Source organism: Rhinoderma darwinii, chromosome 5 (assembly GCF_050947455.1).
Source record: "Rhinoderma darwinii isolate aRhiDar2 chromosome 5, aRhiDar2.hap1, whole genome shotgun sequence".
NCBI lineage: Eukaryota > Metazoa > Chordata > Amphibia > Anura > Rhinodermatidae > Rhinoderma > Rhinoderma darwinii.
This window is the reverse complement of record NC_134691.1, coordinates 326,955,546-327,099,724: the sequence shown is the minus strand read 5'-3', so window position 1 is coordinate 327,099,724 and position 144,179 is coordinate 326,955,546. Positions and strand designations below refer to the sequence as shown.

General features: G+C 42.6%; 2 protein-coding genes and 1 long non-coding RNA gene across 7 annotated transcripts; 1 reads left to right on the top strand and 2 right to left on the bottom strand.

Moving 5' to 3' along the window:
- Positions 1-69,522: 69,522 nt before the first annotated feature.
- Positions 69,523-104,010, bottom strand: LOC142652143 (metalloreductase STEAP4-like). 3 transcript variants are annotated; one of them, XM_075827666.1, is made up of 6 exons: positions 103,919-104,010; positions 97,328-97,447; positions 83,450-83,902; positions 79,228-79,266; positions 74,839-75,003; positions 69,523-73,456 (listed from the first exon to the last, which is right to left on the bottom strand). In XM_075827666.1, the coding sequence occupies exons 2-6, from the start codon at positions 97,349-97,351 to the stop codon at positions 73,211-73,213; spliced, it is 927 nt and encodes a 308-aa protein (XP_075683781.1). In that variant the 5' UTR covers positions 97,352-97,447; positions 103,919-104,010; the 3' UTR covers positions 69,523-73,210. The 3 variants fall into 3 exon arrangements, with proteins under 3 accessions (XP_075683781.1, XP_075683779.1, XP_075683780.1); XM_075827664.1 differs by having other exon boundaries at positions 78,742-79,266; positions 103,919-104,008; XM_075827665.1 differs by lacking the exons at positions 97,328-97,447; positions 103,919-104,010 and adding an exon at positions 89,679-89,781 and having other exon boundaries at positions 78,742-79,266.
- An 8,072-nt stretch (positions 104,011-112,082) lies between these two features.
- LOC142653040 (metalloreductase STEAP4-like) lies at positions 112,083-122,038 on the bottom strand. Its single transcript, XM_075828748.1, has 5 exons — positions 121,957-122,038; positions 119,743-120,198; positions 114,275-114,802; positions 112,564-112,728; positions 112,083-112,390 (listed from the first exon to the last, which is right to left on the bottom strand). Exons 1-5 carry the CDS (start codon positions 121,972-121,974, stop codon positions 112,145-112,147), a joined length of 1,413 nt encoding a protein of 470 aa, XP_075684863.1. The 5' UTR covers positions 121,975-122,038; the 3' UTR covers positions 112,083-112,144.
- Positions 118,484-142,810, top strand: LOC142653041 (uncharacterized). Of its 3 annotated transcripts, XR_012848026.1 has the most exons (4): positions 118,484-118,594; positions 121,741-121,810; positions 141,248-141,305; positions 141,909-142,810. It is a non-coding gene; the product is annotated as an uncharacterized LOC142653041 (long non-coding RNA). The 3 variants fall into 3 exon arrangements; XR_012848028.1 differs by lacking the exons at positions 141,248-141,305; positions 141,909-142,810 and adding an exon at positions 123,372-123,455; XR_012848027.1 differs by lacking the exons at positions 141,248-141,305; positions 141,909-142,810 and adding an exon at positions 122,463-122,673.
- Positions 142,811-144,179: the final 1,369 nt, after the last annotated feature.

Here is a 144,179-nt window from a genome sequence, read left to right as displayed (position 1 = left end):
AATAAAACACAACGCTCATAGACGGACGTACATAAGACCTAAGGAGTAACAAAACCAAGGGTGGGAGGGTGGGAGCTTACTTGCTTCTATGTTACTCCTCCCGCTGCTTCCGGCTCAATGCCGAGAAACAGCGGGAAGCGCAGTAACGGCCCCCCGTCCCCCTTAACTCCTCCCCGTCCCTCCTTCAGCTCCTTCCAACTCTCCCTCACCTCATTAACCCTTTCCCTACCAGGACGGTCATGTCGGCCTCCCTTCACCCTGCGGCTGCGTCCAGCCTCTTCTTGACCTGCCTAGGTAGAGTCGTGTGTTAACCATTAGACCATACTATCCCCCCCACCCCCACTTAGTAAAGACACGCGACACCGAGGTTGGATGTGAAATGGCCACAGCAGCCGTTTATTAATTTCACAGTTTTATAAAAACAATTTAAATCCGAAACATTCGGATAACTAGTTAGGAATCCACCAGAGAATTCCTCCTAATAATTCACATGACCCAACATGGGTCAGAATCATAAATAACAATTAAACGTTAACATTAACCCGAGCAGAGGAAGTCCTTGAAGCCCCTTCAGATGTTCCTTATTAAGAACACACCGAATTAGCCATCTGCAAACCACCAATTACCTCCAGCCGTAAACCAGCTCGGAAGCACCGTTCACCTCTGCAGATTGCTCCAACCACTAGAAGTCCACTTCAAGGGGATAACACCCGATGAAGCCCTCAAGTGATATACCGACCACTAGAAGTCCACTTCAAAGGGATAACACCCGATGAAGCCTTCAAGTGATATACCTTCTACCAGAAGACCACTTCAAAGGGATAACACCCGATGAAGTCTTCAACCATGTACCTTTTTTGGGGGACGCATACCCCCGATGCGACCCCCCCACCATTTTGTACTGACTGGCCTCAAGGACTCCCCCCGCCACCGCGAAACAGGCCTTGACCCCCTTAAGCCTGTGAGTTCCTCCACACCACCACCGCCCTTTCTATGCCTTCTGCTATCGCCAAGCTCCAAAGATCAATGCCAACCTCGGTCAAATGAACCCCGTCACTTCTCCAGAAATTCCCCACTCCTGACTCCAAATCCCTATGCCTTACGCAAATGCCCCCGTTCTTTGCCACAAAACGGGACACCGCCCGGTTAACCTTTATGCGAGCCTTATTGACTCTCTCCACCGATCTAGCTAACCGCCAATGCTTTCTCGGGACTATGTCCGACCACACTAACACCAACTTGGGATAAGATACCCACAAACACAACATATCATGTTTGATATCCCGCACCAACTCACGAAAAGGGCGGACTCATAAGTCATTCCCACCCACGTGCAGCACTAAAACCTCCGGAACCCTATCAAGCCGCGCATATGTCTGGAATTCCGCCAACACCCTGTTCCACGACATACCTCTAAAACCCAGCCAATGCACAACCGCATCCTGTCGCGGAATGCGCAACTGGCGACCATCCGGGCGGACGTCCGCCCTCAAAGCCCCCCAGTGCACGTACGAATGACCCATCAACCACACCAGACAAGGAGGCGAATCTGAAACGGAAAAAACAATTAGGCACCACCAATATAACATTTGTAAAGCGTGAACAACCCCAATCATAACATATGGGGGCGGACATAGGACTTAAACCTTTTTGACTCCCAACGGCCAATACGCCTCACCCCTTCATCATCCAACCCCCAGCGCCCCGCTTCCGTTGCTGCGCCAATCCTGAAGGAATGAGATGAATATGAGCCTGCCGCAACACCAACCGCCGTCAAACATTTTTTAAATACAGCTCCAAACTGAAACCTGGACAAAAACGACCCGTCCACATGACGTAACAAAGGCAAATCTGGAGACCCCCCGTTTTGCGTAAAACCCTGCATGCACTCTACAGGGCACATGACCGACCCCGGGAGAGCGAACAAAACTATCAGTTTTCCCTTCCCTACTTGGTCAGTTTTTGATCGACGCAACCATACCTCTAGCCGATCTGCAAATAGGCTCACCTCCCCAGATCTCAGCCCCCCTGCCCGTTTAGTACTTGGCGACACCAACTCACCTATTCTAAATGCTCCAAAAAACGCTAATGAAAAAGCCAATCGAAACAAATCCATTTCATCTGAAGAACGACATACCGATGCTAATGAACCGCCCAACGAGTTAAGCAAAGCAAACGACACCGGCCTTCTACTATCTGCCTCCACCCTACCTCGACGCAACCCCTTCAAAGCCTGTGATACCAGAAATTCCTTCGATACATCTCGAAAGCCCCGCAGCTTAAACCCAAACGCCACCGCAGATATGAACCGGTTCACCTTCGTTACTGAAAACCCCGACTCCCAGGCGTCCCCTAACCAGTACAAAAGTGCCACCAACCTGTCTCTATCCGTATTGACGTCACCCAACTCTCTTACCCACTCCTCCCACTGCCTCCAACAAGCAGCATACGCACTCCACGTCGCGCGCGCCAAAGACCTTTTTAACAGCTGCTCTACGGGACCGATACCAGATCCCAAAGATGCTCCGGACACGCCAACCCGAGACGTTCCGCTCCCGGTGCCAATTGCCGAAACCGGTCCCACTGCGAGCGAGAAAGAGCATCAGCGATACAATTCTGAACACCCGGGACATGCACCGCCACCACCCACGCGTTCAATGACAAACACACCAACACTAAATGTCGCAACAATTGAACTACCGGAGGAGAGGACGCCGTGATGTTATTAATGGCAAGCACCACCCCCATGTTGTCGCAGTAAAAACGGACCTTCTTATCCCTGAGCCTGTCCCCCCAAATGGTAGCCGCCACCACGATGGGAAACAGCTCGAGCAGGGCCAGATTCCGCGTGAGTCCACTGGACACCCAGCTAGCCGGCCATTGACCCGCGCACCACGGACCTCCCCCGTAAGCTCCAAAACCGCCCACCCCAGCCGCATCCGTAAAAATATTCAAATCACTCGTATCCTGCGCAGGAGCCATCCATAGCGAGCGACCATTGTACTGGCCCAAGAAGTCATCCCAAACCTGAAGATCGGCTCGGTGCTCCTCCTTGAGCCGCACAAAATGATGCGGCGCGCGCACTCCCGCCGTTGCCGCCGCCAACCTCCTACCAAACACCCTCCCCATCGGCATAATCCGGCAGGCGAAATTCAACTTCCCCAGCAGCGACTGAAGCTCCCTCAGCGCCATTTTCTTCATTCTACAAGCCCGTCGAACCTCCAGCCTCAAAGCACCCAACTTATCCGCCGGAAGCCGACACTCCATTGCCACCGAGTCAATTTCGATTCCCAAGAAACAAATCGTCGCTACCGGGCCCTCCGTTTTTTCCGGCGCCAAAGGGATCCCAAAATCCCTCGCCACCTTCTGTAGTGCATGAAGCAAATTACCGCAAACCGGCGAACCCCCCGGGCCAACGCACAAAAAATCATCTAAGTAATGGATCAACGAATCGACCCCGGATACTCCCCTCGTTACCCACTCCACGAAACTACTAAACGCCTCGAAGTATGCACAAGAAAGAGAACACCCCATCGGAAGGCACCGATCCACGTAAAAGGCCCCATTCCAAAAACAAGCCAACAGCCGTTGGCTTTCAGGATGGACCGGCAACAACCTGAACGCCGCCTCGATGTCGGTTTTTGCTAGCAGCGCCCCCGGACCCGCAGCCCGCACTAACCCCACCGCCTTATCGAATGAGGTATAAACTACGGAACACAACTCGTGATCAATCCCGTAATTTACCGACGAACCTTTGGGATACGATAAATGTTGAATCAAACTAAACTTTCCGGGCTCGCGTTTAGGGACAATACCCAAAGGGGACACAACTAAATCTTTTACCGGTGACTCAACAAATGGCCCCGACATGCGCCCCAACGAAACTTCTTTCAACAACTTTTCCGACACGACTTCCGTATGCAAGTAAGCCGATTTCAAATTCCTCCGCGTAACCGGAACCTCATAAGGAGGGGGAGGAATAACAAAACCCACACGAAACCCTTCATAAAGCAACTTAGCTGCCGCCCTATCCGGATACTCACTTAGATAAGGGGCCATCCTTTCCACCCTCACCGGCGACACCCCCGTGCTGGTTCCCTGACCTCTTTTTTCGCAGACATTTTGCCGCCCCGTGTGATGCACCATTACACTCGGAGCACACGTGCTTGAACTTGCACGTGGCCCCGAACTTGCACTGACCTTCATTGAATTGCCAGCAAAACCCCGCCTTTCCCCCGCCGCTTTGTCCACTCTGACTAGACTGGCCTCCCTGGCCACCGCTCCCGGGAAAGGGCTGCCTAACCGGAGCCGTAACCCGTAACCAGAGAGCAATATCCTTCTGGTCCCACCGAATCGCCGGCCGAACCGCCTTCCGCTGACGGAATTGCTCATCATATCGCAGCCACGCCTGACCCCCATACGCCCTATGAGCCTCCCCAATTGCATCAAAATAACAAAACAACGCCGAACAATTTTCCGGCGCCTTTTCCCCTATCACACTAGCCAATATGGCGAACGCCTGCGACCAATTAACGAACGTCTGCGGGATAAGCCTATACCGCCGCCGTTCCTCCTCGTCCTTTTTACTCTCATCCCGCTTGCTCTTATCCAAATTAAATTTAGCCAGCGGCAAGAGAGAAAAAATTTCAACATATTCGTCTTTCCAGATCCGATCACGCACCTCCTGCTTTAAATGCGCCCCCAACGGACCCTCAAAACAAACATACACCTCCCCCCGAGCACGATCGTCCATACGCACTCGATCGCCGTCCTTCTGTGCCTCGGTCTGTACCGACACCGCGACCGCCTCTCTAACCGCCACCACAGGACGCGCCTGTAACGATCCCACGTCCCTGGGGCCTTCCCAAACTACTGCAGGAGACACTTCCGTTACTACCGGCGCCGCGGCCCTATCCAGGTGCCCCACCAGCTCCCGTAAGCAACCCACTAAGTCTGCCAAACCCGCTCCGTTGCGTCCGCCCGCGCCACTACCGGCCCCCGATGCAATGCTAGCAGCCCCCCCGCCGACACCCGACATAAAAATCGCTGGATAAGACAATGATGGAGTTATACACTCACCGGGCTGCACAGGCGCTGTGTTCCCATCAGCCGGACCATCCTGACCTCGACGATACACGTCCAGTTCACCTTCCTCCAGTTCTTCTCTCGCCGACGACTGTCCCTCCCAACGACATCTTCGGAACGGGGATGAGGACGCGCTGACCGATGGGCCGGCAACCTGCCGCCCGACCGCCGGGACCCAGACTTCCGACCGGACCTGTTGCCTCGACGTCGCTGCAGATCTAGGCGTCCGTCTAGACGATCCTGACGAAGCCTGCCCCCTGGCCGGAACATCACCATGCAGGGCGGCCGTACCTTGTCCTCCAAATCTTCCATCTGATGGGGGAGGGGTGACAGGGAGCCCAGCCTGCGACTCCCTGCTTACCGCCGGACCCCGTCGCGGCCTGGGATTCCTGCCAGGACGCAGGGCCTGGGAAGGGGCGGTCCTCCCAGCTGCCTGGCCTGCAGCGTCCGGGATCGGGCACCCTCTGCGACGCCGTGTCCGCGGGACTACCTCCGGACTGAGGCGCTCTGGAGGTCGGGACCGCCGAGAGGGACGGGTCGACCCAGCCTGCGTCGCCGTCACCCCTGGCACCGCTCTCTGCCTGCCCAGCGCAGGAGCGGTTGTTGCCGACTCCCCCCCCGCCGCCATAGCCATGCTCGTAAGGGGGCCGGGGGAGGGGAGCCTGTCCCTTTCAACAGACCCCGAACGCCGTGCCCGACGTGGCGAAACGGCGTCCGGGATCCTCGTTATTGCAGCCACGGTCTCCTCTAGCCATCCGGGACCGTGGTGCACAGCAGCGGCACGCAGCCGCTCTAACATGAGGGCTTCTGCCATTTCTAAAAGCACGGGCAACGGGGAGCTTACTTGCTTCTATGTTACTCCTCCCGCTGCTTCCGGCTCAATGCCGAGAAACAGCGGGAAGCGCAGTAACGGCCCCCCGTCCCCCTTAACTCCTCCCCGTCCCTCCTTCAGCTCCTTCCAACTCTCCCTCACCTCATTAACCCTTTCCCTACCAGGACGGTCATGTCGGCCTCCCTTCACCCTGCGGCTGCGTCCAGCCTCTTCTTTCATGTGGATGGGACACGTACGACCTCCCTAAATATTGCTGCAGACAAGTATTCATGGCAGCGATATTTCCTAATAACAGTGCCCTTCTTCATGCCCCCGCCACACTGCAGACATTGTTCAGGAATGGTTTGAGGAACACGACAAAGAGTTCAAAGTGTTGACTTGTCTCCAAGTTCCCCAGATCTCAATCTGATCGATCATCTGTGGGATGTGCGGGAAAACAAGTCCAATCCATGGAGGCCGCACCTCACAACTTACAGGACTTAAAGGATCTGCTGCCAACGTCTTGGTGCCCGAGACCACAGGAACCTTCAGAGATCTTGTGGAGGTCAGAGCTGTTTTGGCGGCACCAGAACAACCTACACAATATTAGGCAGGTGGTTTTAATGTTCGGTGAATGAGCATGTGTAAAGAAGCCTTCTACTAATCAGTTCCCCCTTCCAGCATAGAAGTGTAGGACATATATGTGTGAACTGCGTTTGGCAGAGTTGAGTCTACTAACTCATAGGGTATGTTCACACGGCTTATTTTCGTCCGTTTTTCAGGCCGTAAACAGGCCAAAAAGCGGGCGGAAGATCGGAAGCAGAGCGCCTCCAAACTTCTGCCCATTGATTTAAATGGGAAAAACAGCGTTCTGTTCCGAAGGGGTATTTTTTTACGTGGCTATTTTGTAAAATGCCCGCGTAAAAAAACGCCCGCGAAAAAGAAGTGCATGTCACTTCTTGAGCCGTTTTTGGAGCCGTTTTTAATTGACTCTATAGAAAAACAGCTCCAAAAAAACGGCCGTGAAAAACGCGAGTTTGCTTAAAAAACGGCTGAAAATCAGGAACTGTTTTCCCTTGAAAACAGCTCCATATTTTCAGAAGTTTTTTAGTAAGCGTGTGCACATACTCATAATGTGATATCTGTGGGATTACATAGGACTGTAGGTAAACCTAGCGATAGTTCACCTAATGACAGATTATTGCTGCACCATATGGGTCTCTTTATTACGCTTTTTAAAAAAAAAGTGGTAAAACAGTGATATGATCACTATGTGTGAACAGAGCCTATAAATATAATCCAGCGCTGATCACTTTTTCCTGATTTATTAACTTCTTCTTTAATGAGTACATCCTGGGATCCATGTTCTCTTCTGCACTGACTGATTGTAGCGCTGAAGTCTATGAAGTCGGAAGCAGGCGAAATATTGACAAATTTACTGGACTAATTCTTCAGGCTCGTCGACGTGTCACCCACCTTTGTCATTATTTCTCTTGGGATATCTAAACGACCGCTGTAGATTTGTGGAAGTTGATGCTGAAAGAACCTGTGAACCATATTTGCAGATTTCTACGAATGAAATGCAATCACTTGCAATGGACGCACAATTTTGCCAGGTATTGCCGCCAAAATGTAGGCGTGGTTTCGGCTGTATGCGGCTACGGCTACGAAGGAACGTACCCTAAGATCAAACAATTAGCAGTAGATCTTAGAAAGTCTAATCAGCTAATTCTGGTAAAGCTTGGTGGTAAGCAATATGGCCGCCACCACAGCTTCTAAAGAGGTTATCACCTACCAATCCCAGAGCTTTGAACTCCCCGGCCGCCTAGTTATGTTGCAGTTACCCCCCATACCCCTGTAGTGACCCTGAAGGCAGACTTGGTGGCCTTTAAACCCAGCTGGAATGGTAACCCATCGGCATCCCATGGTCACTGACAGAGGGAGTCCCCTCTATTGAACGCGGCATCTGAGGGGTTAAACAGCCAGAATCAAATCTTTCTCTTATGCTGCCTGATACCTCAAGAACAATGCAGTGGCGCTCGCAGGAGCATTTGGATATACCTGGAAGTAGAAATGTTATACAGGTCGCACAACCAATTATGAGTGTTTTTTTATTTTAAAATGGAAATTCTCCTTACATTAAATATCCTATGAATGATTTGAGCTCAGGGGCTAATATCTATATGACCATACCTCCCAACGTCAAAGTATCACAAAGAGGGGCAATTTTTTTCCTTTTAAGCCATGCCTCTAACCCCGCCTATACATACTAGTTCAGCCCACACAGTATCATGTTCAAATAGGGCCTCTCCATAGTATAATGCCCCCATAGAAGCCCCCACACAGTATAATGCCCCTATAGCTGCCCCCACACAGTATAATACCCAATTGTGCCTCCCACACAGTAAAATGCCAAACAGCTGCCACCACATGGTATAATGCCCCATAGTTTCCCCCATACAGTATAAAGCCAACACAGATGCCCTTATTAAGAATAATGCCCACACAAATTCCCCCATACTGTATAATGCCCCATAGCTCCCCCATACAGTATAATGCCTACACAGATGCCCCAATACAGTATATGTCCACACAAATTGCCACAAACAGTATAATGCCCCCCATAGTTGCTCCATACAGTATAATGCCCCATAGCTTCCCCCATACAGTATAATACCCCCATAGCTTCCCCCATACAGTATAATACCCCCATAGCTGCCCCATACTGTATAATGCCCACACAGATGCCCCCATAGTTGCCCCATACAGTATAATGCCCCATAGCTTCCCCCATACAGTATAATGCTCCCTCCATACAGTATAATGCCCATACAGATTCCCCCATACAGTATAATACCCACACAGATTCCCCCATACAGTATAATGTTCACACAAATTCCCCTATACAGTATAATGCCCCCATAGCTGCTCCATAAAGTATAATGCCCCATAGCTGCCCCCATATAGCATAATGTCCCCATAGCTGCCCCCATACAGCATTATGTCCCATAGCTGCCCCCATACAGCGTAATGCCCCATATCTTCCCCATAAAGTATAATACCCCTATAGCTGCCTCATACAGTATAATGTGCCCATAGCTGCCCTATACAGTATAATGCCCCCTTAGCTACCACCATACATTATATTGTCCCCTTAGATGCCCCATACAGTATAATTCCTCATAGTTGCCCTCATACAGTGTGATGCCCCCTTTAGCTGCCCCCATACAGTATAATGCCCCCTTAGTTGCCCCTATTCCAGTGCCCACATATAAAGTGCCAGTGCCCACATGGATAGTGCCACAGTGTCCATGTAGATAGCACCACAGTGTCCCCTGTAGATAGTGCTCATATAGTGCCTCAGTGCACATGTAGATAGTGCCACACCCCCCTGAAGATAGCGCCACCACCCTGTAGATAGCGCTACCCCCCTTTAGATAGCACTATTGGGGTTCCCTCTAGGAGCGGAATCCCCAACCAGAGCATCAACCACGCTGTGGCCGGGGATTCTGCTCCAAGAGGCACCTCTGAGGCCATTTTCCATATATGGATACTGACACCAGGGGCACCCTTTAGGCAAGGAATCCCCGGCCAGAGCATTGCCGAAGCTCTGGCCGAGTATTCCAGTCCTGGAGAAGCCCCTGAGATCACTGTCGGCAACGCTCTGGCCGAGGATTCTACTCCTGGACAGGGGCTCCCTCTAGGAGTGGAGTCCTCGGTAATGCTCTGGCCAGGAAATCCGCTACAGGAGGAGCCCCTGACGTCACTGTCCATATATCAACATTGATGTTAGGGGGTTTGAGATGCCCGGGCATCTGTGATGTTAGGGGCTTTGAATCCCCAGCCAGACCGTGGCAACACGGGGATTCCGCTCCTGGAGGGGCCACTGATGTCACTGTCCATGACGTCAGGAGTTCCCGGGACACAGAGCTAGGGACTCCATAGTTGAAACCCCCGACATCACTGTCCATATATAGACAGTGATGTCAAGAGCTTCTGCGGGCTCAGCACTTAAAGTAGGCTGTGCCTGGGGAATCCCTCTGCTCTTCAGCTCTGTACTTTGAGTTGCTCGGTTCACACAGTGAATGCTGAAGCAGGGAGCTGACTGTTCCTTGCCTCAGCATTGGATTCAACTGTATCTGCTTCCTGATGATGCAGATACAGTTGACACCGGGACATATAACACTGCCCGAAATCTGGGACAGTCCCGTTGAATCCAGTTGGCAGTTATTCCTATAACTTCAGGTATGCCCTATATGCAGTATGGTATAATGTCTATGATGTTCATATCCTGTATATAGCAACAACAGTTTGTAAACTATGAACTCCTAGTTTCTTCATTTTCTTGCTATAGTAAAACCGAAGTGGTGAATTTCCATTTGTACATTACGGGTGCGGTTACTGGACCGAAGAGGAATGTCAAATTGTTTTCCAAATGATAGAGGAAAAGAGATGAATGTGTAATGCTTCCATGTTGTGAGCCTCCTCCCTTATAACGAATATGTGCTACGTCCTTGGGGTACACAAATATTCTTCAGAAAGCTGTCAGCCATTACTGATAGTGGCAGGCTATTATCAGGTTTGGCTAAATACCAGTGGACTAACCCAACTGATTCTCGAGAGGAAATCTGAAGATGGATCTTCTTTTATTGACATGAATTTTGACCCTATAACTTACATAAGTGATATTATATAAAACATATTTAAAGGAGATGTCCAGGGTTAGTAAAACTTGGCTTCTTTCTTCTAAAATCATTGCCACACCTGTACACGGGTTGTGTGGTATTTCAGCTCAACACCATTCACTTCAATGAAGCTGAGCTGCAATACCAGACATAACCCATGGGCAGTCACACCCTGGACCTGGTGAGTAAGGCTGGATTCACACGAGCATGTATGTTCCGTAAAGGACGGAACGTATTTCGGCCGCAAGTCCCGGACCGAACACAGTGCAGGGAGCCGGGCTCCTAGCATCATAGTTAGGTACGACGCTAGGAGTGCAGGACAACTGTCCCGTACTGTAATCATGTTTTCAGTACGGGACAGTAGTTCCACAGAGAGGCAGGGACTCCTAGTGTCGTACATAACTATGATGCTAGGAGCCCGGCTCCCTGCAGTGTGTTCGGTCCGGGACTTGCGGCCGAAATACGTTCCGTCCATTACGGACCGAACATGCTCGTGTGAACCCAGCCTGAGGCTGACCACATGCCCCTCTGCAACGTAACAAGACATCAGTATTATACAGTAAATGATACATGGTAGGTGGGGGCCCTACATTAGAGTCCAGGAGCTTCATGTACAACCTCTTTAAGTACCCCTGATTGCCATTCAAGTATTTATTTACTCTCGTGACCACAGTTATGGAATAGTAGAAGACCCTTTAAACAGATGACTAAATGATAAATCACTATTGGAAAAAGTCAGATTTGGAAACAAATCATATTGTTTTGGCAAATATTTCACGGAAAATTGCTAAACTGAGGCTCTCACTGGAAGCGCTTTGTTTAGCAAATTTTGGTGTATTTATTTAGGGCCCATGCCAGTTCCCGTTAGCTTTAAAATACATTTATACTCAATTATAAGCGGTTAACTTTATCTCGCTGCAGATGTTTCATGTTGTTTTCCTTTCAAAACATTCAAATAGAATGAAATTGAATAATAGTGCTTAGTGCCTCCCAAACCCAAACAGAAGACACGACTTCTAGGAGAAACTTTATGCTTAAAGGGGCTGTCCATTTTAGAAAACCTATTGCCATATACCCTATTTAAGAATTCTGAGTTAATAGAGGGGGTGGTCCTATGTTCAGGATCCTCATCTCTTGGCCAGAGTGGAGAGAGCGGTTACAAAGAGCATCTCTCGATCTGGAGGACCTGCCCTGTCCTGTTCTGCATTGTGCAGACAACCCATTAATCTGAATGGGAACAGTGTAATGCTTATTTTCTCCTGTGGGGGGGCTGCAGGGAAATCAAACACTTACTGCCAGGTTTCTACAAAGATATCAGCTGATTGCTGGAAATCCCAGCAGGAGGACACTTTGTGATCTTTTTATTGTCAAGGGACCCTTCTTACAAGTAGTGATTGCCCTTTTAGGACAGGGAAGGACCAGATTACAGTCTGTGTACAACTCTAAGAGCAGAGGTCTCAAACCAAAACATATATGGACAGTGACTTCAGGGGCTGTTCCAGCAGAGGAATCCCCGGGCAGAGACTCGGCAACGCTCTGGCTGGGGATTCCATTCTTAGAGGGAGCCCCAATGGAGCTCCCTATAGGGTGTGTGTGGCATATCTATAGGGGGGGTGTGTGTGGGGCATATCTACAGGGGCTGTGTGTGGGGCATATCTATAGGGGTGTTTGTGAGGCATGCTATAGGGGGTGTGTGTGGGGCATATCTATAGGGGTGTGTGGCACTATCTACAAAGGGGTGTGTGACACTATCTATAGAGGGCATTGTGGCACTATCTACAGAGAGCATTGTGGCACTATCTACAGAGGGCACTGTGGCATCATCTACAGAGGGCACTGTGGCATCATCTACAGAGGGCACTTTGGCATCATCTACAGACGGCACTGTGGCATCATCTTCAGAGGGCACTGTGGCATCATCTACAGAGGGCACTTTGGCATCATCTACAGAGGGCACTGTGGCATCATCTACAGAGGGCACTGTGGCATCATCTACAGAGGGCACTTTGGCACCATCTACAGAGGGCACTGTGGCACCATCTACAGAGGGCACTGTGGCATTAACTACAGAGTGCACTGTGGCATTAACTACAGAGTGCACTGTGGCATTATCTACAGAGAGCACTGGGGAATTATCTACGAGGGGTGTGGCACTATCTATAGAGGTCACTGTGGCATTATCTACGGGGAGTGTGGCACTATCTATAGAGAGCACTGTGGCACTATCTAAAAAGGGGCTGCCCAATCTTGACATTCTTGTGTCTGCCAAACGCTGCCAGCTGAGCCGCCGGACTGCATTTAGCGACACAAACTGAAAAACTGGATTCTTAAAAAAAGCACATGGAGGGAACTCACAAATTTCTGGTAAGTTTAAACCTAGTGGTATTATTATAGTAATGTAGTATTATTATAGTAATGTAGTATTATAGTAATGTAGTATTATAGTAATGTAGTATTGTTATAGTAATGTAGTATTATAGTAATGTAGTATTATTATAGTAATGTAGTATTGTTATAGTAATGTAGTATTATAGTAATGTAGTATTATAGTAATGTAGTATTGTTATAGTAATGTAGTATTATAGTAATGTAGAATTGTTATAGTAATGTAGTAGTATTATAGTAATGTAGTATTGTTATAGTAATGTAGTGTTATAGCAATGTAGTATTGTTATAGTAATGTAGTATTGTTATAGTAATGTAGTATTATAGTAATGTAGTATTATAGTAATGTAGTATTATAGTAATGTAGTATTATAGTAATGTAGTATTGTTATAGTAATTTAGTATTATAGTAATGTAGTATTATTATAGTAATGTAGTATTATAATAATGTAGTATTATTATAGTACTGTAGTATTGTTATAGTAATGTAGTATTATAGTAATGTAGTATTATTATAGTAATGTAGTATTGTTATAGTAATGTAGTATTATAGTAATGTAGTAGTATTATAGTATTGTAGTATTGTTATAGTAATGTAGTATTATAGTAATGTAGTATTATAGTAATGTAGTATTGTTATAGTAATGTAGTATTATTATAGTAATGTAGTATTGTTATAGTAAAGTATTATTATAGTAATGTAGTATTATAGTAATGTAGTATTATAGTAATGTAGAATTGTTATAGTAATGTAGTATTATTATAGTAATGTAGAATTGTTATAGTAATGTAGTATTATAGTAATGTAGTATTATTATAGTAATGTAGTATTATAGTAATGTAGTACTGTTATAGTAATGTAGTGTTATAGCAATGTAGTATTGTTATAGTAATGTAGTATTGTTATAGTAATGTAGTATTATAGTAATGTAGTATTATAGTAATGTAGTATTAGGGCATGACCACACATGGCGGAATTCCTCCGCAACTGTCCGCATCAATGCCGCACCTAATCCGGGTTGCGGATTACGGCTGCGGATCTGCACAAAATGTGCAGAAAATTGATGCGGACTGGCCGCTGCGGACTGCAGGAAAAGTGCTTCCCTTCTCCCTATTCAGTGCAGGATAGAGAGAAGGGACAGCACTTTCCCTAGTGAAAGTCAAAGAAATTCATACTTACCGCCCGTTGTCTTGGTGACGCGTCCCTCTTTCGGCATCCAGCCCGACCTCCCTGGATGACGCTCCAGTCCATGTGACCGCTGCAGCCTGTGCTTGGCCTGTGATTGGCTGCAGCCGTCACTTACACTGAAACGTCATCCTGGGAGGCCGGACTGGAGACAGACGCAGGGAGTTCTCGGTAAGTATGAACTTATATTTTTTTTTACAGATACATGTATATTGAGATCGGTAGTCACTGTCCCGGGTGCAGAAACAGTTACTGCCGATCGCGTAACTCTTTCAGCACCCTGGACAGTGACTATTTACAGACGTCTCCTAGCAACGCTCCCGTCATTACGGGAGCCCCATTGACTTCCTCAGTCTGGCTGTAGACCTAGAAATACATAGGTCCAGCCAGAATGAAGAAATGTCATGGTAGTAAAAACAATACGCTCCGCAGCACACATAAGATCTGCGGACTTCATTGCGGAATTTTGACTCTCCATTGAAGTCAATGGAGAAATTCCGCCATGAGTCCGCAACCAGTCCGCCACTGCTCCGCAACAGACAGAGCATGCTGCGGACACCAAATTCCGCTCCGCAGCCTATGCTCCGCAGCGGAATTGTACGCATCGTGTAAACGAACACTGCTAAATTAAAGTGAAAGTCAATGGAGAAACGGCTCCGCTGCGGATTAACGCTGCGGAGTGTCCGCAGCGGAATTTAAGTGAAATTCCGCCATGTGTGAACCCGCCCTTATAGTAATGTAGTATTGTTATAGTAATTTAGTATTATAGTAATGTAGTATTATTATAGTAATGTAGTATTATAATAATGTAGTATTATTATAGTACTGTAGTATTGTTATAGTAATGTAGTATTATAGTAATGTAGTATTATTATAGTAATGTAGTATTGTTATAGTAATGTAGTATTATAGTAATGTAGTAGTATTATAGTATTGTAGTATTGTTATAGTAATGTAGTATTATAGTAATGTAGTATTATAGTAATGTAGTATTGTTATAGTAATGTAGTATTATTATAGTAATGTAGTATTGTTATAGTAATGTAGTATTATAGTAATGTAGTATTATTATAGTAATGTAGTATTATAGTAATGTAGTATTATAGTAATGTAGAATTGTTATAGTAATGTAGTATTATTATAGTAATGTAGAATTGTTATAGTAATGTAGTATTATAGTAATGTAGTATTGTTATAGTAATGTAGTATTGTTATAGTAATGTAGTATTATAGTAGTGTAGTATTATTATAGTAATGTAGTATTATTATAGTAATGTAGTAGTATTATAGTAATGTAGTATTGTTATAGTAATGTAGTATTATTATAGTAATGTAGTATTATAGTAATGTAGTATTATTATAGTAATGTAGTATTGTTATAGTAATGTAGTATTGTTATAGTAATGTAGTATTATTATAGTAATGTAGTATTATAGTAATGTAGTATTGTTATAGTAATGTAGTATTATAGTAATGTAGTATTATTATAGTAATGTAGAATTGTTATAGTAATGTAGTAGTATTATAGTAATGTAGTATTGTTATAGTAATGTAGTGTTATAGCAATGTAGTATTGTTATAGTAATGTAGTATTGTTATAGTAATGTAGTGTTATAGTAATGTAGTGTTATTATAGTAATGTAGTATTATTATAGCAGTATAGTATTATTATAGTAATGTAGTATTATAGTAATGTAGTATTATAGTAATGTAGAATTGTTATAGTAATGTAGTAGTATTATAGTAATGTAGTATTGTTATAGTAATGTAGTGTTATAGCAATGTAGTATTGTTATAGTAATGTAGTATTGTTATAGTAATGTAGTGTTATAGTAATGTAGTATTGTTATAGTAATGTAGTATTATTTTAGTAATGTAGAATTGTTATAGTAATGTAATATTATATAATAATGTAGTATTGTTATAGTAATGTAGTATTATTATAGTAATGTGGTATTGTTGTAGTAATGTAGAATTATTATAGTAATGTAAGATTGTTATAGAAATGTAGTATTATAGTAATGTAGTATTGTTATAGTAATGTAGTATTGTTATAGTAATGTAGTATTATACTAATGTAGTATTATTATAGTAATGTAGTGTAGTGTTATAGTAATGTGTTATTATTATAGTAATGTAGTATTATAGTAATGTAGTATTATTATAGTAATGTAGTATTGATATAGTAATGTAGTATTATAGTAATGTAGTATAGTTATAGTAATGTAGTATTGTTATAGTAATGTAGTATTATAGTAATGTAGTATTATAGTAGTGTAGTATTGTTATAGTAATGTAGTATTGTTATAGTAATGTAGTATTATTATAGTAATGTAGTATTGTTATAGTAATGTAGTATTATAGTAATGTAGTATTATTATAGTAATGTAGTAGTATTATAGTAATGTAGAATTGTTATAGTAATGTAGTAGTATTATAGTAATGTAGTATTGTTATAGTAATGCAGTATTATTATAGTAATGTAGTTATTATTATAGTAATGTAGTATTATAGTAATGTATTATTATTATAGTAATGTAGAATTATTATAGTAATGTAGTATTATTATAGTAATGTAGTGTTATAGTAATGTAGTATTATGGTAATGTAGTATTATTATAGTAATGTAGTAGTATTATAGTAATGTAGTATTGTTATAGTAATATAGTATTATTATAGTAATGTAGTATTATAGTAATGTAGTATTATTATAGTAATGTAGTATTGTTATAGTAATGTAGTATTATAGTAATGTAGTAGTATTATAGTAATGTAGAATTGTTATAGTAATGTAGTATTATTATAGTAATGTAGTATTGTTATAGTAATGTAGTATTATAGTAATGTATTATTATTATAGTAATGTAGTAGTATTATAGTAATGTAGAATTGTTATAGTAATGTAGTGTTATTATAGTAATGTAGTATTATTATAGTAATGTAGTATTATAGTAATGTAGTATTATAGTAATGTAGAATTGTTATAGTAATGTAGTAGTATTATAGTAATGTAGTATTGTTATAGTAATGTAGTGTTATAGCAATGTAGTATTATTATAGTAATGTAGTATTATAGTAATGTAGTATTGTTATAGTAATGTAGTATTATTTTAGTAATGTAGAATTGTTATAGTAATGTAGTATTATCATAGTAATTTAGAATTGCTATAGTAATGTAGTATTATTATAGTAATGTAGTGTTATAGTAATATAGTATTACTATAGTAATGTAGTATTGTTATAGTAATGTAGTATTGTTATAGTAATGTAGTATTATAGTAATGTAGTATTATTATAGTAATGTGGTATTGTTGTAGTATTTGTAGTATTATTATAGTAATGTAAGATTGTTATAGTAATGTAGTATTATAGTAATGTAGTATTGTTATAGTAATGTAGTATTATACTAATGTAGTATTATTATAGTAATGTAGTGTAGTGTTATAGTAATGTATTATTATTATAGCAATGTAGTGTTATTATAGTAATGTAGTATTATAGTAATGTAATGTAGTATTATAGTAATGTATTATTATTATAGTAATGTAGTATTATTATAGTAATGTAGTATTGTTATAGTAATGCATTATTATTATAGTAATGTAGTATTATAGTAATGTAATGTAGTATTATAGTAATGTAGTATTATTATAGTAATGTAGTATTATAGTAATGTAGTATTATAGTAATGTAGTATTATAGTAATGTATTATTATTATAGTAATGTAGTATTATTATAGTAATGTAGTATTATAGTAATGTAGTATTATAGTAATGTAGTGTTATAGTAATGTAGTATTATAGTAATGTAGTATTATTATAGTAATGTAGTATTATAGTAATGTAGTATTATTATAGTAATGTAGTATTATTATAGTAATGTAGTGTTATAGTAATGTAGTATTATAGTAATGTAGAATTGTTATAGTAATGTAGTATTATTATAGTAATGTAGTAGTATTATAGTAATGTAGTATTGTTATAGTAATGTAGTATTATAGTAGTGTAGTATTATTATAGTAATGTAGTATTATTATAGTAATGTAGTAGTATTATAGTAATGTAGTATTGTTATAGTAATGTAGTATTATTATAGTAATGTAGTATTATAGTAATGTAGTATTATTATAGTAATGTAGTATTGTTATAGTAATGTAGTATTATTATAGTAATGTAGTATTATAGTAATGTAGTATTGTTATAGTAATGTAGTATTATAGTAATGTAGTATTATTATAGTAATGTAGAATTGTTATAGTAATGTAGTAGTATTATAGTAATGTAGTATTGTTATAGTAATGTAGTGTTATAGCAATGTAGTATTGTTATAGTAATGTAGTATTGTTATAGTAATGTAGTGTTATAGTAATGTAGTGTTATTATAGTAATGTAGTATTATTATAGCAGTATAGTATTATTATAGTAATGTAGAATTGTTATAGTAATGTAGTAGTATTATAGTAATGTAGTATTTTTATAGTAATGTAGTGTTATAGCAATGTAGTATTGTTATAGTAATGTAGTATTGTTATAGTAATGTAGTGTTATAGTAATGTAGTATTGTTATAGTAATGTAGTATTATTTTAGTAATGTAGAATTGTTATAGTAATGTAATATTATATAATAATGTAGTATTGTTATAGTAATGTAGTATTATTATAGTAATGTGGTATTGTTGTAGTAATGTAGAATTATTATAGTAATGTAAGATTGTTATAGAAATGTAGTATTATAGTAATGTAGTATTGTTATAGTAATGTAGTATTGTTATAGTAATGTAGTATTATACTAATGTAGTATTATTATAGTAATGTAGTGTAGTGTTATAGTAATGTGTTATTATTATAGTAATGTAGTATTATAGTAATGTAGTATTATTATAGTAATGTAGTATTGATATAGTAATGTAGTATTATAGTAATGTAGTATAGTTATAGTAATGTAGTATTGTTATAGTAATGTAGTATTATAGTAATGTAGTATTATAGTAGTGTAGTATTGTTATAGTAATGTAGTATTGTTATAGTAATGTAGTATTATCATAGTAATGTAGTATTGTTATAGTAATGTAGTATTATAGTAATGTAGTATTATTATAGTAATGTAGTAGTATTATAGTAATGTAGAATTGTTATAGTAATGTAGTAGTATTAGGGCATGACCACACGTGGCGGATTTCCTCCGCAACTGTCCGCATCAATGCCGCACAGAATCTGCGTTGCAGATTCTGCTGCGGATCTGCACAAAATGTGCAGAAAATTGATGCGGACTGGCCGCTGCGGACTGCAGGAAAAGTGCTTCCCTTCTCCCTATTCAGTGCAGGATAGAGAGAAGGGACAGCACTTTCCCTAGTGAAAGTCAAAGAAATTCATACTTACCGCCCGTTGTCTTGGTGACGCGTCCCTCTTTCGGCATCCAGCCCGACCTCCCTGGATGACGCTCCAGTCCATGTGACCGCTGCAGCCTGTGCTTGGCCTGTGATTGGCTGCAGCCGTCACTTACACTGAAACGTCATCCTGGGAGGCCGGACTGGAGACAGAAGCAGGGAGTTCTCGGTAAGTATGAACTTATATGTTTTTTTACAGATACATGTATATTGAGATCGGTAGTCACTGTCCCGGGTGCAGAAACAGTTACTGCCGATCGCGTAACTCTTTCAGCACCCTGGACAGTGACTATTTACAGACGTCTCCTAGCAACGCTCCCGTCATTACGGGAGCCCCATTGACTTCCTCAGTCTGGCTGTAGACCTAGAAATACATAGGTCCAGCCAGAATGAAGAAATGTCATGGTAGTAAAAACAATACGCTCCGCAGCACACATAAGATCTGCGGACTTCATTGCGGAATTTTGACTCTCCATTGAAGTCAATGGAGAAATTCCGCCATGAGTCCGCAACCAGTCCGCCACTGCTCCGCAACAGACAGAGCATGCTGCGGACACCAAATTCCGCTCCGCAGCCTATGCTCCGCAGCGGAATTTTCAGCCTCGTCTAAGGGCGGGTTCACACATGGCGGAATTGCACTTAAATTCCGCTGCGGACACTCCGCAGCGTTAATCCGCAGCGGAGCCGTTTCTACATTGACTTTCACTTTAATTTAGCAGTGTTCGTTTACACGATGCGTACAATTCCGCTGCGGAGCATAGGCTGCGGAGCGGAATTTGGTGTCCGCAGCATGCTCTGTCTGTTGCGGAGCAGTGGCGGACTCATGGCGGAATTTCTCCATTGACTTCAATGGAGATTCTAAGTTCCGCAATGAAGTCCGCAGCTGTCATGCACATGTCATGTGTGCTGCGGATGCGTCTTGCTTTTTTTACTTGACATTTCTTCATTCTGGCTGGACCTATGTATTTCTAGGTCTACAGCCAGACTGAGGAAGTCAATGGGGCTCCCGTAATGACGGGAGCGTTGCTAGGAGACGTCAGTAAATAGTCACTGTCCAGGGTGCTGAAAGAGTTAAGCGATCGGCAGTAACTGTTTCTGCACCCGGGACAGTGACTACCGATCCCAATATACATGTATCTGTAAAAAAAAATGAAGTTCGTACTTACCGAGAACTCCCTGTTTCTGTCTCCAGTCCGGCCTCCCAGGATGACGTTTCAGTGTAAGTGACGGCTGCAGCCAATCACAGGCCAAGCACAGGCTGCAGCGGTCACATGGACTGGCGCGTCATCCAGGGAGGTCGGGCTGGATGCCGAAGGAGGGACGCGTCATAAAGACAACGGGCGGTAAGTATGAATTTCTTTTACTTTCACTAGGGAAAGTGCTGTCCCTTCTCTCTATCCTGCACTGATAGGGAGAAGGGAAGCACTTTTCCCGCAGTCCGCAGCAGCTAGTCCGCATCAATTTTCTGCACATTTTGTGCAGATCCGCAGCCGTAATCCGCAACCCGGATTAGGTGCGGCATTGATGCGGACAGTTGCGGAGGAATTCCGCCATGTGTGGTCATGCCCTTAACGAACACTGCTAAATTAAAGTGTAAGTCAATGGACAAACGGCTCCGCTGCGGATTAACGCTGCGGAGTGTCCGCAGCGGAATTTCAGTGAAATTCCGCCACGTGTGGTCATGCCCTTATAGTAATGTAGTATTGTTATAGTAATGCAGTATTATTATAGTAATGTAGTTATTATTATAGTAATGTAGTATTATAGTAATGTATTATTATTATAGTAATGTAGAATTATTATAGTAATGTAGTATTATTATAGTAATGTAGTATTATGGTAATGTAGTATTATTATAGTAATGTAGTAGTATTATAGTAATGTAGTATTGTTATAGTAATATAGTATTATTATAGTAATGTAGTATTATAGTAATGTAGTATTATTATAGTAATGTAGTATTGTTATAGTAATGTAGTATTATAGTAATGTAGTAGTATTATAGTAATGTAGAATTGTTATAGTAATGTAGTATTATTATAGTAATGTAGTATTGTTATAGTAATGTAGTATTATAGTAATGTATTATTATTATAGTAATGTAGTAGTATTATAGTAATGTAGAATTATAGTAATGTAGAATTGTTATAGTAATGTAGTATTGTTATAGTAATGTAGTATTATAGTAATGTAGTATTATAGCAATGTAGTATTGTTATAGTAATGTAGTATTATAGTAATGTATTATTATTATAGTAATGTAGTAGTATTATAGTAATGTAGTATTATAGTAATGTAGAATTGTTATAGTAATGTAGTGTTATTATAGTAATGTAGTATTATTATAGTAATGTAGTATTATAGTAATGTAGTATTATAGTAATGTAGAATTGTTATAGTAATGTAGTAGTATTATAGTAATGTAGTATTGTTATAGTAATGTAGTGTTATAGCAATGTAGTATTATTATAGTAATGTAGTATTATAGTAATGTAGTATTGTTATAGTAATGTAGTATTATTTTAGTAATGTAGAATTGTTATAGTAATGTAGTATTATCAAAGTAATTTAGAATTGCTATAGTAATGTAGTATTATTATAGTAATGTAGTGTTATAGTAATATAGTATTACTATAGTAATGTAGTATTGTTATAGTAATGTAGTATTGTTATAGTAATGTAGTATTATAGTAATGTAGTATTATTATAGTAATGTGGTATTGTTGTAGTATTTGTAGTATTATTATAGTAATGTAAGATTGTTATAGTAATGTAGTATTATAGTAATGTAGTATTGTTATAGTAATGTAGTATTATACTAATGTAGTATTATTATAGTAATGTAGTGTAGTGTTATAGTAATGTATTATTATTATAGCAATGTAGTGTTATTATAGTAATGTAGTATTATACTAATGTAGTATTATTATAGTAATGTAATGTAGTATTATAGTAATGTATTATTATTATAGTAATGTAGTATTATTATAGTAATGTAGTATTGTTATAGTAATGCAGTATTATTATAGTAATGTAGTATTATAGTAATGTAATGTAGTATTATAGTAATGTAGTATTATTATATTAATGTAGTATTATAGTAATGTAGTATTATAGTAATGTAGTATTATAGTAATGTATTATTATTATAGTAATGTAGTATTATTGTAGTAATGTAGTATTATAGTAATGTAGTATTATAGTAATGTAGTGTTATAGTAATGTAGTATTATAGTAATGTAGTATTATTATAGTAATGTAGTATTATAGTAATGTAGTATTATTATAGTAATGTAGTGTTATAGTAATGTAGTATTATAGTAATGTAGAATTGTTATAGTAATGTAGTATTATTATAGTAATGTAGTAGTATTATAGTAATGTAGTATTGTTATAGTAATGTAGTATTATAGTAGTGTAGTATTATTATAGTAATGTAGTATTATTATAGTAATGTAGTAGTATTATAGTAATGTAGTATTGTTATAGTAATGTAGTATTATTATAGTAATGTAGTATTATAGTAATGTAGTATTATTATAGTAATGTAGTATTGTTATAGTAATGTAGTATTGTTATAGTAATGTAGTATTATTATAGTAATGTAGTATTATTATAGTAATGTAGTATTATAGTAATGTAGTATTGTTATGGTAATGTAGTATTATTAGGGCATGACCACACATGGCGGAATTCCTCCGCAACTGTCCGCATCGATGCCGCACAGAATCTGCGTTGCAGATTCTGCAGCGGATCTGCACAAAATGTGCAGTACATTGATGCGGACTAGCTGCTGCAGACTGCGGGAAAAGTGCTTCCCTTCTCCCTATCAGTGCAGGATAGAGAGAAGGGACAGCACTTTCCCTAGTGAAAGTAAACGATTTTCATACTTACCGGCCGTTGTCTTGGTGACGCGTCCCTCCTTCGGCATCCAGCCCGACCTCCCTGGATGACGCGGCAGTCCATGTGACCGCTGCAGCCTGTGCTTGGCCTGTGATTGGCTGCAGCCGTCACTTACACTGAAACGTCATCCTGGGAGGCCGGACTGGAGACAGAAACAGGGAGTTCTCGGTAAGTACGAACTTCATTTTTTTTTACAGATACATGTATATTGGGATCGGTAGTCACTGTCCCGGGTGCAGAAACAGTTACTGCCGATCGCTTAACTCTTTCAGCACCCTGGACAGTGACTATTTACTGACGTCTCCTAGCAACGCTCCCGTCATTACGGGAGCCCCATTGACTTCCTCAGTCTGGCTGTAGACCTAGAAATACATAGGTCCAGCCAGAATGAAGAAATGTCAAGTAAAAAAAGCAAGACGCATCCGCAGCACACATGACATGTGCATGACAGCTGCGGACTTCATTGCGGAATTTAGAATCTCCATTGAAGTCAATGGAGAAATTCCGCCATGAGTCCGCAACCAGTCCGCCACAACTCCGCAACATCCAGTGCATCCTGCGGACACCAAATTCCGCACTGCAGCCTATGCTCCGCAGCGGAATTTTCCGCTTCGTCTAAACGAACCCTACTAAATAGAAGTGGAAGTCAATGGAGAAATGGCTCCGCTGCGGATTAACGCTGCGGAGTGTCCGCAGCGGAATTCAAGAGCAATTCCGCCACGTGTGGCTTTCCCCTAAGAGGGCTGATTTCCCTTGTAACTGGGGCTGCTGTGCTGCCCCAGTTACAGTGCAAAAACAAGGTGTAAAAGAAGAAAGATTCGGATAAACATATTGGTACGGCTGGAGGCGATGCCTGTTGACACTTCCATGGCTCCGGTGAAGGACCTGTGGGAGGAAGTCCTGTCACAGCGTGATCTCGCGAGATCACGCTGTGCAGTGAAACAAGCTAAACATGACTGGAGAGAAGTGTATGATGCTGATTGGTCACTGATTGGTCAGGATCATACTCTTCTCTTCACAACGCCCACTTGGTAAAAAGTTAATAAACGCTCAGTTGGTCCTTAAGAAACTAATTAGCATAAATCTAAAATTGTTTATTACTTGCACAAAAATGATCGTTTTTTAAAATAAAAACCACTGTTATCTACATTACAGCGTCGAACACATTATGTAGGCAGTTATAATCTGGTGACAGAGCCTCTTTAACTAAAAATGGCTAAACGGTGTCTGGTCCTGAAGGCTCAAATAGTCCTGTCCTGAACCGGTTAATTAAAGGCTAACCTATGCAGTAAATATGCTTGATCTGGATAGATTTCTGGCCATATGTTTAACATGATCCCCAGACACTAAAACCTATTCAGTTCCTATTCTCATATTCCCCAGCTTCTTTGTTAATATTAAGGGGAAAAGACCGATGTAGAATAAAAAAAAAATACTAAATAATAAACTATAATATTATTTGCGATGATAAATTTAGTGTTGCCTGACTCCCAATGATATATCATGTATGATATTCTTAAGAACACCAGATCTGTAGCAAATAATGCTAGAAAATGATATTAAAATATTGGCAAGTATGTCTCAATGGAGTATTCTGAAGCTCTGATGCGGTAATGGAAATTCGGGATGTATAATTCAACATATAAAATCTGATGTTATGAACCATGTAATTTCCCATATATAAAGTTGCATTAATTCGCAAATAACCCAGTCTCATCTTAGAAGTGGAACAAACTGTATTTGAATTGTACACAAGGGCATACACACCGTAAAGACAGGCCCTGGAATCGCAAGTTTTTTGGGCACTATGGAAGTTATGTCTCAGCTTTATTTTGCCCCCCTCTATTGTAACGGTCTGACTTCTGTGATGCCCAGAGAAAGAACCAACCAGGCAGCCCAATTTCACCTATAGTAGTAGGTCCGGTGGTTAATTCTCTGAATAATGTTAGCTATGGGAGGCCAGACCAATCTAGAAATGATAGAAAACCAAATTCTACATAAACATACCGGGAAGGGTACCACAAAGCATGGAAGTGAAGCAAGCTCAGGCAGTACAAGCGTTGGCAATGGGAGTCAGGCAGATACAGATGCAGTAGTAGGGGTTAGGCGTATACATACTTTAATAGGTAAGGGTTGGAAAGCAGTAGACAAGCAGAGCTGGTATGCAATACGGTAACAGTAGTCAGGAGAGTAGACAGATGAGCCAAGCCTGGGCGTAACTACCATGGGAGAAGACAAAGCAACTGCTAAGGGGCCCAACAACTGAGGGCTCCCATCTCTACACAAAGGTAAGATGGACAATAGAAGGGGGCGTGAAAAATTACATATGGCCCCATTTTAAGTTTTACTGTGGAGCCCTATGGTTAACCCTGCTGTGTGCATTATTCCTCTTCTGCTGCATTACTTTTTGCATTATCCCTGTACTGTGACATGATGTGTGCATTATGTCTGTATGTGACATCATTGTAATAATAATAATAATCTTTATTTATATAGCGCCAACATATTACGCAGCACTTTACAATTTAGAGGGAACATGAAACAAACAATATCAGACATTACATAGTGACAAAGTTAATTTACAATTCAAACCTGAGGAGTGAGGACCCTGCTCGCAAGAGCTTACAATCTATGAGGAAATAAGGGAGACACAAAGTGTAACAGTGTTTGTTCTGTACAATGGTCCAGTCATTTTTATACACATGCGGTGGTAACATAAAGCTGCATGAGCCGGTCACCAGCCAGTATCCGTGTATGACGGACATGAAGAGGAGTGTGAGGGAATCTTATTCTGATGACTAATCTAAAAGGGGGCCATGGAAAGGAGTCAGATTAGGGAATGTTATAGGCCTGTCTAAATAGATGTGTTTTCAGGGCACGTTTAAAACTGAGGATATTGGGAATTAATCGGATTGTCTGGGGTAGCGCATTCCAGAGGACTGGTGCAGCACGAGAGAAATCCTGGAGACGGGAGTGGGAGGTTCGGATTATGGAGGATTTTAATCTAAGGTCGTTGGCAGAACGTAGAGCCCGAGTAGGGTGGTAGACAGAGATGAGGGAGGAGATGTAAGGAGGTGCAGCACTGTGGAAAGCTTTGTGGGTGAGAGTAATAAGTTTGAATTTTATTCTGAAGGGGATGGGCAACCAGTGCAGTGACTGAGGCGTTGGTGTAGCGGTTGGTCATAAAGATGAGCCTGGTTGCTGCATTGAGGATAGATTGGAGAGGGGAGAGTTTGATGAGGGGAAGACCGATTAGTAATGAGTTACAGGAGTCAAGACGAGAGTGAATCAGAGCAACAATGAGAGTTTTGGGTGTTTCCACATTAAGAAAAGGGCGGATTCTGGAGATGTTTTTGAGGTGAAAATGACAGGAGCGTGAAAGTGATTGAATGTGAGGAGTAAAGGAAAGATCGGAGTCAAAAATAACCCCGAGACAGCGGGCGTGCTGCTTAGGAGTGATGGTAGTGCCACACACTGAGATGGAGACATCAGGTTTAGGGAGGTTAGTAGAGCCGTGTCCTTGAGGCCAATAGAGTGGAGCATCTTAAGTAAGAGTTTGTGGTCTACAGTGTCAAAGGCTGCAGAGAGATCCAAAAGAATCAGGAGAGAGGATTTACCGTCCGATTTAGCCGCCAAGAGATCATTTGAGACTTTAGTAAGGGCAGTTTCTGTGGAGTGTAGAGTGCGGAAACCAGATTGTAAGGGGTCAAGAATAGAGTTGGCAGAGAGATAGCAGATAAGGCGAGAGTAGACCAAGCGTTCCAGGAGTTGAAGGGCAGATAAGAGACCGGTCGGTAGTTGGCAGCGCTGGATGGGTCAAGAGTTGTTTTTTTCAGTAATGGGTTTATAATGGCATGTTTAAAAGAGGACGGAAAGATACCAGATATCATTATGTTTTTCTCCTGTGCTGTTATGTCACAGTGTACATGCTGAGCTTTTTGCGCGCTTTATTCCTGTGCTATGATAATTTGTGTGCATTATAAGTACTGTGACATTACTGTGTGAATTCTCCTTGTATCGTGAAATCACTTTGTAAATTACCACTGTACTGTGACATCACTGTTTGTATATGTCCTATGCTGTAACATTACTGAGTAGATTATCTCTGTACTGTGACATCACTGTGTTCATTATTTCTGTACTGTGACATCACTGTGTGTATTATCTGTGTATTGTGGCATTACTGTGTGTATTATTTCTGTACTGTGACATCACTGTGTGTATTATCTGTGTATTGTGGCATTATTTCTGTACTCTGACATCCCATTGTGCATTATCACTGTACTGTGACATCAATATGCACATTATCCCTGTACTGTGACATTACTGTGTGCATTATTGCTGTACCACTTTGTGCATTGTACCTGTGCATTAGAGTGACCTAAATAATCATAGGGTTTTAATGTTATGAACTTGCTGCTAAAAGTTGTCATAGTGGAGTGTGGCCCTTATCCAAGATTTGCCATGGAGCCTGATGGCTACTTGTTACGCCCCTGGAGCCAAGGTTCAGGAATTAGTGATGTAGCAGAGATGGGTATGTGGTACAGCAGAGGGAGTCCGTAGGGTAGTAAGATGAGCCAGAATCTTTGAAATCAGTAAGGACAAGATGCATCTGCCTGCTCTACTGTTGTTTACACTGAAGGCGGCCATATTGGGATCTCTGAGGTGAAAATCAAAGCAGGAGATATATACATAAGTGTAATACATTTCAGTCACATTTTTGTTTTTTCCTTCCCGGATATTCTTCGTCTATATAGACATATGAGGGCTTGTTTTTTGTGGGACAAGTTGTAGTTTTTCATGGCACATTTTATTGTACCACATAATGTACTGGGAAGCTGAAAACAAATTATTTGTGGGGTGAAATGGACAAAAAACAGCAATTACGCCATTTTATGGGGGGGTTTTGTTTTTACGGCATCCATCAGGCGGTGGAAACTGCGCTGACCAAGTACAAGGGGATACAAACAGGGAACAAGCAAGGGAAGGGGCAGTAGCCCACGGAACACCGTGAGGAAACGGAGTGGTGAACGAGCCAGTCAGGATCAGGATGTAGTGGAGTATACAAACGCAGAGCACGGAGCAGGAAGCAAGCCAGGGGCAGAGCGAAGCAGGATAAGCGGGAACTGAAGCAAGGCAAAAGCACGGCGGAAGCAGGCTGGAGCGAGGCAGCAGTGGGGCCAGGAATCCAAGAAGAATCACAAGCAATGAGGAAGAGAAAACGGCAGGTATAAATGGACAGGGGGCGGAGCTAACTCCGACTGACCAGGCCGCGATAGGCTCTCACCACTCCTGAGCCTGCCACCCTGATTGGTGGGAGCCGGTGTCAGTCTAAGAGGTCTGGCCTCAGGTGTCGACTGATTAATCCTGGGAGTATCCACAGACGTAGTGCCTGGCAGATCCTTTACACACCGTTTGCGATAGCGCGTTGGAGGGGGGCGCCCCCATGATTCTAACAATTTAAATGCTGCGGTCGCGATTGACCGCGGCATTTAAGGTGTTAAACGGGAAGAATCAAAGTGATCTTTGATTCCGCCCATTGCAGTGAGTTGTCGGCTGTATAACACACAGTATGAAGCACACTCATCCCGTGAGCCCACTCCATGCTTACCCTTAACATCTTTCACGTACTAGACCGTGACATGTCGTTAAGGGGTTAAATTTATTTCAACATCTTTTTTAGTGCCAAAATTCGGTGCTAATTAATTTTTTAATATATCTTTATAGTGGTTGTAGTTCTGATTTACTGATAGAGATCCAAATCCCCTGCATAGACAAATAGGTGAATGATAAAATGTTGGGGTCCTGCAGCCACCACTAGGGGGAGCTTAGAAGCTTACTGCATACTGTTATATTATTACGTTTAGTGGTGGCGGCAGGAGACAAGATTTTTATTATTTAACCCCTTCCCGACATTTTACTAAACTGTAAATCGTGGCCTGGAAGGGGGAGTATGAATTGGGCTTACTGCTCCATACCCAGCAGGTGTCAGCTATAGGTTACAGTTGACACTTCATTGTCACAGTCGGGATAGGAGTCGGTAAAAATGACAATACACTGCAATACATAAGTATTACATTGTATTGTACCAGCCAATCGATGGCTTGTTCTTGACCACTGGGTCTAATTTTTTTTTTTAATAAGTTGTTAAATAAAGCATTTTTGTATACCAAAAACATTCAAACAGTAAAAAAAAAAACATTGTTTTCATTTCTCCCCTAAAGAATATGTAAAAAAAATTATATTTAAACATAATTGATATCGCCCATAAAAATCCAATCGAATGTAATATACTTTTATTTAACCAGCAATGTAAACACCGTAAAAAAATTAATTAAATAAAGCAAAAATGGCTGTTTTTTCCATTACCTTACCCCTCCAAAAAATTTAATAAATAGTTGTTTGTACTCCAAAACCATACCAATAAAAACTACAACCACAATGTAAAGAACAAGCCCTCACACTGCTCCATCGATGGAAAAAACAAAAACAAAACTATTGTTTTAAACACATTTTGTTTATTTTATTGAAAGCAAGCAATAAAATTATAACATTCCCATTAGCATAAGAATAATGTAATGATATGTTGCGATAATTTGAAAAAAATACTGTTACATGAAAAAATCCGGGTACAAAGCTTTACATTAATAATTTTTATTTACCAAAATTGTTTTGTCTTTGTAAAAGTAGTAAATCCTAAAAAAATATATTTAAATTTGGTATCATAATTATTGCATTAACCCGCAGACTAAGTCAACATTTACGTAAAGTTAGTTTACGGCACGATGAATGTCGTAAAAACGAAACCCAAAAAAGGCTGTTACTTCTATTGAACCGCACAAAGATTTTTTTTTTTTTACAGTTCCATAAGCTAAAAGTTACATTTTAAAAGTTACAACTTGTCCCGCAAAAAAAGCTAGATCGACTGAAAAATAAAAATGTTATGGCTCTTGGAATGCAACAATGGAAAAACAAAAATAAAGGCAAAAAATGTGCCTGTGTTTCGAAGCTCTGTATCAGAAAAACACGACTCCGACCGCTATAAATGTATATTAAGAATATTTTCCCTGGACATTTACTTTAATCCAAATTCTTATTTGTATAAGGGGAGATCATGGGCTAGATGGCTCCGCAGTACTCAGATGTCACGTTACAGCCACGTTAATCTGACTATGGTGAAGTCACATTTAGGCAGAGAACTTTTTTAAATTTTAAAATCATTTAAACCAAATATCAACTATTGAATTTAATTGTGTACTATTTCCTAACAATCCCCCCACTCATCTCACTCGGACGTCTCGTAATTTACAATAATTGGCTTTTCCATTTCTCACCTTTATAACGGAACAATGTAAAGTATCGTAATGGGCCTGTCAGGCGATAAAGCGAAATTGTAACAAAGAACCGATAAATCTGTATTGTTACATTCATTGTCGTTTTTAAGTATCATGTGAATAGTGAGACATCAGCCCATACATATCAATGACATCCTGCAGGTTCATTCACAAATGGAAGGTGGGGGAGGGGGATATCAAATTTTGTGTAATTGAAATAAATATTAATATGTCTAAAAAAATGACATTTCCAGATGGCACACTGAGAAATGTTGTTTCCCATTGTAAAAGTATCAAATCTTCATTTTTGTCGCCTCAGGTAAGAGATTTCCATATAATGTATTCAGGAACATACTTAATATTTCCACTCTTGATCCTGCTTTATTCTTCTTTATGCCCTTCATCTGCTCATATGGGTCAGGTATATTGAGTGAGATTTTTTTGTATGTAAAATACACACTTTTCAACAAACATATCCAAATTACGATAATATAGTACGAATAGAAAAAACATGAAATCCCCTCCTAGTATTGGTGCATGTCCCCCCTGTCCCATATATCCCAATACAGAAGGGTCCAGCCCCCATGTGCCACTAACACTGTTTCTATCACTTGTGAACAAAAGGGTAACATTACTCTTAGGCCCGTGCCTCTTCTTTTACCCATCAACGACCAATGACTGATATATCCGTCATTTGCGGGAGCTAGTTCAGTATCAGTTCATATATCAGTCATTAGCATCTCATGGGTACTGTCTCTGTACCAACAAGGTCAACACAAGAGCACGGCTGTCATATACAGCCTGGCTCCTGCCGCAACTGCCAGGATCAGAGATCGGAACGACCACAGCATCTAACGTGTTTGACAGAGGGAGAGGGCTTAATCATCGGGTGCCGATGGGTTACAATGGCAGCCGGGGCCTAGCAAAGTCCCCCGGGTCTGCCACTGGTAAAAAAGTATTAAGGGCCTTTTAGACTAATTGATTTTCGTTCGAATAATCGTTCGATTAAGCAAAAGTGATCAATCAGCCTAGGTGTAAACACTGCAAGCGATCGAACGATTAACCATATGTCCTTCATATTTCGATGATCGCATCGTTTTGAATGAGAGAAATATTATTGGTCGTCGTCACTAAATGTGCAAGTTTAAACAGGTATCGTTTGTCTTTCAACGACAAAGCGGGTGCAAATACACAAAAAGATGCCAGACAAGCGTCCTAAACACCGATCACAATAACGACGGTTTTACAGATAATAGATGCAATCAAATAACGATCGATCGCTAAGGAATGACTCGCTAACGAATCGCTAATCGTTCGATCGTTACAATTTTTTGACTCGTCTCTAAGGCCTTTTAGGCCCTGCCAGGGGCATGGCCTAATAGGTTGCCTGTCATTGTAACATTGACAGGCAATAATACTTTCAAATGCTATGTATGCCAAAGCATTATACAAGCAAACAAAATATTATACAAGAAAATAAAGTTTAGTGACGTTTAAAAAAAAACAAACAAAAAAATAAAAATAAATATATATATATATTTTTAAAAACGGCTCACCTTACAAAAAAAAAACATATTGGGTGCCACCTCAGTTGTAATGTAGAATAAATACAAGTTATTTTTTACCGGAAAGAGTGAACGGGTTACGTTGTTTTGACGGAATCAATAGCGTAGTCGACTGCGCTATTGATTCCATCAAAACAACGGAACCCATTCACAACGGTGACAAACGGAAACCATTAGCAAAGTTTCCGTCACCATTGAGATCAATGGTGATGCAAACGGAAGCTAAGGTTTCCGTTTGCCTTTCCGTTGAGGGGTTAACCCAACGGAAACCTCTGACTGAACCCCTCAACAGAATAGCGACGCTGATGTGAACAGGCCCTAACCCTATTTTCCACACAACTAACAGAAGGTATTGAATGGTTATATTCACATAATTCCTAATAATGGAGATAACCTTTAATAAAGGCACGTAGCTTCTATTCTAAAAACAACCCATGAGACCAGGAACGTTATCACTCATATAGATGTAATGGTCAGTCTCTGCTAGCAGCAGTAGAATTAATATACTCTCTATACTAGAGGGAAGCGTCTGCAGATCGCTATGCCAGAAGTGAAAAATACAACATCCCCGCAGAAAAGAAGCCCTCATAAAGCTACATTGACGGAAAGATTAAAAGGTTATGGCTTTTGAAATGTGAGGATGAAAAAGCGGAAAAAATGGTTTGGTCATTAAGGCCCAAACAGGCCTGGTCGCTAAGAGGTGAGAGGGAACCTGCGATATCCTATCTGCGGGCAGCATGTTATAGGGCAGGAGGAGCTAAGCAGATTGATATATAGTTTTTGTGGAAGACGATTCAGTATAACTTGTAATTTATTGATCTAAACCGCTGTTCATTCTGGGGTTAGGAGTCCAGTGGGCGGTCCTACTCTACTGATTGACACCTGTATAAGAGTGTGCACACAGAGATAGCTGTCAATCATTTAGTAGGACCGCCCACTGGACTCCTATGCTAACAAGGCGCAGAGGTTTAGACCAATAAATTACAAGTTCTACTGAATTATTTCCCACAATATATATATATCATTCTGCTCAGCTCCTCCTGCTCTATAACATGCTATCTGCAGAAGATGGACACCATGTTCAACTAGCAGGTTCCCTTTAAATGTTTTTAATTGGTAACAATGCGGTGCCAATGGAGTGGGGGAACCACTCACTTGCTTAGTCAGGTCCAGGTCAAATCTAAGTAGATGCCGGGGCCCACTGGGCTTTGAGGGGCCATAGTTCCGGGTATACATGCTCTCTGCTTTTTAAGTGGGGGGGGGGGGGGGGGGAGGTAGACAGGGTGCCGACCATGATTCTCTTCTCCTTTAACCTACATACACCTGGAACCAAGCCTAGTGAGTTCTCCCACGCATGTACAAAGCTTATTTAGCTATTATTATGTTTTTGAGTTGTGGGAGGAAACTTGTATACTGGAAAAAAAATGAAGAACATATCAACTACCTACTGATTTTGGCCTGCGTGGAACCCATGTGCCCAGTGCGGCAAGATAGTTCTAACCACTTTGGCACGATACAGCGTAGAAGTGTCAAGTTGTAGGAGGGGCAAAATGGGCAGTTAAACCAGGGCCTCCATCATCAAAGGGTCTTCACAGTCTTGTTTTTCCCATGCTTACTCCAGGAGATCATCCAGAGGAGAAGCGCATACCCCTAAATAAGTTGGCTACCTTTAGGAAAGTTGAATTAGGTACTTTACTTTAGGTACATTATTATTTGATGCCCAGTTTTAGTGTGGCGGAGTATGGACCTGTTAGATGGGTAATGTACGGCATTTTGAGACTTATTCTCAATTTCCAAAAAAAGAGGGGCCTCCACCATATTTTAACTCGGCCCTGCTCCTATCGTATGGTAGTACATATAACTTTCATTGCAAAGCTGGTCCTCCAGGCACCTAAAAAGTGGCATTTGCACTGAGCCGGTCATACAGGATTCTCCTCCAGTTAAAGTTGTGCCAACTTTTTGAATTACTCCATGACATTTTTAAAAATGTGTTGCATATTTTTGAGGACATCGCAACCGAACCAAATGTGTCGTATAAACAACACGTAATACATGACTTCATTCATTCTGTTCTTTACGTGTCCACAAGACTGGATTATAGGCACGGCACATGGGGCATTTAGCCTGGAACCTCCACCACCTTGAAAAGCTGGGGGGCCTCGACCCTCCACCCTCCCTGAGCTGTTTGGTGATCCTATCCAGCTGAGAAGAGGTGGAGAAGTGGCTAGGCATGGGCGAGGCTCTCTCTTTTGAGGTTGCTGTCTCGGCTGTCACCATAACTCCCACAGATTGCAGAGGAGAGAACCATGCACATGCAAAGTCATCTCTCCTATATGTGGCCAGGGGGTCAGATGAGGGCTACCACCAACCTTAATCTAGCCCTGAATGTCCACTTACATGAGTCTACCTCACACACTCTCTTCCATAGCTAATTACTGGCATTCATTTCCAGTAAAATTCATTAATTTCTAATGAGGTTATATTGCCAGGAGGATCTACCTGACTTGCTCGTCACGTCAGCTTCTCTGTAATCTCTGGGGGCCTCTCCTCACCTGAGGCTGAATACTGAGATGTAAATAGCCGAGTATTATCAGTCTTCTTAAGATGCAGATTGCTTGGTTTTCTTTCTTTCTTCTATGTGCAGATGCAGTTTGACAGTCCGCCTGCTGCTATATATTCCTGTTTGGTGGGGAACATAAGGGAATTAGATGTATTTAAGAAACATGTCAGGCTGAATGCTGATGTCTAATTAGAAAAAAAAGTTACATTTTCTCAGATTCTTTTTAAACTCATTAAAGAAGCATTTTAAGGATTTACTGAAACGTTGTTCATCTCTTTAAAGGAAACGAGTCACCAGGAAAGATATATATATATATATATAGGATGCCATAATAATGGCATACTAGTCAGTGCAACCTACACCCACTAAGGCCCCATGCACATAGCTGTGATTACGGCCCGCATTTTCGCACCATGCTCAAAAAAAAATGAGAACGGACATGCTCCATAATTCCCAGCACAGTTATATGACATTGACTCCCATCCGTAGCAATACGGAAAGGTGTCCACGACCAATAGAACTGAATGGGGCCGTAATTACGGCTGAATTTACAATCGTGTGCATGGGGCCTAAATGGCCACATGTAGAGCCAATCTCTGGCGGGGGGAGATGAATGGTAGGAGGTAATTTATGCCTCTTAGGCCTCATGGCGGTGTCACGGCTTCATTTCATAGCCATAATAGCCATCAGTGCACTGACATACATGTTAATTGCCTTCCAGCCCTGGCATTGCAATCGCTACGTCTGTGGGCTTATACAGACAGTACGGGGGCATAACAATGGCCTTCTCGGTTGTCCTGTTAAAATTCTAGTTCGGGCATAAATCTTTCTATATCATATTTGCCAACTCAGGTCTGAGGTCTATATTAAAGGGGGTTTCTAGCCTGTTTTAAAGGGGGGGGGGGGGGGCTGGTCTTAGGTCCTTGACATAAATAGGACTCAGAGCGGATTCTGCTCTGAAATCTGCATTCGATTTGAAACAATTCGCATCCCATCTATCTACACTCCTCAACATTGAAATTGCAGGCCCAAGAAGGACAAGCCGTCAGGTTACGCAAATCGAGGAAGTAGCAGGTGTCATTATGATCTGAAAATGATCACATTTTTATGCCCCTCGCTCCAATCTGTGGCATGTGGGAGACATAAAAGCCAGAGTGAAAGCAAAGTTATGTTAGCCACATGAAACTTAAAAAATCAGATCGCGTGGTGTGAGATGTTTGTGCGATGCCTCCTGTTCGTCGACGTGCCAGTTATCGCCACTTGTCGCAAACTGAGAGGGACAGAATCCTTGAACTGAGAGACGTTGGTTTATCACTCCGGCAGATCACTACGTGCCTAGGCTGAGATGTCAGCGCTGTTCAACATTGCGTGTCCCGGAGGTTGGGAGAACAACAACAAATGGGAATGACAGCAAGAGGTGCACGTAGGCCAACCTCTACATGGACTGATCATCTGATTGGAAGAATGGCGCATACTGATCCATTCTGTACTGCAAGTGAAATTAGTGGTCACATCCCAAGCCTACGGCGGCAACCAGTGTCGACACAAACCATCAGAAGATGTTTTCACGACATTGGGCTACGAGGCAACGCCATGAAGAGACCTACACAAGGGAATGTCACACCGGTCCTACTCCTGGTATTATGGTCCGGGGAGGCATAATGTACGGCAGCCGGACCCCTCTATTTTTCATTTCAGGTACAGTAACAGCTCAGCGTTACATTGATTTGGTCATGGAACCAGTGGTGCGGTCATTCCCAGAAGCCGTTTCTGCGCGTGGCGCTCATTCTCGATAATGTATAAATCAGGATGTTTGGAATATATGTTTTTATATTTTTTTTTATCATTTGCAAATCATTAACATGTCTATCCATCCTGTGATTTCCACAATTCCAAAACGTTTCCTTCTTGGTGTTGCAATTTCAATGTTGAGGAGTCTATCTATCATCTATCTATCTAATCTATCTATCTATCTATCTATCTATCTATCTATCTATCTATCTATCTATCTATCTATCTATCTATCTATCTATCTATCTATCTATCTATCTATCTATCTATCTATCAAGGATCTGACAGGCACTACGTCTGTGTATACTCCCAGGATTAATCAGTCGACACCTGAGGCCAGACCTCTTAGACTGACACCGGCTCCCACCAATCAGGGTGGCAGGCTCAGGAGTGGGAGAGCCTATCGCTGCCTGGTCAGTCGGAGTTAGCTCCGCCCCCTGTCCATTTATACCTGCCATTTTCTCTTCCTCATTGCTTGTTATTCTTCTTGGATTCCTGGCCCCACTGCTGCCTTGCTCCAGCCTGCTTCTGCCGTGCTTCTGCCTTGCTTCAGTTCCGCTTATCCTGCTTCGCTCTGCCCCTGGCTTGCTTCCTGCTCCGTGCTCTCGTTTGTATACTCCACTACATCCTGATCCTGACTGGCTCATTCACCGCTCCGTTTCCTCGCGGCGTTCCGTGGGCTACTGCCCCTTCCCTTGCTTGTTCCCTGTTTGTATTCCCTTGCACTTAGACAGCGTAGGGACCGCCGCCAAGTTGTACCCCGTCGCCTAGGGCGGGTCGTTGCAAGTAGGCAGGGACAGGGCGGTGGGTAGATTAGGGCTCACTTGTTCCCTTCACCTCCTTCCTGCCATAACATAATAACAAGCCCATACCTAGTCTACCATTTCTCCTACGCTGACGCTATCATGGACCCCCTTGAGACCCTGACCCAGGAGATGCAGGGCCTCTCCCTACAGGTCCAGGCCCTGGCTCAGAGGGTCAACCAGTCTGACGCTGCCTTAGTAGTACCCCTCACCTCACCTCTAGAACCCGACCTCAAGTTACCTGACCGGTTCTCAGGGGACCGTAAGACTTTTCTCTCCTTCCGGGAGAGTTGCAGACTTTATTTCCGCCTAAAACCTCACTCCTCAGGTTCCGAGAACCAGCGGGTGGGTATCATTATATCCCGACTCCAGGAAGGGCCCCAAGAGTGGGCCTTCTCCTTGGCTCCTGACGCCCCTGAACTTTCCTCCGTTGATCGTTTTTTCTCTGCCCTCGGACTCATTTACGACGAGACTGACAGGACTGCCTTAGCCGAGAGTCAGCTGGTGACCTTACGTCAGGGTAGGAGACCTGTTGAGGAATACTGTTCTGATTTTAGAAAGTGGTGCGTAGCTTCTCGGTGGAACGACCCGGCCCTAAGGTGCCAGTTTAGGTTAGGATTATCTGACGCCCTGAAGGATCTGCTGGTTAGCTACCCCTCTTCTGACTCCCTAGACCAGGTTATGGCCCTAGCAGTACGACTTGACCGACGTCTCAGGGAACGTCAGCTTGAACGTTTCAATGTTTTCCCCTCTGACTTCCCTGCGATTCCCCCCGAGGTCCCGTCTCCTCGATCTTCCACGGAGGACTCGGAGGTACCTATGCAACTCGGGGCCTCCATGTCCCCTCGACAATGTAGAGAGTTTCGCAGGAAGAATGGTCTCTGCTTCTATTGTGGGGACGACAAGCATCTACTGAACACCTGTCCCAGGCGCAAGAATAAGCAGCCGGAAAACTTCCGCGCCTAAGTGATCATCGGGGAGGTCACTTGGGCGCACAGGTATTTCCCGTTAATATGAAACGCAATAAAATTTTGCTTCCCTTTCAGGTCTCGTTTGCTGGCCGGTCTGCCACTGGCAGTGCCTTCGTGGATTCTGGCTCATCTGCTAATATCATGTCTGTGGAATTTGCTATGTCTCTAAAAATGCCTTTTATTGATTTGCCTTATCCTATCCCGGTAGTGGGTATCGACTCCACTCCTCTTGCTAATGGTTATTTTACTCAGCATACTCCTGTTTTTGAACTCCTTGTTGGCTCCATGCATTTGGAGCAGTGCTCTGTACTGGTGATGCAGGGATTATCGTCCGATCTGGTATTAGGTCTTCCCTGGTTGCAGCTGTATAATCCCATGTTTGATTGGAATACTGGGGATCTCACCAAATGGGGTAGTGAATGCCTGATGTCATGTCTTTCAGTTAACTCTATTTCTCCCCGGGAGGAGGTAAACACGCTTCCTGAGTTTGTTCAGGACTTCGCTGATGTGTTTTCTAAGGAGGCCTCCGAGGTGTTGCCCCCTCATAGAGATTACGATTGCGCCATCGATTTGGTGCCTGGTGCCAAGCTTCCTAAGGGTAGGATATTTAATCTTTCATGTCCTGAACGTGAAGCTATGAGGGAGTATATCCAAGAATGCCTGGCCAAGGGTTTCATTCGCCCCTCGACTTCTCCTGTAGGTGCTGGCTTCTTCTTCGTGGGGAAGAAGGATGGTGGTCTTAGGCCGTGCATTGATTATCGGAACTTGAATAAGGTCACAGTAAGGAACCAGTATCCCCTTCCTTTGATTCCGGATCTTTTTAATCAGGTTCAGGGGGCCCAATGGTTCTCTAAGTTCGATCTACGGGGGGCATATAACCTTATCCGCATCAAAGAGGGGGATGAGTGGAAAACTGCGTTCAACATGCCCGAAGGTCATTTCGAATACCTGGTCATGCCCTTTGGGTTGTGTAATGCCCCTGCCGTCTTCCAGAATTTTATTAATGAAATTCTGAGACATTACCTGGGTAATTTTCTTGTAGTGTACCTTGATGACATACTGGTGTTTTCCAAGGACTGGTCCTCCCACGTGGAGCATGTCAGAAAGGTCCTCCAGGTCCTCCGGGAAAATAATCTGTTTGCAAAGACCGAAAAATGTGTGTTTGGGGTACAGGAGATACCATTTTTAGGTCAAATCCTCACTCCTCATGAATTTCGCATGGACCCTGCCAAGGTTCAGGCTGTGGCGGAATGGGTCCAACCTGCCTCCCTGAAAGCGCTACAGTGTTTTTTGGGGTTCGCTAACTATTACAGGAGATTTATTGCCAACTTCTCGGTCGTCGCTAAGCCTCTTACGGACCTCACTCGCAAGGGTGCTGATGTCCTCCATTGGCCCCCTGAGGCCGTCCAGGCTTTTGAGACCCTCAAAAAGTGCTTTATCTCAGCCCCCGTGCTGGTTCAGCCCAACCAAAGGGAGCCATTTATTGTGGAGGTTGACGCGTCCGAGGTGGGAGTGGGGGCCGTCTTGTCCCAGGGTACCAGCTCCCTCACCCATCTCCGCCCCTGTGCTTACTTCTATAGGAAGTTTTCGCCCACGGAGAGTAACTATGATATTGGCAACCGCGAACTTTTAGCCATTAAATGGGCTTTTGAAGAGTGGCGTCACTTCCTGGAGGGGGCCAGACACCAGGTAACGGTCCTTACTGACCACAAGAATCTGGTTTTCCTAGAATCTGCCCGGAGGCTTAATCCTAGACAAGCTCGTTGGGCACTATTCTTTACCAGATTTAATTTCTTGGTTACCTATAGGGCTGGGTTCAAAAATATTAAGGCTGATGCACTGTCATGTAGTTTCATGGCCAATCCTCCTTCTGAGAAGGATCCTGCTTGTATTTTACCCCCTGGTATAATCGTTTCTGCCACTGATTCTGATTTAGCCTCTGACATCGCGGCTGATCAAGGTTCAGCTCCCGGGAACCTCCCTGGGGACAAACTGTTTGTCCCCCTGCAATACCGGCTAAGGGTACTCAGGGAAAACCATGACTCCGCACTATCTGGTCATCCTGGCATCTTGGGTACCAAACACCTCATTACCAGAAACTATTGGTGGCCTGGGTTGCCTAAAGACGTTAGGGCTTACGTCGCCGCTTGTGAGGTTTGTGCTAGGTCCAAGACCCCTAGGTCCCGACCTGCGGGCTTACTACGTTCCTTGCCCATTCCCCAGAGACCTTGGACCCATATCTCCATGGATTTTATCACCGATTTGCCTCCATCTCAGGGCAAGTCGGTGGTGTGGGTGGTAGTAGACCGCTTCAGCAAGATGTGCCACTTTGTGCCCCTTAAGAAACTACCTAACGCCAAGACGTTAGCTTCTTTGTTTGTTAAACACATTCTGCATCTCCATGGGGTCCCAGTCAATATCGTTTCTGACAGAGGGGTACAATTTGTTTCCTTATTTTGGAGAGCTTTTTGTAAAAAGTTGGAGATTGATCTGTCCTTCTCCTCCGCCTTCCATCCCGAAACTAATGGCCAAACGGAAAGGACTAACCAATCCCTGGAACAATATTTAAGGTGTTTCATCTCTGACTGTCAATTTGATTGGGTCTCATTCCTTCCCCTCGCCGAATTTTCCCTGAAAAACCGGGTCAGTAACTCGTCAGGGGTCTCCCCGTTTTTCTGTAATTTCGGGTTTAATCCAAGGTTCTCCTCCGTTTCTCCTGGTTGTTCCAATAATCCCGAGGTAGAGGACGTTAATCGGGAACTGTGCACAGTCTGGGCCCAGGTTCAGAAGAACCTAGAGGCGTCCCAGAGCGTACAAAAGATTCAGGCTGATAGTAGACGTTCTGCTAACCCCCGGTTTGTCGTCGGGGATCTGGTGTGGTTGTCGTCTAGGAACTTGCGCCTTAAGGTCCCGTCCAGGAAGTTTGCTCCCCGATTTTTTGGAGTCCTCAACCCTGTATCCTTCCGTCTGGAGCTGCCCCCATCCTTTCGCATACACAACGTCTTTCATTCCTCCCTCCTTAAACGCTGCTCCCCGTCCTGGTCCCCCTCGAGGAAACCTCCTGTTCCCGTTCTCACCCCTGAGGGGGTGGAATTCGAGGTGGCCAAGATTGTGGACAGTAGGATGATCCAGTGCTCCCTCCAGTACTTGGTCCATTGGAGAGGATACGGGCCGGAGGAGAGGACTTGGGTACCTGCTTGAGATGTTCACGCTGGGGTATTGATCAGGAGGTTCCACCTTCTCTTCCCCACTAAACCGGGTCCTCTTAGTAAGGGTCCGGTGGCCCCTCATAAAAGGGGGAGTACTGTAAAGGATCTGCCAGGCACTACGTCTGTGTATACTCCCAGGATTAATCAGTCGACACCTGAGGCCAGACCTCTTAGACTGACACCGGCTCCCACCAATTAGGGTGGCAGGCTCAGGAGTGGGAGAGCCTATCGCGGCCTGGTCAGTCGGAGTTAGCTCCGCCCCCTGTCCATTTATACCTGCCGTTTTCTCTTCCTCATTGCTTGTTATTCTTCTTGGATTCCTGGCCCCACTGCTGCCTTGCTCCAGCCTGCTTCTGCCGTGCTTCTGCCTTGCTTCAGTTCCGCTTATCCTGCTTCGCTCTGCCCCTGGCTTGCTTCCTGCTCCGTGCTCTCGTTTGTATACTCCACTACATCCTGATCCTGACTGGCTCATTCACCGCTCCGTTTCCTCGCGGCGTTCCGTGGGCTACTGCCCCTTCCCTTGCTTGTTCCCTGTTTGTATTCCCTTGCACTTAGACAGCGTAGGGACCGCCGCCAAGTTGTACCCCGTCGCCTAGGGCGGGTCGTTGCAAGTAGGCAGGGACAGGGCGGTGTGTAGATTAGGGCTCACTTGTTCCCTTCACCTCCTTCCTGCCATAACACTATCTATCTATCTATCTATCTATCCATCCATCCATCCATCCATCCATCCATCCATCCATCCATCCATCCATCCATCCAATATCACACCATGTTTTGTTTATATATTTTTGAAACATTTTATCTTCCTATCTCTGTGGTCTCCTGTTGTTTTCTATAGGACATATGCTTAAGTATGAATTTTGGGTTTGTTTTTTTAACAATACATGGATACTGTCTTTTAAGGTAGGCTATAATGTAAGGCACTATGCAAAATATAATAAAAGATGAAGCTAAATGCAGCATAGTATGTTCTGAAAGATATGAAAGTTTATCAGAGAGACATTTACCAGACAAGTCCTAGGCAACGGAGCTCAGAGGGTCAATGTGTGTGTTTGCTCTCGGGTGGTTCGCCAGTTCAAGGTCTCTCGTAGTTACTATAATGCTTCATATATTCCAGTATTTGACGTGTATCTGTCATGAACTTGGTGTTAATGATTTAATGACTTGTTTCCTGTGAGAAGTCTTTATTGATATTCTGTAAACTTGATAATACTCAATTCCTGCATTTGGACGTACTATAATATCCCAATTGCGGTGATCTTACTGCAATAGGATGTCATTGTAGGTCCATCGGTTGCTGGCTATAATATACAGCCAACATCCCAGTGCAACAGCCGGGATCGTAGACTATGGGGAGTCGATGAGTTGCTACTGCAACAGGGGGCCTAAAAAGACCCCCCAGGCCTGCCATGGCTGTATGCCTATTAGAGTGTCCGTTAGTTCATTACCGACCTGCTCTGAAATACTGAGTATGCCAAAGCATTATAGAAGCGATCAAACGATCGCATTGTGGGATTCAAATTTTTTAAATTAAAATTTATTAAAAAATAAATAAACAGATAAATAAATAATTTTTTACATATAAGTGGTTTTATTGTGCAAAAGTATTAAAAAAATCCTATATATATTTGGAATCACCACAATAGTAACGATCCATATAGTAGAGTTAACATGTTATCTATACAGCACGGTGAAATGCATAAAAAAAAAAAGACAGAATTGATTTTATTTTCCATTCCCCCTTAAATAATGAATGTTAATTAATAAGACCTTTGTACCGAAAAATGGTGCCATTAAAAAAGTTAAAATGTTTGGCTCTGGAATGCCGCAACATAAAAACATTTTTATTGTGCAAAAGTAGTAAAACATAGAAAAAACAACATATTTGGTATCGTCGTAATAATACCAACCCAAACACTAAAGTAAATAAGTGTAAAAAAAAAAAAAAGGTGGAATTGCGGTTTCCCTTCCCCTTTCAATAAGTGTTAATCAATAGGTTATATGCACCGCAAAAAGCTACTGAAAAAAACTATTTGTACCGCAAAAACCAATCCCTCATACAGCTATGTCAACAGAAAAATAAAAAAAGTTATGGCTCTCTGAAAGCGTTCCTTAATGCCGGAATCGGACGGTCCCTAAGAAAATACAGATGAGTTTTAATGATTACTGTGGCTGTTTACCCTTGAACATTATTATTATTATTTCTAAAAAAAGACCAAAATTCTGTGGTGATCAATTTCTTACTATATCTTTTTAGAAGTCTGAGCTCCAATTTTCTGCTACTGAACTCCAAATTCCCCCCAGAGAATTTAGAAGTTTAGGATTAAATTCTGTCTGCCTGCAACCACCACTAGGGGGAGCTTTGGAGTTTACTGTATACTATTTTATTATTGACGTATAGGAAGTATGCAGTAAGCTCCTATACTCCCTCTAGTGGCAGCAAGAATTTTATCATTTAACCCTCCCCAATTGGGGAATCGGAGCTGCAACTGTTATTAGGATATATTGATAAATTAATCAGCACAGAATGTTGGATGGAAAAATTACATGGTGTAAAACGGTTGACGTTCACTTTAAGGTATTTCACTATAGGAAATAGGAAAAAACGTCATAGAAATGCAAACCTGAAATGTATTTTTTTTGTCAATTTTTTCCATCATTTCTTAATATATCTTTATAGGGATCGGAAGAGCATTTTATACATAGCTCCACATCTCCAAATCCCCTACTTAAATAATACAATTCTGGATGAATGCAGTTACCACTAGGGGGAGCTAACAACATAGGGATTCATTCAGCGCTGAATTTAATAGGAGCAGTAAAAATTACTATGCAGCAAGCTCCCCCTTGTGGCAGCTGCAGGCAACTTCTATGTCTACTTGACAAGAAGCAGTTCCAGGGCCCCTCTTACCAGGGGCCCTATAATAGTAGCATGGTCTGTGGCAGCTGCGGTAGTTTTCCATTTTCCATTCACTGGGTTCTATTCTTGTATATTTTAGAGAGGGTTTATATATATATATATATATATATATATATATATATATATATATATATATATATATATATAAAAACACATTCTGACATGCTGCCCAATTATTGTCCCCGTCATGTGTAATGAATTCTGAATTGTGATTAAGCCGTGATTAAATAACTTATTCAGCAATTATATCATTATCATCTGTATCGGTAATCAGAAGTAAAGCTAATTACATTTTTCAATCTTGTCCAATTGGAACCATTTATAGGACATGATTTCTTTTGTAGATAGTTTATATAATCACTGTTGGAATATATCACACGTTACTGTCAGTGGTATGTATCATAATGGGGCTACATTATTAGGGACAAAATAAAGTAAATCTAGTTACTATAGTGGGGCCGGACAAAGCCGTGTCAACATAGAGACTGATAGATTTACCCCTGGTGGCAGAATTTGGATTTTTGCCCCGTATTCTGGATAGTTTTGGCCGGTGCCAGACGCATGGAGCTAGATGCTGACCTGACCTCTTCTCACCGCACCCAGTTTTTGTTTTTTCCTTTTCATTTTGTTCTTTCCCACCTTCCAAGAGCCATCATTTTCTTCATTTTTCCTTAACATAGCCATGTGAGGACTTTTTTTTTTTTTGCCGGATAACTTGTAGTTTTGAATGGCACCATTTATTGTACCATATAATGTATTGAAAAATTGTGACATTTTTGTGGGGTGAATTGAAAAAAATAAACAGCGATTCCTCCATTCTTTTTTGGGTTTCATTTTTACAACATTTGCCATGCAGTAAAAATTAGATGTAAACGTTATTCTGCGGGTCAGTACGATTACGGCGATACCAAGTTTATATTGTTCTTTTTAATGTTTTACTCAATATAACAATTCAGTATTGTTGATAGTGAAAAATCAGGAGAGGGAAATGATTATTATGTGACAGCAAGAAGCGATCGCCAGGGACGGGGAACACAGTGTGATAACGCCTTCAGCAAGACTGCAGGAGATTAACATATTCTGTGTCCCGGGAGGGTATGGGATATAGCCGCACTTCATCACTGTGCATTCCTTCCCGGCTCTTTACTTTATACTTCTCCTATAACCTTTACATTTTCATTTTGCTTAGTGAAATTATTTTAGCAGAAAATAAAAACCTACAAGTGAAATTTTGTTTATGCACCTGGAATATAAAATTGCTGCCCATAAGATGCTGATGCGGAATTTTAGATAAGATGACAAACGTCGAGCATCGAGTGATGTTGACATGTTCATTTCATATAGGTCGGAAGGAGTAAAGAAAATGTCTTATTTTAAGATTTTCTCAACAACTTTTTCTTAAATATGATACTAACTTCGAGAAAGTCTACAGCGGAGAAAAGTAGAGGAGTAACTTGAAGCTCCTGGGCCCCAATGCAAAATCTGTAAAAGGCCCCACAACGATCCTGTGCCATTTATAATACTTGTGTATTTTTATATCCTATAGGGGCCTTTGAGCCCCCTCAGACATTAGGGCCTGGGTGTGACTGCTACTTCTTCACCTCCTATAGCTACACCCCTGCTGACAGGAGACCGATGGATATGGGACACTTCATTAGGAAAATGGTTTTTAAAGGGTAGACGGCGTGCCCTATAAGAGGAAGTTGTCACTGGTAGAGCCATTTTAAAGAGTTTGTCCAATCGGCAGAGGTACCACGATTGAACAAACTTGGCACTAGGAAAGCGTAGTACTAGTTCGTCTCCTGTTGACAGGATGGGACAAACTGTCTTGGGCCCAAGGCAGGGGTTTCAGAATGCACCTCACCCTTGATCCTGAAAGTTTAGCATTAAAGCTGTTGGATAGACCCTTTAATTACATCCTGTTGTTCCCCCCTTTTCCCACCAATCCCAAGCATTATAATATACCCAACATTTCCCCCCACCACCATTCTCTTCACGTGTGGCACAGGGGCACCGTCGATGTATCAGGATGCAAAGATGAAAGAAAAAAACAGATTAGCGTTCCTGGCGCTGTCCCTCATTGGGATAATGGAATCTTCTGATCTTTTTTTTGTGAGTCACAATAAAATTCGAAAGATCAGAATGAAATGAAAGTCCATAGGTTTATTTCAGTGTTATTACAGCAATGCGTTTTGAGACCGGACTGGTCTCTTCATCTCGTCATACAAGGGCAAGTTATACTGCTGTTCCCACCAGGATGCAGACAAGCCACAATGCTACATATAGGGAGATTGCACAGGTGTAAAATAAATGTATTAACTATGCACAGCGGCAGCGACACTGGTGGTGGGCAGGCCCCTCTTTAAACATTTTTTGTCAAGAGTATCAACTGTATTGCACTAATGGCGGCCCTGCATGCTACTGAATATATTTAATATGCCCTGCTGTCTCCTGCAGCTCCTTTCACCCTGTAACCAGCTTATTTTCAGGAAACCTTCTGACAAAAAGGGATTGTGAAGTGAACAACCCCTTTCATTTTCGTACTGAACCTTGCTAGAAGATAATAGAATGGATTATATTAAGTTTAGTTTATTACAACTGCTTCTCAATCATTTTTTCTGCACACGTCTTGTAGTAGTGGATACAGAGCAATTACTAGAGGATTAAGGTCAACAAGGATTTTATGTTTTTACAGAATCAATATACCATATTCTACGGAACAATAACAGCTCAAAATTTATCATTGGAATTGAGGACACAGATTATTCTGTAGAAGAAGAACTTTATGTTTTCATTGATAACTTCACATTGGACTGCATCAACCCAATCCCAGCCACTACCATTCATAAAATGTGTAAGTAAAAATAAGTGTTCTACCACCTACAGTGGCGTAACTACCGCTATAGCAGCCGTAGCAGCTGCTACGGGGCCCGCGGCATGAGGCGAGACCATGGCCGGAGGCTACTCTAGCAGCCGCTATGGCTGCTACAGCGGGACGCCACTGAACACTACGGCAGAGCAGGGAGGTATCTCCCCGCTCTGCCATTAAACAAAAGACATGTATCCCCTATCCACAGGCATTCCCTACAGGGGGGGGCTGTATGTCGTTCCCTACAGGGGGGGGGCTGTATGGCGTTCCCTACAGGGGGGAGCTGTATGGCGTTCCCTACAGGGGGGAGCTGTATGGTGTTCTCTACAGGGGGGGCTGTATGGCGTTCCCTACAGACCCCCCCTGTAGGGAACGCCATACAGACCCCGTGTAGATAACGCCATACAGAACCCCTCTAGATAACTCCATACAGTCCCCCCTGTAGATAACGCCATACAGTCCCCCCTGTAGATAAGGCCATACAGTCCCCCCTGTAGATAACACCATACAGTCCCCCCTGTAGATAACGGCATACAGCCCCCTGTAGATAGCATCATACAGCCCCCCTGTGGATAGCGCCATACAGCCCCCCTGTAGATAGCGCCATACAGCCCCCCTGTAGATAACGCCATACAGCCCCCTCTGTAGATAACGCCATACAGCCCCCTGTAGATAGCACCATACAGCCACCCTGTATATAACGCCATACAGCCCCCCTGTAGATAACGCCATACAGCCCCCCTGTAGATAACGCCATACAGCCCCCCTGTAGATAACGCCATACAGCGCCCTGTAGATAGCGCCATACAGCCCTCCTGTAGATAGCGCCATACAGCCCCCCCTGTAGATAGCGCCATACAGCCCCCTCTGTAGATAACGCAATACAGTCCCCCTGTGAATAGCGCCATACAGCCCCCTCTGTAAATAACGCCATACAGCCCCCTCTGTAGATAACGCCATACAGCCCCTCTGTAGATAACGCCATACAGCCCCCTCTGTAGATGGCGCCATACAGCCCCCCCTGTAGATAACGCCCTACAGCCCCCTTTGTAGATATCTACAGGGGGGAATGTATGGCGATATCTACAGGGGGGAATGTATGGCGATATCTACAGAGGGGGCTGTATGGCGTTATCTAGAGGGGGGGCTATAAAAAAGGCACTATCTACAAAGGGGGGGGGGGGTTGTGTGACACCCAGGGGAGGGGGGCGCAAGTCAAAAGTTTGCTATGGGGCCCAGTCTTTCCTAGTTACGCCCCTGACCACCTACCATGTGCCAATTACACTGGTGTCTTCGTATGTGGGCCTATGTCGCTGGTACTGTAAGCCCTGTAGTTGTGTTACTGGTTTTGGCACTGTTATTGTGGCATTGCAGCTGTCACTGTTATAGGTGTTCTGTAGTATCTATAGGTACTTCTGTTTGACTGCTCTGTGGTAAATTTATTATGGCAGTATTAAGTAGGTAGTGTATGGTGCTGAAATATAGATACTATATATGTCAGCATTATTTGATACCCACACCCGCACCTATCTCTAAAGAGGGCCCCCTGACCCACAATCTACCTTGTCCCACTCCCACTGCTCTCCGGTCACTGTCTGGCGAGGTTGTCAGGAGAATGGAAACAGCCAAACTCGCTGAGCTAAGCTGTTTATGTAATTTCCATAGAAGAGAACAGCGTAATTCAGTATGCTTAGCTGTTTCCGTACTCCTGACCACCTAGTCAGACAGTGACCGGAGAGCAGTGGGAGCAGGACAAAGGCAGAATGGGAGTCAGGGGGCCCAGTTCTAGAGATAGGTGCCGGACCAAGAGGGGAAGCTCTCACTTCTAACAGCTCTCTGTGCTTCTAACAGCTCTAACTAAGGCTAGGTCGCAGCTAGAGCTATGATCTAAGTCTTGTTTAAAGCCAAGATTCTTGACTTTCAAAGGCTTTCAAGAACCTGGATTGCAGCTCTATTTGAGATCTAGGCCATGATGGAGCAAATTGAAGTGGGAGCTGCATTAATTTGCAACTCTCACTTTAGCCCATGTAAAGGTGGAGAGAGAACAGTAGGGGACGTGCAGGCAGTGTGGAGGGAGAGGAGAAGAAGCTTTCATCCTCCTCCTGTCCCTGTATGGCTGTAGATAACCCCAGAGGGAGGGGTAACATTAGCTGTTGTTCATGTTATCAACCCCCTTATCAATCAGAGAACATTCTTGCACTCTGATTGCCACATATTGGAGGGACTTTTTTTTTCAGAAAAGGACTGAGATTAGCACTAGCTTGCCTTATCACTCGCCTGTGCCTAATTAGGTAATTAATTTACTACACGACTCAGACGTTTACCAGTGTCAGGATCGCTGCGTCAAATAAATCGCATCAATCGCTTGTACCATACACAAACATCAATAAAGTTTATACATTTTAACCTGGACCCTATCCTGTCCGTTCCTAATATTTAATTAAAAAAAACACTCTTCAGTCATAGTGATAACGATTATCACTAGAGAGAAATGTCTAACACATTTCTGATGGATGGAAAAGATTTTCGTCAGTAGGAAAATAAATTTTCATCCACGGACGGTCACCATGAATGATAGTTTCCAACTAGTTCCCCAAATAAAATAGTTAATGCATTCAAGTACGTTGAGGAAATTGCAATTATTGATTAAAAGCTATGTACACCTTTGAAATATATATATATATATATATATATATATATATTTATTTATTTTTTATTTTTTATAAAAATTTGTGATTAGTGCAACTTTCATAATACTTTTTTATTAATAATCCTGTATACAGAGCAGCTGTATCTAGCGCTGAAACCTGTATCTGTCGGGTCCGTGGTTCAGTGTCAGCAGGTCCTGCGTGTTTCTGATACACAGGATCGAGCTGTTATCGATCACATAAGTTCATAACCTGATAGATTGCAGGTGGATCCTGCATGTCAGAGACATGCAGGACCCGCTTTCACCGAACCCATCAGTCCCGCAGACACGACAGATACAGGTTTCAGCGCTAGATACAGCTGCTCTGTATACAGGATACAAAGCAGCTGTATATCCAAAAGAAAAAATAATTCTTAATAAAAAGTGTTTCGAAAGTTGCACCAATGACACTGATACACATTTTAATAAAAAAATAAATAATTAAAAAACACGATTTCAAAGGTGTACATACCGTTTAAATTGTCAGGTTGTCTGCTTTCTGTAAATATATAGAGTTTGGTGGTGCACTGACTTTTTACGGTGTGTAATCTATTTACATTTTTGTGTGTATAAAGTGTTGACTGACATTTTTACATAGGTATGGGCGTTTAATATGTTTTTTATTTTTATTTTGTAATGTAGATTTTATTTGTACATGTTAAGTGTGAAATTGCCCGGCTACCAAAGAATGAGAAATGTCCAACAAACCCGGGCAGTGAAACGGTAAAGCAGCAAAATCCCTTTTGCACCCTTTTGTTATGAGTGGCATTAGTTGCCCCTCTCCAGGGTGCTCTGACCACATCTGCACTGAGCTCTTGATTTTTTAGTTGTTGCATTTTTAAGTCTAGGAGAAAATTTGCAAAAATTTTCATTCTGATTTGACGGGAAGCGAAACAGCTGATATAAGTAAAGTTGATATATCAAATGTGATGGATAAACTCCACAGTGCATTTGTGCCATCAAAGTCATAGTAAGGCCTTATTCACACGAATGTGTGCATTTTGCGCACGCAAAAAACGCTGCATTTTTTGCGCGTTGCAGTTCCGTGTGTCTTCAGTGTTTGCTGCGTGGCTGCGTGATTTTCACGCATATGCCATCCTTATGACACGCGGTTTTGATGTTTAGAAAAATAAATTAAGGAGGTGCTTTTATTTTTTCCTTCATTTCTTTATCTACCGTTGTGCGAATCACGCGCGACACACGGAAGTGCGTCCGTGTGCTGCGCGTGATTTTCACTCACCCATTGACTTCAATGGGTGCGTGATGCGCAAAAAACGCCCAAGTATAGGACATGTCGTGAGTTTTACGCAGCGGACACACGCTGCGTGAAAATCACGGAATGTCTCAACTGCCCCATTCACTAACATAGGTCTGCGCGACGCACGTGATTTTCATGCGCGTATCACGGACGTTAAACACGTTCGTGTGAATAAGGCCTAACTGTTAGGTTATGTTCACACGCTTAACCAAAAACGTCTGAAAATACGGAGCACGTTTTTCGCTGTGTTTTTTACGCCCGTTTTTGGATCGGTTCTATGAAAAACGGCTCCAAACATATCCCAAGAAGTGACCTCCACTTCTTTTTCGCGGACGTTTTTTTACGCACCCGTTTTTCAAAACGGCCACGTAAAAAAATGGCCCGTCGGAACAGAACGCCGTTTTTCCCATTGAAATCAATGGGCAGATGTTTGGAGGGATTCTGCTTCCGGATTTTTGGCAGTTTTTCGGGCGTTTATGGGCCGAAAATAGGCCGTGTGAACATACCCTAAGATGTATCTATAAAACTCACGTGTTAGTGTTAGGTATGAGTACAGGTCCAGTTGCATAAGGTGATTATGGTTAATAGTGTTTGGTTGGATGAAATACTTTATATGAAACATCACATTACACATCCTGCTGCCTCAATTCCAATCCTACCAAGTCTATACAACGTTCAGAGATCCACAGAGGAGGCAGGTAGACTAAAGGACCTGTAGTCCCTGTGTTCCTGCTCTCTGTAAATGTTGAATAACCTCACCACTCCCCCCAAAATCTGTCTACAGTCCTGGCCGAAAGTTTTGAGACAAAAACAAATTTGGGTTTTCACAAAGTTTGCTGCTTCATTGTCTTAAGTCAGATGTCTCTATGGTATACTGAAGTTCAATTAGGCCTCATCAGTGTCGTGTTCCGGTCATGGGTTCCGTAGGACCTTTCCGTTGGAGTCGACTACGCTATTGTTTCCGCAAAAAAAAAAAAACGGAAACCTTACGGAACGGAGACAAATGGAAACCATTTGCAACAGAAGTATTACCATTGAAATCAATAGTAATGCAAACGGAAGCTATGGTTTCCGTTTGGCTTTCCGTTCTTGGGTTCCTCTGACGAAAAGGTCCGAACGGTACCCGACGCAGATGTGAACGAGGCCTTATAAACATTTCATACGTTTTTATACTTTTAGTGACAAATACATCAAGTTTATGTAAAGTCTCAATATTTACAGTGTTAAACCTTCTTTTTGAAGACTTCTACAATTCGCCCTGGCATGCTGGATATCCGCTTCTGGGCCAAATCCTGACTGATGGCAACCCATTATTGCCTTATCAGTGCTTGGAGTTTATGACAATTTCTGTGTTTTTGTTTGCCCACCAACTTTTTGAGGATTGACCACAAGTTCTCAATGGGATTGAGATCTGGGGAGTTTCCTGGCCATGGACCCAAAATTTCAATGTTTTGTTCACTGAGCCACTTAGTTATTAATTTTTCCTTGTGTCATGAGTCCATCATGCTGGAAAAAGATTTGTTCATCATCAAATTGCTCCTGTATGGTTGGGAGAAGTTGCTCTTGGTGGATGTTTAGATCCTGTTCTTTATTGATGGATGTGTTCTTAGGTATAATTGTGAGTGAGCCTAACCCTTGGATGAAAAGCAACCCCACACATGAATGGGCTCAGGATGCTTTACTGTTGGCATGACACTGGACTCATGGTAGCGCTCACCTTTTCTTCTCCGGACAATCATTCCTCCAGATGTCCCAAACAGTCTGAAGGGAGCTGCATCAGAGAAAATAACTTTACCCCAGTCCTCTGCATTCCAATCCCTGTACTTCCTACAGAATGTCAGTCTGTCCTTGATGTTTTTCTTGTAGAGAAGTGGCTTCTTTGCTGCCCTTCCAGACACCAGGCCAGCCTCCAAAAGCCTTCTCCTCACTGTGAGTGCAGATGCACTGACACCTGCCTGCTGCCATTCCTGAGTAAGCTTGCTGGACTTTCTTGGGCGCCCTGAAGCCTTCTTCACAGCAATTGAACCTCTCTACTTGAAGTTCTTGATGATCCGATAAATGGTTGATTTAGGGGCAATATTACAAGCAGCAATGTCCTTGCCTGTAAAGCCTTTGTGATGCAAAGCAATGATGACTGCATGTGTTTCCTTGGAGGTGTCACGTTGGGTGCGTAGACCCACTGGGCCGTACCGCCTTGACGGTATAGCAGCTGGCCAACAGGGTACAAGTCAAAGTCAATAGTTCGGATAGGTGTACCTGTGGTAACCTCTGACAGTAGCGAAGAGGCTCGGATGGGACCTTGTCAGCGGGCGGACACTAGGTGTGGTATAACCAGGAAGGCGTAGTACACAGCACAACATGACTCCAACTCTAAACGACACTTGATTCAGGATATCACGGGACACAGGATACAGGTAGCAGGAACGGGAACACTGGTAACTAGGAAACACTTAAGGAACCATTTGCAGAGGCGAACATAGGTAAATGACAACAACGCTCAGGCAATGCAGGAAGGGGCAGGGCCCTTCTTATAGTCCAGGGTGCTCATGGGCTAATTTGGTTATCTAATTCAGGTGCGCGTGCTGGCCCTACGGGACACAGCAGAGTGAAGCGTAAGTGAGCGCTGGCCCGCATCTTCTCCTCAGGAGACGCCAGCGCTCACTTACGCTTCACTCTGCTGCAGCCATTAGGAGGTGAATAAACCTTATGGCCCAGGGCCATGGGTATTACAGGAGGTAACCATGGTTAACAGAAGAAGACAATGATTTCAAGCATCATCACCCTTTTAAAGCAACCAGTCTGCTCTTATAATTCAATCAGCATGATTGTAATGTCCGGGAGGAAACAGACAAGTGAGCCCTAATCTACCCGCCACTCAGTCCCTGCCTACTTGCAATGACCCGCCCTAGGCGACGGGGTACAACTGGGCGACGGTCCCTACACTCAATAGGTGCACGACAGACAAACAGACAAGGGTACAAAGAAGCCAGGGAAATGGGGAAGTTGCCCACGGGAACACTATGAGCAACAAGCGAGGTGAACGAGCCGAGTCAAACCAGGAGATGAGCGAGGTACAAAAACGCAGAGCAGAAGAGTGGTCAGAAAAGTCAAGGTCAATCACAAGCAGAGGATCAGTAGTTCAAGAAGCTGCAGCAGGGCCAGGAAACAAACAGAGAAGAATCACAAGCAAAGGAGGAACAGGAAAGGCAGGTATAAATAGACAGAGGGCGGGAGCTAGCTCCGTCTGGCCAGGCTGTGATAGGCTCTCCCACTCCTAAGCCTGCCACCCTGGGTGGTGGAAGATGGAGTCAGTCTCACAGACATAGAAGCAGGTGCAGACTGATTACCTATGGGCGTCGACACAGAAGTTGTGTCTGGCAGATCCTTTACAATGATAGAGTGATATCAGCTGCCTTGTCCTCATTAACACTCCTGAGCTAACGAGAAGGTCACGGAAATTATGTTTGTGGGAGGGCTGAAATGCAGTGGAAATTGGGTTTTTGTGAGTAAAGGCTTTGAAAGGCAATTTTTTTTAGGAAAAAGTTCAGTTAGTGTGATTAGTGTAACTTACTAAATATTTTTTATTAAAAATTAATTAATTTGTTTGTTTTTTTTAAAAAGCAAAGAAAAAGCAGCACCGTTCTTCCAGTATTGGATGCACAGGTTCTTGTTCAGACACACGACCAGTGTCCCTCATAGCCAGCAAAATCCAAAACACTCAAGCAAAGGCCTCATGGAGTAGGGCTGAAACGTCGCAAGTGGTGATTAAAGTGATCCGATTTTTCCCTGAATTTGGAGTGCTGTCTTGTGTTTTGGATTTTGCTGATTTAATTTTCTTAGATACAGCTGCTCTGTATTCTCTGTACATGGCAGCTGTATCTAGCGCTAAATCCTGCTCTCGTTAGTCCTGCAGGACTGACGGGTTCAGTGACAGCGGGTCCTGCGCTGTCACTAAACCCGTCAGGTCCGCAGTACTGACGGATTTAGGTCATAGTGTACGATACAGCTGCTCTGCATAGAGACTACAGAGCAGCTGTATTTTAACAAGTAATACAAATTTTTAATAAAATCTAGAAAGTTGCACTAATCACACTGACTGACCTTTTTATTTAAAAATAAAAATTGCCCTTCAAAGGTGTACATAGCGTTTAAGTTAATTTTCATGGCAAGGAATGACTTTGCAATTAATTGCAATTAATCTGATCACTCCTCATTACAATCTAGAGTTAATGCAAATTGCCACTGTAAAAACTGAAGCAGCAAACTTTGTGAAAACCAATATTTGTGTCAGTCTCAAAACTTTTGGCCTGGACTGTAGATTATTACAGTAAATACAAGACACGGAGGAGGGGGATGCAGCTGCAGTTTCTCTCTCCGTGTCTGTAAGGGTATGTGCACACGATAACTGCAAAAACAGCTCCTGAATTTCAGACGTAATTGCTTGTACTCGCGTTTTGCGGGGCGTCTTTTACGGACGTAATTTAGAGCTGTTCTTCATTGGAGTCAATGAAAAACTGCTCCAATTACTTCCCAAGAAGTGTCCTGCACTTCTTTTGACGAGGCTGTAATTTTACGAGCCGTCTTTTGACAGCGACGTGTAAAATGACAGGTCGTCGGCACAGAACAACGTAAATCCCATTGAAAGTAATGGGCAGATGTTTGCCGACGTATTGGAGCCGTTTTTTCAGACATAATTCGAGGCGTAAAACGCCTCCATTACGTCTGAAAATAGGTTGTGTGAACCCAGCCTAAGCCCTTATTCACACGACAGGGTTTCCCGGGTGACGGCCGTTCATAAATCGTCCGTTACCCGACTGCATTAGGAACAATAGATCCCTAATGGGGCTATTCACACTACCGATTTTTGACGGCACGGAAAACCTGGCCGTCAAAAAATGGGACATGCCTTATTTTCAGCTGTTTACCCGGCCGCCCGGCTCCCATAGAAGTCTATGGGGCCGGGTAATACACGGCCATCACCAGAATGTGTCCCGAGTGATGGCCATGTATTCCGTCGCTCGCGCTCTCTCTCCTCCTCCTCACAGTGCAGAGTGCATGTGAGGAGGAGGGTCTTTTCTTGCTCCCTGTAGAAGTCGGAATCTCCAATCCCCGGCCGGGGATTGGGGATTCCGCTACAGGAGAAGTGAGTGACTACACTGTCCATATATGGACACAGCGACGTCACTCACTTCTGAAGCGGAATCCCCGACACCTTGGCTGGGGATTCCGCTACAGGAGAAGTGAGTGACTACGCTGTCCATATATGGACACAGCGACGTCACTCACTTCTGAAGCGGAATCCCCGACACCTCGGGGGATGGGTGCAACCTACAGTGGGCTGTGTGGAATTACCAACAGGGGGCTGGGTGGCATTACCTACAGGGGGCTGTGTGGCATTACCTACAGGGGACTTGGTGGCATTACCTACAGGGGACTTGGTGGCATTACATACAGGGTGCTGGGTGGCATTACCTGCAGGGGCATGGGTGGCATTACCTGCAGGGGCATGGGTGGCATTACCTGCAGGGGGCTGGGTGGCATTACCTACAGGGGGCTGGGTGGCATTACCTACAGGGTGCTGTGTGGCATTATCTACAGAGGGCTGTGTGTGGCAACAAATTTAAATGAAATTCATCCGATTTTAAAACGGACAGGGAAAAAAACGGATGCAAAACGGGTCAAAATCGGCCGTTAAAAACGACAACACGGCCCGGAACGGAATCGGAACGGATGCAAAACGGATGCAAACCGGCCGGGAAAAACGGCAGAAAACGGACGATTTTATCGGCCGACACTCGGACCCTGTCGTGTGAATGAGGCGTTAGGCTGGGTTCACACACCATATTTACGGTCGTAATTCGGGCGTTTTAACCTCGAATTACGTCCGAAAATACGTCTCCAATGCGCCGGCAAACATCTGCCCATTCATTTGAATGGGCTTTACGATGTTCTGTGCCGACGGTCATTTTTTTTACGCTCCGCTGTCAAAAGACGGCGCGTAAAAAAGACGCCCGCGTCAAAGAAGTGCCTGTCACTTCTTGGGACGTAATTGGGGCCGTTTTCCATTGGCACCATAGAAAAACAGCTCCAATTACGTCCGTAATGGACGCAGCGAAAAACGCCGGCAACATGCCATTACGTCTGAAATTCAGGAGCTGTTTTCTCCTGAAAACAGCTCCGTGATTTCAGCCGTAATGGACGCTGCCGTGTGAACATACCCTTAGGCCTCGTTTACACGAGCGTGATATACGTGCGTGCGATGTGCGTGATTTTCGTACGCACCTTTATTAGTCTATGGGGGCATGCAGACAGTCCGTGAGTTTTGCTCAGCGTGAGTCTGCTGAAAAAAACTCACATGTCCTATCTTTGTGCGCTATTCGCGCATCACGCACCCATTGAAGTCAATGGGTGCGTGAAAACCACGCATGCCACACGGAAGCACTTCCGTGCAAACTGCGTGATTCGCGCAACAGCTGTCAAAAGGATGAATGAAAACAGAAAAGCACGACGTGCTTTTCTGTTTACAAACATCCAAACGGAGTGTCATAATGATGGCGGCTGCGCGAAAATCACGCAGCCACGTATCATACCCTGATGACACACGGAGCTGTTATGTGCCTTTTGCGCACGCAAAACGCAGCGTTTTTTGCGTGCGCAAAACGCATACGCTCGTGTAAATGAGGCCTTAGGCGGGATTCACACGACCGGGTCGTTCCCGAGCCCGAGTGTCGGCCGGTAAAATCGGCCATTTTGCCCGGCCGGTTTGCATTAAGTTTTGCATCCGTGCCGGGCCGGGCAGATCCGGACAGTGACATCAGCGGCAACTCCTGAAGGGGAATCCCCATGTGTTCGGGGATTCCGCTTCAGGAGTTTCCCCTGATGTCACTGCCCAGATATGGACAGAGACATCAAGCGCTCTGTCCAGGAGCGGAATCCCCGAAAACACGGGGATTCCGCTCCTTCAAGGAGCTAAAGTGCGGCTAGCACATAGCAGAGCGGGGAGATACCTCCCCGCTCTGCTATAGTGGCGTCGCTACAGTAGTAGCAGCAGCAGCAGCTGCAGCTGCTAGCGGTGCCATTGAAGGTGTCGCCGGGCCAGGGTGCTTTTAAAACAAGCAGGGGAAGGGAGCACAGCGCTCCCTTCCACCTGCTGTACACCCCGGCCCTGCCACACAGTGTACAGCGATGCCATTCGTCAGAATGGCATCAACTCCTCCTCCTCACATGCACTCTGCGCTGTGAGGAGGAGGAGATAGAGCGCAAGAACCCGGAAAACCCGGCCATCACTCGGGACACATCCCGGTGATGGCCGTGTATTACCCGGCCCCATAGACTTCTATGGGAGCCGGGCGGCCGGGTACCCTGGCGAAGATAGAGCATGTCCTATTTTTTGACGGCCGTCAAAAAATCGGTCGTGTGAATAGCCCCATTAGGGGTCTATTATTCCTAATGCAGCCGGGTGCCGGCCGATTTATGAACGGCCGGCACCCGGCCGGGAAACCCTGCCGTGTGAATGAGGCCTTAGACTGCATGCTGTGTAATAAGTGGGAGAGCAATAGTGGAAAGATATCTGATTGGCTCAGAGTGCAAGGTTGCCAACCTGATACTTCTTCTTTACAGGACAACTTATCGAAAAATCACAGACAGCAAACATTTTTTACTCACAATTTGAAAAACCACATTGAATCATAAAGATTATAAGTAATATATGTAAAAAACATCACAGACGCATGAATTTTTTTTTACGGACACTGGAAAAAATACTTATTTTCATGGAGTGTCCAGGAATTTACGGACGGTTGGCATCCCTGTCAGGGTGCTGAGCAGTAGCCTTCACCAGGAAGAGTCTGCCCACTTTGTAGGCATCGAATGAGTAAAAATTCAATTTCAAAAGTGAAGGAAAAAGACCCAACAAACGCGTGCCAGACACGAGCTACAGGAGTGATCAAGATTTATACCAATTCTTAAATGCCCATGATGCAGCAGGCGTGTGATAACATGACTTTTTGTTCATGTTATCACACTACTTAACCAATCAGAGAGCATGTGTGTTTGACAACTTTATTTTTTTTTAAAAAGTCTTATAAACCACTTTCTTCCAAAGGCTTTGTTCACACGCAAACTCAAAAACGTCTGAAAATACGGAGCTGTTTTCAAGGTAAAACAGCTCCTAATTTTCAGAAATTTTTTAAGCCACTCGCGATTTTCGCTGCATTTTTTGCTGCGTTTTTTACGGCCGTTTTTGGAGCTTTTTTCGCTAGAGTCAATTAAAAACGGCTCCAAAAAGGCTACAAGAAGTGATCTGCACTTCTTTTTCGCGGCAGTTTTTTTTGGAGTGTAAAAAACAGAACGCCGTTTTCCCATTGAAATTAATGGGCAGATGTTTGGAGGTGTACTGCTTCCAATTTTACGACCGTTTTTCGGCACTAAATGGGCTAGTTAAGTGAATACCTGCAATACCAGACACAGCCTATAGACAAGAGTGGCGCTGTTTTTTTTTCAAGAAAAAAACAAATACCTTTTTTTCTAATACTGGACCCCCTTTGTGTCTATAAAAATGGGAATGATCCCTTTAAACCATGTAAGAGAACTTTTTATCCTGTAACTTCTTGAAATGAATGTTTTTTGTATTATTGTATATGATGGAATTGTTTCCAGGAGTGTGCTCTGAAGTGCTGCTGAAATAAATACTTTAATATATTTTGTGTTTCTGCATTTCTCCATGTAATGAAAACCATTTGCTATTATAGTTCCATTTCCAGTAACACAGCTACTTCATATGTCCCGGATCACATCCACTGGGGCGATGAGACTCTCTTAAATGGTTTTCCTATTAAAAGTTTTGTTGCGCTGCAGCTTGCTACATGACATTGCTTTTAGATAACAGTCCTCAATTGCTCTACCCGACGCTCAGCACGCACTCAGTATAAATTTTGCAAGTCGTTCAATTATTAAAGAAGGTTTAGCAAAATTTTAAAGGGGTTGTCCAGGATTAGAAAAACATGGCTGATATCCACACCTGTCCACAGCTTGTGTCTGCTATTGCAGCTCAGCCACATTCACTTTAATTAAAAAAGAGTTGCAATACCACCCATAGACAGAGGTGGCGCTGTTTTTGCTGATATTATATTATATACACATTACTGTTGAGGACATTTTAGTGCACTTTTCAGTGCTAGAAATGATTAGATCGGGGGCTTCTGAATGAGACAAAATTATACTCTTCAAATGTGGGAGTTGCTTATAGAAGGCCTGGCGCCTGATGTTTGTGACCCCCACAAATATTAATATTAATTTAATAGCAGTATTACTTAGTCTATAGCATTGCTATTAGATCACTTTATATATGGAGCCGTTATTTGGTCACTGTATGTTATTATTTTAGCACTGTATGGTGGTAGTTGCTTATTGTATGGCACTGCTACTTGTACAGTATATTATTTTTATCGTATTGTGGTGGCGGCACTGTATAGCATTTTTATTTAGGCAACTGTATAAAGGTGATATTTGACCAACATATGGCACCATACTGTCTGCTACTGATAATATGACACTGTATGACCTTACCCCATGGGAGGAAGGAAGGCGCCAATAAAATATACTGCACCAGGACATCTTCCAACATATGTCATCATACAGTGGTACACGTCTGATGCCAGGATGATGGCCCATATGGTGGCGCAGTTCAGCACAGGAGGATGGGGGGCAACTGAGGTTCAGATTATCGGACACACAACACTAGGCTAGAATTCAGCTAATACAAATGGACCAAAAAAGGGGCCCAGGCAGCGGAGAGTACAGTGTAGCGGTGGGGGAGGGGGGGGGAGGGGGGGGAGGGGGGGGGATGTCCCACTGTTGGGAACCTCCAGTATAGGGGTTCCTTAGATCATGGAAGGAAAGTCATTCAAAGGGTAACTAAATGTTCAACAAACTTCTGACCTGTCATAGTGACATGTCAGAAGTTTTGATTGGTGGGTGTTGGAGCACTGAGACCCCGGCCAATTGCTAAAACGAAGCGGCAGAAGCCCTTGTGTGAGCGCTCAGCCACTTCGTTTCTGTTTGGCTTTTTCCAGAAAGCCGATGTATCGGAGTACAGGCTCATAGACTTCTATTGAGTCCGATACATTGATTTCCAGAAAAAGCAGAACAGAAACAAAGCGGATGAGCGCTCACACGAGTGCTTGTGTCGCTTTGTTTTAGTGGTTGGTGGGGGTCTCAGTGCTCGGACACCCACCTATCAAAACTTCTTACATGTCACTATGACATGTCTGAAGTTTGTTGAACATTTAGTTATCCTTTAACTCTCCATAGCGTCTGAGCCAAATAGGAGTACAATGGAAGTGGAACAATTGTGGACCTCCAGGAATGCTTTGTCTATTTGACAGTACATGGTGACAACCAATAGGGTCCCTATTAAGGAGCCAAGGAAGTTGTCATCCAGCTTTCCCAGACTCTTGAATGTTGCCTAGCTTTACGTTTCCGCAATTGTATTTTTTGCATATGTGGACAGCTTTACTGTTCAGACCTGGATGATAACCCCTGTACAGAACAGATTTAACTAAGAGAAATGCTAAATAGATTTTTTTTTTAGCTTGACAGGAACGAACGACTCAATTTTTGTAAAAAAAAATTAATTCAATATAATTTTTATTCTAGTAGAAAACAATTCTGACTTTGGCTGGTGTGCTTTATGCTATATGAACAGCAAGTCAATAGCGCATTGTGAATTTTAATACGCTCTCTGAATTTTTGACCTTCGGACATTAAATATACATTACTGAGAAATTCAAACAGATGGCAAATAAAACACAGTCCTGCAAACATCTGTGACAGATACCGGGAACTTGGATTTCACCTGTTGCCAAAATGCCACATTACTTATTCATTCTAAAAGTTTAAAGATTTCATAAATGAGGACAAAACAACCATCTTTGTGTGGAAGCAATCGTGACTTATAAACTGGAGGAGGAAAGGGCTGGTGAAAGACGGAGAGGAACATTGTCTTGCCCATGCTAGAAAAATACAACTTGGGACTTTAAATGACAGTCAAGAGTCCCATTGTCTGTCCCTATGATAACACTGAACTGCCAGATGAGAAAAACAGGAAGTTTTGTCATGGGGACACAGGAAGAGCAGGGTTTTGTGGTGATCTTAGTTTAATTTTGTAAAGCCGTGGAGGGCAGAGTTTCTCTTGGTCATCCAGACCCTACATTGACCTAAGGCCTCAAGCACATGGTCGTATTACCACTCTATAATATGGCGCCATTCTGAGCACAATATGGCGGCACATGGAATGCCTATGGCTCTCTAGTAGGTGTCACTCTGTACAACCTTCTTAGGCTGATTTTTTAGGCCTTAGACTCATTTTTTAATAGTACGAATAACCCTTTCCTCAACTCTTTCTGGGAAGTCGAAAATTTTGATTTTTTTTTTTAATTATAGCCATAACTTTTTCTGCCATGTAGAATAACTAAATGTTAACAACTTCTAGGAAACTTTTATAAACTGTTTAGAATACATGATAAGATGCAGCCAGTCCCTTGTTTTCATCTCACAGGGCTTTTAACACGTTTCCTTGGGATCCTCTGCGGACGTCCACCCTGGAGTTTTCTTAGTTGCTTTCGCTCAGTATAGGCCAAAGCAAATCACTGCTCCACCATGAATGATTTGTCAAAAATTAGCTGTATACTACTAGGGGTGTCATATGTATATATATGTATATATATGTCATATATGTATATATATTTAGTACATTAGCATGCATTTCACTTTCTCACATTTGACCACACTCACCTTTGACTGGGCCCTCTAAGGACAATATGAGTAATTTTTATAATCCAGCCCGGTGTCCGGGCCGTACTTGCGGTACACAACCTTATTTATATAACTTATTTTTATTGTCACTGTCCATGTTTGTTTGTCACAAGGACCTCTTCAGGATGCAGTAACCTATTTGGATATCCCTCCTGTGGTCTAGGGGGGTTGTGTATGGCCATCAGGTTTCTCACCCCCCCCTGCAACCCCGGCTTGCCCTTCTGGGGGAGCCAAACCTCGACTTTGGTTCCTGGTGGACACTGGGGTGGCAGCCAGGAACAAGACGGGCTCTCCTTAAGCTTTGACGAAGGAGATGCCGGACATAGCTGCTGTAGATATAAAAGGCTTAGATAATTTCCTAGAACAACAAAATATTAGCTCCTATGTGTGGAAATTTTTTCCTTCCCTTTCCCATTCCTTGGTTGAACTTGATGGACATGTGTCTATTTTCTACTGTACGAACTATGTAACTACGTAGTCTGTGCAGTAGCGGAGGAACCAGCTGACTGGAGCAGGCTTGTCTCCCTGCGGGGAGACACGGGAAGGCTGGAGGCTGCAGCTACTGGACGGGTGAGCCAGATGGGTGACCCAGACTTACACGGAGCTTATAGGAGGGATCGCTGGCTGCAGCAACTGGATTCTTAGAGTGGAACAGTGTGGCTGCTTTGCCGAGTGGAGTCGATTGTAGGTCTTGCAGAGCAGGTGGGGAGCTATTTGGAGACTTTAAGGGTCTAGGGTTGACAAAGGCAGGCTGTGGATGAGTGTGGCTTGTAAGAGTACTCCAAGTACCATTGCTGAAGTTGACTGTGGCAGAGTATTGTCAGCTGGAGTTGTAGCTCTGGGGAGTCTGCTGGGGCTGTGGAGACAGTCAGCTCAACAGTGGGGACCAGTGGGCAGGTAAGTGGTACTGAGCATAGACACGGGGGAGGCTGTAATGGGGCCTAGTAGGAGACTAGAGGGATCCCTGTATTGGCTGGCCTGTGAGCAAGCTACAGTGAGGGCTGGCTGCCATGAAGGCCTGAGACGTGGCCTAGTGAATGTAGTCCCGGAATAAGCTGGACTGCTGGAGTAGTCATTGGAAGAGGTAGCAGTTGGTAACCCTTGAGAGCCAGGACCCTAGTGAGAGAATTATGAGTTTAAAGAGGCTCTGTCACCAGATTTTGCAACCCCTATCTGCTATTGCAGCAGATAGGCGCTGCAATGTAGATTACAGTAACGTTTTAATTTTTAAAAAACGAGCATTTTTGGCCAAGTTATGACCATTTTTGTAATTATGCAAATGAGGCTTGCAAAAGTCCAAGTGGGTGTGTTTAAAAGTAAAAGTCCAAGTGGGCGTGTATTATGTGCGTACATCGGGGCGTTTTTAATACTTTTACTAGCTGGGCGCTGTGAAGAGAAGTAACATCCTCTTCTCTTCAGAACGCCCAGCTTCTGACAGTGCTGATCTGTGACGTCACTCACAGGTCCTGCATCGTGACGGCCACATCGGCACCAGAGGCTACAGTTGATTCTGCAGCAGCATCAGCGTTTGCAGGTAAGATCCTTACCTGCAAACGCTGATGCTGCTGCAGAATCAACTGTAGCCTCTGCTGCCGATGTGGCCGTCACGATGCAGGACCTGTGAGTGACGTCACAGATCAGCACTGTCAGAAGCTGGGCGTTCTGAAGAGAAGAGGATGTTACTTCTCTTCACAGCGCCCAGCTAGTAAAAGTATTAAAAACGCCCCGATGTACGCACATAATACACGCCCACTTGGACTTTTACTTTTAAACACACCCACTTGGACTTTATCAAGCCTCATTTGCATAATTACAAAAATGGTCATAACTTGGCCAAAAATGCTCGTTTTTTAAAAATAAAAACGTTACTGTAATCTACATTGCAGCGCCTATCTGCTGCAATAGCAGATAGGGGTTGCAAAATCTGGTGACAGAGCCTCTTTAAGACTATCCCTGGAAGACTGGAGCCCACCCGCAGGGATACTGCCAGACAGAGGGACAGAATCAGAAAGGAGAGAGAGGGAGAAAGCGTCCTAGGGATAGGGGCGGAAGAGGAATAGACGTCTGACAAAAAGGTAGGAAATCTTTGAAAAAGATTTGGGGCTGTGTGAGGAAACAGTCTGGATGTGGTCTTTGGGAGATAAGTAGAGACCGGTATCAGGAGATACTGTTAGTTGATGAAGTGTTTATCTTTTTGGGCATTCTGTAATGTGTTGTAACCACTAAGCTGACTGCGCCTCATAAAAAAAAAATAACCATATGCTTTGTGTGCCCCCCTAATAACATTTGTGTTCAGTAAAAACTATTTGTTCAATAATCATTTGGTCCGAAGTTCCCCATTCCCAGTATGGGTCGCAGGGGTGTAATTAAAAGGGGTGCAGAGGATTTAGTCTCACTCAAGCCCTGGTGCCTGAAGGGGCCCATAAATTTCCCCTGCCCCTATGAGTAAATAGTACTGTGAATAACATGTGATAGTATGTTACTGCATTGGGGCCCAAAAGCTACAAATTCCACCTCTGATGGGTCTCACACAAAGGCTGAAGCAGAGAGACTGCAGCATCATCCCCCTCCTACCTCTCCCTCTCCTCTGTGTCTTCGGTTACTGTTTACTTAATAAGAGGTATATTTTGGTGATTGAGCCGGTTTCTGAACATTTGTAGGTAGGTGAGAAAGATGCCACTTTTAACTAATAAGATAATGTATACTACAAAGTTTCATGCATTCACGTGTACTACTCATTGATACCTCCCAACCGTCCCATTTTTTACGTAATTGTGCTGTGAAATGGGTCACGCAAAGTGGGCGCGCCTTATGCAAATTTGCAAAGGGCGTTCTCTGGATGTTTTGTGGCCGTTCCCAGGCGGATTGGGACGGGGCTTAAAAGTGTCATGTCAATAGGGAAGCAAATGTTGGGTAGTATGTACACAAAATAAGAAATTCTGTCCAGAGCTGGTGTAAGTAAGAGAAGTGTACCTAGTGTGCTGGAAATTTGGCCAAATTAAACAACTCACTCTCCCTTTGTAAGGCTCTGCTCAAACAAAAAATAAATCCTAATGGATCTGTCAATCGGATGATAATGAATCAATCAAAGCTACAATAGATTCTTTAAAAATGGAAGCCAGTACGAACAGAGACTAAGGGTTCATTCACATCTGCGTTAGGGTCCCGTTCTGACGTTCCTTCGGAGCTTTCCGTCAGAACGACTACGGTATTGATTCCATCAAAACGAAGGAACCCTTGCACAACTGAGACAAACGGAAACCATCGGCACTGGATCCGTCACCATTGAAATCAATGTTGGTGCAAACGGAATCCTATGGTTTCCGTTTCTTTCAGTTTGGATTCCGTTCACGTGTTCCCCTAACGGAAAGGTCCAACGGAACCCATGAACGGAGCCCTAACACAGATGTGAATGAACCCTAAGATGTAGTAATTATGTCGGTTTTCTTCTACTCCACCTGTAAACGCCTTCTTCTTTATACCCCGTACACTCTCATAAACATTCAGACAATTACGCTGCAGAGCTGCTACATAGAAAATAATTTTCTGTTCCCTCTGTTCAGCTTTAATTGCTATTTTTTTGTGATTAAAATGACTTAATTTTCCCATGATTACTTTTTATAGCTCATAAATATGTATTGCACTTTGCATTTCCCTGCCCCAGGCTAAGCGCAGAACATCTGGGATTAGTCTAGGATACATAAACCCTAGCTCAGGCTTTGATCTGAGAACTATTTAAACAATATAGAAATTGCTGTGGAGTGACGTTATAGGTCATTGCCAGAGCACAATTCACGATTACCGCCCTATAAATTATGTCCAAAACATTTATCAAAAGCAACAAAAGCAACAGGAGAGCTAGGCAATAGGGATTATGGATGTAACATACTGTTCGGATTGTAATATACAATTGGCAAAAAACAGCAGCAACAGAAGTTTTATTGGCTGTTCCACGTGGATCCGAATAATTCATGACTGTCTCTCCAACGTCGGGCGAGTGTTTATGATATAAATGATCTACAAGTCTGGAATATGGCCCGCAGCTATGAATTAGAAATACAAAGTGATTTAAAAGTTGTGAACCATAAAAGTACAAAAAGATACTGCAAAGTTTTTGCATGCTTGGATGAAAGCTAGAAGCCCGCTCGTCATGAAGTATTACAGACAAAACTCTGTATGGGTCCTACGCCCCAACTAAGACCTCATGAAATGACAAAATGATAAAACTCTTGTCTACCTGCAGTCACCACTAATACACCACATGTATGTCAGAAGTCAAAAGGGGAAGTATGGAGCAGGCTCAGGAGCTGAGTCAGTTTTATACAAAGCGGGTGTCAGCTTTATATTCCAGCTGACCCCTCGCTCTAACCGCCGGGTTTAACCATACCTCCCAACTTTCTAGTATTGCAGGGAGGGACAAAGTGAGCCGCGGCAATTTTTTTTTACGTTAAGCTACATCTCCAACTTTGACCAATTTCCCTCATACACATCCAGTTCAACCCACACAGTATAACTTATAGTGCCTCCCCAGAGTATAATGCTCCCATAGTGCCCCCCACAGTATTATGCCCCTATGGTGCCTCCTCACACAGTATAATGCCCCAAGTGCCTCCCACAATATAATGCCCCCATAGATCCTCTCTACACAGTATAATACCCCCAGTGCCTCCCCACACAATATAATACTCCCATAGTGGCCCCCCACAGAGTATCATGCTTCGATTGTGCCCCCATACAGTATCATGTCCCAATAGTGCCTCCCCACACCGTATAATTCCCCTGTGCCACTCCACACAATACAATGCCTCCAGTGCATCCCCACACATTACCATGCCCCATTGTGCCCCCACACAGTATAACTCCCCCATGGTGCCCCCACACAGTATCATGCCACCATAGTGCCTCTCCACACAAGATAAAGCCCTCATAGTGCACCCACACAGTATAATGCCCCATAGTGCCTCTCCACACAGTATAATGCCCCCACAGTGGCCCGATACAATATCATGCCCCCATAGTTTCTCCCAACACAGTATCATGCCACCATAGTGCCTCACACACACCGTATAATGACCACATAGGGCCCCCACACATAGTATCTTTCGCTCAAAGCACCTCCCTACACAGTAAAATGTCCCTAGTGCATTTCCACACAGTATAATGCTCTCATATTTCCCCCACACAGTATAATGCCCCCATAGTGTCCGCCTACTATATAATGCCCCCAAAGTGCCTCCCTGCCTCAATAGTGACTGCTGCATCTAAGAGATCACGGGGTGCCGGTGGATTGTCATGGCAGCCAGATCTGCCATCTCTGTTTTCCTTTTAAGCTCTGCCAGAGGCAGGACTTAGGGCCTGTTCACATCATCGTTGAGTTTCAGTTGATAAGTACCGTCAGACCTTTCCATCGGAGGAACCCATCAACGGAGAGGCAAACGGAAACTATAGCTACCGTTTACACTACCGTGGATTTCAATGGTAATGCTTCCGTTGCAATTGGTTTTCGTTTGTCTACGTTCCGTATGGTTTCCGTTTTTTTTGGCAGAATCAATAGCGCAGTCGCTATTGTTTCCACCAAAAAAACAAACGGAAACCTTACGGAATAGAGACAAATGTAAACCATTTGCAACGGAAGCATTACCATTGAAATCCACGGTAGTGCAAATGGATACTATGGTTGCCATACGTGTAGCCTAGTAAATGGCAGAGCAGGGAGATACGTACCTACCTTCCCTGCCATAGCATTCAATGGTATACTATTGAATGTGGCGCGGCTACCGCTGTAGCAGCCATAGTGGCTGCTAGCAGCTGCTACGGCTGCTACAGCGGTAGTTATTTCACTGAGCAGAGAAGGAGCTTAAAAAACACAAGCAGGGGAAGGGAGTCAGCGCAGCGCCCCCTTCTACTTGCTGGAGTGATGCGCCCTGTGCGATAGCACAGTTCGCACGCCCCAAAGGCCTGCCCTGTTTAAACCTGAAGCCACTGCCTTTACTGATACATTGTAGCAAAATATCAGTACAGGATTAGTCTGATTGGAGAACTGATAATAACCAGTGGCTCTCACTCTGGCGGACTCGAGGCGTCCATCTTTTACATGGTTTGCTATTTATTTGAATGACCATCATGTAATACTACAGCTGGAGGGGAGAATCCGGACCTGTGACGATCCATCTAAAAAGGTATACGTGACTGGCTATATTGGTTGTCACCCAGCTTTACCAAGGACAGATTTAAAAAAAATAAAAAAATTCAAAGTAAATTTTTTAACAGATAGATAAAAGAAAACGACTCAAGAACTTTGCTGGAAATGTATTTTATTGAAATATCTTTGAATGAAAAAAAAAATCAAAGTTAATTTGTAACCTATTGACAATGAAAGAAAATCACCCTCAGATACAGATTTATTTATTGTTATGAAAGTGTCATTAAAGGGGTTGTCCAGGATTCGAAAAAAGGATCTGCTTTTTTCCCAGAAACAGCGCCACACTTGTTAATGGGTTGTGCCTGGTATTGCAGCTCACACCCATTCAAGTGAATACCTGCAATACCAGACACAGTCCATGGACAAGAGTGGAGTTGTTTCTAGAAAAAGGCAGACTGTCTTAATTTTCTAATCCTGGACAGCCCCTTTAAGCTTGAATTCAGTTGCATCATCGTGTTACATGTCACTGCATAGTTAAAGAGGACGTGTCACTTCTCCTGACATATCTTTTTTAGTAAATACTTGTATTTTCCATAAAATAACAATACTTGGACATATTTTCATAGAACTATGAATTTTACCATTCCTCTGTTATTCCTCCTAGAAAATATATGAATACATTGATAACTGGATGTTACCATCTGCTTGTCAAAGTGGCGTGACTGTGAGAACTGATTGGACAATGTCAGACTGTGTAGGGACACCCCCCAACTGGTAACACCCAGGTGTTAATTTATTAATACATTTCTAGGAGTAATAACAGAGGGACTGCTAGAGTTCTAGGAAAATATGCTGCAAAATTGTTATTTCATGGGAAATACATTTATGTATTAAAACAGATATGTTCGGAAAGGTCACAGGTATGTTGTAAAGTGCACCTTTCATTTTTTTAATCTAATTATATCCAAAATTCTCTGCTAATAAATTCCATATTCTATCTTTATAGGAGTCAGGGCTCTGTTTTTCTGACTCAGAGCTCCAAATCCCCTGCTTTCCTTTAAAAAGTCATAGACTTACACTATACTGTATGATAAATATGTGTCTGACTTAGGGCATGTTCAGACGTGGCAGAATTCTGCAGACACTGTCCGCATCAATGCCGCGCATAATCTGCGTTGCAGATTCCGTTGCGGCTTTGCCTAAAATGTGAAGTAAAATGCTGCGGATTAGCCGTTGTGTATTCAGGTGAAGAGTACATCCTGCTGTCTTTTAAAACATTCCATCTCAGTCTGGCTATAGACCTCGAAACACATAGGTCCAGCCAGAATGATGAAATATCCTGTTCGTGAAAGCAATCCGCAACGCAACACACATAACATCTGCGGATTTCATTGCGTAATTTTGCAACTCCATTGAAGTCAATGGAGAAATTCCGCCACAAGTACGCATCAAGTCCGCAACAGCCAGTGTATGCTGCGGACATCAAATTCCGCACCGCAGCCTATGGTCCGCAGCAGAGTTGTCCGCAACGTCTGCACGAAGATAACTAAAAAGGTGTGTAAACCAATGGACAGACTGTCCGCAGCAGAATTCCACAGCAATTCTGCCACGTGTGAACATGCCCTAAAGCTGCCACTAGATGGATTTATTATTGAGATCAACGGGAGCTGTATAATTGTGCAGTGAGCTCCCCCTAGTGGTGGCTGTAAGCAGCCAGAATGTTATCATTTTACTCTATCTCTGAACTCTACACCCTGTTCCAAATTATTATGCACATTGTATTTAAGTGTCATAAACATTTAATTATTAGTATTTCAATTAAACTCATGGATGGTATTGTGTCTAAGGGTATGTGCACACGTAGTGACCAAAAACGTCTGAAAATACGGAGCTGTTTTCAAGGGAAAACAGCCCCTGATTTTCAGACGTTTTTTGAGCAACTCGCGTTTTTCGCGCCGTTTTCGCGCCGTTTTTTACGTCCGTTTTTGGAGCTGTCTTCATTGGAGTCTATGAGAAAACGGCCCCAAAAACGTCCAAAGAAGTGTCCTGCACTTCTTTTGACGAGGCTGTATTTTGTATTTTGTAAATGACAGGTTGTCTGCACAGTACGTCGGCAAACCCATTCTAATGAATGGGCAGATGTTTGCCGACGTATTGTAGCCGTATTTTCAGATGTAAAACGAGGCATAATACGCCTCTTTTACGTCTGAAAATAGGTCGTGTGAACCCAGCCTTAGGGCTCTTTGGATCATTGTAATCAATCTCAGACACCTGTGATAATTAGTTTGCCAGGTGTGCCCAATCAAAGGAAAACTACTTAAGAAGGACGTTCCACATTATTAAGCAGGCCACAGGTTTCAAGCAATATGGGAAAGAAAAAGGATCTCTTTGCTGCCGAAAAGTGTGAAATAGTGCAATACCTTGGACAAGGTATGAAAACATTGGATATTTCAAGAAAACGTAAGCGTGATCATCGTACTGTGAAAAGATTTGTGGCTGATTCAGAGCACAGACGGGTTCGTTCAGATAAAGGCATAATGAGGAAGGTTTCTGCCAGACAAATTAATAGGATTAGGAGAGCAGCTGCTAAAATGCCATTGCAAAGCAGCAAACAGGTATTTGAAGCCACTGGTGCCTCTGGAGTCCCGCGAACGTCAAGGTGTAGGATCCTCCAGAGGTTTGCAAGTGTGCATAAAGCTATTATTCGGCCACCCCTAAACAATGCTCACAAGCAGAAACGGTTGCAGTGGGCTCAGAAATACATGGAGACTAATTTTCAAACCGTGTTGTTTACTGATGAGTGCCATGCAACCCTGGATGGTCCAGATGGATGGAGTAGTGGATGGTTGATGAATGGCCACCATGTCCCAGCAAGGCTGTGACGTCAGCAAGGAGGTGGCGGAGTCATGTTTTGGGCTGGAATCATGGGGAGAGAGCTGGTAGGCCCCTTTAGGGTCCCTGACGGTGTGAAAATGACCTCTGCAAAGTACGTAGAGTTTATGACTGACCACTTTCTTCCATGGTACAAAAAGAAGAACCGTGCCTTCCGTAGCAAAATTATCTTCATGCATGACAATGCACCATCTCATGCTGCAAAGAATACCTCTGTGTCATTGGCTGCTATGGGCATAAAAGGAGAGAAACTCATGGTGTGGCCCCCATGTTCCCCTGACCTCAACCCTATTGAGAACCTTTGAAGCATCCTCAAGCAAAATATCTATGAGGGTGGGAGGCAGTTCACGTCAAAACAGAAGCTCTGGGAGGCTATTCTGACATCCTGCAAAGATATTCAAGCAGAAACTGTCCAAATACTCACAAATTCAATGGATGCAAGAATTGTGAAGGTGATATCAGAGAAGGGGTCCTATGTTAACATGTAACTTGGCCTGTTAACTTTTTTTTATTGAAATAGCTTTTGATTTCTGTAAATATGACCTCCTGATGCTGCAAATTCAACAAATTACCATTTTAGTTCTCTTTACAACCGTTAAAATGTTTTGATCTCTGCTGTGCATAATGTAAAACAGTGCATTTTGAGTTTTTTACTCCAACGGTTGATGGCTTGAAGATTATACTGACTGTCCTTTGCATCGACTATTTAGGAAAATCAGCGAAAAATAACATTTGCATAATAATTTGGAACGCGGTGTATACAGATATGTTATGAAATTAATAAGCACAGAATTTTGGACCCATTTAGATAAAAAAAATAAAAGTAAAAAATAAAACAGAAGTCAAAACAGCTTTTAAGTGAGAATATCTTCATGTTCAGTCCAGCAGCCAGTCATACAATCAGTCTATGTATCTAAAAATATAACTAAAGGGCAAAATTGCATTTTTTATTTACTTTTTTTCTGATTTACTGCTTGTAGATTTCTCCCACCCTTGGCGTATTTTGGCTATCCTGTTGTCAATGCATGGGATTATTAGAATGAGCTTCAGTATGAGAACGATGCATGGGATGACAAGCGAAAACATGTACACAGGAGGCATATACCATCTGTACCTAGCAAGTATGAGGAATCTGTCCCAACCAAACACCATCGCATGTCCTGTGCACAGCACCAGGGTCAGATATCCGAGTTTTGACTGAAAAATAAAGAATTACATTATGTCATTAGATTGCTTTAAATCAATGCAATGCATTATGGGAGCTCAGTTGAACTGCTGGGTATGTCTGAATATTTTGAATGCTGCTCTGAATGTGACTAGAGTAAATATGATATTTCTCAATTAGTACAAAATATGCAATGTTAGGAAATATTATTTGTATCTATATATATATATATATATATATATATATATATCTTTCTTTAGTGACTTGACATGGATCTCTATGTATAGGAGAGATATTGGGAAAGGCGTCATACGTAGTTTGTTTAAACCCTTTCATCTTAAGTCATGCCCCTTTTCGCTTTGGCGCGCCCCCTATTCTAGACACTTTTATAAAGTGTCTATTGAGGCGCAAACATCTGTTCCTTTTGGTGCAAATAAATAATACATTTGTCTAAATTGATTTGCGCCTAAAAAATACGCAATTTAGGCCAAAATTCTGGCGCAGCAACAATAATAAATCTGCCTCGTGTGTTCCCCCGGACTCCATCTTGGCACATGGATAACATATAACTCACAGTCTTTCATGGTCTAGGAAACTGACCCCTTATCTATTTTTTTTATTTTTTTTATGATTTCTTGTGTGGAAGGAACCGAAACAAGTCTATGCAGAATATAGAGGCAGTCTATGGTATAGCAGAAAGAACGCCCTGTACAACTGCTCACATGGAGTCAAGTGGTTCTTAGACATCCTGTGATAACTCAGCATGCAGAATACATTTTAATTCCGCTAGGATGTATTATACTCATTAAAGGGGCTGTCCAGTTTAGAAAACCCATTTCCATACACCCTATAAAGGAATTCTAAGGTAATAGAGGTGAGTCCTCTGCTCAGGATCCCCATCTCTTGACCAGAGTGGAGAGAGGTTACAAAGAGTGTCTATCTCTCTGGAGGTCCTGTCCTGTCCTGTATTACATAGACAGCACATTGATATGAATGGACACTGTGTAATGCTTAATTTCCCCTGTGGTGGCACTGCAGGAAAATGTAACGCTTTCTGGCAGGTTCTCCGCAGATTACAGCTGATCGCTGGAGGTCGGAGCAGGGGGACACTTCGTGATCTGCTTATTGTTAAGGGATCCTGCTAACAAGAAGAGATTGTCCATAGCAGAGAATCCCTTTGATCTGTATACAGCTACTGAGGTGGAGCTAGGATTACAATATTGATTCTCTATGCTTCTCTAGGAACCCTATCTGCCTTCCCCAGGTGATATTAAAAGATGGGATATGCCCTCAAGAGCATTAAATATAGAAATTTGGATATTTTGGGTTGGGTAAGTTCCCCACAATGTCTCTAAAATGTTCAGTATGTCTTCACTTTGGATGGAGTATTGGATTATCATACTGCTGAACTTACCTGGACAAACCTGAATTCTCTCCAGTTGACAGTATTGCTGACAGATGGTAGAGATGTTATTCCCAGGACAATGTAGAAGAAAAATCCCAGGATTCCTAGTGCTAAATAGGTGTCACTTCTCCAGGTCAAGGGTTTGTCTAAAATCCTGGTTCTATTCTGCTTTATCTATTAAAAATAGAAGAATCATTATAAAGATGTAAAGGAAATCTATTTATCTAAAATAACATAAAAAAGCAGCATCACATAAAAATCTATGAGGGTGCAAATCCACCCGGGACTCCCGACTCAGTGTCCCCAACAGCATGAAATCCAAATACGAGCCAGCACCCCAAATAGATGATGATAAAAAATGAGGATCCTTTATTCATCCATATGCAACATTTCAACTTGGGAGAAGGCTCCATTAAAGCTGGGGGGAAACGTTCCATATGGATGTATAAAGAAACCTCACTTTTTGTCATTGTCTATTTGAAGTGCTAGAAAATATACAAGAAAAATTGTTCCGCTCTCGACTTATTTGATGCAAGGATGCCACATTCCATGATTGATCGGTGCACGGGCAAGAGAGCTATGTCGGGAGTGGGTAAAAATCCAAGGAACAAAGTTAGAGGTCCAGCACACGATATGATATGAAAAAATACAAAACGGTTTGAGTAAAAAATAAAACAAGATATTAAAAAATCCCAGGGAGAGAACGCCTACGCGTTTCGAACTTTTCAGTTCTTAATCATGGCTATGAAAAGTTCAAAACGCGTAGGCGTTCCCTCCCCGGGATTTTTTAATTTCTTGTTTTAATTTTGACTCAAATAAACAGTTTTGTATTTTTTCATGTCATATCGTATGCAGGACCTCTAACTTTGTTATTTGAAGTGCTGCCTCATATATGGATGGCATATCTATCTATCTATCTATCTATCTATCTATCTATCTATCTATCTATCTATCTATCTATCTATCTATCTATCTATCTATCTATCTATCTATTTCTTCAGGAATTTTGAGGCAGATTTTGACCTGCCTGCACTTTCTTGCGTTTTTTGCTGCGTTTTTTTGCCCGCGGCCATTGATCGCCGCAGGCAAAAAAAGCTGCAAAAAACGCTTTATATGGGATTTCAATGATTTCAATGGGAGGTCAGAGGCGGAACCACAGGCAAGAAAGAGCATGCCACTTTCATTTACCGGGAGCGGCTAAAAACAGCTGCGGAAAAAAACAAACGCCTCCGCTTCTCATCTAAATTAATGGGAGGCGGTTTCGGATGTTTTTTGGAGCTGATTCTGACGTGGTTTCTGCGTCAAAATCAGCGTTAAGAAAACTCAGTGTGAACTGGGCCTAACATTAAGAGCCATCTAAGCTCTCAAACCCAATTTGACAAACTGCTCCCTATACCAGCAAGCGCATACAACATGGTGTACACTACCGTTCAAAAGTTTAGGGTCACTTAGAAATGTCCTTATTTTTGAAAGAAAAGCACAGTTTTTTTCAATGAAGATAACATTAAATGAATCAGAAATACACTCTATACATTGTTAATGTGCTAAATGACTATTCTAGCTGCAAACGTCTGGTTTTTAATGCAATATCTACATAGGTGTATAGAGGCCCATTTCCAGCAACCATCACTCCAGTGTTCTAATGGTACATTGTGTTTGCTAACTGTGTTAGAAGGCTAATGGATGATTAGAAAACACTTGAAAACCCTTGTGCAATTATGTTAGCACCACTGTAAACAGTTTTGCTGTTTAGAGGAGCTATAAAACTGACCTTCCTTTGAGCTAGTTGAGAATCTGGAGCATTACATTTGTGGGTTAGATTACTCTCCAAATGGCTAGAAAAAGAGAGCTTTCATGTGAAACTCGACAGTCTATTCTTGTTCTTAGAAATGAAGGCTATTCCATGCGAGAAATTGCCAAGAAACTGAAGATTTCCTACGACGGTGTGTACTACTCCCTTCAGAGGACAGCACACACAGGCTCTAACCAGAGTAGAAAGAGAAGTGGGAGGCCCCGCTGCACAACTGAGCAACAAGACAAGTACATTAGAGTCTCTAGTTTTAGAAATAGACGCCTCACAGGTCCTCAACTGGCAGCTTCATTAAATAGTACCCGCAAAACGCCAGTGTCAATGTCTACAGTGAAGAGGCAACTCCGGGATGCTGGCCTTCAGGTCAGAGTGGCAAAGAAAAAGCCATATCTGAGACTGGTTAATAAAAGGAAAAGATTAATATGGGTAAAAGCACACAGACATTGGACAAAGGAAGATTGGAAAAAAGTGTTATGGACAGACGAATCGAAATTTGAGGTGTTTGGATCACACAGAAGAACATTTGTGAGACGCAGAACAACTGAAAAGATGCTGGAAGAGTGCCTGACGCCATCTGTCAAGCATGGTGGAGGTAATGTGATGGTCTGGGGTTGCTTTGGTGCTGGTAAAGTGGGAGATTTGTACAAGGTAAAAGGGATTTTGAATAAGGAAGGCTATCACTCCATTTTGCAACGCCATGCCATACCCTGAGGACAGCGCTTGATTGGAGCCAATTTCATCCTACAACAGGACAATGACCCAAAGCACACCTCCAAATTATGCAAGAACTATTTAGGAATGAAGCCGGCAGCTGGTATTCTATCTGTAATGGAGTGGCCAGCGCAGTCACCAGATCTCAACCCCATAGAGCTGTTGTGGGAGCAGCTTGACCGTATGGTACGCAAGAAGTGCCCATCAAGCCAATCCAACTTGTGGGAGGGGCTTCTGGAAGCATGGGGTGAAATTTCTCCCGATTACCTCAGCAAATTAACTGCTAGAATGCCAAAGGTCTGCAATGCTGTAATTGCTGCAAATGGAGCATTCCAAGACCAAAGCAAAGTTTGAAGGAGAAAATTATTATTTCAAATAAAAATCATTATTTCTAACCTTGTCAATGTCTTGACTATATTTTCTAGTCATTTTGAAACTCATTTGATAAATATAAGTGTGAGTTTTCATGGAAAACACAAAATTGTCTGGGTGACCCCAAACTTTTGAACGGTAGTGTATATCCTAATTAAGCAATGTGCAGCCTAGATGCAAAATGTATCACCCAAGGCAGATACAATGCACTCTAAAGCCATGTTCAGATGTAGCACAATTGCTGCAGATTTTCTGTCCGTATTTGTGTACCATTTGCAGCATGTTACAATAGGGACGCGTCACTATGTTATTACCAGATGAGGTGAAAATGGTATATTTTTTATTTTAACATGGACATTGGGTATTTTACTTTTCTTGTTGCGATTTTCATTGCCACTCTCCTGATCACGCGGGCACAGTAGCAGTGCCCGCACAGTCAGCATGACGGATAGGCTATTGTCTGCCGCTCATACTCATCATAGGTCTTCAAGAGGTTTATAGACACTATTAATGGCCATTGTGATATATTTACATAAGGCAACATGCGACGTACAGAAGCGAAGCGAGCGCAATGGACAACCGTATTTCTTCTCTGGGCTGAACACGTGCTGTCTATTGTTCTCCAGTATGTATAAGTTAAAGGGGTTTTCACATAATCGATATTTATCACCTATCCACAGAAGAGGTGATAAATATGTGATCGGAGGGGTTCCGACCTCTAGGACCCTTACCAATCCCGAGAACGGCCCTACTGGCCGTCCCTGAGTGCCCCGTATGAATGAAGTGGTACATCATTCACTTTCTATGGGGCTGCCAGAGATAGCGCTCGGCAGCCCCATAGAAAACGAATGGAACGGTGGCCGAGCATGTGCAGTACCGCTCCGTTCATCCGAATCGGTGGTATTTCCAGCACTCGGACCTCCATCGATCAGATATTTATCTCCTCTCCTGTGGATAGGTGATAAATATTGATTATGGGAAAACCCTTTTAAGTTGGCCTTTATATAGGAATACGTTACCTGACTGATTATACTCATCTCCACCCTGTGCCTGACGTTGTATCGAATTGGAATAACAAGAGTATAAATGGCATGGAGAAAAGCATAGGACAATGCCACCAGCCCCAGCTGCTTTCTACATAACATCCATCGGTCAAGCCAGTTTGGAAAACGTCTGTATTTTGTTCCTCTATATAGTTGAATAATTGCAGCAAATACACCGGGAAGATAACACAAACCCAACAACATCAGCGAGACGACGGGGAAGATCTTATTCGGGATTGTGATCATCAGATGGAACGAGACATCGTTTTTTTTTTCTGCATTGTAGATCACGTCGTTGATCACACTATACAGAAACACCAGCACGGTCAGTCCGGCACATGTATACATGGGGAGTCTCCACATTGGAAAGAGCTGGAGCGGATAGTCTTCTATTTCCTTGGACGCTACAAGAGAACCTTTGTCTTGTGGTGTCAACCCAATGGCACGGACAATATCCATTACCTGTTCTTTTGCCTTATTGTCATCTGAACATACAAAGACCTGGAAGGTAAATTATAAAAATATTAGTGTCCATCAATACTATGAAGATATCAGAGCCAAAAATGTGCTGCAAATTAAAAAATGTTAACAAAAAAATATAGAAATATTGCCCATGTCCATATCATGGCTCTGGACAATCTCTAATTTGTACAGAGCTGTGATACGGCACTTATAGACTTCCATGGTGCTTTACTATGGAGGCATACAGATTTTTTTTCTGTCGGATTACGTACGAATCTGTCAAACTAAAAATCGTGGCATGCTTCATCAGACACCATAAGGTACGCAAAGACTAAGTGCCTATGGTTCAGGAGAACAGCCTTACGGGCATCACAAAAAGTCTCATGCATACAGCCCTTATGATGCTGAATATCCATATTTTGGCGAAAAAAAATTCAGGAAACGCTATGATAATTACGTACATAAGACAGGAATTCACATTTAGTTATAGAATTAAAAAAAAAAACAACTAAAGACTGCAATCAAGTTTGGTTGCTTTTTTGCTTGCCAACAGGGCCAGATAATGGCATGGGTGAAATGGTCTATTACCATGTGGCCTAAAGGTGTAACTATAAGGGGTGCAGAGATAGGAGTCGCACCTGGATCCTTGTGCCTAAAGGAGCGCGGAGGACCTACGGTCACCTAGGGAAGTTTTCGAAAAATAAATGTATGGGACCTTGCCTTTAATAGGAAACGTGATAATCCTGGAAATGTTACTCCTCTCTGAAATTATTTTTTTTTAAGCTTTAAAAGGGTTTCTGACATTTGACTGACTTTCCATAGCAACATCATTAGCCCTAGAAACAAAATGTGGACTGCACGGATAGTTTCCATGGTTACATATGTGACTATTGAAAATGATTTGCTACATATAAATTACATTGTAGCAATAATGTGTAACATCCCAATAAAGAATTTGAGGAAGACGCCTCTTTAGTATTAGCAAGTTTCTCGTAGTAGTTGCCATATTAAAAAAATCCAAAAATCATCCTTCGTCCTCTCAAGTTCTATATAGCTGTTTCCTTATTATATCTGATTCTCAGAAAGTCGGGAGGTGACCAATCATTAAAGGGGTTGTATCATGAACTCAACCCCTTTATAAAAAGAGGCCGGCGTGGTGATCAGCTGATTGCTGAGGATCTGGATTTTTTTACCCCTTGTCGGTCATCAGTTGTCACGGGGGAAAGCCTCTGCCAGCCAATCACATGAATGGGCGACCACGTAATGCATGGACGTGACACAGCGGGCGTTACTTTTACTAAGTGGCTCTCTGTTCGGGCATATAGGGAGACCCTCCTTTATGATGTCTAAATGCCCTATGGATAACTTTAGGCTGGACACATCCAGTTTTTTATATTGTTTTTTGATCCAAACCCAGAAGTGAATCTAATAAGAGAGAAAATTCTAACAGAAAGTCTCCTCTCTTTTGAATCCACTCCTATGTTTAACTAAAACTGCATTAAAAACGACATAAAAAAAATTGCTGGTGTCAATTCAGCCTAAAAGAATTGCCACAGGGATTATCACGGATATTTACTGTATTTTTGTTTTTTAATTTTAAGGAAAAATTCACTTTTGTAAATTCATTGTTATGTTAATGTCTTTATTTGCGTCTTGTGATAACTATTACAAGTAACACGTCTGAGAAGTCCTGTGGGGTAAATGAAGAATTTGTATTTATGGTGTTAATTTGTCTACTCTCACTTTTTCCTTTTTTTTTTTTTTTAAATGTCTAGACAAATTTTTTCTCTGCTTTGATAATTGTGTATGTTCAGCTTTAAGAATATAAAACAGTATAGAGCCACTGTAAAGAATGTAATAGAGAACCGAATAAATAGCAAATTTATATTAAAGGGGCTGCATTTGGCTTTTCCCCTCACTCCCATAGAGTTTCAGTGGAGCTGCAGCGCACATTCTCCATTCAAATGACTCCTTGCATTGGTTGTGTGGCTGATGTCGGCTGGGGTCCCCATTTCCAACGATTGGTGGGGCTCCGACCATCACTGGATAGGTGATAAATATCTTTGGCCAGAATACCCCTAACATTTCACTGTCAAGAGCATATATAATACTGTACGCCATTACTTTAATGCTGCAACTAAAATATACGGACTAAAGCTTAGATGTTGGCAATACCAGTATCATAGCCCTAAGTACAATATTTGGCGTGCAGCACTCAGTTGAAGTCAGTGACCAGAATGAAAAGTTTTACTTTCTGGGTCTGTGTAGGGGAGGGAAGAGCAGGGGAAGCTGCAAGTGAGAGCAGGAAGAAAGATCACAGCCTATTACTTTTATCTCTCCCCTGTACAGCCTTTTCTTCATGTTATCACCCCTTTTACTACTATGCGCTCTCTAAATATCACACTAAGGCCGGATTCACACGAACGTGTTCGGTCCGTGATATACGGTCCGTATGTCGGCCGCATTTCCCAGACCGAATGCACTGCATTCTAGCATCATAGCATCCTAGTTATGTATGGCGCTAGGAGTCCCTGCCTCGCGGCAGAAAAACTGTCCCGTACTGTAATCATGTTTTCAGTATGGGACAGTAGTTCCGAGATAACTATGATGCTAGGATGCAGGGAGTTCGGTCCGGGAAATACGGACGACATACGGACCGTATATCACGGACCGAACATGCTCATGTGAATCCGGCCTTAGGGTCAGTTCACACGTTTCGTATATACTGCGTTTTTTCCCACAACTGAATTAGTTGCGGAAAATCCACAGCAAATACAGTAGCAGCAAAGTGGATGAGATAAATCAAATCTTATCCACACGCTTCGTAAATACTGAGTGGAAAAAACGCACAGAAATTGACTTGCGGTGCGGAATTTTATTCCACAGCATGTCAATTGTATTTACGTAAACGCTGCTTATTTGTTGCGGATTTTCCCCATTAAATTCGATGGGGAGTTAAAATTCCGCAACAAACAGCAGTTGTTGCGTTTCTGCGGCCGGCTCGCAGCGATCCCGCCGCAAAAAACGCAACTCAGAAAAATAAAAAAATCTCATATTTATACAGAAGTCTGTGTTACTCCCTCCAGCTCGGCCTCCTGGGATGACTTAACATCCCATGTAACCGCTGAAGCCAATCACAGGCTGTAGCGGTCTCCTGGGATGAAACGTCTTCCCAGGAGGCCCCCCTGCTAGCAGGCCGGCTAAGTGTTGCAGTTTCCCTTTTTATGCATTGTTTACACAACGTTACAATTTAATCCAAAATTGCATGAAGGCGCCATAAGTTTTAAGTGCTGGGTGACATATTTCCACTGTGTAAGGTGTGTTGTTTCATAAAAAATATGAGTATGGGGGTAGAATAAGATTTTTTCATTTGACAATTCAGGTGTTATTTGTGTATGTGAAAAGTGTGAAAAATGTTGCGGCTGTGAAATATTTATTGAATGATAAAATTATAACTGCCTGTAGTCACCACTAGAGGGAGCTTGCTGTATACTGTTTATACATTGAACTCAATAATAACACATTATGCAGTAAGTAAATTCTGGCTACCTGCAATCACCGCTAGCGGAGCTTACTACATTATGTGTTATGAGTTCAATGTATAAACAGTATACAGTAAGCTCCCTCTAGTGGTGACTGCAGGCAGCTAGTATATTATGATTTTTTTTAAGTCTATATCTATGCAGGGGATTTGGAGCTGTGTATGAGAAAAATAGAGCTCAAACCATTATAAAGATATAATCAGCACAGATGATAAAGGTGTAAATGATTGAACCTGATGTATTCTGAATGAACACAGTGCACTCTTGTATCCTTAAATAATAAGCACAAAAAAACACATATTACGCCTTACATAATTAGATTCATTGTCAGAAGACAACCCTACTTGCTGATGGTTTCCATGTAGAAAAAAAGGGTATTGCTACACTGTACTGAAAAAAAAGGTAATTAAGATACATTATAAGATACAGTAGAAAGATGATTAAATAGGTTGTACAGGATTAACAAAAACAGTGCCACACCTGTCCACAGGTTGTGTAAGGCATTGCAGCTAAAGCTCTTCACTTTGATGCAGCTGAGCTGCAATACCAGGCACAACCCATTGACAGGTTTGGCGCTGTTTCCTGGAAGAAAGCAGCCATGTTTTTCTAATACTGTACATCCCCTTTAAATTAGGAAATAAATCATGTGACCATTTTATTAATATTTATGTGATGGTTACCTGTCTATTGGCATCCAGATTTCCAGACTGCAGAGCCCAGGCGGAGACTGTATTAAATGCTTTGACAACTGAGGCGGTGGGTACAATGTGGGCAAGGTACTCGGCATTAGAATCAGGATATTGGTTTATTTTGAGGTTATTGCTGACATCCACCAGTATTTTACCCCGGAGAACATCTGTGAGCTCCTTTAGAAAACCATAATGTTCCCGTTGTACCGCCACAATGATAACTGAACATTTTTGTGCTGCTTCTGCATGACTTAGCACCTCTGCCGCTCTGGGCAACAAGCTGGCATCACCCGGATTACGACTTCCAAAAATGACTGAATATCCACTTTGAAGCATTTTGAATCCAATCGATCGCCCAAAATCCCCAGTTCCAAAAATGCATATGCTGTCATGCTTGTCTGTGAAATCTGAGCACAGAGGAATCATTACATTGGTTCCCATTTTCTGAAAGAGAGACATATACATATGATGATTAGACAGGTATATATGGTTGTTGGCAGCAGTATCAGTGGCGTTTCTATCACAGAGACAGGACACGCAACTACTATGGGGCCCATGGTGGGCGAGGGTCTGAAACTCAACAGCTTTCCCTACTTGGCATAAAATTGTCACTGCACCTCCCTGACACTAGGGGGAGCTCACTGTATACAGATTTATACAGCTCCCCTTGAGTTCAATAGTAGCTGTAGAAAACATTATGCAGTGAGCTCCCCCTAGTGGTGGCTGTATGCTGCCAAAATTATATCCCTTCTCCACATTGCATGATAAATTATGAAGAGCTGCAGGGAAAGTCTACATTTTCCCATTATTATCCTAAAGTCCTTCTAGAAAACACAGGTTGTTTTATGACTGCCGGCAGTATATTGACAGACTACAGGCTGCTGTAAGTGGCAGCCTGTATCCTGCTGAAAGATCTATAGGGTAAATCGGAAGGATTTGTAGACTGATTATTATCAGATAGCTGCAGTTAGCTAAAAGGAACATTTCTGATAATATTATATTAAGGAATTTTGCAATATACATTCTGTATTAATTCCCCACCGTTTTCAAGACCTCTGCTTGCTGTCATGCAATGGAATCAATATGAACAGGGCTTGTCCATTTGTAATAACCCTGCTAAAATGTCTGAGCAGTTTCTGAGTTGTATAGCATTTCTGGGAAAGACTCCTGTATGGAAAATCTGCCTAGATATACAGTACAGCAATATGGGACTGGGTGATGTCTCACTTCATAACTTCAAGAGTGGGTGACAATTTATGTAAAAGCTGCAATGGTTGAAGTATAGGTCGTTAGCTCTAAAAAAAAATATCTATGTCTTAGAAATGGCAGACTGGAATATATAAAAGGGACCTCCAGTGACGATCATAGCCCTGTCTCCTGTCTGAAAACTGTCAAATTCATGGACGCGGACACAGAAAAGGACACAACTGGGAGAGCCGGCGGTCTTCTCAGCATGTGACGCCATACTGCCACTTTGATATTAACAGTACATCCTGAGAAGGTGGCTATATGAAGTGTTATGAAGATATCCAGAAGTGGCAACTACTGTGGCAGTAGATTGTGTTGTCACTTTTTGGCATAAAAGTAGTAAAGGAGACATAATTAATAACGTTTTGCCATTACTCCAACATCTGGTTTTCTAATATGAGTCCATTTTTAAGTTTTGGGAAAAAATCCAGTTCCAAAAATTAAAGGGGCTGCAATGTCCATGGCTGCGGAGCGTCAGGATTACTCACCCCTCGACGGCCGCAGCCATCGTCTGGTGAGCGCTGGCCCGCATCTTCTCCCCAGGAGACACCGCTCCACTTTGCTGTGTCCCGTAGGGTGCGCGCGCACGCTCACACACGGCCTTAATGGGCACATGTGTAAAATATCATTAATTATCCCATGATCACCCTGGACTATAAGAAGGGCCCTGCCCCTTTGCTCATTGCCTGAGCGTTATTGTGTTTTCCTACGTTAGTCTTGCAAATGGTCCCTTAGTGATATCCTGTTCCCGTTGTTTCCCCGTGCCCTGCTACCTGTGCCCTGTATCCCGTGCTATTTGTTCCTCTGCCTTAAACCTGTTGGAGTCGTGTTGTGCCTGCTGTGTTACACCACGTCTGGTGTCTGCTGTCAAGGTCTCATCTGTGCCTAGCCATTGCTACTGTCTGAACCACTATAGGTACCCTTGTGCTTGGACTATTTATATATTGACTTGGTACTCTGTTGGCCAGCTGCTATCCCACATACCCACAGATCGTGACAGGGACTTTCTCAAGAAAATACAGATACGGATTCATTAAACCCCAGCAATCAGCCATGTCTGGCCATACATTTTCCATGCAGTGGCCACTACAGGAGAAATGTAGTATTACATGCTGGCTATTCAAAAGAATGGCCAACCATGTAATACATAAACGGACTGAGCCCACCAAAGCACTTCTCCATTCCGGCTCATGGAAAGGGGACTTGAGTGGGGACCCAACTCTTCAACATATATATGCACTATTAGGACATATATGGATAGGATTTATTATTTTAATTCACCCCTTTAAAACCCCTTTAATTCAAATAACATATTTACCTATGAGCAGAAATCACAGTAGTGAGGCTATGTTCACATGGCTTATTTTCAGCTTATTTTCGGGCCGTAAACGCCCTGAAAAACGGCTGAAAATACGGGGGCTCAATGCCTCCAAACATCTGCCCATTGATTTCAATGTGAAAAACAGTGTTCCGTTCCCACAAAGTGTTTTATACGCGGCCATTTTTAAAAACGGTGCGTAAATAAACGCCCCATAAAAAAGAGGTGCATGTCGCTTCTTGAGACGTTTTTGGAGCTGTTTTTCATTGTCTCAATATGGCCGTAGAAAAGCATAAAAAAAACGCCTGATGCATAAAAAACAGCTCCGTATTTTACGGCTGTTTTTGGTTTACCCTTAGGGTAAGTTCACACGAGGGCGTCCGTAACGGCTGGAATTACGGGGATGTTTCAGCCTGAAAACATCCCCGTAAAATCAGCCGTAACGGCATGTGCAGGCGCTTGAACGCCGCGTCAATTACGGACGTAATTGGCGCTGCTATTCATTGAAGTCAATGAATAACGGCTCCAATTACGGCCAAAGAAGTGACAGGTCACTTCTTTGACGCGGACGTCTATTTACGCGCCGTCTTTTGACAGCAGCGCGTAAATTACACCTCGTGTGAGCAGACAAACGTCTGCCCATTGCTTTCAATGGGCAGATGTTTGTCAGCGCTATTGAGGCGCTATTTTCGGACGTAATTCGGGGCAAAAACGCCCGATTTACGTCCGTAAATAGGCCGTGTGAACATACCCTTACAAAGATGTTCACACGCACTGTTTTCAGACGTAATTGGGGCGTTTTACACCTCAAATTCTGCCTGAAAAAACGGCTCCATTACGCCTACACACATCTGCCCATTGCTTTCAATGGGTTTTACGATGTTCTGTTCCCACGAGGTGTCATTTTACGCATCTCTGTCAAAAGACGGTGTGTAAAAAGAAGCCCGTGAAAAAGAAGTGCATGTTTTTGGAACCGTTTTTCCTTGACTCCATTGAAAAACAGCTCCAATAACATCTGTAAAATATGCAGCGAAAAACGCAAGTAGTTACAAAAACGTCTGAAAATCAGGAGCTGTTTATGCCTGAAAACAGCTCCGTATTTTCAGACGTATTTTGCTAAGCCGTGTGAACATACCCTAATACTAAGGGTATGTTCACACGCAGTAGCAAAATACGTCTGAAAATACGGAGCTGTTTTCAGGCATAAACAGCTCCTGATTTCCAAATGTTTTTAAACAACTCGCGTAATTCGCGGCGTATTTTACGGACGTAATTGGAGCTGTTTTTCAATGGAGTCAAGGAAAAACGGCTCCAAAAACGTCCCAAGAAGTGACATGCACTTCTTATTCGCGGGCGTCTTTTTACGCGCCGTCTTTTGACAGCGACGCGTGGGAACAGAACATCGTAAAACCCATTGAAAGCAATGGGCAGATGTTTGCAGGAGTAATGGAGCCGTTTTTTTCAGGCGTAATTCGAGGCGGAAAACGCCTGAAGTACGTCTGAAAACAGTGCGTGTGAACATACCCTAAGGGTATGTTCACACACACTATTTACGGACGTAATTCGGGCGTTTTAGCCCCGAATTACGTCAGAAAATGCGCCTCAATAGCGTCGGCAAACATCTGCCCATTCATTTGAATGGGTCTTACGATGTTCTGTGCCGATGGTCATTTTTTTTACGCCCCGCTGTCAAAAGGCGGGGCGTAAAAAAGACGCCCGCGTCAAAGAAGTGTCATGTCACTTCTTCAGACGTAAATGGAGCCGTTATTCATTGACTCCATGGAAAACCAGCTCCAGTTACGTCCGTATTGGACGCGGCGTTCAAGCGCCTGCACATGCCGTTACGGCTGAAATGACGGGGCTGTTTTTTCCTGAAAACAGCCCCGTCATTTCGGCCGTTACGGACGCTGCCGTGTGAACATACCCTTACAGTTGTTTCTTATTTTAGTTCTTGTTTCCTTGGGATCATGTCCAGTCCTGGCTGGCATGGGTGAATGTATAGTGTGGTGAATCAGCTTTTAAGAAGGACTTGCCCGCTGGGAGTTCGGCCTCATTTAGACGTGCGTGATATACGTGCGTGCGACGCGTGTGTTTTTCATGCGTGTCGTACGCACCTATATTAGTCTATGGGGCCGTGCAGACAGTCAGTGAGTTTTGCTCAGTGTGAGTCCGCTGATAAAAACTCACGACATGTCCTATCTTTGTGCGCTGTTCGCGCATCACGCACCCATTGAAGTCAATGGGTGAGTGAAAACCACGCATGCCACACGGACGCACTTCCGTGCGAACTGCGTGATTCGCGCAACAGCTGTCAAACTCTGAATGTAAACAGAAAAGCCGCACGTGCTTTTCTGTTTACAAACATCCAAACGGAGTGTCATAATGATGGCGGCTGCGCGAAAATCACTGCAGCCGCGCATTATACAGGGCTGACACACAGAGCTGGTAAGTGCCTTTTGCGCAAAACGCACACGCTCGTGTAAACCAGGCCTTCAGGGGCCGCACACCTCTTCAGGGCACGATGGTGTCTGAATTTTAGGTTTCTTATCATTTAATGGCTGATACATTTATGATAAAGCTGTGACCGACCTCCATCCAACAAAATAATAATTGTCGTCCGTGTACATATTTTATTAGTTTTGTGGGCAGGAAGGAGCCTTAATGGTCTGTCGGGTATTTCCCATCAGTCAGATGATAAAAGGTGAAGATTAACTTTAATTATTTTATTGATGTTCTGCAAATTTATAATCTACTTTGTGTTTCAGTTCCTTGGCATTTTCAAGATCTCTGCTTTTTGTCAGTGAATGAAAACATTTTTGTTTACCTTTAGAGGTTACTTGATCTAATCCTACTTTCACACAGGTGAATTTGTTACAACAGAAGTAAAGGCAAAAGTCAGGACAGGAGACTACTAATATACTATCAATGTATTCAGATCACAGAGGATTGTCTAGACTGAATACAATTGTAGCAAACTCCCAGCAGAATCAGAACAAACTTTCAGCCTGTGAAGGTTGTCTAGGATTACAAAAACATTGCTTCCAAAAACAGTGCCACACCTGTCCACAGGTTGTGTCTGGTATTGCAGCTCAACTCCATTGAAGTGAATAGGGCTGAGCTGCAATAACAAACACAACCTGTAAACAAGTAGGGCGCTGTTTTTGGATGAAAGCAGTCATATTTATCTAATCCTGTACAACCCCCTTAAAAAGAAAGTTTAATTCACTGTCAGCAAGCAGAGATCTTGAAGCCTATGAATAATCTAGACATCATGTATATTATTCAGTTGCAGAATTTTTCATTATATAGTTAAATACGACTGGAAAACCTTTGCTAATATCACTCATTCATATACATAAGTGTTTCTGAACTTGTCTCCTAAGCGTGAATTGGCTGATAACAGGAAACAATAGATTATTTTTCTCTGCACTGCAAATAGAGATAACACAGACTAGAAGTCTCGCTTATTTCCAATGACTACCCCCATATAAATAGTCCTCGTAGCCGATCAGAAAAAACTTTATACAGATGTAGCAGAGCTGAATTAGCTGACTAAATTGAAGTGAAGACAATGTAGTCCTATGTAAAATGACAGCTCTGCTACATCTTAATTCAAATGACACATTAATCATGAGAAGTGAGCTAAACACTCACCACCTTCCACAGCTGTGAAGAATACGTGGTTTCTTTTCCGTGGCAGCTTGACACTGTGTCCCCTCACAGCTGGAATCCGGCAGCTGCTGATCAGATATGAAGCCAGACCGTCAGAGCAGGAAATACGTTTTTCCTACTGAATATTTGAAACAGTGTTTTTTGGGGGAAATTTTCAAGCTGGAGCATTACCAAATCCCAGAACAGATGTAATGATCCAGATAGAAAGAGGCAGAGTGGGAATGTAAAGAGGTCGCGGAAGGGTGAAGTATAGAACTCATGGCTCTGATATGGGAATACGGATATTATCTCAAGTTCTGGGGTTCTCCATTTAATAAACTATATTGCACTTTATTCCTGTAAATTTGTGTTTGCAAAAAATCTGACCAAAAATAACGAATTCAAAAAATTAAACTAAGGGTATGTTCACACGACCAATTTTCAGACGTAATTCAGGCGTTTTACGCCTCGAATTACACCTGAAAAGACGGCTCCAATACGTCGGCAAACATCTGCCCATTGCCTGCAATAGGTCTTACGATGTTCTGTGCAGACGAGCTGTCATTTTGCGCCTCACTGTCAAAATACGGCGCGTAAAATTACGCCCGCGTCAAAGAAGTGCAAGACAGTTCTTGGGACGTAATTGGAGCCGTTTTTCATTGACTCCAATGAAAACCAGTTCCAATTACGCCCGTAAAAGATTCCGCGAAAAATGCGTGCACTTGTAAAAACGTCTGAAATTCTGGAGCTGTTTTCTCCTGGATACAGCTCCGTAATTTCAGCCGTATTTGGCGTTGTCGTGTGAACATACCCTAAGGCTTCTGCATCGGGGTTCCGTTCCAAAACGACAGAACCCCTGCACAACTGAGACAAACGGAAACCATCTCCACCGGATCCGTCACCATTGTGGCCATGGTGACCGTCACCACTAATCAATGGTGATGCAAACGGAAACCTATGGTTTGTTTCAGTCAGGGTTCCGTTCTGATGGGAAGCTCTGACGAAACGCCAGAACGGAGCCCTGACGCAGATGTGAACGAAGCCTAAATCCAACTTATAAATCAACAGATTTGGCAAAATAACCTGTTTCTGTACCTTGGATCATGTTCCTTCAGGACCCCCTTCCTCTTTTCATATTTTAAATATTAGGGTATGTTCACACGGCCTATTTTCAGCCGTAAATGTCCCGAAAAACAGCTGAAAAATCGGAAGCAGATTTCAATGGGAAATACGCCGTTCTGTTCCGAAGCAGCTATTTTTTACACCTCTTTTTAAATAACGGTGCATAAAAAGACGCCCCGTAAAAAGAAGTGCATGTCACTTCTTGAGCTGTTTTTGGAGCCGTTTTTCATTGTGTCAATAGAAAAACAGCTCCAAAAACGGGCGTAAAAAACGCTAGTTTGATTAAAAAACGGCTGAAAATCAGTAGCTGTTTTCCCTTGAAAACAGCTTCGCATTTCCAGTCGTATTTTGTTAAGAGTGTGAACATACCCTTAGGCTATGTTCAAAAGGCATATTTTCAGCCGTTTTTCTGGCTGTAAACGCCACGAAAAACGGCTGAAAAAACGGAAGCTGAACGCCTTCAAACATCTGCCCATTGATTTCAATGGGAAAAACTGTGTTTCGTTCCGACGGTGTTTTTTTGTACGCGACTGTTTTTTAAGCCGTTTTTTATTGAGACAATAGAAAAGCAGCTACAAAAACGTCTGCAAAAAACGCCTTGTGGTTTCAAATACGGCTGAAAATCAGACGCTGTTTTCCTTTGAATACAGCTCCGTATTTTACAGGCGTTTTTCATTTTGCGTGTGAACATAGCCTAAATAGCATCAGGGTATATTCACACACAGCATATTTGTTGCAGAATTTCATGCACCTGCTGCAGAAACAACCACATTCAGATTCATGGAACTGATTTTTAGGGCAAGTCCAAACGGAGCGGTCCTGACACGGTCGCCTGTTAATGGCCGCGCGTTTTTGCGGTTAAAACGGCCCTTTATCTGCGAAAATCGAGAGGTTATATATTAATATAACCTTTATGGTTGCACAATTTTGCAGGTAAAGGGCCGTTTTAACCGATAAAATATGCGGTCATTAACAGGCTGGTTGACATGGTGCTGGCACAGTTGTTGGCCGTATCGCAACCGTGTCAGAAATTTTTGCAAAAAATCTGCCGCGTGTTGAGGCCTTGATCACACAGTGCAGATTTGATACAGATTTTGCATTCAATTTTTAAGCTAAAACCAGAATTGGATCCAGGAGAGGAGACGGTTTCAGGCCTCCGTTTATTTATTTCTTCGGTTTAGATTCTGTTTCTGGTTTTGGCTTAAAAAATACATGCAAAATCTGCTTCAAATCTGCACTGTGTGAACAGGGCCTAATGCAAGACAACAATATCCTGTCAGCTGTAGATGCAGCTGACTGGCATTCCATTCTAATGCAATAGACACTTATTATTTTTGTAATTTTAACATTGTTTTGTAATATGTAAACTTTCCCAAATTAGCTAACCCCGCTCATATCCATCCAGTTGAGCCCACACAGTATAATATCCCCATAGAACCCCCCACACAGTATAATGTCCCGTATAGCTGCCCATACCCAGTATTATGGCCCATAGTTCCCCCCACATAGTTTAATGCCCCCATAACTGCCCCCACAGACTATAATTCTCCCATAGTGCCCCCCACTCAGTATAATGGCCCATAGCTGCCCCCGTACAGCATAATGCCCCCACAGCTGCCCCCATACAGTATAATGCCTCATAGCTGCTCCCACACCAAATCGTGGTAAAAATGCATGCAGTTTTCAGATGTGTTTTTTTAGACGTGGTTTTAACCGCACCTCAACTGCAACGTGTGAATAGACCCTTAGGCTAAATTACCTGCCGCCGCCGCCTCCGCTGGTCTACGCTCCTATTCCTTGCGCCTGAACATATGGCCGGAAGCCGAGTGTTTTTGGACGGAAACGGTCTGAAAAATAGGCAAAAAATCAGAAGCAGAACGCCTCCAAACATCTGCCCATTGATTTCAATGGGAAAACGGCGTTCTGTTCCGACGGGGCGTTTTTTATGCGGCTGTTTTTCAAAACAGCCGCATAAAAAAACGGCCCTGAAAAAGAAGTGCATGTCACTTCTTTAGCCGTTTTTGGAGCCGTTTTTCATAGACTCTGTAGAAAAACAGCTCCAAAAATGGCTGTTAAAAACGCAGCGAAAAATGCGACTTTGATTAAAAAACTTCTGAAAATCAGGAGCTGTTTTCCCTTTAAAACAGCTCCGTATTTTTAGACGTTTTTGAGTTGTGTGTGAACATACCCTTACTATGCAAGATGCAGCTAAAAACACAAAGTAATAAAACAAGCTTAGCATCATGGCCTCTGTTATTACGGGACCCATGAGAGCTCTGACACATCTGTTGTGAAACATATCCTAATGAATCCTATTAACTTAAAATGGGTCCGTCAGAATACGGAAGCGTGGATTGGCAGTAATGTGAACAGAGACTTACGCTTATTTACACATTTTTGGATTACTGGCTGCCCCCTCCAGTGTGTAGGATCCTTCCATCGTATTCACACCTCATTATTCCTTCATTAGATGAGGGAATCTGTGTAATATTAGTGCTTTGTGTACTAGGACTCAGGAAATACGTGCTGGTTCCATGCAGCTTCCTCAGCACGTCATAGCCTGCTGGGAATAAACCTTGTATAATAGAAGTGTGGGAATTCTGCCAGGAGTCAGGAGGGAGTCACCCCTTCTTAATAGTGATGCCTGAGAATAGAAAACAGGTCTGATTGTTTTATTTATTGCAGAAATAGCGCCACTCTTGTCCAATGGCTGTGACTGGTATACAACTCCGCCCTATTAACCCTTTAAAGAGGATCTGTTACTAGTTTTTTAATTCCCTATCTCCTAACTAATCTAATAGGCGGTATAATGCTGATAAATACAGTGTGATTTTTTTTTTCAAAAACATTTATTATTTGCAAAGTTATGGCCATTTTTTTCTAAATATACTAATGTGGCTCTAATAGCCAAATAGGAGGTGACTCTTTCTTTTCACTCTGGGTGGTGTAATGTTTTCTGTATGACCCTGTCCAATCAGCATACAGCTTCTCCTCCTTCCCTGCCCAGCAACACAACCCTGATTATATAGTATACAGCTTCCTTTCCCGACTGTGTTTTCAACTGGTGATATCTCCAGTTGTTTCACAGCTGGAACTGGTGTCATATGAAAGATTAGAATCTCCTCTTTCATATGCTACCAGAACCGCTGTTGTAGGTGGTCCACAGCCAGAGATATGGCTGTTTGAAGTGATCCCCCTTCCCTCCAGCCTCAGTCTCTCACACTGTGTGAAGCAGCTTCATGCTGATAGGACAGCGTCAGAGGCTGTGAGGAGGCTCCACCCCAGAAGAATCCCTGGTGGTGACGCCCACTTGTCTAGTATAGCCTCATTTACATATTTAGAAAAAAATCTCATAATTTTTAAAATAATAAACGTTTTAGGCCACAATTTTCATTAGTATTATGAGTGTGACAGCGCCTATCAGATTAACTAGGAATTGGGAATTGCTAAACTAGTGACAGATCCTCTTTAAAGAGTCTCTGTCACCACATTATAAGTGGCCTATCTTGTGCATAATATGATCGGCGCTGTAATGTAGATAACAGCAGTGTTTTTTATTTAGATAAACAATTATTTTTGACGGAGTTATGACCTATTTAAAATGTATGCTAATGAGTTTCTTAATGGACAACTGGGCCTGTTTTACTTTTTGACCAAGTGGGTGTTGTACAGAGGAGTGTATGACGCTGACCATTCAGTGACCAATCAGCGTCATACACTTCTCTCCATTCATTTACACTACACTAGCGATATAGCTATATCACTATGTGCAGCCACATAAACACACTATAACGTTACTCAAGTGTCCTGACAGTGAATATACATTACCTCCAGCCAGGACGTGATGTCTATTCAGAATCCTGACACTTTGCTAACGTTTCTGTGAGATTTACAGCAAGGCAAGCGTGATCTCGCGAGATTATGCTGTAAACTGTCATTTAAAACGAGATTACGCTTGCCTTGCTGTAAATCTCACACAAACGTTACCAAAGTGTCAGGATTCTGAATAGACATTACGTCCTGGCTGGAGGTAATGTATATTCACTGTCAGGACACTGCAGTAATGTTAGTGTTTGTGTATGTGGCTGCACATAGTGATATAGCTATATCGCTATGTGTTGTGTAAATGAATGGAGAGAAGTGTATGACGCTGATTGGTCACAGATTGGTCAGCGTCATACACTCCTCTGTACAACGCCCACTTGGCCAAAAAGTTAAACACGCCCAGTTGTCCATTAAGACAGTCATTAGCATAAAGCTAATATACGTCATAACTCCGTCAAAAATTATAGTTTTTCTAAATAAAAAACACTGCTGTAATCTACATTACAGCGCCGATCACATCATGTACAATATAGAGCACTTACTGTATAATGTGGTGACAGGGTCTCTTTAAGGACATGCCTAATTTTGGTCTTTAGGACATAGTGTATTCTTCCAGTTTTGCCTCATTCCTTTCTAAGAGCCATATGTTTTTTGCTTTTTAGGGCTGATTCAGACGACCGTGAATTGCGTCCGTGCAGGTCGCGTGCTTTTCACGCGGCACGCATGGACCAATAGAAGTCTATGGGCCAGTACAGACAGTTCGTACTTTTTGCGCAGCGTTTGTCCGCTGCGTGAAAAGCGCGACATGTTCAATATCTCGGCGTATTTCGCGCATCACGCACCCATTGAAGTCAATGGGTGCGTGAAAACCACGCAGGTCGCACGGAAGAACTGCCTGTTTCGCGCAACAGCTGTCAAAAGGATGAATGTAAACAGAAAAGCATCACGTGCTTTTCTGTTTACAAACATCCAAATGGCGTGTCATAATGATGGCGGCTGCGCGAAAAGCACGCAGCCGCGCATCATATGATGCTGCCTCACGGAGCAGGTAAGTGGCTTTTGCGCAGACAAAACGCTGCGTGTTTTGCTTGCGCAAAAACGCCATGGTCGTCTGAATCAGCCCTTAGGATGTATTTTTTTTTCTGACATCATTTTTCGCTACATTAAATTAGCATTTAAGTTATATGAATTTTTTAAGTGGCATAAGCAAAAAATTCAATTCTGCCAAATGCAATTCTCTGAACACCCTAAATTATGTTTTACATTTCTTGCACGGGTTGTAACGATTAATGGTGTATATAATATGTATATTTTTTCTATGTTTTCGGACTATTATTTAATTTAAAAATATTGTCCCATAAGGGGAGTTTTGTTTTTTCATTTCTTTTTTTTATATAAATTGCACAGGCAGCTGTTGGGGTTTACCTCAGATATTCCTTAACAGGGATTATGCCTTAAAGGGGTTGTCTAGTTTAGAACAAACATTTTCATCTACCCTATTATTCTGTTGATAGTTAAAACTACAATCTTTCTCAAAATAAAAAAATAATAATAATAAAAAAACATTTTATTTCTTTGTCTCTCTATAAAGACAAAAAAATTCTATCTCTAAAAAAAATTCTACATTTTTTCTAAGTCTCTCTATAATAATTATCCCTAATAGTTCACAATATTGGTGTCTGTAACACCAAACATTAAAAAGTTTGCTTGGTGTTGGTAATATAAATAAAACATAATAAAACGTAAAAATAAATAAAATTTGATAAAAATCCTAACATTACTGAAAGTTAAAAAGAAAAATAATATAAGCAAAATCAAAATCTTATATCTATAAATTAATTAAAATTAATTAAATATTTGTCATATTTTCATATTTTTGGCTATGCAGGTAGTATATAATTTTAAGTCCTTGTAAATATTAGTGGGCAGGCACTTTTGCCTAAAGTCAATCAACCCTTATTTGTCTATCAATCCACACACTACCAGGCTTAACTTTGTAGGAATATTTTTATTAATAAACATTGTTTTTATAGCTATTTGTGATTGGCCATGACAGCTGTCAGTCACAAATCGGCACATAAAAGACGGCAAAAAATGAGCGCCTTCGCCCCTAGCACTTTTTTCTAATCCCATGGAATGCACGGCTCAAATGACGCTTATCATTACAACGTGTGAAAAGCAAGCAGCTACGTGACGGGGCTTGTGTTTATATACCCATACAGCTCAGTCCATTTTTCCAATATACATATGAAATCTATGAGGATCTATAAGGCTCTCTAAGCAGCCATTTCCCTCTAGATTTCAGCTAGGGGGCAGTATTGATAAAGTTCTATAGTTTTTCATGCTTGTTTTTAGGATCACAAGATAAAATATTACAGAGCCCAAATGCAAGGAAGTTGAACTTTTGCTAACCCCCAGACCGATGAGATTTTAGGAGACGTAGGACATCTATATGTTTCCTGAAGAAAGAGGACATAGGAGATGCATCTGAAAAGCTTTGTAATCCACACCAGTCAGGAAGGCTTTGAGTGGGTGCAGGGTAACCCATAAGATTCTCTTCATTAGGGCATCTAATTAATGAGTTTGTCTGATGAGAGATGTCATTAAGAGAAGGCAAACAATGTCTGCAGTCTCCCCATCTGTCCTAGCTATTGGCTGAACGTTGCACATATAATAATGATCATAAATACCATCATTTTACTTACTTGCACTTGAGAGATGTTCTCCATAAGAGACAAGCTTCAGGGAACGACATCCACAGTGATTGTACTTTGTGCACGTCCAGGATTTATTTATTTTTCATGATTTCACAACCTCCCTGCTTCCTGGAAGTTATACAAACAGGTAAACTAAAAAAAAAGTTATAGATATTGTGCAATCCATTTCTCACAACCTTAAATGGAATTTTTCATTAATTAGCCATTCAGAACCCCTAATGTATAATTCTTGCATGCCCGGTGTGAGATTTAGGTGGTTGCCTAGCAGCAAGAAATGCTGCCAGCAGGTGACCACACTGAATCTCCGGTGAGAGAGCACACACATGTTTTAGATTGACTGATTGCTCCCAGATCACCCTGGACTATAAGAAGGGCCCTGCCCGTTCACTCATTGCCTGAGCGTTGTTGTGTTTATCCGTGTTAGTCTTTGCAAATGGTCCCTTAGGCCCCATGCACACGAACGTGCTTTTTCGGCTGCAATTCCCACGAAAATCCACGGGAGAATTGTGGCCCCATTCATTCCTATGGGACCATGCACACGACCGTGGTTTTCACGGTCCGTGCATGGCCCAGGAGTCCGGACCGCAGAAAGAACGGTCATGTCTTATTACGGCCGTGTTCTACGGTCCAGGCTCATTGAAAATAATGGCGGTGGCCATGTGCATGGCCCGTGATTTGCGAGCTGCCCGCGTGTGACACTCCGCTGCCGGCCGACCTTAAAATCACGGGCGTGCACATGGCTACGGTCGTGTGCATGAGGCCTTAGCGTTTTCTGGTTCCCAGTGTTCCCGTTCCTGTATCCTACCTTGTTCCTGTGCCGTAGAGATTTGGAGTCGTGTTGTGTCGTATACTACGCCTACTGTATTTCACCGCGCCTGGTGTCTGCCTGCTGCCAAGGTCCCATCCGAGCTTGCCATCGCTACTGTCTGTATTACCACAGGTACCCTTATTCGAACTATTGACTTTACCTTGGTATCCTGTTTGGCCAGCTGCTATCCCGCTACGGCAGTACCGCCCATTGGGTCCACACACCCATCGTGACATGGAGGGATGCGTGAAGCGTGAAAAAATAGGACATGTCCTATTTTCTCACAGACCCTTCACACCAACGTTGAAACAACGGCCATGTGAACGGCCACAAGGAATTATACAGGTCCGTGTTGTTTCAACAGCCGTCACACGGACGTTTAACACGTTCGTGTGAATAAGGCCTAAGTATGTTATTGATAGACACCATCAGTAATTCCACCCCCTTTATTTCTCACAGGATCTATATTACATGCTTGCTATGGGCCATATGTTTCCGGCGTGCGTATTCTCCATATGCGTGTGGTTCCGCTGGCCAATCCGCAGCAGAAAAACGAGTTTCATCCACGGATTTCCTAAAAAATCTATGACGGATTACTATGGCAAATCTGTGTCATGTGAGCATGGCCTTAGTGTAATACCCCACAAAGGGGATTTATACTCACATTTACAAGCCTTGACTGGAGCAGAAATAGTTATAACAATAAGGGCGGGTTCACACATAGCGGAATTTCACTTAAATTCCGCTGCGGACACTCCGCAGCGTTAATCCGCAGCGGAGCCGTTTCTCCATTGACTTTCACTTTAATTTAGCAGTGTTCGTTTACACGATGCGTACAATTCCGCTGCGGAGCATAGGCTGCGGAGCGGAATTTGTTGTCCGCAGCATGCTCTGTCTGTTGCGGAGCAGTGGCGGACTGGTTGCGGACTCATGGCGGAATTTCTCCATTTACTTCAATGGAGAGTCAAAATTCCGCAATGAAGTCCGCAGATCTTATGTGTGCTGCGGAGCGTATTGTTTTTACTACCATGACATTTCTTCATTCTGGCTGGACCTATGTATTTCTAGGTCTACAGCCAGACTGAGGAAGTCAATGGGGCTCCCGTAATGACGGGAGCGTTGCTAGGAGACGTCTGTAAATAGTCACTGTCCAGGGTGCTGAAAGAGTTACGCGATCGGCAGTAACTGTTTCTGCACCCGGGACAGTGACTACCGACAGTGGCGGACACAGACTGCAAAAGGCCCCTGTGCAGATAATGTGCCAGGGCCCCCCCGCCCCCCCCCCCCAATACCGACAAAGTTACCTAAACATATATATGCATATAAAAATAAACCTTACTAATAAAAATTATGAAGGAAGATTTATATTGTACATTTTATTACCAGTTTAGAACACAAGTAACACATTTTTTTCCGGGTTAAATTCTTATCTAAACTAAGTCCCTAAATGTGGGCAAAGAAAATGAAAAACCTATACTCACCTCCTCCGGCGCCTCCGTTCCCCCTCCGCAGCCCCTATCCCTTTCTGTGTTTACAAAGCTGCTGTGGTGACGCGCGGTCGATGGCACATGACCGCTGCAGCCAATCAATGCCCTCAACAGCGATTTGCTGTGGAACTACTGTCCTCAGCAGCACACCAATGAGGAGTTATTGGCAGCAGCGGTCACGTGCCATCGGCAGCGCGTCACCAGTGCAGCCTTGTACACTTGTAACACAGACCGAGACAGGAGGATGGGGGCTGCGGCGGGTGAACGGAGGCGAGGGAGGAGGTGAGTATAGTTTTTTTATTTTCTTTGCCCACATTTAGAGACTTAGGTTAAATTGAATCATTGAATATAACACAAAGCACTCATGCAACTGAGATGCAATAATTTAGATGATCTTATCATGCTTAGCTTACTGCACTGTTACCTATCAAGCAGGACTGAATCTCAAGATATCTACAGAGGGGGCTGTATGGCGTTATCTACAGGGGGGACTGTATGGCGCTATCAACAGAGGGGGCTGTATGGCGTTATCTACAGGGGGGACTGTATGGCGCTATCTACAGAGGGGTCTGTATGGCGCTATCTACAGGGGGGTCTGTATGGCGCTATCTACAGGGGGGACTGTATGGCGCTATCTACAGGGGGGACTGTATGGCGCTATCTACAGGGGGGACTGTATGGCGCTATCTACAGGGGGGACTGTATGGCGCTATCTACAGGGGGGACTGTATGGCGCTATCTACAGAGGGGGCTGTATGGCGTTATCTACAGGGGGGCTGTATGGCGTTATCTACAGGGGGCTGTATGGTGTTATCTACAGGGGGGACTTTATGGCGTTATCTACAGTGGGGTCTGTATGGCGTTATCTACAGGGGTTCTGTATGGCGTTCCCTACAGGGGGGGTCTGTAGGGAAAGTCATACAGCCCCCCCTGTAGGGAACGCCATACAGACCCCCCTTTAGGGAACGCCATACAGACCCCCCTGTAGGGAACGCTATACAGCCCCCCCTGTAGGGAACGCTATACAGCCCCCCCTGTAGGGAACGCCTTACAGCCCCCCCCTGTAGGGAACGCTATACAGCCCCCCCCCTGTAGGGAACGCCATACACCCCCAATCACTCAAAAAAATGCGACCTACAGTGTGAAAAGACAAAAGACATGTATCCCCTATCCACAGGATAGGGGATACATGTGTGATCGCTGGCATTGATAGGGAGAGCGGGGGACCGAAAGTCCCCCGAAGTTCTCCATCACTCACCTCTGACTTCCGGTGTCTGCGCAGCTCAAGTGTGACCGGCGCTCCATTCATTTCTACGGAGCTGCCGACACAGACCCCGGAAGTCCGAGGTTTGTGATGGAGAACTTCAGGGGACTTTCGGTCCCCCGTTCTCCCTATCAATGCCAGCGATCACACACGTATCCCCTATCCTGTGGATAGGGGATACATGTCTTATGTTTAATGGCAGAGCGGGGAGATACTCCCTGCTCTGCCGTAGTGTTCCGTGGCATCGCGCTGTAGCAGCCATAGCGGCAGCTAGCGGAGATTCCGGCCAAGGTGGGGGCCCGTGCCGGCAGGTGACGCGGGCCCCCTCATGCCGCGGCCCCGTAGCAGCCGCTACGGCTGCTATAGCAGTAGTTACGCCCCTGTGTTAGGGGGAGTTCACACTGAGGTTTTTTTCGCGAAAAACGTCAGAAAGTGCCTCCCATTGAAATCCATGAAATTTTTCCTGCGAGCAGTAAAAACCGCATGCGGGAAAAAGAAGCGCAATGCCCTTTCTTCGGGCGTTTCTGTCTCTGACTTCCCATTGACAACAATGGCAGGCAGAAAATGCGTTTTTTGCTGCGTTTCCCTGCCCACGGCCCGATGGCCGAAAAACGCCACAAAAAAACGCAATGAAAAACGCGGGAAGTGTTCTACCGGCAGGTCAAAATATGCCTCAAAATTCCGGAAGGAATTATGAGGCAGATTTTTCTACATAAAAACTTCTCCCTTCTGACATGAACTTTTTAACTTCATCTACCTGTCCTCTGCAGTCTGCACGTCCTCCACTCGTCCTGTGTCTGTCCTCCGCTCATCCTATGAGTTCTCCGGCAGTCCTGACTGTACTGTCCAGCCGCCCGAAGTCTTACGTCGCACCGCCCCCTGTCCTCTCCCCTGCCTGAGCGCTCCTCCTACCACCAGCATCGCCGTCCTGTCCTATTCATCTGTGCCAGATTGGCAGTGCAGTGTAGCGGCTATCACCGGGCCCGGGCACCCGCCCCCTCCCTCCCGATTGGTAGTGCAGTGTGGCGGCTATCACCGGGCCCCCGCCCCCTCCCTCCCCTCATGCCTAGTGTTGTGATGCTACTAGGCATGAGGGGGCCCGTGCCGCCAGGCCTGGTACATAAAATGTAATGTGCCTGTCAGGGCGACACGGGCCCCCCCATGCCGCGGGCCCCGTAGCAGCTGCTACGGCTGCTACTGTGGTAGTTACGCCACTGAACGGGCCCCCTTCCCACGCGGGGCCCTTGTGCAGCTGCACCGGCTGCACATGCGGTATGTCCGCCCCTGACTACCGATCTCAATATACATGTATCTGTAAAAAAACATATAAGTTCATACTTACCGAGAACTCCCTGCGTCTGTCTCCAGTCCGGCCTCCCAGGATGACGTTTCAGTGTAAGTGACGGCTGCAGCCAATCACAGGCCAAGCACAGGCTGCAGCGGTCACATGGACTGGAGCGTCATCCAGGGAGGTCGGGCCGGATGCCGAAAGAAGGACGCGTCACCAAGACAACGGGCGGTAAGTATGAATTTCTTTGACTTTCACTAGGGAAAGTGCTGTCCCTTCTCTCTATCCTGCACTGAATAGGGAGAAGAGAAGCACTTTTCCTGCAGTCCGCAGCGGCCAGTCCGCATCAATTTTCTGCACATTTTGTGCAGATCCGCTGCAGAATCTGCAACGCAGATTCTGTGCGGCATTGATGCGGACAGTTGCGGAGGAATTCCGCCATGTGTGGTCATGCCCTAAGAGTTAACGGTCCAACCATAAAAGATGATCCTTACACCCTATCATGATTTATTTAAGATGAGCCCCTAATTTGGGATCTCCAACAATTTATCTGAAGTGAAGAATGGCTGCAATGAGTCTCACTTTCTCTGGAGGACCCGGCATGTCCGTGCATTACCCAAACAGACCATTGATTTCAATGGGCTCCATGTAATGCCTCCTTTCCCCTGTGGTGGCGCTGCAGGAAAATTGATGCCAGGTTTTCCCACAGATTATAGCTGATCGCTAGGGGTTCCCTGAGTTTAGCCTAACATAGAAATTCTCTCTTTGGTGTTTCTTAAATCCCTGTGTCATGCTCAGCCCCCTCAGGCACCGCTCTGACCATAACAGTATCAGTTTTGCCAAGAATGTTCCTTTATCAATTATTGTTTTGCTTATGGGACTAAAATTAATGGTTCCGGGTAGAGAAGTACATAGATGAGAGGGGGATCCATAGCAAAGATCAAACTGGGCCCCTATAATAGAGCTGCATTTTTTGACTCAGGACAGAAGGGCCTGGAATTTATTTGCCCCTTCACACCTTATTCATAACATTTGGGCCAATTCACCAGCCCCTTGTTTTTGTTCCAATCAATAGAATAGGGAATAAGACCAACAATGGCTGCACCCGATCCTTCTAAGGGCCCCATAGTAGCCGCATGGTCTATCTTTGTGGTAAGTACAGTACGTCCTTGGTTCTGACCACTGGAAATTTGTTCTTTTGGTACATGTAAACCCAGCCTTACATATAATATACAGAAAATGGTGTTATCCCAAATTATCCAAGAGACACTCATGTTGCAACTTTGCGTGTAACATTACTCACTGCTGAAAATAGCGTTTCATTTAAATGAAAATGTTAATATTTTTTCTGAAATTTTATATTTTATCTTCCCATAATCCAGGTAACAGTAACATTTTTCAAGGTTAGTAGGAGCTATAGCTATGTTCATCCTGAACTTTCTGGTTCATGAATAGAATTCCGAAAATTACAGTGAAGACTGCCACCGACTTAAACTAGAAGAAGAATGAAAGAGAAGGAATGTTAGGAATGTTTGTAGATAACTGGTTAACAACTCCAGGCACTATAATAGAAGTTATTCATCGATATTTCCAACTATCTGTTACTTCTGTAGTAGACCAAGGCGACTTATAAACAGCTGAATATGGAAATGAAGGAAATTTCTGCTATGCAAAATTAATCTGTGCCTTCTGTGGATGGATTATTTGCTTTCAAACAACAATATCACCTTACCTGCTTTTCATATGACGGTTATTATACACGCTCACGCGTTTCAGGGCTTTAAGGTGTGTAGTCCCAGCATGCCTCACATATCTTCACCCACACGTGTAGAGTCCTAACAAGCAGATCAACAGATCTTTTAGGACACTTCATTCTTAGGCCTCGTTCCCACAGTGAAGATTTGATGCAGATTTGCTGCAGATTTTCCAGAATTAGATCCAGGAGAGCAGACCTATAAGGCCTTCCTTTATATATTTCTTCTGTTTGGGTTCTGCTCCTGGTTTTTGCTTAAATAATACATTCAAGATCTGCAGCAAATCTATGCTGTGTGAACAAGGCCTTAGGATACGGGCCAACGTAGTTGCGGTCACATGGGGTCGAAACTCCACTCACTTGCGTTAACCAATGGCTGCACGATTTTGCCGGTAATACCTTACGGTTATTGGCCAATGCAAGTGGGAATAATTTAGTAATACTTTTACCAAGTAATTCTGAGATTGTTTTTTCTGTGACACATTGTACTTTATGTTACAGGCAAATTTTGGATGATGCATTCAGTGTTTATTTGTAAAAAAAAACAAAACACCAAAACGTATTTAACATTTTCAAAAATTAACATTTTTAAAATTTTGACTTTTTCTGCTTTTGTGATAGTTATGCCACAAAAAATGATTTCAGCTTTACAGCCAGCAGAATTTTGAATACCGCTCTGGATATAGAAGTATAATACAGGCTGTAGCTCAGTATCAGTACACGATAAATAATGTAATGCATTTACAAAGTGACTCAACTTTTTACATAGATTAATTCTACGTAAAACTGTGGAAATTTCGGCCACCCAAACTTATCAGGGTGATAGCACAATGCTATCAGAAATACTTTCTGATTAATAACTACAATGGGAGAATCTGTTATTTCCTTGAGCTTCACTTTAAGAATTTCTGATTTCTTTTTTTTAGCACAGTGTTGACGTACCAGAAAATAACTGAGATAACTAATAGTTAAAGGCCTGCCAAGGGACATAAAAAAGTTGGAATACCTCGCTTGTTTTCCTCGGCAGAGATCATCGTGACATACAGATGTTGGCTACGACGATGCATTGCAAGATTCCGATAAAATGCTAGATCATTTTTTCTTAGAGCTCTGTGATGTGTTGTTCCCCTGTTATTCCTCCTGGAAATGTATAAATAAATGTCTAACTGGATATTACAATTCCCCTCGTTAATGGGGCGTGTCCTTACACACTCTGACACTGTCAGCACTGATTGGATAGTGTCGGATTGTGTAGGGACACGCCCCATTGATGAAGTTGTGACACAATTGCTTTGAGCATGGCCCTTGGTGAAGATTTGCTATGATCGATTTCTTAAGTATGCCCTCTAAACTAATACAGCCCGGTATCCACTATACTAGACCTGACCCACCTCTTCTTGTTTCTGCAGCTTGTAATCCTCTTCACTCATTGGCGCTGCCACAGACAGCGTCGGGTCTGACCGCTGGGGCACGTCCACTCGAATGCCCCTGGTGAGCAGAAGTTATATGGATTGGCGGTCAAGCAATCGCACTGATGCTCCATACAACTCTTCCCAACTACTAACTAGGGTCCTAAAATTTAGCTATCAGCGTGGGTTACAGAGGTCGGACCACCACCCATCGAACATTGATCACCTATCCCGTAAATACGTAATAAATTGTAATGGCTGGAATATCCCTTTAACGAAGAGGTCATCATCCTGTGTACGGGGACTGTCAATATATAAGGCTTTGTGAATAATACGATGAATGATCCTGATCTCTGCCATGATGCACCTTTCACTGGGTTTATCTGTTTGGCAGCAAAGTACAAAGAGCTGGGAATGGCTAATATTTCGATGCCACCTGTTTAATCTTTCCCTGGATTATATGAATCCTCTTCTTCATGGATTCTGTAACACTGACATTAAATCAGATTGTCTTTATCTACCCAAATTTTCGCATCTATCATTGCCCAATTATTCTGCTCTTCATTTGCAAAAACACCGGGTGCCCTACAACCATCTCTGTAATAATGGAAGACAATGTACGTAGCTGTAATCATTAGGGCCGCCCGCGTCTTACAATGGCGTTCAGGTCACTTTGATGCCGGGTCGATAAATCCCAATGCACTGCATGTAATACTCTGGGCAACTAGAAACAATCCAATTCCCATGATTTTACATTTACAAGTCATGATTAGATCATTTTTAATGATAATGCGATTATTAAATATTTTATAGGCAAGTATGGTAAAGTCCTTTAATCTGATACTCCAAAAACTCTGACTTTCTGCAGAATGCCAAACCAGAAACTAAGTGGCAGAGGAGCAGTCTATTAGTTCTAGTGATTGGTGGGTGTTCTTGTGAATCTCAGCTAAATGGCCCCCAACATTAGTGCCAGCAGACTCCCCCCATAAAAAGCAGTCAGAAGTGTCCCACATAAACAGTGTCAGCAGAGTACCCCCTCATAGACAGAATAAGTGTAATGCTTCATAGAGATAAAAAATGATAAAATTATGACTTTCTGCAGCTGCCCCAAGGGGGGAGCAAAGTGCATAGAAATTGAAGTCAATGGGAGCAAAATCAATGCGTATGCAGTGAGCGCCCCCTAGCTGCCAGTAAAACAAAAACTCTTATATACAGGTCACCCTGGTTTTATTCCAAAAATAAGTCAAATTGAAAAAATGATTGTTTATCGTTGTGGTAAAACTGCATGGATTGTGCACACAGGCAAAGAAGAAAAGAATAAGAAAAAGTTTATTTTTTTTTGTTTAACTTTTTTTGTTGCACATCTCTGTATAAATTATACCAAAGTGGTAATTTTGGGGATAAGGAATTCTTGGAGTCACTGACGCCAGGCGACCTTCTCCTTGGTGATCTAATCCAGAGATGAGCTGAACAGCTGAATCATATGAGACGGATCGGTTGTTAGAAAAACATCATCTAAGGATACATTCACATATGACTTTTTGCTTCTTTTCATCCCTTGTAGTATTTTACCACGTTATCCGGATTTTGGGTTGCCAATTATCTGTAACTTCACAGAAAGTCCATAACAATAGGGGTGTTTTTTCCAGTGGTCGTAATAAAAAAATAGAGGGGTCCGTAATATTTATGAAGCCGAAGGAGATTTTCCATATTATAATATATGTAATTATAGTCATTCCAGTTCACAGAAGGGTACGGCCGAAACTCCTCTAACTTGCGACTGGCGGCACGATTTTGCCGGTAATACCGGATAGATTGAAAGGACTGTGCTGTATGGTGGCTCAGTGGTCAGCGCTTTTACCGTGTCCTGGGTTCAAATCTGACCATGGAGTTTGTATTATTCTCCTTGTATTTGCGTGAGTTTCCGCCCACACCTTAGGCTAGGGCTACACAGCGCCATGTAGTCACTCGAAGTAAGATCACGATGTAGTGAATGTGGTCACACTGTCACCTGCAAGTTACCACGGCAGTCAGCAGTAATGCAAACCTGCTGGATTTCTGTGTGACCACGTTCACTATCATCAGGTATGGCATGTGCAATCTTAGGGCTTGTCCACACGTAACGGAATTGCTGCGTATTTTCCGTCCAGAATTGTGGACGGAAAATACGCAGCAGAACACAGTAGCAGCAAAGTGGGTGAGTTTTAACAAATCTCATCCACACGTTGCAGAAAAGTTCCGTGCAGAAATTGACCTGAGGTGCATATTTTTCGTACCGCAGCGTGTCAATTCCTGCTGCGGAAAGTGGACTAAGTTGCTGCGTTTTTCTCAGAGGAGATGTCACCATCCCCCAACATTGGGAAAAACGCAGCAAAATCTGCACCTTTTTCTGCAGTAAAAAACAAAGGAAATGGTGCGGTTTTTCCGCAGCGGAATTTCTGCTAGTTCCTGCGGAATTGCTTCAAAAATTTTCTGCAGCAATTCCATTTCAAGTGGACAACCCTTAAGGCTACATGCACACATTGTGTATTTTGCTGTAAAATACACAGCAAAACCGCATAAATTCGCAGCAAAAAAATGCACCCGAAGGTGCGTTTTTCGGTGCATATTTTACGTTTTGCTGCGTAAATCGTGGCGTTTTCATGCTTCAGGTTTTGCTGAGTATTTCTGTAGAACCAGAGGTATAGAATTCGCATGCGGAATCGCGTGATAAATTGACATGCCGCGGTTTCAAAAATATTGACCGCGGGTGGCTCAATTTCCTTCACGAAAAATATTACAGAGTGCGTCACAGTTGCTCCAAAATGCTATCAGCTTTCAGCATTCAGGTGGAGTGGCCGCGACCATGTGGTACCTCTCAGCCAATCAGCCCAATCGGCTCTGTAATTAGTATGCTATACACGCTTTTAAATGCTGCCCCTAACTCCTGTTTGCAATACTTCCCACTGAATCACTCTATTAAGAGTAGATGCTGGCTGTGGAAAGGCTGTTTATAACAGCCAATTAGATTGCTCCTTTCATTTTCATAAAGGCTTTTGAAGAATGAGAGCTGAAAGCTGATTGGTTGCTATGAGCAACTTCTCTGCTTTTTCTTTGCAATAGTTAGACTAGGGCTACATGGCAACTTTGGCCGCGACACAGGTCGCGAGGCCAAAGATCGCTGTGTGCATTGCACGTAATAAGGCTGGGTTCACACGACCTATTTTCAGACGTAATGGAGGCGTTTTACGCCTCGAATTACGCCTGAAAAAACGCCCCTAATACGCCTACAAACATCTGTCCATTGCTTTCAATGGGAATTACGATGTTCTGTTCCCACGAGCCTTTATTTTACGCTTCGCTGTCAAAAAACGGAGCGTAAAAAGACGCTCCGTAAAAAGAAGTAGCATGTCACTTCTTGAGGCGTTTTTTGGAGCTGATTTTCCATTGAACACTATGAAAAACGCCTCAAAAAACGTCTGAAAAGAAGCCTCAAAAGAAGCTCCAAATTTCATTCTCAGATTCAAAAACGCCTGAAAATCACGTTTTCTCTCAAATCAGCTCTGTATTTTTCAGACGTTTTTTGTTAAGCATGTGAAAATACCCTTAGGCTGGGTTCACACGACCTATTTTCAGACGTAATGGAGGCGTTTTACGCCTCGAATTACGTCAGAAAAAACGGCTCCAATACGTCGACAAACATCTGCCCATTACTTTCAATGGGCTTTACGGTGTTCTGTGCCGACGACCTGTCATTTTACGCGTCACTGTCAAAAGACGGCTCGTAAAATTACAGCCTCGTCAAAAGAAGTGCAGGACACTTCTTGGGACGTATTGGAGCCGTTTTTTCAGACGTAATTCGAGGCGTAAAACGCCTCCATTACGTCTGAAAATAGGTTGTGTGAACCAGCCTTATAATCTCCCCTAATATGACTAAAAACAACCACAAGCCTTAACCCTCAGGCTGGGTTCACACACCCTATTTATGGACGTAATTCAGGCGTTTTAGCCTCGAATTACGTCCGAAAATACGGCTCCAAAGCGTCGGCAAACATCTGCCCATTCATTTGAATGGGTTTTACGATGTTCTGTGCCGATGGTCATTTTTTTATGCGCCGCTGTCAAAAGACGGCGCGTAAAAAAGACGCCCGCGTCAAAGAAGTGCATGTCACTTCTTGAGACGTAATTGGAGCCGTTTTCCATTGACTCCATGGAAAAACAGCTCCAATTACGTCCGTAATGGACGCTGCGAAAAATGCCTGCACTTGCCATTACCTCTGAAATTCAGGAGCTGTTTTCTCCTGAAAACAGCTCGGTGATTTCAGGCGTATCGGACGCTGCCGTGTGAACATACCCTAAGGCTTTTTTTTCTTGTGTCCTAACTAGTTCAACGGGCATGGAAAACGGAACCCATGTAAACACTGCAGTCCTAGAATGGCTTGTTAAGAAAAATGCAGCGGTAAAATCACGTGTCTTTTTGACCCAGTTTTCACAATGCTGTAGTGGTGCGTATTCCTGCCATAAAGTGAGAAGTACAGCACTGCAGGCAACTAGTTTTAGATGATTCATAAATTGGTCTAAAATCTGAACTGACAAAGGTAAATCAGACTTTCTCTACTACTTAGGGTATGTTCACACGGCCTATTTACGGACGTAATTCGGGTGTTTTTGCCCCGAATTACGTCCGAAAATAGCGCCTCAATAGCGCTGACAAACATCTGCCCATTGAAAGCAATGGGCTGACGTTTGTCTGTTCACACGAGGCGTAATTTACGCGCCGCTGTCAAATGACGGCGCGTAAATAGACGCCCGCGTCAAAGAAGTGACCTGTCACTTCTTTGGCCGTAATTGGAGCCGTTATTCATTGACTCCAATGAATAGCAGCGCTAATTACGTCCGTAATTGACGCAGCGTTCAAGCGCCTGCACATGCCGGTACGGCTGAAATTACGGGGATGTTTTCAGGCTGAAACATCCCCGTAATTTCAGCCGTAACGGACGCCCTCGTGTGAACATACCCTTATGGCCATGGTAATTAGGTTTTGGAGAGTTGGAGGACCTCTTTAAACAGGATACCATACCAATGCTGCAGAGGGGATATGAACGGTCACTTTACAGATAGAGGGTTTTGCAACAAGTACCACCTCCAAGTTTAGAGGGATAACCACAGCTGGTAGTCAGTAAAATGAATGTGACATATATACATATATATATATATATATATATATATATATATATATATATATATATATATATATATATATATATTTATTTAATAATTGTATACTGCCCCTTTACATTTTTGTATTATCCCACCCTCGGTATAATGCCTAATAAATTCTCACCACTATAATATAATGTATATATGCAGTATAGTACCTAAGTGCTGGAGTTGATAAATATTGCAGCTCCGTATATGGTGCATGTTGATTATATTTAATAATTAGTTGAATCTTTAGGATAAAAGTAGTAAAATAAATTGTCTATATGTAATGTAACATTTCGGCCCCATGCCCACGACAGTGCCCGTAATCATGGCCGGCCGCGGATGGCTCTGGACCGTCATCCACATTTGCGCACCGTGCTCCCATTATAAAATATGGGAGGACGGTCTGTAAAATACAAAAATTGGACATGTGCTATTTTTCACTGAAGGTTTCTACGGCACGGACACCTTCCCTGTAAATATACCGGAAGGTGTCCGTCGGCCATAGAAATGAATGGGCCCGTAATTACGGATGAAATCTATGGTCGTCTGCATGGGGTTTTAAAGAAGACCTCAGCTCTCTTTTTTGTTTTAGTAAATAATTGTATTACCCATGAAATAAAAATTCCTTAGCATCTTGTATTAGAACTTTGGGTTGTGCTGTTCCTCTGTTATTCCCCCTGGAAATGTATAAATGAATTGACCAGAGCTTTACAATTCACCTTGTCAATTGGGTATGTTCCTGAACAGCCTGACACTGTCAGCATTGATTAGATAGTGCTTGACTGTGTAGGGTCACACCACTTTGACAAGAGGAATGGTAACACCCAGTTGTCAATTTATTAATACATTTCCAGGAACAGTAACAGAGGAACGACGGAACACTTTTTAGAAAAGATACTCCAGAATTTTTATTTTATGGGGGATAGAAGTATTTATTAAAACAGACATGTCATGAAAGCGGACAGCTCCTACTCTTATAATGGTTTCCTATTATAACCATTTGGAAAGGACATTGTCATGCATAGACCAGCAGGTGCCCCAAAGAAAGAGTACAAAATGGGACCCTGTGTTGATTTATGCCATCAAAAACCCCCTCCACCCTGCGACAGGAGGACACAGAGCTCGTTCCTACCAATCCTTCGTAGTAGAGAGGGCTGACATGGACCTCTGGCCGTTTACTTGTTTGCAACCGTTGCTGAGAGAGGGAGCCCTTTGTAGATTCCTATAGCCCATAGCAAAGGGTGACAGGGTCAAACTGAGCTGGGCCCCATATCTTCATGGGGCACCATATCATCAACAAAGGGCATTGGACACCCTTGACAATATTTTTTTAGGAATATTTTTGACCCAAAAATATTCTGGCCTTTGCTAAGCACAAGACTCTTCGTAGTCAGATGCCACAACCTGATCTCTATAGTGACAACTCTTATTCTTCAGAAGGACTGAAGAGTCAGATCCCAACCCAGCGGCTGAAGCAGAAGGTGCCAACCACTCTCCATCCCTAGTGATTGGATTTTAAGGTGACAATTTTTTTGTGGCCAGTCTTTTTGAATGGCCCATGGAAACATTTTTATTTTTTTTTAGCATTTGAACAGTTCAGTGGTATGTTTCAGCTGTCAGTATTGGCCGCTTTTGATTTCCTTTCCCAGCCTTGGCGGATTCTTGTGATCCTCTGGTCCAGGCATGGCACAATCAGGATGAATTTCATGGCCAGTACGGCACAAGGGATAATTAATGAAAGCACAAAAGCTGGAGGGAGATACCATCGGTAGAAGGGTCCATAGATGAATCTGTCTCCACCGTAGAGAAGTGTATGTGCTGTACACAGCACCAAGGTCAGGTAGCCTAATTTTGACTGTAAAAATAATAAAAAAATGTAAAGATTTTTAATTGAGTTGGTCATAAACATAAACAGAAAAATAAATGAATTAAAAAAATTCTTCATCTTCCACAATGCAAAACACCAATCACAAATACTAAAAATGTATGGCTATTGCTTTTGTGTAAGGCAATATACAATGTACTCACCTGTACAAAGCGAAATTCTCTCCAGTTGACAGCATTGCTTACTGATGGCAGCGATGTGATGCCCAATAAAACATAAAAGAAAAATCCCAGAATTCCCAATGCCACATAGGAGTCAGAAAGCCAGGCATAATAGTTGCTTAATGGGTATGTATTATTGCTTTTTATCTGAAAAGAAACGGTATGTTAACTCGTTATTTGCCGAAAATTTTCCTATTTTGACACTGACTTTTGTCATGTGACCCAAGTACTTGTCCATGACTCCTAAGCTCAAATTAAATAATAATTTTAAAATAAAATGACGTTTTTTATATATATTTTTTTTCTTTAATATGAGGGGTGTTCTATTAATTTTTTTTCTGTTGAGGCTTTGACATGATAATGTGGCCCTGCCACAAAAGGACCCATAAGCTTCATCAGGCATCAACCTCACCCGAAGCTTACATTGGAGTGGAAAACGTATTGATAGGGCCTATAACTTTTTTTGGGTAATCCAAAAACATTCCAATACCCGTTAGGGTATGTTCATATGGCTTATTTTCAGCCTTTTTTCGGCCCGTTAACCACCCTGAAAAAAGGCTGAAAATAGAGGGGCTGAACGCCTCCAAACATCTGCCCATTGACTTCAATGGGAAAAACGGCGTTTCGTTCTCACGGGGCATTTTTTACGCGGCTGTTTTTAAAAACAGCGCGTAAAATATCGCCCCATAAAAAAGAAGTGCATGTCACTTCTTGAGCCACTTTTTAAGCCGTTTTTCATTGTCTCAATAGAAAAACAGCTCCAAAAATTGCCGTAAAAAACGCCTTAAAAAACGTCTGAAAATCAGAGGCTGTTTTCCCTTGAAAACAGCTCTGTATTTTACAGCCGTTTTTCGTTTTGCGTGTGAACATACCCTTAAAGTTACGGCTATTCACACATTTCCTCTTCAGTGACCCCTAAAGGTGAAATGTAGTATTACATGGGAATGGGTGATGATATAATACATATAATATATATTGTGGCAGATTCCAGACTCAAAATGCGCTACAAATTCATCAACATTTTGGGCGCTAAAAACTGGCGTTAGCGAAGTCAATTAATAGGTGGTATAAGGACTAGAAAAGTGTCTAGTATGTATGTCTAACTAGTTGCGCCGAATTTATCATACAGCGTGTACAACTTTGGATAAATTGGCGCATTTTCTCACTGCCTTGTCTAATTTTACACTGTCTAAAACTTACACAGTATTAGTAAATGTGCCCCGTTATTCCAAAACTCATTAGGAATATATTAAACACCAGTCTTAAACTAATGTACGTCAGTGGAAAATGCGGCAAACATAGTAAGAGGTGCACATTTCTTAATATATTTGGCGCATCTTTGGCAGTCCGTGCGACAGAAATGCAAATCTGAGCAGTTTCTGGCATAAAGTATGATAATTCTGTCATTCTGGTGGAGGCTACGCACCCATTGGCTAAGCCCTGCCCCCTTTCTAGTCACTTTCGAAAAGTTTGGAGAAAAGTAAAAAAAATTACCGCAACTATGGTGTGCGCCAATTTGAGCGATACGCCAGAAAACTGTTGTAAATCTGTTGATATATTTCCCCCATCGTGGATTCTACTATCTTTCACTCCCTATTCACTGGAGGACTAAAGGTTCTCATTGACGGCAAGGAACATTATGATGTAAAAAATGCTTCTAATATGGGGGAAGTTATCGTATAACACGGATTACCTGTGCGATTAGATAACTGTTCACGCTCCATCGTACATAGTAGCGGATAGGCATAACCAGAGTGTAGATAGCATGTAAAAAAGCATACGCCAAGGCTACAAGTCCCAGCTGTTTTCGGCAGAGCAGCCATTGGTCCAGCCAGTCTGGGAAGCGACTATATTTTGTGCCTTTGTAGAGCTGGATGATGGCAGCAATGATTCCTGGTAGATAAACTAAGGCGAGAAGTATAAGAGACACAATAGGAAAAACTCTATTGGGAATAGAAATGACAATCAGGTAGGATGTGTCTTCTTTACTTGTAGCCAAGGGATAAAACACTTCAGTCACTAAGCAATAGAGGAAGATCAACACAGTGAATCCAGCACAGATATAACATGGAAGTCTCCACATGGGAAACAGTTGTAGTGGGTAGTTCTCTATCTCATTGGCTGCCAGGAGAGATCCGTGGTCTAGTGGAATGAGTCCGAGAGAACGGGCGATCTCCATTACCGCTTCTTTTGCCTTGGCATCATCACTGCACACGAAGACCTGTGGTGAAACAAAGTTATATAATCACATACGTGACTACTTTTAAGAATCATTTAGAGAGAGTGGTTTTCCATGTATACCAGACCCACACGATAGCGACAAAGTGCTTCCATAACCAGGGGCATCCGAGTTAGCCCATTAACAATGCCAACAGAGAGCCCCCCATAAACAACAAGGCCAGCAAAGTGCCACCTGAGACTCAGTGCCAGCAGAGTGAGTTCCCCCATTAAACAATAGTACAGAGTGCTACCCTTTCTATAGCCATATAACTAAATGATAAGATTCTGTCTGCCTGCAGGTGCCACAAGGGGGAGCTCACTGCATACAGATTTGTACAGCTCTTATTGAAGTGTTAGGCCCTGTTCGAGTTTTTTGCAGGCAGAAAATTTCTGCCTCAGGACTCCTTCAGGAATGTTGAGGCAGATTTTGAACAGACTGTGCTGTTTTTCACTACGTTTTTCGCCCGTGGCCATTAAAGCTAAAAAACGTTAGGAAAAGAGCGCCGCAGATTTTTTCTGCCATCCATTGATTTCAATGGGAAGTCAGAGGTGGAAACAAGGACATGCCGCAAAAGCCGGCCGGGAAAAAAACAAACGAATCTCTCTCCCAGTAAGACCAATGGCAGACAATTTCAGCCATTTTTTGGCGCTGATTCCGACATGGTTTCTGTGTCAAAATCAGTGCCAAAAAACTCTGTGTGAACAGGGCCTAAGGAAGTATTTAATACTTTTGGAGCAATATAAATAAATATGCAGAGAGCTCCCCCTAATGGTGGCTGGCAGCAGACTTTGTTTGGGATTTCCTCTATTTCAGGCGACTCTGGGAAAATCCGGAAGAGTAGGCAAGTGTGTATAATCATAGCATTATATAACAATAAATGGGGTAAAACCTCCCTCATGTGTAAGGTCAATAAGTGGGGAATCAAAATAGAAAAGTCCCATAAGATTTGCATCAATATAAAGAGAGAAGAAAGTGATGGGCACCAGGTTACCCTGATTATTGACTATTCATTGAATTTATAACACATTGTCCTTTTGTCGAATATAATGCTAGAGTGCCTGTGCTGTAACCAAAACAGTGGGGCAGATTTTAGTAATGTTTAAGATTTAGGAAACGCATCTCTAGACCAGGGAGTCCAAAGATGCGCCAATGTCAGCACATTTTAAGTCACTCCCCTCTCTGCTAAGCCACACCCCTTTTTGAAGACACTTTTGAAAAGTAACTAGTGAGGAGCAAACATCTGTTCTTTTGGGGCATTCATGTAAAAAAATATATGTCAAGAACGAACGAAATGGAACATCATGCTCCAAAAAAGTGCCACATTTAGGTGCAAAATACGACAAAAAACAGCCACAATAGTAAATCTGGCCCTATATCTTCTGCTCATAGTATTCAAATGCATTAGCAATTGGTAGCACTCCAAGTGTTACGTATGGGCATACGAGAAGGGGGTGCGTGCTGCTTTAACACTTTCTCCCCTCCCCCACCTATTCGGCAATTGTCAAGCAGAGTGGCAATTTGGAATGGCAACTAATGATATCACAAAGCCATGGGCTTTATCTATATATTCGCAATATGGTGCTCAGAAGTAGATGTGAGAATGATTGATTTTATATATATATATAATTTTGTAAATTCCTTTAATCTGGCATCCAATCATCCAATAGTCCAGAAATTCTGATGTTTCCAAACAAGGACAACAAGAACTTTACCTTCACAAGTAAATTTGATATACTTTTCTATGACCAACAGATAATTTGAGCACCCATCATTAATCATGTCGTGCTTATTCTGGATTTAAGTTATTCTACTATCTATAAATGATGCTTTAGAATTACATTTTCTACTAGATTACACCATATTCGATTTTTATATTTGAATACAGTTTCATCAAAGTTTATTTTAGTATAATTAGGGCATGACCAGACGTGGCGGAATTGCTCTGGAATTCCGTGCGGACAGTCCGCTGCGGAAATCCGCAGCGTATACGTTTCTTCATTGCTTTCCACAGCTTTTTAGTTAGGTTCGTGCACACGTTGCGGAAAACTCCGCTGCGGAGCATAGGCTGCGGTGCGGAATTTGGTGTCCGCAGCATACACTGGCTGTTGCGGACGTGTAGCGGACTTGTTGCGGACTCATGGAGAGTCAAAATTCCGCAATGAAGTACGCAGATGTTATGTGTGCTGCGGAGCGTATTGGTTTTAAGAACATGATATTTTTTCATTCTAGCTGGACCTACAGTATGTATTTCTAGGTCTATAGCCCGATTGAACGTCCGTAATCACGGGCCGTTATTAGGGCACGGGCAGCCCCATAGAAGTCAATGGGGCTCCCGTAATTACGGGAGCGTTGCTAGGCGACGTCAGTAAATAGTCACTGTCCAGGGTGCTGAAAGAGTTAAACGATCGGCAGTAACTGTTTCTGCACCCTGGACAGTGACTTCCGATCACAATATACATCAACGTGTAAAAAAAATAGAAGTTCCTACTTACCGAGAACTCCCTGCTTCTTCCTCCAGTCCGGCCTCCCGGGATGACGTTTCAGCCCATGTGACCACTGCAGCCAATCACAGGCCAATCACAGGCTGCAGCGGTCACATGGACGGCCGCATCATCCAGGGAGGTCGGGCTGGATGGCGAAAGAGGGACGCGTCACCAAGGCAACGGCCGGATATGTATGAATTTCTTTTACTTTTACTAGGGAAAGGGCTGACCCTTCTCTCTATCCTGCACTGATAGAGAGAAGGGAAATACTTTCACCTCAATACGCAACGGCTAGTCCGCATCAATTTAATGCCCATTTTAGGCAAAGCCGCAACAGAATCTGCAACACATTGATGCGGACAGTGGCGGCAGAAACACGCCTTGTCTGGTCATGCCCTAAAACAGGGGTCGGGAACCTATGGCTCGCGAGCCAGATATGGCTCTTTTGATGGCCGTATCTGGCTCGCAGACAGGGCTCCTACCTGTCTATGGGAAGGATGCATGCACCGCGCTCCATCAGCCCGTGCACCGCGCTCCATCAGGCCGCGGTGCACGCTGATATTGGTAGTTCTTTGATGGCCTGATAAGCATTGGCGGCAGTGGTGAGCGGCAGGGAGCATGGACTACATTTCCCATAACTCCCTGCATAGCCGCGCCGTCTGCAAGCACGCACCTGCGTCCCCTAGTGAAGCGGCATCTGCCTCCTCCCTTGTGTCTCCCTTGGACGTTAACGGTAGGAAGTATTCTATTCGTCGTTGGTTAGCAACAGCATTAAAACGTTATTATGTTATAAAAAAAAGAGTTCGGAGATTTGTTGTTCTTTAAAATTAAATACAAGTCAATGTGTGCACTTTATGTACAGTGAGACTATTTAATAAAGTTCAATTATTTATTACGCTGGGTGTGCCTGCTTGTATGTACCACTTTAAGTAGTAAATGCTTTAGTTCCCTATGGGTCTGAGCCTCTCTTTTTTGTTCATTTTCTGTAAGACCAACACTTTTAAAAGGGCCACTGACAGATACAATTGCTCCAGCGGTCACTTAGTACACAAAGGAGTGTTCCTCTCTGCTGCACTAAGCCACCGCTGGACCTAAACAATAATTCGCTGTAAAATAATAAAATAGATAATTGACATAACTGACAATGCGTTGTGTGACATGTCCAACATTCCAGCTTCTTTCTTCTGCGAATGCCTCAAAGCTGGCATTCTCTCAACATCAGGTGGGAAGAATGCCAGCTTCCAGTCATGCGCAGGAAAAAGAAGAAGCCAGACTGCTGGACTGATGTCATGCATCGCAAGCTCACAATGTAAGTTATTTATTTAATTTTTTTACTGCTAATTACCATTGTTTCAGTCCAGTTGTGGCTTTATACAGCAGGGAGGAGCATTCCTTGCTGTACTAAGTGAACATTGGAGCGATTGATCTGTCAATGGCCCTTTAAACATATTGTACGGCTCTCGCGGAATTATATTTCAAAATATGTGGCGTTTACGGCTCTCTTAGCCAAAAAGGTTCCTGACCCCTGCCCTAAAAGGTCATACATTTTTACAATATTCTTTCTGTATCAATACCTCGTGATTTTCCTGATCTGTCATACAATAGAAATGAAAAATATGTCCGTGGTCATGTAATGGACACACAGGTGGACGGCTCGTTACAAGATATAGATCTGATACAGATACTGTAACGAGCCGTACACGTGTGTGAAGATTTCTATTGGATGACAGCAAGCAGAGAGCTTTAAAACCCTGAGAAATTCATATAGAAAATGGATATATTTTTTAAAACTTTTGTCTCTTTTTATGTCAGCTGACGGTTTTGAATAGAGACAAGATACCAATACACTTAGATTACAAAAAAACAAACAAAAAAAAACATCTTAAGATGTCTTGTTCAGGATCTAGGTTGGTCCTTCAGAGCAGTGCTTCTTAAACTGTGAGCGCAGAGGCGTAATATGAAGCTCCTGGGCCCCAATGCAAAATCTGTATCTTGCCCCTCACCTACTTTGTGCCATTTTAATAACTGGTGTCTTCTTAGGGGCGCCTATGGGCCCGGATGGGTCTGCTTCCACTGCACACCCATAGCTACGCCCCTCATGAGTCAGGTCTCAATATTGAGGTGCCCCCCTGCTGTTGGTAAGGGGTAATCATATGCTGATCTCTCCAGCAATAAAAAAAAAAGAAGAGAATTCCTGGATTAGAGAACAAAAGTTACCGAGCCCATAGAGAAGGGAGACCCAACTAAGAGTTGGCACCAGCTATCTTCCCAATGGGCATGGCTCCTTCTCTACTTACACTCCGCAATGCTAGAAAGACGTTATCCTTTTTTGTCTATTCTATCCAGGAAGGGATGGGTTGAGAAAAGGCCTAAAAGCAATGGTAACAGGGGTCACTTCCTTTTTGTTGTGCCCCTGGTTGGGTGGTCAAAAGTTTTTGACGTTTTTGAAAATCTTACCTGTCTACTTGCATCTAATGTTCCTGATTGCAGGGCCCAGGCAGAGACTGTGTTGAATGCCTTGACTACTTTACATCCAGGTAACAAACTGGCCAGGTATTCCGCATTGGATTCTGGGTACTGATTGATTTTTAGATTGTTACTGACATCTACCAATACTTTACCCTTCAAAACATCAGCAAGGCCTGTGAGGAAATCATAGTGTTCTCTATGAATGGCTATAATAATGATGGCGGACTTCTTCGCTGCCTCTGAGTGGCTTAGTATCTCTGCTCCCTTAGGGATAAGATTAGAAGAATTGGGATTTCTGCTCCCAAAAACAACAGAATAGCCGCACTGGAGCAACTTGAGTCCAAGCGATCTTCCAAAATCTCCCGTTCCAAAAATACAAACGGTTTCGAGTTTTGCAGACTCCATTGTTTGAAGTGGGAAACAGTTTGATGAATCGCACATCTCCTGCAAAATATAAAGAGCAACTGCTTCATAAGTGAGAATTAGTAATAAGGAGACAACTTTTGTTCAGCTCTGGGCGCCGCTGCACTGGGTCCTGCCGCCATACTGGTGCAGCGTAACCCAGAACTGAACAAGAGCCGGGAGAAGGAGGGTAAGTACATAGTCTGGTCTGGGGTCTGAATATAATTTTTTTTGTCTGACCTGGGATCTGGATTAAGTTAGCGGTCCGGTCTAGGTTCTGATATTATTATAGGGGATCTGGGGTCTAAATATATATATATGGGTTCTGGTCTGGGGTCTAAATATAATTAGGTCTTATATTAATAAAGAGGTCTGATCGGAGTTCTGATATTAATATATGGGGTTTGACTATATCAAGGGGGTCTGATATTAATATAGGGGTCTGGTTGGGGGTCTGATAATATATGGGTCTGGTCGGGGGTCTGATATCAATATGGGGGTGTCCTGAATATATTTAGCCACACCATTTTGTATTACACTGCCCTCAAAAAAAGCCTCTCTCATTTTTGCCGTGACCCGCTGCTCAGATATCACCATGTGAAGGACTCTCCCGGGTTGACATCTCTGGTCATATGATTGTCTGAGTTGCTCTGTGATTGGCTGATAGCAGGAGGCGCAAGAGGAAAAAATATACCGGCCAAACCGACTCCAAAAGGAAACTCTTTTGGCCTCCATCTGACAATGAAGCCCTATGGACATGCTAAAGCTAAGCAAAAAAACGTCATGGGAACCCCTCCGCCCTCTTTTTCTTTCACTGCATGAGTCTATTGTTTAAATCTAGACTGATTTCTTTTTAAGACTGGTGAGGTTTCTGAACATTAACTGAGAGCCTGCAGCCAAAAATAAATGTAATTAAAATAAGTGATGAAAGGAGCGCTTGATAGGAATATCTCATGTATTCAATTTTAAGAATAAGAAATAATGTGATTGTTCTTTTTTTTAAATGCTGTAGCTATTTATTTTTTATTTTTGAAAACTTTCCCGGCGTGGCCATATTGTAGACACACACTTCCTTCCTGTTCTATCTGTACAGTCAGTGCAGCATGGTGTGTGCGCTTTATGGCAGCAGAAATTTATAAGAATGAATTGACAAGGCAGTTGTCATACACAATTACATTCTCCAGGAAGTGATAGAGTACAGCCCCCTCCCCCAGAGGACAGGGAGTGGCAGAGGAATTGCATACAGATCCCTATATATATATATATATATATATATATATATATATATGTGTGTGTATAGTGTTGCTATCCTGCCTTATCGAGGCATCCAACAGCAAAATAGAACTGTCATGAAATCCGTCGCACTCTGCTGATTCTGTCCCAGTCTATACAGCAAAGCTGACAAGTGAGCTGCAAATAACACTAAGCTACGGCTTATGTGACTGCTCTAGTGTGAAAACTTGAATATTTCACGATTTATATTATATGGATAGTCACATAAAAATAAAAAAAAGGCATTAAAAAAAATGAATATATATATTTATAAGAACAACCTGAATAATATGTCATTTTCTCATTATACAGTCTCTTTAAAACTGATATGACTTCACGTCCCAAGAATGTCAACATTTCAATCTATTTCAAATGGAATAAGGTAAAATGAATAGCTGCTATTCACATATGATTACTTTACGATTTCTGTGAATCTAATCTAGCAGCTACACAGTTAATAATGTACCTTTATCAAAATTTATTTGACATCCCGATGATCACCTTGCCACAAAGTGAGCCAGCACTTACCTCTCCGTTTCTTTCCATGCTTGGAGAATACAATGCTAATCTTCCATGAAGCAGCAGTGGTTTTCCGTCCAAGACAAGTCTGCAGCCTTTAGCCAGGAAACTGAAGTGTCCTGTTTATTATAGAGTCAGATTTGCCAGATTTAAACCCCTCCCATACCAAAAAAAGTTTGAGCCGGATTACTCAGGGAAAGTCCAAATATTTCATAAAACATGCATTTCCTCAAAAACTTTAGGATATTGACACATTTATAATGTGATGTATCCCTTATTAACTTTAAAGGGAACCCGTCACCAGTATTTCCCCTATTAAACCAGCAATACCTGGTGGTAGTGGGTGAAAAAAATCATTTTTCTGTAACCTATAATTATCTTCTTAGTAATTGCTGTACCTTTAGTATTCAGTTTTTTTGTGTTCCTGCGCCATATGCTAATGAGCATAAAAGAGTCATATCTTTATTTCTCAAGCCTTTCCGAGTTAATCCCGCCTGCTTTCTTTTGATTGACAGCTTCTCGCCTCCCCCAAGCACACACAAAATTCCACGCTTGTGCATCGATGTTCTGTTCTGGTGCGTGTGCAGAATGGGACACAATAGCTGTGCATGCGCAGCAACTAGATTTGAGGCCAGGGTGTCGGACCATACATGACATTTCGACATTCAGGGCGGGACAGTTTTCCACGGTGGGCGGGCATAAGAAGAGGAATGAACGAGACTGACGGATTATTACCATAAAAGGTGCAAAATGTTTGCAGACGTGTATTTAACGTGTTTAATATCAAGTTAAAGTTTGTACATCTGTATATTTGTTTAGGACTCCTTTAACAATGCAATAAAACATAATATTGTCACAGTCAATAGACAATATTATAGCCATAGACAAATAATTCTACTGGGTTATAAAATAAAAAAGAGAGCATTAGATAGGAAGATATGTAAGCGCTCAGAGCCAGGCAGCTGCTGTAAAGCTTATCAAACTTCACATACCACAGGAAGAGGGTATAAGAACTTAAACAAGTACTGCTTCCTATCTATAGATCACTATTAGACTTTATCTTGAATGCTGAATAAAGTGTTGGGCATCATTTTCGGTGATACAGCACACAGTAAGAGGTTTTGTTAAAAAGAGACAATATAAAACCGAAAAATACGATTTGTGTACATTGGAAGCCAAAGTTCCTTGGAGGAAAACTAATTTATGAGTGGATGGACGGATGTCAATATGAAAGTTTGCAAAACAACGTTGTCGAATTCATTATTTTTCCCTTGATAAGGCAGAATTTACTGTATCTGGAGGAAATACATTTTTCCTTATCAGCAAAAGCAGCTTTTATCTGGGAGCCTTTGGCACAAAAAGAAGAACAGTTTACTTGCTGTGTTTTATCATGGTTATTTTGCTTATTTGTCTCTTGCATGCAGGGTCGTTTTATTGATGGGCCCACTGCAAAGATTCCATGAGTGATGCCCTTGCCCCCTTTCCATCAAGAGCTTTACTAATGTGGCACACAAAATAAAAACCTAAAATATCAGTCCTTGAACTGTATGTACCAGCCATAGATGCCCCATAGCTGCCTTTTCTGCAGACGCCCCTTGATTATCTGACACAGATTTACACCAAAATGCAAACCACAGATGCCCCCACACATTGATTTAGTCACATATACCCCTTAGAGCGTCTGTCACATGTCTCCAGAGTGCCAGCTACAGATACCCTCCGAGTGCCATACAGTGCCTCAACCTTTAATACCCGCAGTGTGCCTCAGATACCCCTTAGATACCCACAGATACAGCCATAGTGTTACTCACCTCGCCCAGCGCTCAGACGCCCCTTCGCTGGTCCAGAATCTCAGCCTTGTGCTGCTCTTGTTCTTTCTCGGCTTCAACTGCAGCCCAGCGCAAGTGGCGCAATGACGTCACTGCATCGGTCAGCCTACCCTCAGCCCATACACCTCTAGCCTACTATGGAGAATGGTGGTGCAAGGAGCCGATGGCTCCCTGCTCCACCACAGTTTTCAACTGTATCTGCGTGCCGCTGCTGTGGCCTGGCAGCCAGGAGGCCCTATGGATAGAGCGGCCGTGCCTGCAAGATGTGGCTGCCCCAGAAATTTCCCTTTTTCAGATTAACACAGTTAAGAAACTCAAAAAGGATTGGATTTACTTATAGGTAGAGTAGGCCAGTGCCTATAGGTGACCTGTGGGAATGCACTGAACTGTGTATAATATATAAATGATGGATATTATTTGCTAATAAGGCACTCACAGTGCTGTGGGAATCAGAGGAGGACACCCAGGGAGGGATAAGATGAAGGCTGGAGATGGTGCTAGGCGGGAGAAGTACTGGGGCTTGACTCCCAAGTTCTGTTGTAATGCACCGCAAAAGTGTATAGGAATTGCCCCCCCCCCCCTGCCGGTAACTGTGTAGAGAGAGTATATTCTAGATCAGAGGTTTAACTTGAAGCTCCTGGGTCCCAATAAAAGATATGTAACAGGACCTACTATGTGCTATTTATAATAATGGTGATTTAGTATATGGCAAAGAGGCCATTGGGTGTGACCTCTACTTCTGCACCACCTACGCCCTTGTTCTAAATAGATATGGGGGGGGGGGCATATTAGATGGACATTTTGAAGCTTTGCTGGGCATATATGCATATTACACACAGTGTCAATTCTGACTTATCATGGAGAAGCCAGGCGTGATCAACCCATAGCTGTACACTGTATAAAAGCTAGATTCCTGTAGCATCCATACAGATGCAGCAATCTTTAACTTGACTCTTAACGCATTAAATACAGATGTAGCTAAGTTTCTCTTGACTCTTATAACTTGCTGCAGCGTGATATCACACAACACAAGCAATTGAAAAGTCTCGAAGACAAGTTAACCCATTAGTGACCGCCCCATAGTGTTTTTACAGCGACCACTAACGGGCTTTATTCCGATGCAGTAGCCTTTTTTTGGCGCTGCATCGGAATAAATAAATAGAGCTGGGAGCCGTTAAATCTCCCTGCTCTCAGCTACCAGAGGTAACTGAGGGCTGAGGGCATCCCTGCTCTAACGGGTGAGATCGATATCCGTATCGATCTCGCTCGTTTCACCCTTCAGATGCGGCGCTCAATAGCGAGCGCCACATCTGAGTGGTTTTGGAGAGAGGGAGGGAGCTCCCTCTATCATCCCACCGGCACCCTGCGTGTGATCGCAGAGTGCCGGTGTCTTCTATGGCAGCCGGGGGGCCTAATACATCTACCCTAGTTAATGTCTGATAGGACGAGTATTGCAATAATACAGAAGTATTTCAGTGTATGATAATAGTGATCGGACGATCGCATAGTGAAATCCGCTAGTGGGACTGGTAAAAAAAAGTTTCGATAAAAGTTTAATAAAGTTAATAAATAAAAAACGGAAAAAATATGAAAATCCACTTTTTCCCCTTACAAATTGCTTTATTATTATTAAAAAAAAGTTACACATATTTGGTATCGCCGTGTCCGTAATGACCCCATCTATAAAGTTATTACATTATTTAACCCGCTCGCCGAACGCCGTAAAAAATAAAGTAGAAAACAATACAAAAATTGCTGTTTTCTGTGAATCCTGCCTTAAAAAAAGTGTGATAAAAAGTTATCAAAAAGTTGCATGTACTCCAAAATGGTACCAATAAAAACGACAGGTCATCTCGAAAAAAAAAGCCCTCATACAACTGCATCGGCAGAAAAATAAAAAAGTTATGGCTCTTCAAATATGGAGACACAAAAACAAATAATTTTGAAAAAAAAAAGAGATTTTAGAGTGTAAAAGTAGTAAAACATACAAAATCGACATACATTTGGTATCGTTGCAATCGTAACAACCCGCAAAATAAAGTTATTGTGTTATAGATACCACATGGTTAACAGCGTAAATTTAGGGCGCAAAAAAGTGTGGCAAAATAGCATTTTTTTTTCTATTACCCCCCCAAAAAGTTCATAAAAGTTAATTAATAAATTATATGTACCCCAAAATGGTGCTATTAAATAACACAACTTGTCCTGCAAAAAACAAGACCTTATACAGCTATGTAGATGCAAAAATAAAAAAGTTATAGCTCTTGGAATGCAACAATGGAAAAACTTAAAAAATAGCTTGGTCATTAAGGTTTAAAATAGGTTGGTCATTAAAGGGTTAAAGTTTCTTGCCACTGTGTATTTAATGAGTTAAGAGTCAAGATAAAGATGGCTACATCTGTACACTGTGTCAAGAAATTTGAACGTAACTTTTTCAATGACTTTTGTTGTGTGATATCACGCTGGAGCAAGTTATTAGAGTCAATATAAACTTGGCTACATCTGTATATAATGCGTCAAGTTAAAGATTGCTACATCTGTATGGCATTTGCCATGGGCAAACAATGAGACAAAAGGAGAGGACCCTGCCCTAAGAGCTGGAGATAGGAGTGAGATGTAATGACAAGGGCTGCGGATTGGTAGATAGAGAAAACAGCTGAATCTAGTCCTAATCTCCAAAAAAGAACCTTCCATACTGGTAAGGGAAGATATATTCTTAAATTCTGAAAAGGATGTTCCTTTAAGGTGTCACATGAGCTAAAAAAAAGTGTATTGATTTATACTTAAACATACAATATCGCTTATTAAAAACTTAAAATCAATCTAATAGTATGGCAAAAATTCATCCTACAATTTCATGGTCCGCCAAAACCAGGAAATATTTAAAAAAATCTGTAGTGGTAAATAAAAGATCCATATGCAGTGACACCTGGTGGTCACTGGTGGTATTACAGTCTTTTATCATTTCAATTATTTGCATTCTTTAGGCTGGGTTTACACGACCTATTTTCAGACGTAAACGAGGCGTATTAGGGTATGTTCACACGGCCTATTAACGGACGTAATTCGGGCGTTTTAGCCCCGAATTACGTCTGAAAATAGCGCCTCAATAGCGCTGACAAACATCTGCCCATTGAAAGCAATGGGCAGACGTTTGTCTGTTCACACGCGGCGTAATTTACGCGCCGCTGTCAAATGACGGCGCGTAAATAGACGCCCGTGTCAAAGAAGTGACCTGTCACTTCTTTGGGCGTAATTGGAGCCGTTATTCATTGACTCCAATGAATAGCAGCGCCAATTACGTCCGTAATTGACGCGGCGTTCAAGCGCCTGCACATGCCGTTACGGCTGAAATTACGGTAATGTTTTCAGCCTTCTTAAATTGATGATGTCATCAGGAGCTTTAGTGGTCCTTTTGTTCCTGCAGGCTCGGCAGCCCAGTTTGCTTGATTGGAAAAACTGAGGTTCAATAGTTCAACATAATATGTGAATATATCAACTTCAATCAGAATGTGCTGTATTGCTTAGTAACCCTCTTAGGTTCATATTGTGCTATAAAGTATAAGTGACACCAGTGGCTGAGTCACCCGGAGCAGCGCTCTTGCATAATGTTTTGCAATTTTTATTTCATGTAAATTTGTTGAATTTTCCTGTCAACGAGGATGGATCGTGCATCCTGGACCCTGTGGGACCTCTTTTATTGATTTAACATTCCCATGTAAGTTCATGGCGGCTTCAAACCACTGCTTACAAGGCCAGTCCGGATTTTGGAGGCTCTCACACAGTAGCTGTCTTGTTTAAAGCCTCAGGAAAAACATGTGTTTCTAACATATTGCTTCATTTTGGAATTTACAGGTTTTGCTATGATTTTCCAGGACATAGAACATGAGGTCTTGATCATTGTTGACATTTTTAGGGTAATGTAGAGTGTTTGCTTGTTGAGTTGCATTTTTTGTCCTTACTTCTGAATATTCTTATATATTTCTAAAGTTTGTATGGAAAAGGTTCATATAGTTCATATAGTTTGAGACACCGGTTTCCAGGGAGTCTTCACATTTTACATATTTTCAATGTAAGGTTTAGAATCCTGTGCTTAATATATCTTTAGGCCGAGTTCACACGGGGCGGATACACTGCGTAATAGCACGGAGCGCATCCGTCCTGTGCGCCGCAGGGAATTCCGGGAGAAAAAGAGCGCCCGGAATGTCCGCTGCAAAAAACTGCAACACTTAGCAGGCCTGCTAGCAGCGTGTGATTGGCTGCAGCAGGGGTCACATGGGGTCATCCCAGGAGGCCGGCCCTCTGACGTCATCTGGGCCGGCCTCCTGGGATGACGTTTCATCCATGTGACTAGCGCTACAGCCTGTGATTGGCTGCAGTGGCAGTTACATAGGTTATAGCGTCATCCTAGGAGGATGAAACACAAACTCCCAGGTAAGTTTAAGTTTTAATTTTTTTTCCTGAGTTCTGTTTTTTACGGCGGGATCGCTGCGAATCCGCCGCCAAAAATGGAACAACTGCTATTTGATGCAGGATTTACATCCCCATTGAATTCAATGGGGTAATCCCACAACATATAAGCAGCGTTTACATAAAGACAATTGACATACTGCGGAATGAATTTCCGCTCAGTATTTCCGCAGCAAATACAGTAGCAGCAAAGTGGATGTGATTGAACAAATCTTATCCACTTTGCTGCTACTGTATTTGCTGCGGATTTTCCGCAACTAATTCCATTGCGGAAATTCCGCAGTATTTACGCAACGTGTGAACTGGCCCTTTCATAGCTTCATTTTTTTTTATACAGAGCTTCAAATTCCCTGCATAAGCATTGATTGAAAAGATAACATTCCGGCTACCTGCAGCCACCACTAGAGGGAGCTCAATGCATACTGTGTTGTTAGTTAGTTCAATGTATGCAGCAGGCTTATCAGCTCCCTCTAGTGGTGGCTGTAGGTAGGCAAAATTTTATATTTTAAATCTATGTATATACAGGGGATGAGATTTCTATTAGAAAAGCTGACCTCCAACCACAAGAAAGATATTGTGTAGATTTGAACCTATTTAGGTAAAAAACAAAAATATTGTTCAAGGGGGTACATTTAATTTAAGACCTCATTGATACTTGTGTAACCTCCATTTGCATAAATGTACGCGTGTATTTTTTTTTGCTTTTAGAAGGCACTTCCTCCAGAAGGAAGAAACTGTCTCTCTAGTGCCACCTATAGGTAAAGACCCTGTAAGTCTATGTCCAAATATTTATAGAGCCTTTAAACATGACTCGGATTAATGGTCAAACCAGATACATCTACACAGCTCTGTTTCTGAGTAGTTGCTCCTCATCAGTACCGAGGAGGGTTCTGGTTGGCTGAATGAGATGTCTTTAATGCAACTCTTAGAAAGTACTGACTCACCATGCAGAGATCTAGACGGCAGGCACTAGAGAGATGCTGCCCGATTATGCCAGAGAGAGGTAGGGGCCACTGTGTATACCTTTATATTATAACTTATGTCCCACCCCCATTTGGTGCATACCTTGTGCACCAGAAAGGGGTAGGGCTAATATTCCCACCATGACTAGTCTCCTAACTCCTTTTAACCCCTTCATTACCCTGCAGTCCATACCACTTGCATTATACAGTATCGTGTCTAGTAAGACAGTGAATAACTCAATTCACTTACAGCAAGCAGAAATCTTGAAAACTATGAAGAATTAATACACAAAGTATATTAGAAAGTCACAGAGCTTTTGATTATAGATTCTATTTAAATGCACTTTACTACATAAATACATCTCGTAAATAATAAGTTGCAATTACATACACAGCCAATGGACAAGAGGGGCGCTGTTTCTGGGAATAAAATAACTAGACCCCTTTTTCTCAGCCTGCAAAATCTCTTTTTATTAAAAATTAAAACCTTGAAACAAAGGTGCATTTTTGACTCAGGACTGGTTAATAGACTGTAATTAATGGAGGCCCGGATTAATAAATGCTCTGGGAGTTGTTGAAATTGGCATCGGTATTATGAAGTACAACTAAACAGGATTTACAGCAGGTGCCAGATAAATAGCCAAGCAGGAAAGCACTTGTGAAGTATTTGAGAAGATAATCCGGACTGGTGTTGTTGATGTTGTCATGTGTGTGCACGTATAAAAGAAGATTCATTTCATAATGGTGAATAGGAATAGTGTCTGCTGTATAAGGATTATAGCTCATGTACCTGGCGGTATTATTACAGGAGCCATATATTTAGTGCCAAGGATCAGATCACAGACCCTCCTAGGAGACCCAAATGCCTCAAAGTCTTTTTTGATCCCCCATGGACAAGATAGGATCTCATTCTTGGTTCTAAAAATTAGAGTGTGATTTGGCCCCCAGGCAATAAATGATTTGGCAGGGGTGGGACAAGGGTTTGTGACGTAGGCAGCATCCTGGGGTGTCTTTGAGAAAAAGGAGCACAACTAATGATACTTGGGAGGGTGGCCAGCTGGCCCTGCATTGAGAACTGTCTATGTGTGGTGGGAATGGGGCTGGAAGGAAATGTGGAGTTTGTATTATTAATAAGAACACTAGAGATCGGTTGGAAGGTGCTATGGGGTCCTTGGGGAAATGGGGCCCAACCCTCATTGGTTTAGGTCACACCCAAGTACCACAACATTTCTCAAAAAGTTTTACTAACCTGAATTCTGCAATGCTGTAGGACCCCACTGTAGCTAGCCTCGGTTTCAGCTGTGGCATTGTAATTTACAATCTCTGAATTTGTAGCATTCAAGTTAGTAAAACTTTGGGGAGATGTAAAGCTCCATGAGACTGAACAAAAGAGTCTGACCAAAAGAGAGTTTAAACTTTAAGTGCCCAAACCAGAGGCGTAGCTAGGTTCTCCAGCACCCGGGGCAAAGATTCAGTTTGGCGCCCCCCCCCTCCACCAACCTCTTTCCCGACATCTCCTTCCCCCTCGCCGTGTTTGTTTTCTCTACCAATCGACGTGTCATTGCTTTTTATGTAACGCGAGCATAAAAACATTTGTACATTTTACAAGCAATATGGTTCTATACACAACACCAGAACCAAGCTCAATACATATATGCAGCACCAGAACAAAGCTCATTACATATATACTACACCAGCACAAATACAGCTCAATTTAGTGCAACCCCTGCCGTATAGGTGTGTACGGCGTAAAACTACAGCTCCCAGCATGGCCCGAACAATGGTGAGGATATGCTGGGAGATGCTGTTACACAAAAAAAAAATCATATCATAATCATTCCACCCATCATCTCGCTGCAGATCATACAGTGACTACATTACTGATTAGAGGCAGAATAAACATTTACATTAAGTGACTCACCGGTGACGTCTCAGATTCTAGTTATTTTTCTCCATCCGATCCAGACCTCTATGATGACTTCTCCTGGCCACAGCCCATTTCTGCAGTTTGCCGCTCACATGTCTTCAGCTTCTCACTTTACCAACATTTCTGCACCTATAAATAAATATAAAGTTATCATTATACCACACACTACGCCCCTAAATATAATAGCGCCATACACTGCACCTCTAATTATAATAGCACCATACACCGTGTCCCACACACACACTGTGCCCCCTGTAGATAGTGCCTGCCATAGAGCCCCCTGTAGATAGTGCCCCCATATAGCCCACCCCTGTATATAGTGTCCCACAAATAACTCCCCCTATAGTGCTCTACAGATAGCCCACCCCTGTATATAGCCCCCTGTAGATATAGCCCACCCCTGTATATAGTGCTCTACAGATAGCCCACCCCTGTATATAGCCCCCCTGTAGATATAGCCTACCCCTGTATATAGTGCTCCACAGATAGCCCAACCATGTATGTAGCCCCCTTGTAGATATAGCCCACCCCTGTATATAGTGTTTCACAGATAGCCCACCCCTGTATATAGCCCCCTTGTACATATAGTCCACCCCTGTATATAGTGCTCCACTAGATAGTCCACCCCTGTATATAGTGCTCCACAGATAGCCCACCCCATACTATATACAGGGGTGGGCTATCTGTGGAGCACTATATACAGGGGTGGACTATATGTACAAGGGGGCTATATACAGGGTTGGGCTTTCTGTGGATCACTATAGGGGGAGCTATTTGTGGGATACTATATACAGGGGTGGGCTATATCTACAGGGGGGGGCTATATACAGGGGTGGGCTATATCTACAGGGGGACTATATCTACAGGGGGACTATATCTACAGGGGGACTATATCTACAGGGGGGCTATGTCTTCAGGGGGACTATATACAGGGGTGGGCTATCTACTGGGGGACCATATCTACAGGGGGACCATCTCTACAGGGGGGGGACCATATCTACAGGGGGGGACCATATCTACAGGGGTGGGCCATATCTGCAGGGGTGGGCCATATCTACAGGGGTGGGCCATATCTACAGGGGTGGGCCATATCTACAGGGGTGGGCTATATCTACAGGGGTGGGCTATATCTACAGGGGTGGGCTATATCTACAGGGGGGCTATATCTACAGGGAGCTTAATACAGGGCTGGGCTATATACAGGGGGGCTATATCTACAGGGGTGGGCTATATACAGGGGGACTATATCTACAGGGGTGGGCTATATACAGGGCTGGGCTATATACAGGGCTGGGCTATATACAGGGCTGGGCTATATACAGGGGACTATATACAGTGGGACTATATACAGGGGGGCTATATACAGGGGGACTATATACAGGGGGGCTATATCTACATGGGTGGGCTATATCTACAGGGGGGGCTATATACTGGGGTGGGCTATCTATGGAGCACCATATACAGGGGTGGGCTATATCTACAGGGGGCTATATACTATATAGCCCCCCCTGTAGCTATAGCCCACCCCTGTATATGGTGCTCCATAGATACCCCCCCCGTAGATATAGTCCCCCTGTATATAGCCACCCCCTGTAGATATAGTCCCCCTGTATATAGCTCCCCCTGTATATAGCCCCCCTATAGATAGACAACCCCCCGTAGATAAAGCACCCCCCCGTAGATAAAGCCCCCCCCCCCCCCCCGTGTAGACAAAGTCCCCCTTGTAGATAAAATCCCCCCGTAGATACAGCCACACACTTTTATTAAAAAAAAATAAAATGAAAAAATATTCAAACTCACCTTATTCCCGCTCCCACGCCGTCCGGCAGCCATGGAGACCTGCTCTCTTCTGCGCAAGTCTCCAGTGGGTTGAACGCGGCGTCTATGAAAGGCGCTGATTGGCTGGGCAGGATGACTTTCCTTTCATCGACGGAAGCTTCACTGGTACAAAAGGTACCAGTCGCTTCATTCATGGAAGGGCGCTGAATGGCCGGGCACGGAACGTGCCCGGTCATTCATTGCTTCTAATTGTACCTGTGTCCTTGCGACACAGGTACAATTATAGTGCAGGAGGAGGTGGCGCTGGCGCCCCCCTCTAAGCTGCGCCCGGGGCACATGCCCCGCCTGCCCCCCCTAGCTACGCCCCTGCCCAAACTGACCAAGGGGCTGTGGGCTCCCTTTGGCCATGGGACGCTCGGCTACTGCTCTAATGCCCGAGTGGTTAGTTTGCCCCTGCACAGAGCTATAATAGGACCATAAGCTGCTGTAATGATACACATACACTTTTTTAGAGTGTGAGAGTCCATGGTGTTCTGAACTGTCAATAGTTAATTTTGTAAAGATTTTATTACGTAACGGGTGGATATTGTGTATGCAGTTTATATACAGGCAAAATCTACATAAAATGTTGAGTAACCCTTGAAGGGTCCCAAGCTGTATGACTTGATGGGACAATCCCTTTAAACATGATAAAAATTGTGTTTTAGTGCCTATCGCATATAGACAATAGGTGCTGCCATTTTGATTTGCATTAGTGTTTCATGTTTCACACACTTTCATGTTTCACACACTTGCACCCCATTATTCATTTATCTTTATTTAGGAACTTTACTCATTACTGCCCCCTATATTTCACTTATATTATTATCACTCGCACCTACACTATTCATTTATTATTTTTTACTACACATCCCATGCACTACACGCCACTCCCTCTAGACTAGTGGGAGTGGCTATTATTATTTAAAGCACCTGCTCACTCTCCTTCATCAGCGTTTCTGACCTGTCTGTGTCCATTAGTAAGTATGGCCTTTTTCTGTGTTTTAGTGTTTTAGAGTAGTAGCACTGCTACATTGCTCAACTTCTCTAGTGGGCACCCAGTGAGTACAGACAGGGAAAAAAACGCAAGTTATCCAGACTGTCATGTGACAGTATAAAGCTCCTAATAATTATATTTACTTTTTTCTTTTAAGAGGCTGAGATAAGGAATTATCCAACACTGTTATTCAAAAAATACAAAAATTTAGCCTTGGTACTTTCACATTTTGTAAATTACATAAAAAATTAGACAGATGACAGATCTAATTAAATATGTTTGGCTGTGCAGTGCTACCTACTGACATTGAGTTTATTGGCGGTAATTACATTGCTTCAAATGTTATACATTATTGCTACTAGAATTTGCTTCCATAAACTGGTAAAAAGTACAACCTACTGACCTGACGGATTCGGCTTAGACGACAAGATACAGCTTCCATGTATACATGAAAGCTGTATCTCAAAAAGTAAAAAAGTTTTTTAATAAAAACATTTAAAATTTGTATAAAATCACATTATACACAATTTTTTTTAAATATATATATACACACAGTATATATATATATATATATATATATATATATATATATATATATATAAATACAATTACTTTATAGGTATCCTTTAAAGGGAATGTCTCAGCATAAATACCCCTTTATGTATTGAAGAAAGCTGTCATCACTTGTGGAAGCTTCGGATGGCCATACCAATGAAGTATTACATGGTGGCCTTTCAAATGACATGTCTGCTTTTGCTAATAGAGGCGGTTCCTGGGTAGGGGGACTATTGACAAGGGTTGTTCTAATGAGACAATCCCTTTAAAGGAGTATTATGAAAATAGAAAAATGGTCTGTTTTTCTCCAGAAACAGCGCCACTCATGACCATGGACTGTGTTTGGTATTGCAGCTCAGTTCCACTCCAATAACTATGGCTTAGCTGCCAAACCAAGCTCAGCCCATTAACAAGAGTGGCGCTGACCCTTTTCTCTTATCCCATATAGCGTCTTTGAGAACAAGCACCAGTTTAATATTTATGATTCTCTTTACAGCACAACCAAATGAAATTATATCAACATAACAGGACATTTTTTTACATTAATTTAACATACAATTACCTAGAAATCCAGCCTACAGTGCTGCGGACCGTTGAGCGCCTTCTTCCCACATACTCTCGTGCTACTTCTGCTGAATATTGAGTGGCACTACCAATCTCCGCAGGAATGTAGAGATCTGGCATTGCCGCTTGTGTACCTCAGCAACTGTTGTTATGTAATATATTCAGGCCGTGCTTATTGAACAGGACAAGTAAAAAAAATATTTACGAGGGAAACTGAAGGACTCCATTGCCACATAATAGTATAAAGCAGTACCTACATAGTTAGAGCCATACAGTGACCACATCGCAGTGCAATATAGTGCCAAAATAAGAAAAAGAAAAGACTAATGTTAAAAAATAGATAATTCTTAAATTGATCTGAATACTTAAACCTTGGAATTTTAAGAGCAAGTCCGATGATCCGGGGCAGTGTTCTCCACAGAATGGGTGCAGCACGGAAGAAGACCTGAAGACTGAATTGAGAGGATGTAATAAGGGAGGATGAAAGTTGTACATCTTTAGCTATTACATTTTTTTTAATGTGTTTTAGACATACCAGTACTCTGTATACTTCTGTATACCCCACAGAAGACCCACAATCACCCTACAGACAGGATATTAGACAGATGCTTTAATAAATAAAGCTATAAAGCTGTGTCTGGTTGAGGGATGCACAGCCACTCTCCTTAATGGTATGTCGACAGTCGTTTCTCTCTATTGTAGTGTATGAGTGTTATGGAAATAACTACATTTTCCAAAACTCCCATAAACTAAAATTGGGGAGAGCTGCATATGTGCGCGTCCATCTTTCCACCTCATGTCCTCCTCTCGAGTTCTGGAGCTATCAGATATTTATGGTATATCCTGTGGATGTTATATGGGAATACCTCTTTAACCCCTGTACTATTAGGCCATGGTAAGTGCATCGTTCGCGCTCCATGACCTAATAGTACGTCACGGGAGGATTGGCCATTTCGGCCGTCCTCCCGGCACATACAGGAGCTGTGACAACTGCTGTCTCATACAGCAATTGCCGGAGATCCTTCAGCGGGGCTCGAGTGTGGTGTCCCCGCTGATTAACCCCTTATAAGCCGCATTCAAGAGCGATCGCGGCTTCTTAGGGGTTAAACCACCATCGACGTTCCGCTACATGATAGCGGGAGGCGATTGTTACTATGGCAACCGGAGGCTTAACAATGGCCTCCGGCTATGCCACCTACGGAAGCCTAGTGGGTCCTGACAAAGTCAGGACCCACTATGCTTGCTGTCAGCGAGTAGCTGGCAGCTGTAATACACTGCCTTACGCATGTAGTGCAGTGTATTAGAATCGCGATCAGGGCCTCCTGCCTTCAAGTTCCCTAGTGGGACAAAATAAAAAAGTAAAAAAAATGTTGTGAAAAAATAAAAAAATAAACGTTTTAGAGTAATAAACGTAAAAATCCCCCTTTTTCCCCTATCAGTCCTGTATTATTAAAAGAATAAACAAATAAACGATACATAATTGGTATCACCGCATCCGTAACGGCCTAAACTACAAAAATATTTAGTTATTTATCCCACGCGGTGAACGCCATAAAAGAAAATACTAATAAACCATACCAGAATCATAATATTTTGGTCACTTCACATCGCAAAAAATAGAATAAAAAGTGATCGAAAAAATAGTACTGATCAAAACTACAGGTCGTTACGCAAACAAGTCCTCGCACGGCTTTCTTGATGGCAAAATAAAAACGTTCTGGCTCTTAGAATAAGGCAACACAAAAAGTAAATGATTTTTTACAAAAAGTATTTTATTGTGCAAACGCCATAAGACATAAAAAACTATAAACATCTGGTATCGCCGTAATCGTATCGCCCCGCAGAATAAAGTGAATATGTCATTTATAGTGCAATGGTGAACGCTGTAGAAAAAAAAAAGGAATGAAAAACAATAGTAGAATTGCTATTTTTTGGTCATCTTAAAAAATAAAATAAAAACTGATCAAAAAGTCGCATGCATCCCATGAAAACTACAATGAATTCCTCAAGGGTCTAGTTTCCAAAATGGGGTCACTTTCAAGGGTTTTCCCCTGTAATGGTATCTCAGAAGCCAGAGGCGTAGCTAGGTTCTCCAGCACCCAGGACAAATATTCAGTTTGGCGCCCCCCCCCCCCCCGCGAACCACTTTCCCGACATCTCCTTTCCCCTCACCATGTTTGTTTTCTCTACCAATCAATGAAGTGTTGTTTTTCTTCCACATTTTTTTTTATGTAACTCGAGCATAAAGCCATTTGTACATTTTACAAGCAATCTAGTTCTATATACTACACCAGAACCAAGCTCAGTACGCCGATATATACGGTATATATATATATATATATATATATATATATATATATATATATACCGTATATATCGGCGTACAAGACGACTTTTTACACCCTTAAAAAAATGTCAAAAGTGTGGGGTCGTCTTATATGCCGGATATTGTCTACATTAGGGATGCACGTTGCAGCCGCACAGCTCAGTATAGTGACACATGAATGTATGGGAGCGCGGCTGCGGCTGTGTAATTCAGCCACAGCCCCGCTCCTGAGTCATGATAAGTTCGCGGGGTCAGGATGATGCAATGCGGCCAGCGCTGCACTAATGAGCGGCGGCACTGGAGACTATGTTCTGTCTTCAGTGCCTGAACTGCCGCTCATTAGTGCAGCGCCGGCCGCATCACCTCATGCTGACCGCGCGCGCACTTCCTGTCAGGAACGGGGCAATGGCTGTATTACACAGCCGCAGCCCCGCTCTATAACGGCGGAGATCAGAGAAACCGCTCATCTCCGCCGTTATTCCCCTGAATGCTGCCATCACAGCTGACTGCAGCATTCAGGGGAAAGTGAGAAGGGGGGATGCCCCTGGATCGCGTCACAGGGAATTCCTGTGACGCGATCGAGGGCCATACCATATATGGGCAGACAGCCCAGGGTCTATTGACGGACCCCAGGGCTGTCTTACCATATTTCATGTTGTTAGGACATACCCAAGTATGTCCTAACAACTGCCTGTGTGCTATCCGTCCACAGGTTAATGTACTGGCACATATCTGATATATGTCAGTACATTAAAGTTTAAAAATAAAGTAAAAACAAAGTATTGTTAAATTTTAAAAAAAATACACCTTCACCTTTTTTACAATAAACATTAAAATAAGTCTCAATACATAAAATACACACATTCAGTAATGGCGCGGACAACAATGTTTTTGCATCATTTATGATGTGTACGCTGTAAAAAAATTAAATAAACACGGCTTTCATTCACTTATTAATGTGAGGCGCGAGGTGCGATGAATTTACCCTCCATGTTCCTCACATTAATAGTAATTAACCCCATCATGTACCTCGCACATTAACCCATTATGACTGAGAAACATGATGGGATTAATTACTATTAATGTGAGGCGCATTCAAAATTCATCACACGTCGCGCCTCACATCAGAAAACGGAAGAATTTTTTTTTTTATTACTGTTGGCAAAAGTATCGAAATTGGTATCGAAATCGCAATACTAAACGAAGTATCGGTATCGAAGTCCAAATTCTGGTATCGTGACATCCCTAGTCTACATATTGTCTACACACAGGTTGTGTGTTACCTTGTGAGCCTGCAGTCCGGTACACAGGCTCCCGGGATGCACGGAATCCGCCACGGATCTGAGGGAAGCCGGTATTAGCCGCCAGGGAACATCTCTGTAAGATCCTCTGGCCCGCCCTTTGCTCTCATTCCCTGCCTCTCAGATCTCGCGCGATGAAGCAGCCTATCTGCGCATGCGCGAGTTCAAAGAGACAGAGAGTCCTGGGTCCTAGATGGCCATAGTGAAGCGCTCCTGCACGAAATGGTGAGTATATCTTAAACTCTATATTTTAAGGGTAAAAGTTGGGGGTCGTCTTATACGCCCAGTCGTCTTATACGCCGACATATACGGTATATATATAGCACCAGAACCAAGCTCAGTACATATATATAGCACCAGAACCAAGCTCAATACATATATACAGTGCCAGAACCAAGCTCAATACATATATACAGTGCCAGAACCAAGCTCAGTACATATATGCAGCATCAGAACCAAGATCAGTACATATATACAGTGCCAGAACCAAGCTCAGTACATATATACAGTGTCCTAACCAAGGTCAGTACATAAATACAGCATCAGAACAAATACAGCTCAATTTAGTGCAACCCCTGCCGTAGAGGTTTGCACTAAAATGTATACAGCTCCCAACATGGCCCAAACAATGGTAAGGATATACTGGGAGATGCTGTTTCACTAAAAAAAGTCATATCATAATCATCTCGCTGCAGATCATGCAGTGACTACAGTGCTGATTAGAGGCAGAATAAACATTTACATCAAGTGACCCACAAGTGACGATCTCAGATTCTAGTTGTTCTTTTTCTCTTTTCTTTTCCAGACCTCTGTGACGACTTCTCACGGCCACAGCCCATTTTTGCAGTTTGCAACTCAGATGTCTTCAGCTTCTCACTTTTCAAACATTTCTGCACCTATAAACAAAAATAAAGTTCTCATGGTGCCAGACACTGTGCATTCTGCCCTGCCAATCAGTGCCTTTCAACGACGCAAGCGGCGCAAAGAAGTAATCATGCTGCTTGAGTCGTTGAAAGGCGATGAATGGCCTTTCTTTGCCAATAGTGCAGGAGGGGAGGCGGCGGCTGGTTTCAGCCTCAGAGAGGCAGCCGGCCGCCGTCATGAACGGTGCAGCCCTGGCGCCCCCAACTTCCCTCTTAGTTGCACCCGGGGCCCAAGCCCTGCCTGCCCCGGCCAGCTACGCCACTGTCAGAAGCTCTACAAATGCGACATGGCGCTCAGAAACCAATCCAGCAAAATCTACATGCCAAATAGAACTCCTGCCATTCTGAGCCCTGCCGTTTGTCCAAACAGCAGTGTATGACCACTTATGGGGTACTGCCGTAATCAGAAGAAATTGCTTTACAAATGTTGGAGTGCTTTTTCTCATTTATTCCTTGTGAAAAAGGAGGCCTCAAAATCCTCTAGGGGCTCCTTTGCTTCTGAGGCCTGAGCTTCAGTCCATTACCACACTAGGGCTAAATGTGGGATATTTCTAAAAACTGCAGAATCTGGGCAATAAATATTCAGTTGCGTTTCTCTGGTAAAAACCTTTTGTGTTACAGAAACATTTTTAATAAAAAGGATTTTCTGATAAAAAAAAGAAATTTGTAAAATTCACCTCAACTTTGCTTTAAATTTGTGTGAAACGCCTAAAGGGTTAAGAAACGTTATAAATGCTGCTTTGAATACTTAGAGGGGTCTAGTTTTTAAAATGGGGTGTTTTATGGGGGTTTCTAATATATAGGCCCCTCAAAGCTACTTCAGAACTGAACTGATACCGACAAAAAATGAAATTTTCTTCAAAATATGAGAAATTGCTGCTTATGTTCTAAGCCTTGTAACATCCTAGAAAAATAAAAGAATGTTCAAAAAATGATGCCAACATAAAGTAGACAAATGGGAAATGTTAACTAGTAACTATTTTGTGTGATATTACGATCTGTTTTACAAGCAGATACATTAAAATTCAGAACAATTCAGTTTTTTTCAAGTTTTATCTAAATTTTGCTGTTTTTCACAAATAAACACTGAATATATTGACCAAATTTTACCCCTAACATAAAGCCCAAAGTGTCACGAAAAAACAGTCTCAGAATTGCTTGGATAGGTATAAGCATTCCAGAGTTATTACCACATAAACTGACACGTCAGATTTGAAAAATGGGCTCTGAGGGCCCAAAACGAGGCTGCGTCCTTAAGGGGTTAAAGTAAAACTGATGCACCATGTTATGCCTAATGCACGGCCTGAGGGGGTGGAATGTGACAAAGGGATTCAAACACCAGAGGGGATGCCAGTGATGGTCTGTACTAGGGACACAGCAAGAACAATTTGCCTGGATTGCTGGTGCACGCTGCTTAACATAGAACTCATACAGTACTGTGCTATTCTTGCTGTGAAAATACCAGGAAACTTGACAGAAGACTCGATGGAAGCCCCAAACAGTAGTGTGAATAGAGCCTTAGACTCAGCAGCTCGGTTACATGACATTTTTCCCAGCGATCGCGGTACTGACGCTTCTTCTAGTGTATATACACAGCGCTTTTTGAGAGTTTCTGTTTTTTCTACTAGGTGCCTGGATGTCTCTGACAGCTGCACGATCTTCACTGAGGAATAAGGTTCTTTGACGGTAAGCGGGTGGGGCACTAAACCTAGAAATGAACGATACAAGGAAACAGAAGATAAACTTGTGTTTGTCAGTCTGCAGTATTTTCTTTGAGATAATGAAGCAAGCAGTCCTGTAGAAATCTTGCGGAGAACACAGGTGCTAATTTCCTGCTGATCTCTTCAATTTTTGGATGGGTGGGGCTTAGCTAAGGGGTTGGGCTTAATGCTCTTGGTCTCCTATTGCAGACAGAGCCGTGGGGGAGGCTCATACTGCAGCCAGTTGCCTTACAGCCAGACACAGGATTGTGAGAAGGAGAGAGAAAAATGTCTGATCTCAGGGACAAATATAGAAGAATTGAGACAAAATAGAATCAAAGGACAGGAGGATTTGTGTGTGTGTGTGTGTGTGTGTGTGTGTGTGTGTGTGTGTGTGTGTGTGTGTGTGTGTGTGTGTGTCTATCCTATTTAGTGTTCCTAAGGGGTTAAGCTTGTGGATATGTAAATGTACAGAAACACGTAGAGAATATTTAGAGCTTTTACAATTTCACAGTGTTGTAGATGTTATGAAACAAAAGCTTTTGTTTTAATCTTGTTAAATCTTTTAATATTTTTTATTTCACTTTAGAGAACATAGAGTATTAAATTGTTTCCAGGTTAAGAAGAGGATTCAACAAACGTCTTCCGTGGAGATGTGCAGCGCTAGGTATTAATCCGTAAGTTGGCAACATAGACCTACGTGGATTAGGCTATGTTAGCAGCAGGAAATAGACCACATGCCGACCGCCTCGCTATGTATTAAACACTGGCTACGTCTCTAAACCAAGAGCGGGAGGATTTTCTTGGGCCCTTTGGGAGCATTTGCTTTAAATCTGAATGTTCTTGCTGATTGCTGTCATGAAGAATTAGTTGCATGGGACAAAAATACCTTCTCTACAGATCAAGATTTTGCATCAAATTAAAATTCTCTGTCAAGCATCAGGAATATTTTCCCGAGAATATATTGACATATACATTTATACAGGAAGAAATATCCAATTACAATCACACGGCGGCATCAGTGGCGGCGGCTTTAAGGAGAGCATTAGTTATCCCGAGCAATTATTCTAATTAAAATTCTGACAAAATGTAATGACTCGCTCCATGCATGGCAGGTATTGTATATGGTAGCTATATCGGGAGGGTGATATTTTGTGCATTAATATTCTGTAATATTATCCTGTGTATCTCGCCATTATTTGTCCTGTCTTTCACATCTAGCAGCAGTGACAGCCCGGAAGGAAAATTACAGTTATTTGTTCCGCCATTCTTATATAATGAAATTTTGTCCTTTTTCAGGTACGGTATGCCATTTTGTGTTGAGAAATATCATCTCTCTTGACTGTATCGGTATAAAAGGGCTAGGAAATCATAGAAATGCTAATCACATATATAAGAAGTATATAAACATTCAGCATTATTGGCAGATACAGCATGTAAATATATTATATATAAAAAAAAGCTTATGTTTTACATCATTCCGTTTGGAATTTTGAGGCAGAATTTGCTGCGTTTTTTGCAGCATTTTTCGTGGGGTTTTTCCCTGCGGTCATTGAGCGCCGCAGGCAAAAACGCAGTGAAAAACGCTTTCTCTGCTTCCCATTGATGTCAATGGGAGGTAAGACAAGTAAACGCCCGAAGATAGGGAGTCAATGCCTCCGACTCCCATTGAATTCAATGGGAGGCGTTTTCGGAAGTTTTTTAATGCGTTTTCCGACACAGTTTCCGCGTCCAAAAAACGTGTAAAAATACTCTGTGTGAACAGGGCCTTATATTCATGAACAAAAAAACACCTAAAACAATCCAATATCGGCAGAAAACCCTGTACCCAAGCAAATATGAAACCCTCTACTGCCCGACACCACCCCAGGAAGAGGAGAGATTTTTGTTTTTATCTTTTAAATATATATGAAGAAACCTTTCAAATTAATAATTTGGCCCAGACTGAAAAAATGAAAAACTTCATGACTTTAAAGAGGACCTGTTACTAGGTCATATAAGTTGAACGGATTAACTGACCTGAATAGCGCTGTCAACTTGACCCCAGCACTTTTTTTTTCCTGGACCCTGCATTCCAGATGTTAATTTGCTGTAGTTAGCCAATGGGGTAGAGCTGGTTTCCTGGCCTCTGATGCTGACCAATCAGCTTGAGGGTAGTTCATGACCTGTTGGCTAACTACAGCAAATTAGCATAGAGGGAGCCAACACAACAATGGGTCATATCTCTGGAACGGGGGACACACTTTGCGATCAGCTTATTGTTGTTATTGTTGTATCAGTTTTTTCCATCTATCTTCCCATTTACTCTAATACAATTTTGTACGAACTGTATAATGATCGAAAAATGAATCTTCTTTGAATTAGAAGAAAATATCTATCTATCTATCTATCTATCTATCTATCTATCTATCTATCTATCTATCTATCTATCTATCTATCTATCTATCTATCTATCTATCTATCTATCTATCTCATATCTATCTATCTATCTATCTATCTATCTATCTATCTATCTATCTATCTATCTATCTCATATCTATCTATCTATCTATCTATCTATCTATCTATCTATCTATCTATCTATCTATCTATCTATCTATCTATCTATCTATCTATCTATCTATCTATCTATCTATCTATCTATCATCTATCTATCATCTATCTATCTATCTATCTATCTATCTATCTATCTATCTATCTATCTATCTATCTATCTATCTATCTATCTATCTATCGAAATTCCACTGACGTAATAATCCAGAAATTCTGATTCTCATCACAGAAATGTTTTTGAGACTGAGCAGAAAGAATCAGATGTTATTTTAGAATTGTCTTTTTGTCTTTCTTCCAGTAGGTTCTC

Coding starts and splice junctions, on each gene's coding strand:
- LOC142652143 (XM_075827664.1), bottom strand. CDS start 97,351: ATGGAGAACATCTCTCAAGTGCAA. Junction 83,903..97,327: donor AGAACATCTCTCAAGTGCAA/GTAAGTAAAATG, acceptor TCTCTCTTTCAG/AAAATGGGAACCAATGTAAT. Junction 79,267..83,449: donor ATCTGGATGCCAATAGACAG/GTAACCATCACA, acceptor TTTACCTTCCAG/GTCTTTGTATGTTCAGATGA.
- LOC142653040 (XM_075828748.1), bottom strand. Junction 114,803..119,742: donor CATTAGATGCAAGTAGACAG/GTAAGATTTTCA, acceptor GTTTCACCACAG/GTCTTCGTGTGCAGTGATGA. Junction 112,391..112,563: donor GAGAATTTCGCTTTGTACAG/GTGAGTACATTG, acceptor TTATTTTTACAG/TCAAAATTAGGCTACCTGAC.